This window comes from Carassius carassius, chromosome 30 (assembly GCF_963082965.1).
Source record: "Carassius carassius chromosome 30, fCarCar2.1, whole genome shotgun sequence".
NCBI classification, from domain to species: domain Eukaryota; kingdom Metazoa; phylum Chordata; class Actinopteri; order Cypriniformes; family Cyprinidae; genus Carassius; species Carassius carassius.
Genome location: NC_081784.1, coordinates 4,738,436 through 4,852,829, shown reverse-complemented (window position 1 = coordinate 4,852,829; position 114,394 = coordinate 4,738,436). Strand labels below are relative to the sequence as shown.

At 37.2% G+C, this 114,394-nt stretch overlaps 6 protein-coding genes, 1 long non-coding RNA gene and 1 pseudogene across 14 annotated transcripts in view; 3 read left to right on the top strand and 5 right to left on the bottom strand.

Moving 5' to 3' along the window:
• Positions 1-830: 830 nt before the first annotated feature.
• On the bottom strand, positions 831-10,237 carry LOC132110285 (protein FAM83H-like). Its single transcript, XM_059516857.1, has 8 exons — positions 10,117-10,237; positions 8,560-9,011; positions 7,818-7,982; positions 7,312-7,436; positions 5,035-7,093; positions 2,054-4,290; positions 1,204-1,318; positions 831-839 (listed from the first exon to the last, which is right to left on the bottom strand). The coding sequence occupies exons 2-8, from the start codon at positions 9,001-9,003 to the stop codon at positions 831-833; spliced, it is 5,154 nt and encodes a 1,717-aa protein (XP_059372840.1). The 5' UTR covers positions 9,004-9,011; positions 10,117-10,237.
• Positions 10,238-16,658: 6,421 nt separating this feature from the next.
• On the top strand, positions 16,659-23,060 carry LOC132110448 (DNA mismatch repair protein Mlh1-like; annotated as a pseudogene).
• An 896-nt stretch (positions 23,061-23,956) lies between these two features.
• LOC132110446 (leucine-rich repeat flightless-interacting protein 2-like) lies at positions 23,957-53,438 on the bottom strand. 8 transcript variants are annotated; one of them, XM_059517056.1, is made up of 28 exons: positions 53,077-53,438; positions 51,910-52,010; positions 44,018-44,104; positions 42,975-43,031; positions 41,693-41,746; positions 41,463-41,510; positions 41,086-41,166; positions 40,418-40,462; positions 39,620-39,682; positions 39,410-39,493; positions 39,112-39,159; positions 38,949-38,996; positions 38,800-38,856; positions 37,657-37,722; positions 37,403-37,516; positions 36,582-36,626; positions 35,568-35,702; positions 35,173-35,244; positions 31,731-31,901; positions 31,415-31,507; positions 30,999-31,091; positions 28,989-29,090; positions 28,357-28,489; positions 27,240-27,289; positions 27,040-27,160; positions 26,882-26,961; positions 26,284-26,388; positions 23,957-24,992 (listed from the first exon to the last, which is right to left on the bottom strand). In XM_059517056.1, the coding sequence occupies exons 2-28, from the start codon at positions 51,997-51,999 to the stop codon at positions 24,882-24,884; spliced, it is 2,253 nt and encodes a 750-aa protein (XP_059373039.1). In that variant the 5' UTR covers positions 52,000-52,010; positions 53,077-53,438; the 3' UTR covers positions 23,957-24,881. The 8 variants fall into 8 exon arrangements, with proteins under 8 accessions (XP_059373039.1, XP_059373040.1, XP_059373041.1 ...); XM_059517057.1 differs by lacking the exon at positions 40,418-40,462; XM_059517058.1 differs by lacking the exon at positions 35,173-35,244 and having other exon boundaries at positions 53,077-53,436.
• A 1,161-nt stretch (positions 53,439-54,599) lies between these two features.
• Positions 54,600-55,736, top strand: LOC132110447 (large ribosomal subunit protein uL14m-like). Its single transcript, XM_059517064.1, has 3 exons — positions 54,600-54,731; positions 54,967-55,031; positions 55,201-55,736. The coding sequence occupies exons 2-3, from the start codon at positions 54,973-54,975 to the stop codon at positions 55,565-55,567; spliced, it is 426 nt and encodes a 141-aa protein (XP_059373047.1). The 5' UTR covers positions 54,600-54,731; positions 54,967-54,972; the 3' UTR covers positions 55,568-55,736.
• A 4,027-nt stretch (positions 55,737-59,763) lies between these two features.
• On the bottom strand, positions 59,764-72,931 carry LOC132110445 (calpain-1 catalytic subunit-like). The gene is made up of 22 exons (XM_059517055.1): positions 72,749-72,931; positions 71,079-71,325; positions 67,237-67,306; positions 66,299-66,417; positions 65,756-65,889; positions 65,361-65,529; positions 65,089-65,172; positions 64,915-65,000; positions 64,762-64,836; positions 64,267-64,427; positions 63,283-63,452; positions 63,181-63,192; positions 62,883-63,094; positions 62,744-62,783; positions 62,577-62,642; positions 62,392-62,449; positions 62,236-62,300; positions 61,642-61,710; positions 61,236-61,314; positions 60,573-60,686; positions 60,393-60,451; positions 59,764-60,313 (listed from the first exon to the last, which is right to left on the bottom strand). Exons 2-22 carry the CDS (start codon positions 71,322-71,324, stop codon positions 60,287-60,289), a joined length of 2,115 nt encoding a protein of 704 aa, XP_059373038.1. The 5' UTR covers position 71,325; positions 72,749-72,931; the 3' UTR covers positions 59,764-60,286.
• Positions 72,932-73,558: 627 nt separating this feature from the next.
• On the bottom strand, positions 73,559-83,779 carry LOC132110450 (calpain-2 catalytic subunit-like). The gene is made up of 21 exons (XM_059517065.1): positions 83,358-83,779; positions 83,030-83,099; positions 81,446-81,564; positions 80,678-80,811; positions 79,924-80,092; positions 79,754-79,837; positions 79,529-79,614; positions 79,307-79,375; positions 79,034-79,194; positions 78,680-78,849; positions 78,564-78,575; positions 78,061-78,272; positions 75,774-75,810; positions 75,560-75,625; positions 75,390-75,447; positions 75,200-75,264; positions 75,043-75,111; positions 74,872-74,950; positions 74,638-74,754; positions 74,143-74,201; positions 73,559-74,046 (listed from the first exon to the last, which is right to left on the bottom strand). Exons 1-21 carry the CDS (start codon positions 83,733-83,735, stop codon positions 74,023-74,025), a joined length of 2,238 nt encoding a protein of 745 aa, XP_059373048.1. The 5' UTR covers positions 83,736-83,779; the 3' UTR covers positions 73,559-74,022.
• Positions 83,780-91,472: 7,693 nt separating this feature from the next.
• On the bottom strand, positions 91,473-93,352 carry LOC132111091 (uncharacterized). Its single transcript, XR_009424728.1, has 2 exons — positions 93,238-93,352; positions 91,473-91,636 (listed from the first exon to the last, which is right to left on the bottom strand). It is a non-coding gene; the product is annotated as an uncharacterized LOC132111091 (long non-coding RNA).
• A 15,341-nt stretch (positions 93,353-108,693) lies between these two features.
• The window catches only part of LOC132110440 (cadherin-23-like), a 227,719-nt gene continuing 222,018 nt past the window's right edge, over positions 108,694-114,394 (top strand). The window contains exon 1 of the mRNA XM_059517040.1: positions 108,694-108,794. Coding sequence (XP_059373023.1) covers positions 108,710-108,794 — 85 coding nt within the window. The 5' untranslated portion in view covers positions 108,694-108,709. The remainder of the gene's footprint in view (positions 108,795-114,394) is intronic.

The following is a 114,394-nucleotide window of genomic DNA, read 5'->3' as shown; positions in this document are numbered from 1 at the left end:
TTTTTTTCTATTCTCTGGCCAGACCATGTGACTGAACAATTTCCATTTTCCCTCTTCAAAGCATCCTGTGATCATTTTGCTCCAGCTCCACTTTGTCGCATGTTTTCCATTTCCTGTTACTCACTGCTTCAAGTTCACTACATTGAAAAGTATGCCCAGTTACTGATCCACTATAAAGTTCTTTCAGTGTTTGTTTTTATGATCATCGAAAAACATTTGGGCACAAAATACATATATCAAATGAAAAAAATAAACAATACTTGGGAGAAAAGTTTTATGCTGTATTGAAACACAAACAATAGTCTGTGAACATGTTGAAGCAGTATCAGAATGATTTTGGAGACTTTCAGAAGACCTGCTACTTGCTCCTGCCAATAGCACGCAACTCCTCCCCTACTCCACATTGCTCACATGCTCCATCTCTGGCAGTTATATTTTCAATGAACTCCTTGTTTTTCTTACGTAAACAACTCAATATTTACAATACTTATATCAGATAACAATTTCTGAATATAGAACTACCAATAACTACAAAAGATTCAGAAATTTGTTTCACAGCTACACTATATATACACACAGAGAAATACCTGCCCTATCAAAGGCCGTAAAGGTTGAGTTCCTGTTTTGTCACGCAGTTCATCTGCATAGCTTGTTAAGCCCTGCAGGGATTTCCATTCTCTCAATATACAGTAGGCAGCACTCTTTGGCATAATCAGAAGTTATAAGACACCTCAATCCAAGTTTGTGCGGGTTCACAGTTATGATGTAGAAAAAATCGCTATCCTCTTATTGTTCATTAAGGGAGCCCCTCTTCCAATGGTTTCTTTGATTCATGAGGCCTGTGAAAACACCAAACACAAATGCTTGAGTAATATAGCAAATGTAAATTTACTTTTAAACATAACTTCAGTCTTTTGGAGATTGAGCTTTTGGACAATGAATCTATGCAACAAACTATCAATATTTTCAGAGAAAATAAAATAAAATGTGCATTCATACAAACACACACACATACAACATTACTAAAAATGATGAATTCATATGAATAAAAATTCTACAACATGCCTCAAAACGGCTGTAGACCTTCCTCTGTTTACGCATTTGCTCCATCTTTTGTAGTAACATCTCCCGCTCTTCTGGTGTAGCCTTGGAGGACCAGGGCCTTCCTGAATAATTTGAAAACAAATTATCTGCAGGGCGAACCTCACCCTTTTTGGCTTCGTTGGGTGCATCAAGAGTCTGCTTGGACTGGGAAGATCTGCTTTGGTTCTTTGCTGAAATTTGCTCTAAAAGAACTTTAGTGTCATCTCTAAGGTTGCTGCAAGAGATAACATTTGCAGTAGATGTCTGATGGGCAGACATTTTCGATTTTGCATTCTCTGCAAATGAAGATTGATTTTCTAAATTACTGTTTACAGTTAAATGTGATTTTTCTGACACCTCTGCTAAGTTAGTGACAGTGTTTTCTACCTGTGGTGTTGTTTGTTTCATTTTATCAACCTCATTAGAGTCTGTTGCAGTAGAAACCTCTATGTGAGCTATCTTGGGCCCTGCATCTACAGCTGAAGGGTCATGACTCTGAGTTTGCTGTGTAATGGTGTCAGATTTCTGGCACTTATCTGTTTTCTCAGGCTTTGAGTCATTTTGACAGCTAGATTGCATAGAGTTTGATGAAAAGCTAGATTGTAATTGTGTTATTCCCTGAGTTGAGTTGATCTCATTCGAGGACAGGCAAGACTCTGGAGAACCTTGAGACTGAGTTAAGCACACCTCCACTGAATCAAGACTAGTTAAAGCACCATTGTCTGCGTCTTTAACTGTAGGAGTTATATATGGTTTGGCCCATGCTTGTGTTTTGTTTAGTTCCACTTGGCTACCACAAGGTGTAACAGTTTCAGATTGGGAATGTTTAGCTGGGAAACATGAGACTGTGGTGACTGCATTTTGAGATATGCTATTTTCTTTTTGAGTATTGTTAGCCTCTGGAATGGGTATTAGTTTTCTAAGGCCTTCAGATAAGTTCTCATCTTTTTTCTCATTCATACAGTCAGACTTGTTTGCAGTGATGCCTTGAAGGGATTCATTTTTTGTTTCAATAGGATGTTTGGAGGTGTCTGTCTCCATTTTGGTGGGATTTTGGGGTAGCTCACTTTCTGTTATACTGAGGTGCTGGGACGAGTCAGTCTCTGTTGGAACAGACTGCTGGAAAGAGTTTGTGGCTGTTACAGTGTTCTTCTGGAAAGAGTCTGTGACTGTTGAAGTGGATTTCTGGTAAGTGTTTATGACTGCTGCAGTGGGCTCAGGGGAAGAATCTGTCTCTGTTGCAATGGGCTGGTGGGAAAAGTCTGTGTCTGAGGAGTCTGTGACTGTTGCAGTGGGCTGCTGGGAAGAGTCTTTGTCTGTTGCAGTGGGCTGCTGGGAAGGGTCTGTTTCTTTTGCAGTGGGCTGTTGGGAAGAGTCTGTGTCTGCTGCAATGGGCTCCCAGGAATTGTCATTCTCTGTTGCAGTGGGCTGTTCAGAAGAGTTGGTCTCTGTTGCAATGGGCTGCTGGGAAGAGTCTGTCTCTGTTGCAGTGGGCTGTTGGGAAGAGTCTGTCTTTGTTGCAGTGGGCTGCTGGGAAGAGTCTGTCTGTGTAGCAGTGGGCTGCTGGGAAGAATCAGTTGCTGTTGCAGTGGGCTTCTGGGAAGAGCCTGTCTCTGTTGCAGTGGGCTGTTGGGAAGAGTCTCTCTCTGTTGCAGTGGGCTGCTGGGAAGAGCCTGTCTCTATTGCAGTGGGCTGCTGGGAAGAGTCTCTCTCTGTTGCAGTGGGCTGTTGGGAAGAGTCTCTCTCTGTTGCAGTGGGCTGCTGGGAAGAGCCTGTCTCTGTTGCAGTGGGCTGCTGGGAAGAGTCTGTCTCTGTTGCAGTGGGCTGCTGGGAAGAGTCTGTCTCTGTTGCAGTGGGCTGCTGGGAAGAGTCTGTCTCTGTTGCAGTGGGCTGCTGGGAAGAGCCTGTCTCTGCTGCAGTGGGCTGCTGGGAAGAGTCAGTCTCTGTTGCAGTGGGCTGCTGGGAAGAGCCTGTCTCTATTGCAGTGGGCTGCTGGGAAGAGTCTCTCTCTGTTGCAGTGGGCTGTTGGGAAGGGTCTGTCTCTGTTGCAGTGGGCTTCTGGGAAGAGTCAGTCTCTGTTGCAGTGGGCTGCTGGGAAGAGCCTGTTTCTTTTGCAGTGGGCTGCTGGGAAGAGCCTGTTTCTGTTGCAGTGGGCTGTTGGGAAGAGTCTCTCTCTGTTGCAGTGGGCTGCTGGGAAGAGCCTGTCTCTATTGCAGTGGGCTGCTGGGAAGAGTCTCTCTCTGTTGCAGTGGGCTGTTGGGAAGAGTCTCTCTCTGTTGCAGTGGGCTGCTGGGAAGAGCCTGTCTCTGTTGCAGTGGGCTGCTGGGAAGAGTCTGTCTCTGTTGCAGTGGGCTGCTGGGAAGAGTCTGTCTCTGTTGCAGTGGGCTGCTGGGAAGAGTCTGTCTCTGTTGCAGTGGGCTGCTGGGAAGAGCCTGTCTCTGCTGCAGTGGGCTGCTGGGAAGAGTCAGTCTCTGTTGCAGTGGGCTGCTGGGAAGAGTCAGTCTCTGTTGCAGTGGGTTGCTGGGAAGAATCATTCTCTGTTGCAGTGGGCTGCTGGGAAGGGTCTGTCTCTGTTGCAGTGGGCTTCTGGGAAGAGTCAGTCTCTGTTGCAGTGGGCTGCTGGGAAGAGCCTGTTTCTTTTGCAGTGGGCTGCTGGGAAGAGCCTGTTTCTGTTGCAGTGGGCTTCTGGGAAGAGTCTGTCTCTGTTGCAGTGGGTTGCTGGGAAGAATCATTCTCTGTTGCAGTGGGCTGCTGGGAAGGGTCTGTCTCTGTTGCAGTGGGCTTCTGGGAAGAGTCAGTCTCTGTTGCAGTGGGCTGCTGGGAAGAGCCTGTCTCTGTTGCAGTGGGCTGCTGGGAAGAGTCTGTCTCTGTTGCAGTGGGCTTCTGGGAAGAGTCTGTCTCTGTTGCAGTTGGCTCCTGGGAAGAGTCTGTCTCTGTTGCAGTGGGCTGCTGGGAAGAGTCAGTTGCTGTTGCAGTGGGTTGCTGGGAAGAATCTGTCTCCAGTGCAGTAGACTTTTGAGGAAGGTCTGTCTCCATTTGATGTTGAGAAGAGTCTCCTTTAATTGTGGTGAAGTGATGTGATGATTCACCTTTTGCTGCAGTTGGCCGTTCGAAAGAGTCCGTTTCTGTTGTAATAGGGAAGTCTTTTGAAGTTCCACTTTCTGTAGCAGAGGGGTGCAGGGAAACGTTTTTCCCCACCGCAGCAGACTGTTGAAAACAGTCTGTTTTAGATGCAGGAGTGTGTTGAGAAGAGTCTGCCTCTGGTGAGGTAGATTTTTGTGAAGGTTCACTTTCTGTGGTAGTGGGTGGTTTGGAAGAGTCGACTTCCATTAAAGTATGCTGATGAGAAGAGTTTTTCTCTGTTACAGAGTGGTGTTGGGAATACACATTTTCTGCTGTAGATGGTTCAGCCCCTACTGCTGTGGAGTGTTTAGAAATATCTGCCCCAGTTTCATTAAGGTGTTGAGAAGAGTCTGCCTTTATTGCAGTGGGGTGTTTATTGGAACTAATTCCAGTTGTATGTAAAAATGCTGGGGATGGAACTGTATATTTGTGATCATTTTTTGAAGGTACACAAGTATCTACAATTGCATGGTTTGCTGTTGAATTAGAATCAAGAGGTACAGAATCAGAGCATGTGCAAGAAACATTGGATAAATTCTGTGCAAGAGTTTGTAAATCATTTGCAGACAGACTTCCCTCATTTGTAGTGGTGTGTAGTGATGATACACACTTTGTCTGTTGTAACATCATAGGCAGACCACTCTCAGTCGCAATGGCATGGGAGGGATCTGTTTCATTAGGAATATGATATTGGTTGAGGCCAGATTCTGTTGAGGTAGTATCTAATGCAACAGAAATGACTTGATTTTGTGAGGCACAGAAAGGCTTTTGTGAAACAATGTTTAAAATGGGGGGTGTCTGGTTTTTAGCTGTAGATACTGTTCTTGCCTCTTCTTTTAGTGCTTGTTCAATGTCTCCCTTGAAATTTTTTAAAGATGAGCCAGACATTTCTGCAAGTTGTTTCTTAAATCTAATTTTTTCAGCATCAGTAGCTCTATGTAGGATGTCTTTACTCGATTCCTCACATTTGGTGTCTTTATAGGTTTCTTTAATCTCTGTGACAGAGGTATTTTTTGACTTGAGTGGAGTTTCTGGGATCTTGAAAACATGTCCTGTTTCTTTATCTGCATCAATAGTTGAAGGTTTCTCTGGTAGAGTAAACTTTTGGGTGGCTTTCATAGGATTGCTCTGAGAAGCCTTTGCTGCTGCAAGTTTGCGTTTGGCTGCTAACTCTTTGAAATACCTCAGCCTACAGTCAGGGTCATTCATATCTATGAAAGAAGATGACTTTTGCAATAAATTAGATTCATCTCTTTGGCTGTTTGTTCCAGGAACTGTAACCTTATCTACATCAGAAGTTTCACCCATTTTGTTCAGTTTATCCTCAGGCTGTGCAGACTCTGAGGCAGAGTTATCAAATGTGGCTGGCTTTGCCAAACTGCTCCACTGAAATGGTTGAAATGGAGAACCAGTTCTCCTTTTATCCAAGATTTGTGACACACGAGCTGAAAGTTTTGAAGCTTCATCTCCATCTTTTTCTTCACCAGTATCTTTCATCTCTTCTGATGCATGCAAATCCAAATTTGAACTGAATATCAGCGAGTGTCTCAGTCTGGAACTCCTCTGGACTTGTTGGTTGGGTTTCCTCCTGAGGAACTCTTCACTTATCCGGCTAGTCTCTTTATGTTCTCTATTCTGTGTCTCCTCCACTTTGTCACCCTCAGTGGTGCAAGAAGACTCTGAAGTTGATGCTGGTGTTGTTTTGATATTTCTTTGTGATAAGTTATATGGATGATTAACTGAACTGTCAGGCACAATAGAATTATTCTGAATTTTGGCAAACATGGTATTTTCCTTAGGTGAAGGTATCCTGTTAAACTCTCTATTTCCTAGTCTAATTTCAGGACGTATGGGGCCACAAGGAGCTTCTTGCGTAAAACATGGAATGTCATCACATGCAGTGGATCCTTCAAGTTCAGCTAAATCCAGCTCTCCTGCATCATCATATGCACTAAGGTATGAGCTGATTCTCCAGTCCCGCAGGCCTTGCTTTTGACTCACATCCTGTGCTTTGCGGTTTACATTGAATAAATGTTTCTGTTCTGGTGGGTTTGGTTGTGTTGGGGAGGTCTGACATGTATAAGAATGTCCCATGCTATGTCTCTTGAGATTGGACTGCACAGGTGGTATTAAATTTATTGGATCATGTCCTTCCTCCATAGCAGGTTGAGACTGCAGGTATCTTTGAATATGGTCATAAGCTCCAGGTGGTTCATCCTTATCTACCTCATGAGGGTAGGCAGGCCCTGAAAACTGATCAATGTGTTGGCCTTGGCCTCTACACCTTCCATACATGTCATAACCAGATTGTAATCCAGCTCCCTTGTGAATACGTGGTTCCTGTGCAAAGTGACCACCATGGGGAATTGCTCCCTCCATGTACTGCCTTCCTCTTATTGTTAGATGGTTTTCAGGGGGAATATATTCATAATCAGGAATATTTTCAGAGCTATGTCCTTTGGAGCCAACCGTTTCATTTGGTCCTCTCATTTGCCTTCCGTGCTCTATAAATTGATGGTCCCCTCTATATTGCTGGGCAGCATGCAGGTTCATGTTCCTCTGAATAGAGGGATTTGCTTCTGCTGCACTGTGGATGGATTCACTCCTAAAAGGTAACATTTTGTAACCCAAACTATCTTCTGTAGTATGGCCAGCCAATTCCATGCCCATGGTTGGATATTCTCTGTTTAACATGTGGGTCTTTTCTGTGTTGTAGTAGCTTTCAGGTTCTCCACTAGAGTGCTGCATATTTGCCAAAACATTTTCAACAACCAGTGGCTCTGAATGGGCAAAGAGAATCCGAAACTCTTCATCAAAGGTGGTTACAAGCTGTCCCAAAAAGAGATGAGCAAGACAGCGATGTATCTTCTCAAAAGACCACATAAAGCTGCAACACAAAATGAGAAAATGTATTAACCAACAGATATTAAATGACCATACCAACCTCAGAACACAGTACATCAAAAAAAAAAAAAAAAAAAAATCCCCACATATATTTCACATATAATCAATATAAATTCAAAATATTTTTATGGTTTACAAAAAAGAAAAGAAAAAACAAAACAGACAGAAAACATTAAACATTAAAAGTTAAAATGCACCTACCTATAGTTGCCACTTAAAACAGCTCTGCAGTCTACCAGTATAAAGCGATCCATCATCTGACCCTTAAAGGTCTTTCCTGTTCGGCAGTGATAGGTACTACCAGATACAGTTCTTACCCGCATGAACTGCAAGTAAAAAGAATATTAATGCATTTACACCAGATTTAAAATAACCACATTTTAAGTTTTAAAGTGTACCACCTTATGGTAAAAAATTGTAAAGTCTTAATGCTCACATATAATGTTCATACAAAATTATAAAAATAAGTATGTAACAGTACTTTCCTACTATTTCTATCATAGGAAATTATATTTCTATCATATTCATGATATTTCAGTTTTATGATTGGAAAAATAAATAAATAAATACATTTAAAAAAATCAATGCTAAGGCCATTCCTTCATATGCTGATTTTGAGTTGTAAATCTATAAATCATTAGAAAATGACTACAAAACACTCCTAAGGACTACTCAATTTGTGATAAACATCTATGAAAAGTACCCACTTTTATTTCATCCAGATTCACCCTACAGTTGTTGACCATTGCAACAAAATGGTGAGCATTCATTTCATCAAGAAGAACATAAACAGCTACACCACGTTTCGCTGCACCAAGGATATCAGCAAAGATATCAACATCTGTAAACATATCCATTACCACAGCGATAACCTAGAACAAGAAATAAAAAATACATTACTCAAAGAAAAAAAAACATTATGGGGGAGGGGGGGTCTGCAGAATATGCATGATATTTTTACAGAACAAAGGCATTGTGTGAATAGCATTACTATAGTCAACAGTGCATGTAATTGCATGCCATTTCATGCCATCATTGATCACACCAACTATTATGATATTACACGACAGATCTTGTGTCAGTTAGGAATTCAGCATTTTTCATCTAGCACCTCTGAGCAATTTGAAACTAGAAACCGGCAGTTATAATGTCTAAATTGAAATAATTTAATTCGGTTGTGTTTGCCAATTAAACAAAGTTCTCATTAGATTCTACAAACCTAATGAGTGCTTAATAGCTGTCAATATGTCAAGTTTAGCATGAAAGACCAGCTGTGAAACTTGTGTGACCAGTCTGCATTACTAAGCTCTGACTGCTTACTTGTGAAAACAGTACCAAAGTGATTAAAATCACTGAGCAAAAAGGGAAGACAATCTATATTTACTGACTTCTGCCATGTACTAATAATATCTTTCTTATTACTGCTCTTGAACAGAATGTAAAACTCACTTGTTTTGCATTCTTGATCATTCTGCGGACTTGCTCCTTGATACTGGGCATCTCGGGGTCAGGCGGGTTCACCAATGTAGTGACCTCAGTGGGTCCAATAAATCTGAATTGCTGCGGCCAGCCTAGGTCCAGGCTGGGAGCATCATGGTCTGAATGTACTGGCCAGTAAGTATCAGAAGAGCCATCTACATCTTCAGCCATGCATCGCCTCTCTGGTTGGGCAATATGATGTGGAGCCTGAACCATGCATTTGATATACTCAATCTCTGAACAGGATAAGAAATCAACCACATCTGCTTTCTGAAGAAACCCATAGTAACCCTCCAGGTCAACTTCAACCAGGGCATCAATTGCCATTCGGTATTCCTCACGGTAATGAGGGGGCAGGTAGTTGGGGTCCAGGGGATTGTCCCCGGCAGAGGAGCACTGGGAACGATGTGCCATATTTACACCTGCACCAATGCAAAATAAAAATAAAATAGTATTAATTAGAATACTCCTTAATTCCACATGAGGGGAACATCTGTTTGTTCCCCAAGTACATTAAACATATGAGAATCAAACATGTGCCTAGTTTATTGTAGGTGCACACATTTTCATAAAGCCTAAACAAATTAACCAAGATTTATGATGGATACATTTAAAATCTTATTTAAATAATAGAAAAATACTACTGACATAAATGGAAACATGTAGGAGGGCTTTCAGGTTTCTTACAATTTTTTCAATTGAGTAGCCTAGTTAAATGTTATTTTTTTATAGTCATCCAGTGACATCCAAATCACTAAGAATATAAATGTTACAAAAATCCAGAAATCTAATGTTACACTCATATCCTAGATTACACAAGTCATAAAATCACACTATGATTTCAGTTAATCCCTTTTGTATTATATATTTACAAATAACTATTAAAATGGTCACAAACTGGACAGTTATGGTTACTTGTGGTCATCATGCAATAAATAAACAGTCATAACTTTGTCATTGCAACCTAATGAAGGTCTTAAAGGGTTAAATACAATATGGATACTGAAACAGAAGGAAAAAAATAAACGAACACGGCGTCCATTTCAAGTCTAAAAGCCACATTAAAGTAATCTTAGTTAACACGTCAAGTGAAAAGATCTCTGGGCTTTCTATTAAATCTGATCTATTATAATGTCAGCAAAATATCACTTGTAATAATTTCAAAAAGTCGAAAAGCACGATTCCTGTACTTTATCAGCAGGTCATTAAAAATTAATCTGAAAAGATCTCACATCTGGTTCAATAACACCGGGGTGTGTCGCAACAACAACAGCCCACCATTTAGGGGCTAAACTTGTCAGATTTGATCTCACTTGTATTCATTTAAACACAAATCATGCACTGTTAACTTTATCACAAACATGTTTTCTTTCTCGTGAGGTTACATAAGGTTACTCCGTTACATTTATTTTATATTCGCGAATCGTGAATCTCTCAAAGCTTCGCTGCTATAAGCAACAAAAAAGTACAATTATGAAATATAATTACGATTTAAAGTTTTATCACATAGATTTAAACTCAACTTACCAGTCTAAAGTGCCGTTTCCCCTTAATTCCCTGTGTAAAATCCCTTCATCGATGTCAGACCGTCATGACGAACGACTGACGCTTTAACTTTCAACTCCAGCTGAAGAAGAGGACACACACATCAGCCAACACACACACACACACACACACACACACCGAGGCAGACATGCACATACACAGGCAAAACCTGTTTGTGTTTGCGCTCATGACAAAAGAATGTTACATTCATGCTCAAAATAAGCATTTGTCCATCTTTTTAAAAACAGATACACTTTCGTGAGTTTCTTGGTGAAGTTGTTAAGGACAGACAGATGTCTTGACAAGGATTGATTCCATAAAATTATTGATTTCCATACGAGTTTATGCAAAGTTAATCATTCTCAATCCCAGTCAATATTTAACTGAACAACACGCGATCCTGATAACAAAGACTTGATCTGGAGCTCAAATGCACACAAATTGGAGAATAGCCTATGTGTTGGCTGAACACAGTCAGTCAGAGGTCACAGGAAAGCTTCCACTCAGCAATAACACAGCTCATACGAATACATATGATATTATTAAAATCATCAGTACTGAATTAATTTAATAGCAAACAATTTACTTTCAGTATAGTAGGTCTGAATTGTAGGAATTCCAATGTACAAATAATACTGATTAACAAGAACTTATTTAGACAAGGCCATACAACTGTTATGAACATTCTTTATGTCAGATATATTATCTGGCTAACCAGTGATTGATTTTACTTTGTATATTAAAAAAAAAAAAAAGAACTTTGTATGCACAATTGAAGTGCAGATAAAATAATGGGTTCAAATTAGACTGAACTTGTTTGGCCCGAAACAGATAACTTCTGTAAAGACAGCAGGGCCAGAAAACAAACAAACAAAAAAAAACAACGGTCTTTGTGAACAAAACTGAAACATGTGATGGGTAGCAACTAATTACAGTGATATACATAATTTATCACTATGCATGTTATATATTTATATAAGAAAATACTAACAACATGTATGTTCGTACTTTCAGTAATTGATGATCAGTATGCATGTTCCTTGTAAAGCAGTGTAAAATTTCCCTTCATGTTATGCAGGAAGAAGTTATTTAAATTCACAGTGACTTGTAGGCAGGTATGATGACAAAATTTTCAGTTTAAAGCAAATGATAACTAAAATTTTAAAACATATATCAATATCAATATCAAACGCAATTACAAATGTTTTTGGAAGTTGCATTTAAAATCCAGTAGGCTCAAATATCTTACTGGACATGTGCTGAATAAGCATTATGTTTTTGCCGAAAGCATAATGTTCTAAAAAAACATATACACAATGCTATTGTTACAATCTTGTTTGCAGAGTTTCAGAATAAGGGTGTGGCTTTATGTATATGCCAGCGTCACCATGGGCAACAGAGATTAAATGTTTTTTATCTGGAGGTGATTACTAACCAAAGTGCGATTAGTTCTTGAAGGAGAAACACTTCACTTCTAACTTTACACCCAATGCTTTGCCACAAAATGCTTGAACATTTCTCAAATCACACTGTCAAATTCACCTCAGTTTTAAGTGTGCATTGTACAACTGTGACTGTGTGGCAGTCTATTTTGATGAAAGCTAAAAATGTTCCATATAAATTACATTTAATTAATTTATTTTTTTGCACTGATGTGCTTATATAAATTTTTGACAGCTACTCAAACAAAAACAGTTTCACATCTGATTTATAGTCTGTACACAAACTCAAGCTCACATTTATTAGACAGTAAGTGCTATTGATCCAATGTTTGTAAAGTTTGTGTTCTATAATGCTTTTATGAATTTGTTTCCCTTCCAAGTATAACTCGGCTATGGGAGGGCTACAGGATATGATGTCACTTCTCAAGTGCATGCCTGAACAATCCTGCATTGTTTCAACAGACACCGCCCTAAAGCACATATTGCAAGCAGTGTTAAGGGTGAAAATGTACGTGAACTCATATCTAAAAACATTCCAAGTACAGAAGTCACATGTTTTCACAGATATCACTTCATAGCTAATCTGCATGTGTTTATACTTGTTGTGCTCATCACAGATATTTAATGCCCTATGAAATGTCTTGACATGCACAGATTTCTTTTTTGTGCTGACATATGAAAAGGACATATCTAAGGCGTAGCCCCTGTTATTATCAAAAAATCAATAACCATTTATTGAGTCACAGTTAAAGCTATACTTGCTTTTGCAAGTCAGAGGTATAGGTGGTGATCATGGGTATAGGGCATTCTTATCTGAAAGACAAAAATATGACTACATTATAAATACCAAGGTTTGCCTGTTTGGCATGGTCCAGGATAGCATTGTTTTTTTTGTTTTTTTTTACAGGAAGCAAAATATTTTGCAAATAATTCATTATACAATTGTTTGTTTCACCAGTGGCCATTATTTTGAACTGCACTTAAATGCACAACATATATGCAGTATGCATTCACATATATGAAAATATCTGAGAAAAAGATTTTCTGTAGTTATTGTATCGGGGGTGTTGTTGAACAGCTAACATTCTGCTTTGTGCCAGTTATTCTCCATCTCTAAGAGCATCTACAAAAGATGCTGTAAAGCTTTGTACACAAATAATATGAAAATTATGTTTTGGCCAGCAGCCAGATCCATGCAAATAAGAGCACTCCATCATTTTGTCAGAATCCAGTTGAATATTATTTGAATGCATATTGAAAAGAGAGGCGGGACTGTATTAGCAGCACTAATATTAATTAAACAGCATGTGTAAAAGTAGAAAGACTGTACAAATTACTATACAGAATTTATGGGACAAAAATAAATTTTCAAATCTGACATATAATTTGATTTGTAGACATGTTAATGGATGTGAAATTAACAAGCAGGGTGTCATGATAGATACAATTAGATATCTAACTAATCTCACAAGTTTTTACCAAACAACTAAACTAGAATTATCATAAATTTTTAGAGGGGGAGGATTGTAACTACTTTCCAAAGTACTTACTGGTCTCACAATGACTGCCCGAAATAGGCCAGTGTATATTTACCACAATTGTCAGTGTGACGAACTCACATCTGTCTGTGCTAGGCATTTTATGTTTTGATTCAGTATTTCCAAGTTGTCTGCACTTTTGAATAAGAGCTCTCCTTGTGTGTTTTTATGCCCTATTTTGAATTAAAATGCTTAAAATAAAATTAACAGTGGTGAAGGAAGTAACAACAGTATTATTTTCTTTACACTAATTTACAGAGTAGGATTTCTTAACTACTTTAATTGGTTTAGATAAAGTGGAAATATTATATCGAAGTTTAAAACATAAAGACACAAGAAACTTTCCCTGTTCAACAATCTAACCTGCACTTGCATTTTTCCTCATGGACAAGTCCTGGAAGGGTTTCTTAGTCATATCACGTAACAACTCTGAGGTGCTTCAGGGTTCAGTGCTCCACCCGCTGCTTTTCTCAATTTACACTTCTCCAAAGGTTTTTAACCTTGGGGTCTGATGACATGATAACCAGATGACATTGAATTAACAGATTAAATGTTAAAAAGATTCATTTAAAATATTTGTATCAGACAACGTAACAAAGAAACACTTACAACCCAAGCATTTCAGCAGGAAAAATTTAAAAAAAGAGGAAAATTAACTTCTTGAAAAAAAAAAAAAAACTAATTTGTGTAAAAATAATTGTATATAATTTTCTTCTTTTAACTCTAATTTTTCAGTTGTGTAAATGTACACACAGGTGAGTGCAGGTATTTTCCCATGTAGTCTATAGTGTGCTAGCAATCTACTTAAACTAGAACTGTGTGAATGCCTATAAGCCATTTGTCATCTTTTTATACAATGCTAGTGACAAATTACCAGAAAGTGTCCCACTTTACCTATTCATACTACACATATCGTACACACCTCACTAGAAGTTTCCACCATGCTAAAAATATCAGGTCAGACCTACAAAAGGATGAAAACTGAAAGAAACACAGACTGACAGATGAGCCCGTGCACACCTCATAAAATAATGTGATATGGCATTTCCTCCTCGGGTTATAGGCCTTCATCAGCCTTCGTACTGTGTGTAAACAAATCCAGGTTGCTTGAAGCACTGGTTATATAGATATGCATGTTTGATTAGTCTAAACAAGTGTTAGCTAATTATGAGCTGGCTGTGACTGACAAATGAGGTAGTTATTGATTTGTAGACTTTCGGATTCCGGATTTTCTGCAACTTGTTTGAGGGACCAGTTTCAGAATCCCACAAATCCCCCTTTTCTAAATTGTTCCAAGTTTAAAAATGTAGCCTTTAGATTGAATCCAATGCAGAATAGCGACAAATAGAAAATCTAGTTAACAGATTAAGCTTTAGCGAAACTATGTGAGAGAGACCTGACAGGGAATGTTGCACAAATAGTTTCTTTTCAGTATTGGTCAGACCTGTTCACTCATTAGGCTTCAGTGTGAATTCAGTGCAGCAAACGTGGGACAGTGTTAAAGAGAAAGATTTACAGCTCAGCTCGGAGAGGAAGAGAACTGGTTTCAGGTATTACTTAAGTTTGCATTTAAAATATGAAGGAACAAAGAAACAAAATTCCTCCCATACCTACATGTGAGCGAACGAGAAAAGACATATTTGTTTAGCCGCAGGAAGAATGCTTGGAGATCAACCACAGGATTTCAGAACAAAATGAAGTGTGGATGAGCTGCAAAACTTATAATGTGACTCCTGTACTGTACAATAGCTCATTATTATCCATTTTCCTGAAATGATCTCTGTAACTGACATGAGGATAATGAAAAGTCATTATAAGAAATAAAATATATTTGTATGTACACAGAAGAAAGTAGGTAATGGGGTTACATGAGTAAAAGATGACAGTTTTTTCATTTACGCATGATTTGTCAAATTTTGCTTTTGTTACTTCATAAAAACATCTTAAGACCATTAAATGAAGCTAAACTAAATGTATAAACTGTTTTAACACAGTAAATACCTTCTTTTATTAATGCAACTTAGAGACTAAAGATACAAGAATGAACAAGACAGGTTGCATGCTTGCACTGTGGTTTATGACTCTTTCATTAAGGATTTTAAGAGAATTTAATTGAACTGGATCATTTCCATATCCAAGAGCTTCTTCTCTTTAACCAGAAAGCATTACACAATCACTCTTGTCTTCTGCCCCCTGCTGGGTATTTTGTGATGCTATAGTTGTTCAAAACCTTTCCCTTTAACGCCATAAAACATTAGGACAGACTGAAAGCTATTTCTTTCCCGAAAAATATTAACTTAAAAAACAGAAGTTTCATTCAGTCTTGCAACAATGAACAAAGAAACTATAACACACAGCATATTATAGCATGGATTCATGATTAAATCTGATTAAAGGATATAAATATTTTTGGGGACATTATTTTGTAAGTGAATCACAATGTGCACATCAGCAGACCTCTTATAATAACAGTTTGCAAAAGTGGTGAGGAGGGAACAGTATACTTCTCCACAAGCATGAACTGTCTAAAATAGCTGACACAGCAGTATTTCACTAGTTGTTTACCCCTTTCCTAACCAAACCAGCAATTTCCAAACCACATATGCATAATTTATGCTACTATAAATTAAAGCAACAGTTCTACATTTATACCAGACACATTCAGTTATTCAGCAGAAGTCAATACAACCATCAGCTTGCTGCAACAGCCAACAGGTTTCATGTCAGTATTCAACATGTCATCAAAAGATAAAGTGAAGTCATATAAAACAAAACCTGTTCATTTAAAAAGATTAATGACTATATGTATAGAAATAAATTGTTTTAAGTTTTTTTTTCAGTGTAGTCATTGTTTAGTATTCACACATGATCTCTTAACGGTAATTCATTTACCAGTAAAGACTTTGTGAAATGGGCTTTTGTGTTCGTGTAGTGATTAAAACTTGCCTGACCTATCAGTGGCGGATACAGAACGTCATTAATAGGTGGGCCTGGTGAATATACGGAGGGGCCTCGGGTTTTTTAATCTTATAAATTAAATTATCCGTTCCATGTGCGGTGCAGTGCAGAGATCGTTTCCGCACCGAGTCTATTTCTGATGTGTTGCACGCGCTGAATTAAAGTTACAGGCTGACAGTGCATGGTTCGTGGTCAAAATGAACACAGATTGACATGAAAATATAATAATCTCACCATAAATGCGTTTAATTAAATAAAATGTAGTAATCTCACCATAAATGCATTTAATTTAATTATACTCTAAATTATTTATTAATTCGTTATTATTAAAATTAAAAAAATAAATTGTTTTTATTAATCTGATTGGGTAGGCCCACCCATAAATCCGCGCCTGCCTATCACACATTAAAGACAAATTAAAAACACACCCTTATACACATATATTCATGTATATTCATAGTTATGCACATTAGAACGTGGACTTGTTACAACTGTTTAGTAGTATCATTTCAATCTTCAGGTTCATCTTGACCCTGCTCTGACTGACACAACTTGGGTCTACAGCACAGCACTCCAGGAGTGACGTTGGAGGATGCAGTTCTTCCACCACCCAATCACAGCACTCGGGAGGCGGGCGCTCGCCATTTGCGCCAGAAGCTCCGCGCTTCGCGAGTGAGACGTAAACAAACATTCACGTGTGTTTGACTCTGCTTTTATTTGATGTTGTAAATAAGTGCCAGTTCATGTTAACGCGTTTGTGTTTATTTATCATTTAGTGAATGAGTGAGACTTGATCATGGCAGGAGTCATCCGCAGACTCGACGAGACTGTCGTGAACCGCATCGCGGCCGGAGAGATCATCCAGCGGCCCGCCAATGCCATCAAAGAGATGATGGAGAACTGGTGACACTATCATAACTTCTGTCTGATGAGGTTTTATTAAATAATGCCTAATAACCGGTGTCGGAGAGGTTCATCATTAATAAACAAACAAGTACTGACTAAAACTAATATAGTAACTAATAAAGCTTATCGATTACTAACGATTGGTGTCATGTCACTTTATTATACATTATTATCTGGCACGACTTTACATATCACTAATAAACACGTTTGTTTAATGCAAAAGTTCTTTATTTAGCCTTTATTGTTGCAATTGCCAACTTGAACTAAAACTATTAAATTAGTTTCATTAAATGAAATACAGCAGAAATGAAATGTATACTTCCTACGAAAATTAGAAATATCTTATATTGGCCACAACTCGAAGAACTAAACGTACAAAAAATATACATAAAATATACATTTCAAAAGTAGCACAATTAATAAATTAATGAAAACTAATTGAAAAAATAAAAAATAAAAGGTAATTATAATTTTTTTGTTAAATAAATTCTACAGCAGTATATAAATAGTACTAAAATATTAAAATTATACTAAAACAACACAATACTAATAATGACAGTAATACTAAAATCTACAGTAGCAGAAAAAAACGAAAAAAAGTTTGTGATGTTTAAAAAATGTCTATATTAATCATAAACCTGGGCACCAGCTGTTCATTGTTAAAGCAAATTTGTTCATATGAATAAGGAACACAAAGGACTCCTGTTATGTGAAATGAGGCTATGTCAAAAACTGCATATGACACAATATGAGACACTAATATTTGTTTTAAATCCTCAGTTTGGATGCAAAGGCCACAAATATCCAGATAACAGTGAAAGAAGGTGGACTGAAGCTCATCCTCATTCAGGACAACGGCACTGGAATCAGGGTAAATCACTTATCTTTACCCTGCACATATTGATAGACATTGTTAAATGACAAATTACTTATTTGGAGCATGATGTGCTTTTATTTTTTTGCAGAAAGATGATATGGGAATAGTCTGTGAGCGTTTTACAACCAGCAAGCTTCAGTCTTTTGAGGACTTGTCATCAATCGCAACATATGGATTCAGAGGAGAGGTACGAATCACTTCAGCTGATCGCAGTGCGTTTCCTGATCAGCTGAACTAAATCAACTCTCTTCTTCTTCTTTTATAGGCTCTCGCCAGTATAAGTCATGTAGCTCATGTCACAATCAACACAAAAACAGCGGATGCAAAATGTGCCTACAGGTAATTTTCTCATTTTTTATATTGACATACAATTGTATACTTTTGTATGTATTTCACCAGACATGCTGAATTGTTTTATTGTTTTCCTTTATGAAGTGGTCTGGTTTTGTTTACAGGGCCAGTTACTGTGACGGGAAGCTGAAAGCTCCACCCAAGCCCTGTGCTGGAAACCAGGGGACGTTGTTTTCTGTAGGTTTACCTGGAATTAAGTCATATTTTCCACGCTTTCCACCACAATTAATCCATTTTTATTCCAGGTAGAGGATCTGGTCTATAATGTGTCTACTCGACGAAAAGCCCTGAAGAGCCCCAGCGAGGAATATTCTATAATCATTGAGGTTGTGAGCAGGTGTGTTCATGAGAACCAGAAGGTTTTTGTTCTGCCTTGAGATCTTGAATGATTATCCATGTCAACCTGTATGCGTTTCTTGTCATGCAGATACGCCATTCACAACTCTGGGAAAAGCTTTTCCGTCAAGAAGGTCAAATGCTAAAACATTTCTGCTCATTTAAATAAACAAAAATGGAAATTAAATAAATTATAAACAAACTTAAACTTATTTCTGTTAGAAGTCAATGACAACTTTAACTAAAATTAGAAGGGACACATGAAATATATTTTGAATAAAGTCTATAGTAGTATATTAATGATATTAAAGTAAGACGATTAAAGTGTATTTAAATTTGTATATTATCCTTTATTTTAGCAAGGGGAGATGGTTGCAGATGTGAAGACCCTTCAGAACGCCTCGGTGCTGGACAATATTCGTGTGGTGTTTGGGGTAGCTGTTAGCAGGTACTTTTATTTGACCATTTCTGGGTACTGTGAACATTTTTAACCTCATTTTAACCAAAGGATCCGTTGATCGGATGTAAAGCAAACATTCATATTTGTGTTTCAGGGAGCTGATTGAAGTCGAGTGTGAGGATCAGAAACTCGCTTTTAAAATGAAGGGCTACATCTCCAATGCAAACTACTCTGTCAAGAAATGCATCCTTTTTTTTTTAATCAACCGTATGAGTTTGCTTCTATCTCAGTTTTTAAAAGCAATGGAAAAGTAGTATTTGTCTTTATGAGGAATGATCACTGTTCTGATCGATATCATTTCAATACAGGACTGTCATAATTCTGTTGTCTTCTAGATCGGTTGGTGGAGTCTAGCGCCTTGAAGAAAGCTATTGAAACCGTCTACACTGCTTATCTTCCCAAAAACACTCATCCTTATCTTTATCTTAGGTAAATCACTTTATGGAAGTATACACATCGTTCAAAAGTTTGAGGTCAGTAGGATAAAAAAAAAAACTTTTTATTGTTTTATTCCATCAAAGAATCCTGAAACAGATGTATCACTGGTTCCACAAAAATATTAATCTTTTTAACATTAATAATAACAAATGTTTCTTGAACAGCAAATCTGCATATTAGAATGATTTCTGAAGGATCATGTGACACTAAAGACTGGAGTAATGATGCTGAAAATTCAGCATTGCATCACAGGAATAAATTACATTTCATAATACAATACAATTTAAAGCAGTTCTTTGGAATTTTAATGATATTTCACAATATTATTTATTTATTTTTTTTGTAATTTTGATCAAATAAATGCAGCCTGGTGAGCATAAGAGACTTCTTACGAAAAAAAATGTTTCTGACTTTTGAATACTAGTGAAGTCTTCTTTTTACATTCATGTAAAAGATATCTGGGAATGTTTTACTAATACTGTACAGTTGCTTTCATTCTGAAGTTTAGAGATTGCTCCTCAAAACATTGATGTGAACGTCCACCCCACCAAGCACGAGGTGCACTTCCTGTACGAGGACAGCATCATCGAGAGCATTCAGAAACACATCGAGAGTAAACTGCTCGGCTCAAACTCCTCACGCACATAATTCACACAGGTGAACCTTCAATAACAGGAGTCAATATTTCACATCATCTAATCCAGCCAACCTTTGACTAATTTGCATGATCCACAGACTCTGCTTCCAGGACTTTCGGTGTCCACCAGCGAGACGAAAGCCTGTAGTGCCTCAGCAGATTCCCAGAAACGCGTATACGCCCATCAGATGTTCCGCACTGACAGCAAAGTCCAGAAGCTGGATGCATTTCTTCAGCCATCAGCCTCATCGTCTGCTGCTCAGAGCAGGTCAGATAAAGCCTCCAGCTCCTCCACTGCTGCTCAAGGTTCAGCCAAACCAGACGACTCAGAGCTGCTCAAAGCTCTTGATGTTCTTGAGCCCTGTGATGCCGAGGATCAACAGACAGACAGTCAACCTCCTCCTGAGGAAGCACCACCAAGGTGAAATGCAGAAAACAGGCTGTTGATGACTTTTGTGTGGCACTTCAGTTATGCGAAAGGTTGCCATTTTTTATGATCACACTGTTTGAGAAAATAGCCCCAGTCATTAACCTCTCTACTTCCATTGCTTTCTTTCCAAGCTGAAGATCAACCTGTTGTTTTCTTCTATCTGTCTTTCAGGAAAAAGCCTCACGTTGAGGAGGTGAAGGAGGATTTGACGGCCACCTCTCTACCCAGGAGACGCATCATTAAACTGACCAGCATAAAGGAGATCCAGCAAGATATTGAACAGCAGACTCACAAAGGCTAAACAATATCCACTTCAAGAAATAGAACAGACTGAAATTTTAGCATTACTTACCGTATATTTAGTTATCAATATCACATGATCCTTCAGAAATCATTCTAATATGCTGATTTGCTGCTCAAGAAACATTTCTCATTATTAGTTTTGAAAACAGTTGTGCTGCTTCATATTTTTGTGAAAGCTCCAGTACATAGTTTTTTCAGGATGCTTTGATGAACAACAGAATTAATTCAGAATAGCAATTTTATAAAATGTCTTTACTGTCACTTTAATGCATCCTTGCTGAATAAAAAGATGTATTTCTTAATGGTAGTGTAAACATTAATGTAATGAATTTAGTGTCGTCTCAGAGTGCTGTGTTCTCCGCAGGTTTACAGGATCTGCTCCAGAATCACTAATTTGTAGGTTCAGTCGATCCTCAGTGGACTCTAGTGCAGCACCAGACCAAACTCTACCTGCTCAATACAACTAAACTCAGGTTAGAACCACATCTATTACAGTCCATTCATGACTATGCTTTTGAAGTTGATTTGATTTAAGTATTTTCTACAGATTTTTAAAATATGTGCATCAACAAACCTACTTCTCTCTCCTGTTTTCTACAGTCAGGAGCTGTTTTATCAAATTTTGATCTACGATTTTGGTAATTTCGGGGTCCTACAATTGTCGGTGTGTTGTTGTATTTATTAAATTTTTGTAATACGTACATTTGTAAAACAATGTTTTTTTTTTTTTTAATTAAAAACAATCTTGTTAATTATATGATATATCACATACATTCAACAAATGAAAAACTAAAGTAGTGTTTCTTTAGAATCCAGCTCCGCTCTATGATTTGGCCATGTTGGCTCTGGATTCAGAGGAGTGGATGGACAGAGGAGGACGGTCCAAAAGAAGGACTGGCTCAGTATATTGTGGATTTCCTGAAGCAGAAAGCAGAAATGCTGGAAGAGTACTTTTCTCTGGAAATAGATGGAGTAAGTGACAAATTCTAAACTTACATCAGTATAACTTATTGATAATAAGCTCAAGAGGCTGTATTTATTTTACCTAAGGTTGTTGCTACTAGATAATGAATGCCTAAAACTTCCTTAACCATGTTTAAAAAAGAAATAAATCACTCAAGTGGATTATTTCTTTTACAAAACTGATGCATTTCCTTACAGGAGGGGAACCTGACTGGTCTGCCGATGCTGCTTGATAATTACTCTCCTGCCATGGAGGGACTTCCCATGTTCATTCTGCGTTTAGCTACTGAGGTCAGCATTTTATTGAATTGTAGTTTATTGGGTTTTGTATTTAATGGTCATTGGTTAAAAAATCTAATCCAGATGCAACTAAAAGACTGATGGATACTGCAGGTGAACTGGGATAGAGAAAAGGAATGTTTTCATGACTTCAGCATAGAATGCAGTCACTTCTATTCCATAAGGAAACAATAAACACTGGAGCCGGATGGAGAAGAGCCACAGGTACTTCAAATATTACACACAAAAATCAGAAATAATTTTGGGCTGTGTGTGTGTGCATATATATATATATATAGCATAAACTGCAAGAGAAATAGAATATGCTGTTCTGAACATAATGCATTCAGGTTTATTTTAGGTTTATGTCAGTGATCTTTGATTTAATAGGAAAATTGACTGAAACCCAAATGATTTTTATGTTAGAGATTAACTGTTAATTATTTGTAGGATGCAGAGATGAGCTGGCAGTGGAAGGTGGAGCATGTGCTTTTCAAAGCGCTCCGCTCTCTCTTCAGTCCTCCAAAACACTTCAGTGAAGACGGCAGCGTTCTGCAGATTGCCAGCCTGCCTGAACTCTACAAAGTCTTTGAAAGATGCTGAATTTGAGTACTCTGTTGTTCAGTGTAATGCTTTCAGTGCTGTACTACCAAAAATTGCAGGGTTTTTTTTTGTTGTTGTTGGTCAGCTGACAAACTCAAAATGACTGACAACCCGTCACATTATTTAAGATGACTAATTAACATTAAACCAAGAATGTATAGATATCTGTATGGCAAATGAATAAAAAAGACTATTTTGAAATATTGAAATATGAAATACAGTTTTCATTACCGTCAACTGGTGGAACTGTCTTTCACATTTATGCATTTGTCAGATGCTTTTATCCAAAGCTAACTAGATCAAACAGAACATAATCAGAACATAATTTCAAAATAATATTTAAAGTGAAGTATGTCATTTTGTACCACTAACAGTACCAACCTGAATGGCAAAAATTAAAGGAATATTTTGGGGAAGTCGTGGCCTAATGGTTAGAGAGTCGGACTCGCAATCGAAGGGTTGTGAGTTCGAGTCTCGGGCAGGCAGGAATTGTGGGTGGGGGGAGTGCATGTACAGTTCTCTCTCCACCCTCAATACCATGACTGAGGTGCCCTTGAGCAAAGCATCGAACCCCCAACTGCTCCCCGGGCGCCGCAGCATAAATGGCTGCCCACTGCTCCGGGTGTGTGTTCACTGCTCTGTGTGTGTGCACTTTGGATGGGTTAAATGCAGAGCACAAATTCTGAGAATGGGTCACCATACTCCATACTCGGCTGAATGTTACGTCACTTTCTTTCACTGCGCAATAGTTCTGCATAGTTCAAATATTTGATGAAAATATCACAATAATCCACACAACTCCACTCCATCAATCAATGTCGAAAAAGCTGTGTTTGTAAAAAACAAGTCCATCAAGGCTTTTTAACAGTTTTATCAGCTGTTTGGACTCTCATTCTGAAAGCACCCATTCACTGCAGACGATCCATTGGTGAGCATGTGATGTAAAACAAAATTTCTCCAAATCTGTGCCCAAGAAGAAACAAATTCTTCTACATATTGGATGGCCTGATGACGTGTACATTTTCAGCAAATTGTACTTTTTAGGTGAACTATTCCTTGAACATAAACAGGCAATGTGATAATGTCATGTGTAAATACAACATACTACTGTTTGAAATGTTTAACATTGCATAATGTTCTTTTTATTTCAATTAATTATATTTTGCACTAAAGGCTGCTTTTACATGCATATGGCCATTGGTTGAGCCAGTGCTGTTATGTTGGGCTATTGCAGATTGCAATTCTGTGGTGCAGAAATTATACTTCACCTTAAAGTCCAAAAATAATTACTGAGAGGTTGGTTTGTAAATTGTGTAGTTTATTTACAGTATACTTTGCAGCTGCTTTAGTCACAATCACTGTGCGCATGAAGTGTCAAACAATTGGTTTCTAGTGCGATTAAAAAGACACCCCAAACCTGAATACAACAGCATTGTGAAAGGCATCAAGTGGCATTTGGGACTTCTCACAATGTCACAGTAGAAACATGGGTCTCTTACTGGGAGTTAAAATCATTACATTTAGTGTAAAATTGATGTAGTCTATTCACTGTGACAAAGCACTTCCAAAAAAAAAAAAAAAACCCTAACAAAATTCAATGTGCCCTGCAAATAATCACAATTCATGAATCACCCACCCGTTCATACTGTATTCATTTACACATTTATTTTCCAAGAAATATTTTAAATATTTGAAAAACAAAACAAAAATACTTAAATGAAACCATAGCAGACATGATTAATTCTCTATAAATGTTCAACTTTCGCTGTACCCTTTATTAAACACATTATCGTTTTTTGTACCGGTAGAAATATATGCTTTTCCTGTGTAGTGTTACAATACATATAACCCTTGTTCTCCCTGTGAAGGCACATTGCTTTGTAAGCATTTACATGGACGTCGAGGGCCCTTGCAGTCATGTCGATTTAGAGTTTAAAAAGCGCTTTTATACTTGTGCAACTTACAAAAGAGGAGGGGGGAAAAAGCAGCCAGTCCAAGCATTGAAACCTCAATGGCTACCATGATGTACCAAGATTTTAAAGACAACAAAACCAACAGAAGTACAATATTCTCAGGTTCAGAAAAGGTTTAGAGGCTTCCTCCCTCACAATGTTGCCTTAGTTGGGTGTAGATCTGTATTTTACCATGAGAGAGGCAAGGAAAGAAGGTAAAGGGCCTGCAGTTTTGTTTTTGGTGTCCTACTGTTAGGTGTTGGAGAGTCTCTCTTCACTGCTGGGTCAGAAGAGCATTTCTGTTTGCTTTCATCTTCTCAAGACGCTTTACGAGATGGTTGTTGGTCATTTCCATTTCTTCGATCTTGTCCAACGCTGTGCGCAGCTACAAAAGGAAAAGTGATGTGTGAGGATGACTCTTTTCTGTGACTGCCAATATGGGAAGAGTTAGATTTTCTCTACTCTTGGATTTGGCATTTGGTACTATTTTATTTTAATCAACATATTTTCCATGACTTTTCCAGGATCAGACATCAGAGGTTATGATTATGGGAACCCTGAATGTGTGATATGTGTATAGGTCAGGGGTCAGTGAGCCGTATGTGGCTCTTTCATCCCTTTGAGTTGGCTCCACCTGTAGCATACGGCCACCTTTATCGCCCGACTTTTAATAAAACCTAAACTCTTTCACATGCACTTTTTCTCTGACAAGTGTGTTCATGTAGAGGTTTTCAAAGGCCAATAAATCTAGATTTAAATGAAAAGAGACAATGTAGTCATGTCGTTTTGTATACATTATTCTCATCCAAAACAATATGAGAATCATGAAGCGCTGAACACTCTCATACAGAAAGTCCAACACAGACTCACATGATAGAAATATCTTTTGACACCAGGAAATCCCTATGTACAATGGCATCCTGCTATGGCTGTAGCTAAGCATAAACCTGCTTACTTACCTGACTGAAGACGATGGTGAATGATTTGCAGTTCCTCACCACCATTGACAAACATCTAATTTTATAAAATGTGAGGTAAGTACTGCCGCTCCATGTATAAGTGCGATTGCAAATCTCGAAAGTGAAAGTGAAACTAAAATGGATCGTCAGCTCAACATCGTGATGTCTATCAGCCATCGGTGATGAACGGTGGCATTTATCGGCCCAACCCTATTTTTCAAGTTTTTATATGAAGGATACATTGTTAATTGACATGCCAATAATTACAGTACAGAAGCTATAAAATATATTTCCTGCCTTATTCTGTAATAAAAATGGAAAAAAGTATAGAACATAAACTATTATACTGATTATACAACATATTATTAAAATATATAGAAGACAAATGATTGGTTATTCTCCAGCAGTGTATTTGATTTCTTAGTCAAGTAAAAGTGAGAGATATTATTATTATTATTGAGGCCTATTATTATTACTACTACTACTACTACATTTGACATTTCTGTCCCCCTTAATTCTGAAATGATTGCTACCCCCCCCCCCCCCCCATGCCGTGTTATCTTAATTTGGGGATCAAATATGTTGCTGCTCCACATGAATTTTATTCGGTGGGAAAGAGGCCAAAATGGCTCTTTTTACGTTGAAGGTTGCAGACCCCTCGTATAGGTCAATATTAGAGATGTTTGAACGGCAAGTTTCTTCAATGTGGGTTCATACCTCCCTCTGAAGTTTTCTTTTCTCTACTTTCAGTTCATCTTCTACCTTTTCTGCATTATCTGATGCAGATTTATATCTGGACACCTGTCCTTCAAGTCTATTTACCTGAAAGACACGTACAAGAAAATACAACAGTTAACGTCAACAATTATTTACAATTTTTTTAAAAAGTGGCAGTATTTTAACTAAAAGGCAAAAAACTAATCCTGCACACTATATTTATTTATTGCATAGATACTGTGCAGGATTTGTTTTTTGCTTTTTAAAATATATATATATATATAAAAAAATAATAAAATTATAATTATATATATTTTTTTATTGTGTTTTATTGTATTTAGTTTAAATAAATGCAGCCTTTGTGATCAAAAAGGCTTCTTTCTTTATAAACTAAAAAACATGGACATGAAAATGTTATTGCTTTAAAACGGCCACAACCTTAAAGTTTTTATTTGTCCTAAATAGGTTTAATTTTCTGTGCAAATTATAGCATACTAATAATACTTATGTTACATTCTATAATACTGTTACATACTATTGTTATGTAGGTTATACTTTCTATTGTAATAACTTTATTATGTTCTAATTATAAACTCACATTTTGTTCCATCGTTGCCATTTCCTGTTCAGCCTTTGAAAGCTTGAATTTGTATTCACTAATCTGTCTATTGGCGTCCCCTACATGAAACAGACAGTATTAGAGCATGGTACATGTGAAGGTAAATGTGTGTGCATAGCATGTTTCACAGGTCATACTCTGCATCTCGATGAAATGCAGGTCACTGCCGTTCTCCATTCGCTCTCCTTCTGTGTAAACACTGTCGATCTTTAAGTGCTTTTGTCTTTCTTCCTCCAGCTGCATCTTTAGTTTTCTGATCTAAAAGAGCACATACATGTCACTTCAACTTATCTATGCCAATCTGATCAATTTTGATTCACTTCATGTACAATCATACCTGGGACAAAAGTTCATCTTTTTCATCTGCCAGCTTTCGTAGTCTTACATCTGGGGTATTAGCACAGAAAACAAGCATTATACCATTGTTTCATCCTAATATATATATATAAGCCTGACAGTAGGGCTGTCAACTTTAGTCGTTTAGTCGACTAATCGGTCGATGACGTCTTGGTCGACTGACATTTATACTGGTCGACCTGTTGAATATTTTTTTTTTCTTTTTTTTCACCAATGAAGAAATTTTCATTGATTTACTCCTTGATATTTATTCCTTTTATTACCAGTTATATATTACTGCATTCTAAATATAATTAGCCTATGTTTTATCCCAAACTTTAAATGCTTTAATTTAGACATAACAGCGCCAGAGTTTAGCGCACCACGTGAACACTCGGGAACCGTAGTGGCTGGCTGCACTGCTGCTTCCTGCTCAGTAAGGAATATAGGTAGATATGCTGTATTCATTCAGTTAGAACGCTACTTGTTTTGGCTTTTGTCGACAAAATGTCCAAGGAATTTAAATCTTTTGTCTGGCTGCATTAAAAAAAAAAAAAAAACGACAAGACCGTTATTCCAATCCTCCCTGGCTGCAGGTCTCGCATCTGATTTGTGATCTTCGCTTAGAATGGAGGCATACATGACAGTTAAAGTCCATTTTATCGATGCAGACTGTAAAATGAATAGCGTTGTGTTAGAAACAAAGCAGCGCACACGGGAGAAAATGTCACTCAAGTCGCGGACACTTACCACATTCCACCAGAGAAGCGGGTGTCATTGGTAACGGACAACGCTGTCAACATGCTCTCGGTGGAATTACTGAAGGGATCCGGTCAGTGGCCAGACGTGAGTTCCTCACTTTGCAGTTAAAAAAAATCACTTAATTTTCCAAGAATTGTATTATTATTATAGTTGTATGTATTATTGGTGTTTTTTCGTTGTTGTTTTATAAATACTCTATGACAATTGTTTTAATAAATGTTCAATCAAAATGCAAAACATCGAGTCTTTTTTTTTTTTTTTTAGTCGACTGATTGTTGCGCAGGACAGGACTTTGGTCGACTAAGCATTTCTTTGGTTGACTACAGCCCTACCTGACAGTGTATTTGGAGACTCACCTAGAGGTCCGTCTCCCGCTGACTCCAGCACCTGCGCTGCCTCTTGTGTGACCACAGTGATGCCTGAGGTAGGGGACTCGTGGCTGACGTCTCCGTTGGGCATATCCTCGGGTATGATGACCAGCCCGTGTTTCTGCCAGAGCAGGAGGGTCACAATAAATTAAAGTATAAAAGTATTTTTTAATGGACACTGGCCATATACACACTGCAGTACAGTTGTCACTCCTCTTCTGGACACATGCATTGTGAGTGACAACTCAAGAAAACATTCTAAAAACAATAGCATAGTTGCGATTCTGACATAGAAGGCATAGATGCTCTCTGCATGTCTCCTTTAAAGAGAACATCATCCCAAAATGCACTGTGACAGGCTCAATAAGGGAAAAAAGATCCAAGATGGCAGACAACGCAAGAAATAGTCAATGACAAATCAGCTCAAAAAAAACCCCTCAAATTATTTAAAACTACTGTAATGTCATGCTCAAAGTTCAGAGTGTTAACATGGCCAGTGAAATGCAGAGAAAACAAATATCGGCAGCAAGCCAAAAACTTTCCATTCAAACACTCTGTTTGTTGTTATACAGTGCTGATGGCAAGCTTTCATCCTGTGCAGGAGCACTTGAAGGACGTACCTCTCCCATTCGGCCTTTCCCCTTGAGGTCAGCCAGCTCATCCCTGAGCTCATCTCTCTCATTCCTAATGGAATCAAAGTATTCTTTCTGTCTCTCTAACGCCTGGCCACACGAAAGGCAGGAAAAGAGAGAGGAGTAAAGAGCAAAGTAGACAAAGAGACAGCAGAAAACATACAATGAACACGGCCTGCATTTTGTGCTGGGCAATATAGGTTTAAAAAAAATAAAAAGTACCGGTAATAATAATAATAATTACATACATACATATATATACACACACACACACACACACACACACACACACACACACACATACATACACACATACATACACACATAACATACACACACACACACACACACACACACACACACACACACACACACACACACACATACATACATACATATATATATACATACATACATACAGTACAGACCAAAAGTTTGGACACACCTTCTCTTTCAAAGAGTTTTCTTTATTTTCATGACTATGAAAATTGTAGAGTCACACTGAAGGCATCAAGGGCTATTTGACCAAGAAGGAGAGTGATGGGGTGCTGCGCCAGATGACCTGGCCTCCACAGTCACCGGACCTGAACCCAATCCAGATGGTTTAGGGATGAGCTGAAGGCCAACAAGTGCTAAGCATCTCTCGGGGAACTCCTTCAAGACTGTTGGAAGACCATTTCAGGTGACTACCTCTTGAAGCTCATCAAGAGAATGCCAAGAGTGTGCAAAGCAGTAATCAAAGCAAAAGGTTGCTACTTTGAAGAACCTAGAATATGACATATTTTCAGTTGTTTCACACTTTTCTGTTATGTATATAATTCCATATGTGTTAATTCATAGTTTTGATGCCTTCAGTGTGAATCTACAATTTTCATAGTCATGAAAATAAAGAAAACTCTTCGAATGAGAAGGTGTGTCCAAACTTTTGGTCTGTACTGTATACACACACACACACACACACACACACACAAATATGTGTGTGTGTGTGTGTGTGAGACCCTGGACCACAAAACCAGTCTTAAGTGTCAATTTTTTTTAATTGAGATTTATACATCATCTGAAAGCTGATGTATGGTTTATTAGGATCGGACAATATTTGGCCAAGATACAACAATTTGAAAATCTGGAATCTGAAAATCTAAATACTGAGAAAATAGCCTTTGAAGTTGTCCAAGTGAATTAGCCATGCATATTACTAATCAAACATTACGTTTTGATATATTAAAAGTAAGAAATCTACAAAATATCTTCATGGAACATGATCATTATTTAATATCCTAATGATTTTTGGCATAAAAGAAAAATCTATAATTTTGACCCATACAATGTTTTTTGGCTATTGCTACATGTACACCGTAGCGACTTAAGACTGGTTTGTGACCACACATGTATATATTATAAACCATCACAAATATTTAATATATTGCCCAGCCTTAGCTTTAGTGATAGATGGCAGGATGAAAACAGTCCATGCTGACAGATGAACAGTGCAGGAAGTGAAGGTTATATAGCTCTGTATAGTTCATTTCTTTCAATTTTTTTGAGCAATTCATGGTGGTTCATGCAGAAGTGAGTACACCGAAAGTAAAATTATCAATTTCCTGGATGAAATATATTTTCATGCACTATGTATCTTCAATTTTGAAAACTATTGTGTGGTACCCAGCACTTCTGGTGTACATAGCTGAGGCTCATGGGATACCAGCAGAGGGCAGCACTGTGGACTCACAACTTTTTTCATACATTGTGCATAAATCCATTCAAACAAAAATGGATGCAAATATATTTTAATAAATTAGTTTTTATGAACAAGATCCAGATGTAATTTTTTTTTACATGCATTAGCCACACATCAATCCTTTAAATATATATATATATATATATGAATAAGGCTGCCTGGCAAAACTAAAGTTAAATAGATGGCTAAGATATAAATAAAAAGTTAATTTGATCAGTTTTTCGCTGTCAATCCAAGCAGCATCTCCTAAACCGTCCTACCGCAATCTTTTTGTCCTTCCAGTTAACAGTTTCCTGCAGGTCAAATGCCTCTCTCGTGAGGTTATCTAGCTTTTGCTGAATTGTCTTGTTCTCCTTGGGTATGCATTTAATAAAGCAGAAAAGGGGAAAAAGGACAGATTCAAAATAGACACAAAGAAGCGATGAGACAGAACATAGGAAGAAAGAAAACTAGAGGAAATAGGAGGATATCGATGGGGGAAAGTAAATGATAAAAAGACTCAGAACCTTCCCATTTCAACCACGAGGAACATAAAGCACACTTTCACTCAAAGACTTCAAATCATCCGTAACTTGATTATTCTGCAAAAGCTTTTAAAACATTGAGTCTAATGCAAATGTTTCTAAAGTCTTAAATGAATTTGTGGTCGATAAACCATTTCAGTTCTGGGTTCTACCTCGATAAGTTCATCTCGCTGACGAATTCCCTCCTTCATCTCCTCTAGTTTGTGCTGTAGGACTGAACATGTGTGCTTCTGCCGCTCTAACTCCTGTCAATCAAAAGAAAAATACACTCACATCACAATCGGCCAAAGCTTCTGAATAAGCCTCTAACATCTAATGAATACATCAGAAATAAACTGCTGACAATACATGGCATTCACGATCTGCTGGGTCTGTGCATAGTGGCAAAAAGACATCTGGACCATACAATTTATTTTTGTCAGACTAATCAAAACAGTTTTCTAGAAAATAATAATTTATTATAAGCACCTTTGATTTCTCCCCTGTTTCCCTGTGCAGCTCTGACATTTGTTCTTCCATCTCCTCAACGACGTCTTTGAGTGTGTCCACTTGGTAAATGAGGTTTGCCTTTTCGTTGTCCAGCTGGGCGTTGGATACCATGGCTTTCTTGTACTTCTCCTCCACTTCCGACAGAGAATCCTGATCAAAGGGAGGAACAATTCTTCACACAAAAGTACTTGAATAACTTGACATGCTACAAAACCACTACAAAATGAAATGCCAGCCCAATAAACAAAGAACACCCTGACCACTGCACTGAAGATTAGATGCGATGTACAGGCAAACATTTAAAAAGTGAATGTATAACACAAAACATTATAAATAAAGCCATATAGAACATTTTAAGTCAACATGAAATCAAAATGGTCCCATTTACTTACTAAATGCATGTTCCTAATCTTACTGTGCACATTTCTTAGTAGCTCGTCCTAAAAAGATTATAACTTGCTCCGCCTCTGAAATTAATTTGCCTTATCAGCTCCTTTCCCTCCAATCACTTATCCCATCCAGGTAAACTACTGTTCAAAGGTTTAGGGTCGTTAAAGATTTGTTTATGCTATAATGCTCATCAAGACTGCATTCAGTTGATCAAAGATACAGAAAAATAAAATAAAATACAGAAATAAAATAATTGTTTTCTATTTTAAAATGTAATTTATTCCTGTGATGGCAAAGCTGAGTTTTCAGCAGCCATAAATCCAGTCTTCAGTGTCACATGATCCTTCAGAAATGTTACAAATCCCCAACTTTTGACAGTAGTACTGAATTTGTAATGCCAACTTTTTAACAATCCAATCCAATCAATTCTCAAAAGATAATGTCCTTAAATAGGTTGTTCACAGCATTTCATGTTGACTTTAACACTGAACAATATATGACATCAAATATAAGAAGGTACATCCATGTCTATGTCACATTACCCTTGTCTGTCCATGTACAGGTCCTTCACAGAGTCTCACTGATATCGGGATATTCAAAACAGAGTCCCCAACTTCCAAATGTGAACTGGACAAACACTGAAATTCTTTACCCACGTACAGCTGATTAAATGTATGTAGTCTGCATCCTTGACCATCTTCATTAAAATATTAGTTCACTTCCAGAATAGAAATTTTCTGATAATATTCTCAACCCCTATTTCATCCAAGATATTCATGTCTTTCTTTCTTCAGTCACACAGAAATGTAGGTTTTTGAGGAAAACATTCCAGGATTTTACTCTATATAATGGACTTCAATAGCTGGGTTTCCACTGGCAAGCTTAAACCGGGCGTCCTAGTGCGTGCCAGGGCCATTCGTGTTTCCACTGTCACTTCCGGGGCTTGATCGTGCCTCGCCGGGGCCTCCTCGGGGCCAACGGCCAGGGTTTTTTGGCCCGAAGAAAACCTTGGGCCAAAGCGGGCCAGCTGGGGCTAGAGGAGGCGTTATGAACAAAGGAGGAGTTTCTCCGCGTCTGGAGAGCTCAGCGCTGCAGATCATTACAGAAAGATAAAAGCTATATAACTTTTGCATTAAAGACTTTTTAAAATCAGTTGAGTTCAAAAATCACACTTACTCAGCAGCGAGTGTTTGAAATAACTTGATCCGATGTAGATTATAATCATTAAACAAACAGAAATCTTTATAAGCGATGTAAATGATTTTGCACGCTAAACATTAATAACGTTACCATAGTAAACATGGTAAATGCAACCAGGAGAGATCAGACGTCAGCTTCTTATTCTCTATCACAATTGTGTATTTATTTAACATATTTTATCTGTCATAAGTCTTGTCTCGAGAGTTTAGCTCCACGTAGCATATATCATCAAAATATAATAATAATGCGGATCATTTCAGAAAGCTTAACAGCTTTAACACTAGCATTAAACAGTTTTTTAAATCAGTTGAGCTCAAAACTCACTTTCAGTCAGCAGCGAGTGTTTGAAATAACTTGATCCGATGTGGATTATAATCACCTAAACAAGGCAGAAATATTTTAAGCGATGTAAAAGACTATGTAAATATGACCACTTGAAGAAATCAGACGTCAGCTTCTTATTCTCTATCACAATCGTGTAATTATTTAGTAACTTATGTTATCTGTCACAAGCCTCGTCTCGAGAGTTTAGCTCACGTTGCCTATCATAAAAAATATAATAATGTTTTTGTTCGGGAGCTTTTATAAAAATAGAGATATTATCATTCATTCTAAATGTGACGGATAGGCTGTGGCTACAAATAAACAGAAACAGGCTTGACTGAATAAGCAGGCTATTTTCATAAGAGTTAAAAATAAATAAAATAGAAATAAGTGTATTTATGTGTTTATATATATTAACTATATTCTATAGTTAAAACATTGATGCTTTTGAATTTGAATATTTAACAAAGCATGCAAACAAACGGCCGCTTTTAACATGTTCCTGTGTGATCGCGCATGTTCTAGTGATTTATTTCTTCTTCGTTTTCTGATAACTTCTCTTTGTTGGTGAAATGATGGGGTTGCATGACGTTGTTCATGAGAGGCGTGTAAAGGGCGTGTTTTAGTGACGCACAGCAGAGCTTCAGGCCCTGACTGTGGAAACCCTGCGCTATTCTGGCCTCGGTGCTACTGGCCCGAGGCTATTAGCCCCGTACGGGCCGCTTTAAGCCCTGGCTCGCACTGGCCCGACAGTGGAAATACGGCTAGTGTGTGACATAGTCAGTATAGTACCTATCCAGTGTTTACAAAGCGAACGTGCAAAGAAAGTCAAATGCCCTTAACAAAAAAAGGTAAAACAACGATGTTGGATGATTTTGAAGTTGGAGGAGAAAATGAGATGAGTTTTTCACTCTACCCTACCTTTCTGAACCGGAGTACACAGATAAAGAGCTAACCACACTTGACCTTTCCAACATGATTTTATAATGCACAAATTTGCAGACATGCATTTGTGGTTAAAAAGTACTGTATATACATTTTTTTTTTTTTTTAGAAAAAGACATGGTTTTGATAGATAAGCCCTTTGAAGCTGCAATGAAACTGCAATTTGGACCTTCAACCCATTGGCCACCACTTATGTCCATTATATTGAGAAAAATCCTGGAATGTTTTCCTCCAAAACCTTAATTTCTTTGTGACTGAAGACAGAAAGACATTAACATCTTGGATGACATAGGGGTGAGTAGATCATCAGGAAAATTTTATTCTGGAAGTGAACTAATCCTTTAACAGCAGTTGGGAGTAAAGCAGAAGCCTTCCATGTGATTTTGGGTCTTTGGAGCAATTAGGTCTTCAGGAATATGAATGTGGGCTAAACGTGACTGTAAAGAGCTAATGTACAAAGCAAAAGACTCATGCAAGGCTCATGCTTTCAGACTAAGTGTTAAGAGCCTGGTGTGTTAGTGCAGAATGGGGGAAGGCATGCGTTGAGCTTAGGACCCTCTACCTTCAACTCTTTAAGACCCTGCATGTATCGGCCCTCTACATCCTGAATCTGATCCTTTAGATCATAGATGTCCTGTTGAGATGGAGGTATGAATCATGATTCACTGAAGGTCAGAGCGGTGACCTCTGATTGTACATTCATACAAACACAAAGAGGGAGAGAGCTACCCGAAGGCATTAAAAACATAAAGAGGAAAGAAACCAAAGCATTAACACAAATAAAACTGTGAAATGAACACAAGTGGATTCCCTGAGACCAGATGCATTCAGTAGGAACGTATGATGCTCTATGCTTAGCCAAAATATGTTCAAAGGCATGTATATTCATCTTGTTTCAAGAAATACCTGAGAAATCTATATTGCAGTTTGTGCAAGGCAAATAAACAACACAATTACCTTTAACTCGCTGATAGAAGCTTCTGCATCCATAATGATGCTTCCAGCATCTCCACTTCCCCTTCTAGAACTGCTACCCCCCAGAGTTGCCAGGGCAGCTACGGAGAGCGCCGGGGTAGTACATCGAGAGGATGGCTGGAGGAAATGAGAGCACAAAACACCCATAAACAATGACTCCAAAAATGATTCGACATCCTTATAACAGGTTGGTTAATTATATTCGCAAAAAATAGGTTCTTGAGAAAATGTAGCAAATTTGCTTATGAAACTTGTTAGATGTTTTATTATTACCAAATGTGTCTCCAGTATCCAAATACTGTTGGGGCCACTGTACATCACCAAGAGATTTAATGATTGATACTTGGGTCAGTAAGATTTCTAAGTTTTTGAAAGAATACTGTATTTATCTAATCAAAAATATAGTATAAACAGTAATATTATGATATTATTACAAATTAAAATAACAATAATAATAAGATTCATTTTTAACATTTAATTTATTTCTGTGATGCAAAGCTGCATTTTCAACAGCCATTACTCTATTATTCAGTGTCACATGATCCTTTAGAAATCATTCTAATGTGCTAATCTAGAAACATTTCTAATTATTATCAATGTAAAAAAAAGCTGTGCTGTTTAATATTTTTTGTTGATTCTTTGATCAATAGTAAGTTCAGAAAACAACATTTATTTGGAATATAATATTTTGCAACCTTAATGACAATTTTGATTCATTTAATGTTTCTTTCCAGAACGTATCCTTATATTTAATGTATCCCTACTGTCCCCAAACTTTTTAAATAGTAGTGTATTTAATGATGATAACAACAACAACATAAATCACTTAAAACCTGCTCTAGACATCTGGAAATCTTACTTAAACACTGACTGAAAAAAATTATCCAGATACAGGCTAATTTCCCCCTAATGAGAAGAGAAACATTAACTTGGTTCTTAATTATGTATCAAATATCACAACACAGGGAAGTGGAAAATGACCTCTCTTTCTCTTACCCGGCTGAAGGGGTCTATAAACTGCTTGTCACATTTCTCATCGAGCTGAAAAAGAAGAAAACACCTTAAGTCTCATTGGTTTAAGTTGAAAGGTTATTAAAGGGTTAGTTCATCCAAAAATAAAAATCACACAGAGTCACTACAGAAGGCCTTTACTCACCCCCCAAAGCCGTGTGTGACATTTATTTTATTTTTTTTAATGTAAGAGTGCTTTTTATTTCACTTCATTTGGACTGAAGCAATGCAACTCACGCTGACAATGCAATGATAAAACTTGAAATATCAAAGACATTTTTTTATATAACTCCGAATGGATTTGTCTGAAAGAACAAAGTCATATACACCTACAATGCCTCGGGGGTGAGGAAAAAGCAGCCTAATTTTCATTTTTGGGTGAACTAACCCTTTAACTGGGTTTAGCCTTCATCTTAAAAAACAATTGTGAGATGTTACTTGCTGTAGCATGATTTAGGCGCATATCATGCCACATAACTCACTCATAACAATTTAACCAGAAACTATCAGTGTCAGTGCTCCAGTTAGCGGGACCAAAACTAACTATTTTAAAACCAAATGTTGACCAGCCAACAGAGAATCACAAGCAACAGTTAGTGCATTTATACAGGATTAATATATGTATACCTTCCTAAATGCAGTCATTAAACAAAGTGCAGTAGAGTCAACTTTACTGCCATTTTTACACAGTATCAAGCCATGCACAGTAAATCAACTTTAATAACTGAACTATCCCTTCCCTTCAAGTTGGTGCTCTTTAGTGAACGTGTCACACCAGTTAATACTTCATGCATGTCTTGACTTACACTGTCCAGGTCTGGGATGCTCAGATCATCAAGATCAGAGACAATGCTACCCCTGCGATTAGAGCGGCTGAAATAATCAGCAGCCGTCTCAGAGATATCAGAGAAATCAGACAACTACACACAGACAGACAAGAACATGAGAAAGCTGAAGTGGGAAAGTTTTTATGATATATTACTATTTTAATAGAAAATAGAATATGTGGTTGTCTTCTCTAAACAATAGATATGCAGTCACAGTTTCTATTCTGCCTCACCACACTATCCCTTCTCCCACGTCGACTTTTGGACACAGTGCTGCCAGAATCATCATCAGAGGATGACTGAAAGGTTTAAAAGAGGATTCAAAAGAAGAAATGCACATTGCACAGGAACCAAAACCCATTTGTCATAACAAAACATAACAGAACATGCAACGATTTCAAAGGAAGTCACAAGGTGACAAGACATCGAACAATTTCAACGCGATTTAAGATGTTAAGACAAATTCACCACATGCGAAATAAAGACACTGGAGGCATTCCTGCCCCACCTTCAGAGAACAAACCATCAAAACACCACCAATGCTTCACATTTTTTTATACTTTCAGATCATGCACTGAATTTAACGAATTATGTGTTTTAATACATTTCTGCACATACTACATCAACCATGTTGGCTTTATTATTTGAACCAGATGTTGAAGGCACAAATCCAAAAAAATTTAAAATAAATAAAAAAAAAAGATGCCCACCTACATGTTTCTATGACATTTTGGTCTCTATACATACACCATTCAAAAGCCTAGGGTCTTTTAAGATTTCTTCTAAGAAATTAATAATTTTATTCAGCAAGACATACATTTTAGTAAAACAAGTTTTTACTTTCTATTCAAAGAATTTCAAAAATTATTATTTCCACAAAAAGTTTAAGCAGCTCACCTTTTTATTAGAATGATATTGCATAACATAATTCTAATAAATATTAAACTAAAACAGTTATTTTAAATTGTAATATTTCACAGTATTACTAGTTTGCCTTGGCAGGCATAAAAGAATCCTTACAAAAACATTTTGCCAACCACAGACTTTTGAACAGTAGAGTGTAGCTCAGTTCTTTCTTCACTGAAGGAATATGAAGGCTTTTTTTTCTTCCATTAACAGTAAGTTTAATCACTTAGTTCAAACACACCTCTCCTTAACATGCTACAGAATTTTATATAATTCATGTTTGTAACACAAATAATGCAGAATGAGTTACACACTAAGTCTCAATACCTGGAGTTAGACTAATGCAAACATCTACTTTAAAAAGGTGAAATTATTTGACAGAGTGTATGATATACAAGTACACACTGACGTTTCAGAATGAACACATGCATGATCAGCTCTCTCAACTCTGGACACATGCAAACGCTCACCAGAGGGCTGCTGCGGGTGGAACTGGCACCAGAGGAATACCAGCTGCATTCAGAGGGCTGCGGGGGAATAACACTAACCACTGAGCTAACACTGCTCCAACATTATGATATGATTATTATTTCAGTTTATATACTATGGCATCACTTACAGCTCGGGAACTATATGAACCATACAGACCATCATCACAAATGGAGGCCTGAGAACACAGATCTCACAATTTTTAAATGAACAGATGACAAAGAGTCTTATACAACAGAGTGGGGTTTAATCAAATCCAATCCCATGGCAGATGTGCTGAAAAACAGACTGACCACACTATAGCTGCGCGTCAGACCTGTAGAACTGCTGCTGGATGAAACCTGTGAAGGTCAAACCATAAGCAACAGCTGTCAAATATCTCTACTAAACCAAGCAGATGATGCCAGGCTATCATTTAAAACTAAAGGTACAACCAGTACGGAATTAAAAACCCTGACGAGACAAGAAATACGAACTCCATGCATCATTTATTGTAATTAGGAAGGAACTTTCTAGAAGGATGTAAAGACTTTTCCTCCAAACATTTTGCAGTGTGAGAGTATTAAACACGCAGAAAGGAAGAAGACAAACCCGTGGTGTATAAGAGACAGCAGAGGAAGAAGGTTTGGAGTTCTTTAAGCTGCTGTAGTTTCTTTGGTCATGATACAATCCAGTCTAAGGAAATGGTGTAAAGCAATGGGAAATTAACACAGATGTCTAATATGAATCATAGTCATAAATCTGAAATATCGTGCTCTAAACCAGGAAGAACACATTCATGATGCATCGATCAGTACTGACCAGAAGGTCCTTTTTGGAGCTACTTCCAACAGGTTTTTTGTGAAGATCATTATATACAGAGCTCTGGAAGAGAAGAGCAAAAATGCAAAAAGCTTTCTCTTACTAATGATAATAATTATATATATATATATATATAATATTAATAATATATATAATATTAATAATAATAATGACTACTACTATTATTAATAATACATTAATAATTAATTTATTTTTAGTATTATTACAAAAGACTAAATATAAAAAATATTACTATTGAAATATTTCAAATAATAATAATTTTTTATATATTTTACCAATTTAAAATTGCAATAATAATATTTATGGCAGTCCTATTTTCTTCATTTTCAAACATTAATCCACACTGAATTTATTTTGATGGAAAACTGCAGAGAATTCCCTACCGCTTCTCTTTTGTTGACAAGAACCTGTTTATAGGCACTTCTCATTAAAAGTTTGGGAAGTTTTTTCATTCCCAAATGCATGTTATAAGTGACCCAAAATTATAGCATTCCTAGGGCAGCATTAATTGAGAACAGAGTTACTCTGAGACACTAAAAAAAAAAAAATCACTCGATCATGCACTGCCCATGTGTAAAGGAACAAAGTGAAGTGCTTCACTCTGTAACATAAAATGAAAACAAAAACCTCTGATTTAAAAAGCCACATCAAAAAACAAAGATCCCAAATCTGAACGTCTGCCCTTATAAAATGTCAAACTGGAACGATATAAAATACTTAAATGCAGAAATACTGACTATCAATGGACAATAAACGTAAACTGTCATAGATACATACAGTGGAGTGGGAGTTCTTCAAAGAGGAACTACCGGAGACGCCGGACTGCAGAGAAAACAGCACACCATCAAAATCTATGCTGGATATATATTATGAAGTAATCCATGCCGCAGACATGACATGTGCACTAATAAGAAATGTTACATCAGATCACACCAAAAACCTTTTTGTATTAGTGCTCACTCACTGCGTCAGTCTGATTATGCTTCATTTATAGAAAACCATTCAATCGTGCTAGTCATCAATTGCACAAAGTCTGCCTGTAATGTTCATGCACATCAACCTTGAAGTAACCTTCATGAAAATAATTGCCTTTTCCAGGTTTGAATTTCATAATATGGAGGGAATAAGTAAATAAATAAACAAATGCTCATTTCTAAGTTTTCCATGACCATGGTAATCCTGTTTATCTTTATCAATCAGCTTTAAAATTAGATCATTTCAACACTATAAAAGCTAAGGTAGGTGTTACTGAGACAAGCTTTCTAGCCAATCAAATAGAGCAAACAATGTTAGTATAATACAGGAGTCTAATTTAGAGTGTCATGACAGTCACAGGAGAGAAAACAATGTTGGCAAAATACACGCGCACACGCACGCGCACACGCATGCGCACACGCACACGCACACACACACACACACACACACACACACACACAGTGACGTACCACCAAGTCTCTTCTCCTGGAAGAACTAACCCGACTGGAGCGTTGAGAACTGCTCAAGTCTCGTAAAGATGACGAACTTGACTTTAAAAGTAGAAATCCAATAGGAAAGCATTCATTTTTCAAATTTCAATACCTTTCTAAACAGGCTTTTAAGACCAGTTTGTGATTACTGGACCAATAAAATATATGCTGATTGCTGGAGCAACATTCTATTTGTTTGTTATGCATCAATATTTAAAATTAAACAATTACTAAAATTACTGTTTAAATGTCTCAAAAAAGACTTGTTGCCCACATCCAGCTTGTGGGCAAGTTTTACTGAACACAAGAAAATAAGTGATATATGTTGAGAAAAAAAAAAGCCCAGTATGACACACCCTGTAACTTCCAACACTCCGGACTGATGCCGTGTCATCATTTAATCCCTGTTGAAGAAAACGTATGAGAATTTTTTATATATATATATATATATATATATATATATATATATATATATATATATATATATATATATATATATATATATATATATATATATAAAGACGAAAGAAAAAAAAAAAAAAAGGAGAAAGACAGGAGACGGACAGCAACATCAGGAGATACAGACCCGTCGACTGTGGCTACTGGAATGATGACCATGACGGGCTTTTTCTGCATCGGCCTGAGATGAACAGATTGAAGGTTACAGAATTTAAATGAAAGAATGCTGCATGTTTTAGGCTGTTAGTGTTAGTCTTCACCAGCGGCCCTAAACAAACTCTAAACACACTAAACTTGCTGACAGTCTGCCAGAATAAGACCTATTCAAATTTCAGGGCAATCATACACGTTTACTACCAGCAACATGACAACATGGGCTGGGCAAACAAAATTAAAATAATTTGCTAAAAAATAAACCCTTTTGATAAAATTTGAAATGTGTCTTAATATTCACATATTTGATTGGAACTGATGGAAGTAGTTAAACAACTTAAGTATCTAGCTGAAAATAAATCAGTGCATATTTTGCACAATGTTACTAAATGAATAAAATGAATTTACTTTTTTTTTTTTAAAAACCTTATTAAGTTATTATATTAAAAATGTATTTTTTCATGTATATGCACCTATATTAAATATACTATACATTTACAATAAACAAATACATGAAATATGTAGTGTATGGTTTTAATTATCATGGCTGCTATTAAAACATCTCTAAATACAATTTTAAAATGTATTAAAATGATTCTAATATTCACAACATAACAATGTAGCAAAAATCACTGCAAACACATCAGGAACAAATCACAAAAATTCATACTCAGTGACCCATACTCAGAATTCGTGCTCTGCATTTAACCTATCCAAGGAGCACACACACAGCAGTGAACACACACACCATGAACTCACACCCGGAGCAGTGGGCAGCCATTTATGCTGCGTCGCCCAGGGAGCAGTTGGGGGTTCGGTGCCTTGCTCAAGGGCACCTCAGTCATGGTATTGCCGGCCCGAGATTCGGGCCCACAACCCTAGGGTTAGGAGTTAACTCTCTAACCACCAGGCCATGACTTCGTAACTTAACTTAAACCCCACGACTTAAGGGTTTACCCCTGTAGTATATACAAACACACATACAAAAGCAAATAGATCATTTGCAAAAAATTATCCAAAAAAAGTGAATCCCTATCCTAACGGAATACTATTTTTAAAGACAACAACGGGACCACAAGGGTTCTTTTATAAACCCAAAAGAGCAGTAAAAAGTACTATTAAAAAAACAAGCTTGAAAGCCACATACAAACAATTGAGTGTATGAGAATACAGCTAGCACACTCCCATCTGAAAGCTCTTTATTAGTTAAAGGTGAAAGTGCATGCATGTTCTAACTGGCCTAATCTTTCTCATACCATCCATTGGTGGATTTGCCCCCATTTCCTGCTAGAGGAGGAGTGCTGGTAAGACAGCTGTGAGAGAGAAACAGCCACAAGACAAACACGAAGACTTCTTTTGCAATTCAATGTGACATTGTTTTTTTGGTACTTTTTTGGTGAATGTCTTACGTAGAAAAACACAAACAAACATACTGGTGAACAAATTCATTAACATGCAATTACTCATACCTAAAGTATGTACTTCAGTATGCAAATATATTCTTCATTCACATGTGGCTGCAACCATTGAAAACAGACTGTATTGTCAAAGGCCTGTTTCCACTTATGAGCTTAGTCAGCTAGCTAAATCTGGGTTGTGAATCTGGAACTACTTGTAAAAAGCAGCCATACTTTGTCTTCTCAACAAAAATGCTTGAAACAGACAAGCAAATTACTTAAAATGCCAGTCTAAAAGCAATCCTTCTGCTTTACTGCAACAAAAGAGATGACAGCCTATAGAAGATCGGCCATATTCTGAATGAAATGCAGAGGCTCTGTTCCAAAATCTAGTGAGCTGCCTTGCCATTTAACACAGGCAGCATCCCAACTGAAATTGAACCTCATAAGTGATCTATTTGTAACTAAATATGCAGCAACATGTGTCATACTATTAGTGCTCAGCATATGGGAGACTCAATTCAGTATTTCAATAGTGTTTTGCATTATCATTTTGCTAAGGTAATGACATGTCGCAATGCATTATAAGCTTTCTCCATTAAGGATACATGCAACCCTGCATCAATAATGCTGCCAACGTTTTGAAACTGCTTTCATGTTGAAAGTGTGCCTATAATGCCTTATATTGCTACCCATGCAGAAAGTTCACTAGATTTTGGAACAGAGGATTAATGAAGAACAGCTCTGCATATTTCTGACTGAAATAAGTATAATAAACATGTGGTTCTGGATTTCAGCATAGACACAAGAAAGAGTTATGAAGACGTTGAGGACTTCAGTACTATTCATTAGGCAGGAGGTTCAAGTGCCTTTTCTCCTCCCATCTACTCTGTAGGACTCACCTCTTTCTGCTGCCGCTCCAATTCTCTCATCCGGATGTCCCGGGCCTCAGCACGAGCTGCTCTCTTCGCAGCAAGTCTTGCCTCTGCCTGCACAAGAGAGGAAAGAGAATTTAGCTTAATAGCTGTTGCATCAAACAATCTGAGCAGAAAGCACTCTTTCTGGACATTTTAAGGTATGTTAGCAATTTTAAAAAGTAGTCATTATTCTGCATCTGTCCTATATGAAACACTCAGATAACTCACCACTTTACAGAATCGACTGATTACTCACTAAAATGCAGCTTTGGCGAGCATAAGAGACTTAAAATATCAAAAAAAGTTGCAGACCCAAAATTTTTAACAGTAGTGTATATATTTGAAATGCAGCACAGGAATGGAATGGTGAAAGTGCATTTTCACTCCTTTCTCCAGTGAGGCTGGCATTTTACGTTGATGGTTCAAAAGTGAGCAATCATAACAAGAATAGATGTAAAAGCTGAGGATAGCGCACACGCTGATGATGCATGTAAGAACAGCTGGTTCACGGGATCTATATTCAAACCTAAGTCACGCCTTGATCCCAATTGCCCTCTTTCTCTCTCAACTTTTCTGTCTCTCAACAGTCCTATAAATAAATGCCCCAAAACACCCATAAGAAAAAAAGGAGGAACAGTCATATTTTCCATGTAACCACAATTGAAAAAGCAAAAACTTCATAATACATGGGTGGACATGATATAAGAAGAGAGAAACCATGACTGGGAAGACATCCCTCTTAAACTTCACTGAACCGTTTAGAAAAACCTTTAATGGCTTGTAAGAAGGCATTCAAGAGTCCTGACACAAAACACTGAAAAGGGTGTCCTGGGAAACTACACCTGTCTCTGTGACAACACTAGGCTCTGCAGAAAAGCAGCCCACGGTTTTCAGTTTTTTTTAAATGTGTGGGTTTGCTGACCTCAGGTTGGCTGACATGTTTTTGGAGGGTGGGGTTTAATAATATAGGGGGTGAAGCTGAAGAAATGGGGGTGGTTTGATTAACATCTACTGCAAGTATGGCTGATCTCTAACTAGGTGAAAAAACAACAAACATGATTAAGCAGTAGTGTCTAATTTAAGACCAACACACACAGTTCACCAGACTCACACTCCAGGTAAACAAATGCTGGATGATTCCTGACTATCACAATCCTCATGTGACACACGTGCAATATGACTTGCTTACTTTTCCTAATACCCTACACAATAAATAATTGTATTACATTTCAATACAAATATGCCTTGACAGATCTGAAAGTGACTTTGCAAAGTATGCAGCCACCTGACAGCAAACATTTAAACAAGGCTTATGCAAATCTTTACACATATGGTGAGGTTAGAGAGGGTGTGCTCTGTGTGTGTGTGTGTGTGTGTGTGTGTGTGTGTGATTCCTGTGTTCAGCACCTGTTGTGCTGTCTGAAAGTTTGACCTGCTCACCAGAGCAGCTCAGCTGAGCCCAGTGTCTCCAGCTCTATCTATAGACCAGCAGAGCCTCCGTCATGAGACTGCAACAGGAAATCTGAGCGGGGGGAGACACACTTACTTCACAACCTCCAACATAGACGTTCATTTATTAGAGAGACAGTATTACTGTATTCTGCAGAGCATGAGCTCCATAGACGAACAGTCTAATGAGATGACACAGCCTAAGCTTATCAAAGTCAATATGGAAATGTTTGCAACTGTGTTATTGCAGTTCACAATAAAATGCAAAGTGTCTATATTTGCACTGGTTCATTATTCAAAGAGTAGTTGGCTTGTCGTTCATCACCTACTCAATACAGCATACAATTATAATTATACAATTATATATTTAAGGGCATACTGGTCTAAGGGTGCTTTCAGATTGGGTTTGACTGACTGGCCCATCCAGAGTTTGATTGCATTCATATTAATTCATTTGTGTACAAACTGCTGGTTGTTTGCGTCATAAACCAGCAGCTTTTTACCCCATTGCTTAGTAACAACGGCACAGGAGGTGATGGCAAAATGCATTGCATTGTTATTATTACTCTTTTATCGTCATGTTTTTGAACCATTGGGTTTGTTTCCAAACCTTCAGTACATAATGGCACTTACATCTGTCTTACGAATGTACTGCAAATGCTCTGAAGAATGCAGAAGGTGAACAGAAATGAGATATACAGCTGTCTGCTTGCAGTGTGTCAGTCACACTCCTCAGGAAAGTGAGTGAAACACACACACAAACAATAATAATAATACACCATTAATAGCAGTTCACTTACGCAATATGGTATGATTGCATTCATATCAGCAGCAAACCGTACCGGAGTTCACTTGAATCGTACCCCAGGCCACACCTTTTAAGTTCAGAAGAGTTCAGAAGATAGCGTTCACATCATCAACGTACCAAACTCTGATGTCAATCGAACACAGGTGCGCACCAAAAGTGCTAGCGTGAAAGCACCCTAAGACTCTACAGTCTAAGCTTTGCACCACTTGCATATGACAAAAGACTGTTTAAAAATAATAATAAAATGGCAAGAAAATATGTTGTTCTACTTGGCTTGTCTTTGTGGACTGCAGGCAAACTGCATGAAAAGACTCACAAACTGCCAGTTATGAAATATTGATTCTTAAATTGTGCAATTATAATAATTACAATTTGGGGAAATAGCTATTGTGAAACTGTGCAATAATAATAATTTAAACAGAGTAATAACCTAGTGCAATTTATTTGTTTGACAGAGTAATTATTATTATTATTGTTGTTATAAAGATATTTTTGAGTATGGGTTCATATTTGTACTCATTTTCCTATTGTGGGACGATAGGATATAATCAGTGAGGTATGATTATATTTAGGTTATGATACTTTCAGTGATGTGTGATTATATTTAGGTTTACTGTCTTTTGGCCAAGAAGTTAGGCCATTGAAACTTTGCAAAATTAATATTAATCAGCAAGGCCTTCATTTTAGTAGAATATGTAAATCAGCATGTGGACATCTCCAGTAAACAATGTGAGGCAGTTTATGTGCATTAAGTAATAGTGACATTACATAACACTGAACTGATCCAATGGATTATGAACTTAAGTACTACAAATGTACTCAAAAATAAATAAATAAAGATATAAAAAAATATTGCATGCACAAGTATTTCTGAATTGCATAAAGTAGGTGTGCACTTTGAATATTACACCTGGCATAAAAGTACTACAGTATGTTGACCTATTTCAACCATACATTAAACCTTAGACAGCTGTGCAAGGCAGAAATAGCTAAAGAAATATCACACCTTGCCCTAGATACTCCAAGATTAGAAGAGTATCTCATGCTGTTGCTTTGTGGCTAATGGACTATGCAAATCACTGGCCTCTGAAAGTGACAAGACTGGCCAGTAACATAAGTGACCTCAACGTGGGTTGCGTGGCTCAAATTCACCCACAGTAACCTGGACCATGCACAGACAAATCAAATGGCAAGCTTTCAGTTAACAGACTTCTGCTAACCATTAGGCAGTTTCCTCTGCAGCAGGCACAAAATAGGTGGATCCAAAGGCAGGTTCAATGAAACGAGCAAAGTTTTATGTGTGCTGTAGGTAGACTGTGATAGAGAATCTTTGGACTGGGTGGGTGGAGTGATCCTGCACTTCTAAATACTGTAGATCTAATAGCTTATGTCCTAATGCAATGGACCAGCATGTAATTCAGCTTCTCTTAACCTTAAAAAAGTTTGACTGACTCATTGGATTGAGAAGTACATGAACTCCAGCAGTGCTCAGGAGAAGATACAGACCTATCTCAGTACAAGAATAAATCATCTTTAAATATTTAACAAACATCCTCAATTTGGCTGCAGTTTCACTTCTGCAGGACAACTCGCACCCTGTAGCTTTAGATTTTACCATTTCCTATTTTAAAACATCCTTATATGGTCCATATTCAGGACATATTACTGCATGATTTCACTTTTTCAGTGACAGTATCAGATGGAAACGACTGTCTTTCATTTCCTTCATGTTACGGACCGAACAAACAGTTGACTAGAAAAAAAGTATATATATATTTCAGAAACCACTTGCTTTACATTACTAAACCATAGCAGAAAAGTCCTGTTATTTATATCAAATCCCTGTTTTAAAGTGAGCACAAAATGGAAATTGCAATCATCTGGTCTTCCTTATTTTCACATATTAAACTGCTTTTCGAACAAGGAAAAAAATGAGGTGCAAATCATCAGAGAAGTTGATTTGATAGGGAGGGGAACTTGAAAATATTTTAAAGATATAATGGTGTGCAAAGATAAATTATTTATAAAATAAACTGCAATATTCCATTAAAATTAACAATCATCCATTTTTATTTAATGGTGCCTTTAAAGATGAAATCATTAATTTCCACAGCACTAAAGGAAACTGCCAAAAAACTATGACTATTGATTGATTAGTTGATTAATAGACTGACTATTAATTGATTAGTGAGGTTGACTAGATAATCTAGATTTGCTCTGTTTGTTTTTAAATTTTAAGGACCAGTACTGTAATTAACAAGCTGACAATGTGCTGTGCTGTAGCTAATGCTGTATCACAGTAACAATAAATGTCATTTAGAAATGAGATCGAGAGGGTGTCTGAATCGAGATCGCGATCTTTTAACGATTAATCGTGCAGCTCTAATGCAGATATCTCTCATTCATGATATTTGGCTTAGAGACAAGGTCATCCCATTGGTCACATGAGTGCTCTGTAATTATAAATTTGGGTCATACAAGTTAATTTCAGCTCAAAGAGTCCCAGAGCACAGCACTGATAGTAGTCAAGAGTTTTCGGCTTGTAAGACTGATGGCCTCAACCATGTGTGCTGCGGAAAAATCTAAGACAAGTCCATACTGGCTGCTCCCTGCTCAAGCTGTGAGTCAAATTTCATCAGCTGCAGCTCCAACTGGCAGAACCTGAACGTCAACATAACACATCACAACAGGTCTATGAGGGGGACTGACCAACTATATAATGCAGAACCAAACTATTCAGACTTAGATGCAGAGATTAGATACATAGCAGACATTCACCTTTAACCCCATTAAGCCTATGGTATCATCTTTGATACATGAATTTCTAAGGCCGCCAAATTACCAACATTATGACAATTTTGCATCTATACACCTTCTGCCATCTGAATGATAGTTATAGATAGTTATGATTTTTACAAGGTAAATGTAGATAACTTTAATATTGTTAGTAGCATTTCAAGATAAACACTTACTGGTCTGTTTCATGATATTGGGACTGATGCAATTTCCTTCATTATTTTATAAATACATGTAAATGTAAGCATCAAATATGATGCTTTTGAGAAGTGTTTATTTGAACATCTCTCAATCATCACTGTATTGTATTTGTATTGCAGTTTTGGCCCCATAATCACAAACTACAGACCTTGATCATAAAACTAAGCATTTCAATATCTTCATAATCTTAAGACGTATTACTGGAAGATAATATAACACATACTGAATAATATATCACATACTGAGTTTTGTTTACATAAGGTTTGTGGAACTTAATTATGTAGCATCACTGCATGTTTATTTGACAACATGTATAGGGTTTTGTATAATAAATTATACATACATATATATACAGTTCAGACCAAATGTTTGGACACACCTTCTCATTCAAAGAGTTTTCTTTATTTTCATGACAATGAGAATTGTAGAGTCACACTGAAGGCATCAAGGGCTATTTGACCAAGAAGGAGAGTGATGCGGTGCTGCGCCAGATGACCTGGCCTCCACAGTCACCGGACCTGAACCCAATCAAGATGGTTTAGGGGTGAGCTGGACCGCAGACAGAAGGCAAAAGGGCCAACAAGTGCTAAGCATCTCTCGGGGAACTCCTTCAAGACTGTTGGAAGACCATTTCAGGTGACTACCTCTTGAAGCTCATCAAGAGAATGCCAAGAGTGTGCAAAGCAGTAATCAAAGCAAAAGGTGGCTACTTTGAAGAACCTAGAATATGACATTTTCAGATGTTTCACACTTTTTTGTTATGTATATAATTCCATATATAATTCCACATGTGTTAATTCATAGTTTTGATGCCTTCAGTGTGAATCTACAATTTTCATAGTCATGAAAATAAAGAAAACTCTTTGAATGAGAAGGTGTGTCCAAACTTTTGGTCTGTACTGTACACACACACACACACACACACACACACACACACACACACAAACACAGATCCTCACCAAAATGATTTATTCATTGATTCGTTCAGTGACCATTTCTTCATATTACACAAATACGCCATTATGTGTTATGTCTTAAGGACAAGACTCCAGGAAACAGATGATTCTTCTGCACAATCTGACTTTGCTGCAGTCTGGAATTGAACTACTGGTTTCGTCTGGTCAGAGGAGAACTGGCCCCCCAACTGAGCCTGGTTTCTCCCAAGGTTTTTTTTCTCCATTCTGTCACCGATGGAGTTTCGGTTCCTTGCCGCTGTCGCCTCTGGCTTGCTTAGTTGGGGACACTTCATCTACAGCGATATCGTTGACTTGATTGCAAATAAATGCACAGACACTATTTAACTGAACAGAGATGACATCACTGAATCCAATGATGAACTGCCTTTAACTCTCATTTTTGCATTATTGACACTGTTTTCCTAATGAATGTTGTTCAGTTGCTTTGACGCAATGTATTTTGTTTAAAGCGCTATATAAATAAAGGTGACATTGACATTGACATTAAGTCAACGAATGTATTTACTTGTGACAAAAACTGATTTGGCTTTATACGTGTCGTGTGCATGATCGCATTAAATAAATAGTCTAAATAAATTGTTCAGATTAACAAAGCACAAGGTTTTATCGGGGATTAAACGTGGAGTTATGTTCTGTATTCCAAATATGAAAATAAGCGTATGTGCACCAATAACTGCGCGTTGTATCTGTTGATTGCTGATCGAGATTTACATGCTTGGCCGACTGACCCTGTATACTCTCATTCATTTCATTCACGAACGAGATGTATCAGTTCATTCAACTCTTTCACCTACAAGAAGATCGTATTTGTTCCCTACATTCAACAAGTCACATGCTCCGTCACATCTTGAGTAACTCTTTTTGACAGAATGAAACAGTTCACAGAGCTGTTTACAAACTGCACATGCGCTGCTAATAGCGCCGCGCTCGCGCGCTGCTGTGGGAGGAACTTCATTGAACGAGAAATTAGTCTTTTACTGTCTATGGTCAGTGGATTACGTAAACGAGAATGATTCATTCACCTAAAAGATTTGTTCACGAACGAACCATCATAGTGCAGTTTCCTATAGCCTATATTGATAAGGTTACGATACGAAGGTCTAAGTAGCAACGTAACTTTCGTGATGTCCCCGATGCACAGGGTGGGTCAAGAAATTGTACTTTATTTGCGGGGCGGGCCAAATTATATCATAATTATTTGAAAAATTATTGGAAAAAACCCCGACCCACGCATCACTAGTATGTATGTGTGTGTGTGCAAGTCATGTTGCTTTGTAATGTCCCAGGTGCTCAATTAATCAATATGAGTTTTTTTGCTATGGAAAACAAAAGGAGAAAGTATACAGAATGGCAGTCAAACTCAAAAGAGTTTTGACATCAATGAGAGTAAAAGCAATTGCTACTTGTGTCATATAACAAGACATGCATGTAGAACTGCAAATGAGATTTGTAAGCTACAGTGAAGGGCATAAGTTCAAGCAAATAATGACAGAATTTTGGTCAGTTTCTCACAAAATAAAGACTATTTTGTCTTTTAATTTGCTTGTTCTCTGGGTGAATGCTTCCTTTATTGTGGTCACAGGTAACCATAAGCCACAAAATGACACGAATGGGATAAACAGGGATCAAAGGTGTATAGCTCTTACCTCTCTGGCGATGCTGCTCAGAGCATCATCCTCGGCTGAGAAACGGTCTTTAACTGGGGCCCGTTTTCGTCCTGATCCTGGCGTCCCCATGTCAACAGCAACTTCACGGTGCATGTAGAAAACACCGAATTAGATGTTTATGGTCTTGTTTCCCAAAGGTGGTCTATTTGTGTAAAATATATCCTTAATGACCCATTTGCTGAGACAATAAGCAATCTAACAGCACACAGAAAAGACATACAGAAGAGAAAAAAATGATCTTTCCCTATGCAGGTCTATTAGAGTCAACTCAGCATCTTAGTGTGTTATTTCATTAAACATTTGCAATGTAGGCTAGATAACGTAGGTTAGATAAGCCTGGCCTCTCACACTATCTCACACACTCACAAATAGAGGCTTTAGTCATGTGTGTCTGGACTCAGAGCTGATTAACTAACACCAGACACACAACCGAACCTCAATATATAACGTGACAAAGCAGACAAATATCACTGGCACGGAAGACTAATGAGTTTAGATTGAATTTTAAATAAAGCCAGCCCCATCTGTTCTTATGTGCTCTTTTGGCAGCTAATTAATACAATGACATTTAACAACCACATTATGTATATAAACAAATGATACCTAAATAAGAGTACGTTAGTTTTACCAAAGCTTTGGGCGTACTATATCATGTCTCATGTCTTATTGTCTTATGATGTATATAAACCCTTGTTGAATGTGTCAGGATGTCGTAATTAAATTTAAATATAAATGTAAATAAAACTATAAATAAAAATCTATAACTACGTTAGTTAGTTATATTGATGTTCCTGCTGAGGCGCTAAATATAACGTTAAACCAACACTCATTCAGCTGCGTGACAGACTAACTTAAACACTTTATTTTCCAGAAAATACATAAATAACAAGTGCATTTCAGTAAACAGAATTAAGTATCCACCACATAAAGATATATATATATATATATAATTATTATAAAATATAAATGTGCTAAGTAAAATTCTATATTTATGAGTCTAGTTAGCGGTTAGCTTGCTAGCTTGCCCTCAAAGACATAAAGTGTGTAAATGTCACTCAAGTCTCTTGCCGTTAATTCACACACTGCAGTTTAGTGACCTGACTGGACTTTCATGACAGTTGGCTTCCGTAAATGCCAGTTTCTTACCGTTTCTGTTCGTCACTATTCCGCTCGAGACTCGGGTCGGTTCTGACAGACTGGGACCCGGCCGGGCGCGTACCCGCAAACCAAATCGAGCGCGCGGCACGTGCGCGAGGCTGTTTGAGCGAGCGCGTGCCTGCGTGACGGACACAAACTGACACCGTCCGTCACCTCAAACCTTCCCGAGAAAGCTGTTCGTGTTAAGACACAAGAGGACTAAAAGCAGCACCCAACCGCTAGTATCAGTTTAATTTATTTAACAAAAGATCGCAAATCTGGCAGGAAATGCCGACAAATAGTGTTCGTTCCTGAGAGTCTGAGGTGTTTTTTCCATAGACAGCTTCGCGCATTAAACCCCCGGATGTTGGAAAAGAGGCGTGGCCTTGAAACACGCCTAGACCTCCAGCTAACTCCTAGACCACCTAAACAGAAAGCTATTCAGACTGCATATGTCTATTTGTAATATTGTTAATTACTCCTAGCTAATTACTTGTTATTCGATAATAATAACAAGTCCCCACCCTACATCTTACCAGTTCACCTTATTACCAACAATAATCATTAAGCCTACCTTGAACTAACTAATTTTTCATCTAACCAGTCCTAATCTTTACCCCAAACTAACAATATCCCTAACAAGTTTACACTAGACATATTGCAGTTTATGAACTCCACACTGGTTATCAGTGACACATTGTGGATGTGTAATCCTCGTTGAGGTACTTTTAATATCTAATTTTACTTTGGGAGAACACATTTTCAAGGATATGTAATAATGATAATTTCTATTTTTTTTAAACCACCACAGAATTCAGTGTTCTGTATTGCATTTATAGTCCAATAATGACCTCTAGCTGTTGATTCCAAAATATTGGCAGAAACAGACATGAGAATGTGAACGAATGAATAAATGAATGAATAATATGATAGGCCTACATTGTTTATGTGAATGATTAAAATTATAAATAAGCAATTCTACTTTCAGTTGAAGTTATATTTTCAGTACAGTACATTTTTACTTCGTTTTTTAACCTTTTAAAAACAAATTCTAATGATTTAATGTAAATTTCTATATTTATGGTATCATAGATTATGCATATAGATCATGAACTGATTTTGATTTCTGGACATATAGAACTTTTGCTTACTCATAGCATTTACTTAAACTTGTCACTTACAAGCCTGATCTTTTAGTTTTGTATACTTCGACAAATTATTTTTGAAATAATAATTTAATTAAACCATTTTTTTAAATGTCTCGTTGCTCTATATGCATCTATATATGTTTTCAGTAAGCTTGCTCCAGTGATATCAAGGTTCACAGCTGTTATATACACTGATCTTATGGATGGAGACCCAAGCCTGCAGAAAGCAAATAAATAAACAAAATAGAAATAAATAAAGAAACGCATGACTTGATAAAACAAATAAAATTTTATTTAAATGTATTCCTATTTTTTGGGGTGTGTGTAAATAATAATTATGTAAATAATAAAAAAAATTATTAAGTTCTGAACAGTGTGTATCCTCCAGCACTGCAGGTGGCGCGAATGAGCTCAGTTCAATGCCATTTAATCAATACAAGAAAAAGAGCAAACGACGCTTTTTTTTAGGACGCAGATGTGTGCATGACATTGGTGTGGTTTGAATGATCTGAGCAGGTATTTAATAACGTTATTTATTTACACTACTTCATACCACTTTTCAAGAACATTTTGACCAATGTAAAGAGATTACCTGCTTCTATTGCTTGCTTTCACCGATAACCCGAAGCAGTGAAATAACACGAGAACTGTCCATTGTATACTCTTTATTATTAGAGAAAACGTTAATTCATATATATATATATATATATATATATCATTACTTTTAATTTTGTCTTGTTTTTAATGTCAGGTCAGGATGGCTCTGTCGTTGTCCAGAGTGATTTTGCCCAAATTGATAGAGCAAAGGGCTTTCAGGTGAACAATATATCCATACCTTCATCTCAGCACCTGATACATTAATGATTAAGAAAACAAATCTAAAATCATTCATTTAAACCTGTTTTTTTAAGTGTTGCCTTGTCATTTAGCCCTTGTAATGATCTCACATGTTCTCCACAAATCTCATATATTATCATCTCTTTAGTGTGTCATCAGCTGTGGCAGCTATTCAGAAGTTAACACGTGTGAGGGTGGTCGACAACAGTGCTCTTGGAAATGCCCATCACCACCGTCCACCAAAAGTCATTCACGTATACACCAAGAATGGAATCGGTAAAGTGGGAGACAGAGTCTTACTGGCCATTAAAGGACAGAAGAAAAAAGCTCTCATAGTGGGTCACAAGATGCCTGGAGCTCGAATGACCCCACGCTTCGACTCAAATAACGTGGTTTTGATTGAAGAGAACGGAAACCCCACAGGAACAAGAATAAAAGCTCCTATACCAACACATCTGCGCAAAATGGAAGGGGAATATTCCAAACTGTTAGCCATCGCTCAGCGATTTGTTTAAAACAGTGATTTTGTATTCTGGGAGGACAAATCCTAAAATATGTCTCCTGTATTTAACTATCATTGTAAATATAAATAAAAAAATGTGTTTATGCCATTCAGGAAATTACCTTTCATGGCTACTTGTGGAATAATTTGTAATAAAATATATGGATGAAACTGTGTAATAATAGTATTATTATAATTTTGTAGAGAATGTTATATTATCAACTGGGTTACAGTGTGCAATTTATAGTAATAACTTTATATAAAGTAAATAACTTTATACTATTCTCAAACATTTATTTATGGAAGCTTTTTATTTCCCAATTCAGACTTTTTTTCCCCCTTAAAATTTTGAGTTTATATCTCACAGTTCAGACCGCTTCTCAGAATTTTTAAATATTAAATTCTTGAAATATAAAATTCTGAGAAAATAAAAAATTAAAATGGTTAGATAAAGTCACAATTACATTTTTTTTTGTTTTTATTAGAATAGATTAAACTTTTTTTTATCATTATGCAATGTACAAGTACAAGGTCAAAGACAAATATGACGTAAATATGAGAAGTTCCTGTTAATCCTTGTATAAAAGGCACTTATTGTGTTTATTGCCATCTTTAAAAAATAAAAATAATGCTTCTTTTATTCCTCAACTTTAATGAGGGACAGGTGCAGAGACCAGCTCAATGCAGTTATCTATGAAATGCAGTACAAGGTGCAATCTAAATCTACGTTAATCTAGTGCAATGTGAATACAGTACAAAAGGCTGCAAATGAGAAGTACAAACAGAAGGTGCATTATTCAGAATGAGGTATTTGATAATATATAAACAGGGTCAGTGACTATATCAATGCAATAGTCATCATGAGGTAGAATGTACAAAGGAATGTGCAACATTTATAACAGATGATGCACTATTATGTTGCTGACAGCAAAATGGAAGAAACTCTTCCCGAGTCTGCTGGTGTGACAGCGAAGACTCCTATAACGTCTCCCAGATGGGAGAATGGCTGGGTTGAGAAGTATCTTTGATAATGCAGCGTTTTGAGGTAAGTGTCTCTGATAGAGGTCTGATAGAGACAGTGCATTTCCCATACCCCACTTTTGTGATGCAGTTTGTTATGTTGCTTTCAACTGTGCATTGATAAAAGTTTAGCAGGATGTGGGGGGACAGGTGAGCTTTCTTTAGCTTCCTAAGGAAGAAAAGGTGCAATTGTACCTTTTTGATCAGAGTGGAGGTGTTGAGGTCAAAGATCCTCAGAGAAATGGACACGTAAGAATTTTAAATTAGTCACATGCTCTACTTAGGCTCGATCGATGTAGATGAGTGTGTATGTGTGTGTGGTCTTTCCTAGTCCGCTTGGGGTCCACAATCAGTTCCTTGGTCTTCTGGGTGTTGAGTGCGGGATTATTGTCGTCACACCACACTGACAGGTGCTGAACCTCCTCCCTGAAGGCAGTTTCATTGTCGCTGTTGATCATGCCTAACACCGAGGTGTCATCTGCAAACTTGTTTATGGAGTTAGAGTCATGTAATGTATGCAGTCATGGGTGAAAAGGAAATAGAGAACTGAGTTAAGAACACAGCCCTGTGGTACACCAGCGTTCAATGTGAGGATAGAGGAGATCCTAACAGAGGGGGTTTGTTCGTGAGAAAGTCCAAGGTCCAGCTGTAGAGAGAGGGGCTGATGCCAACGTCAGTTAGTTTTGAGATCATCTTAGTTGGAATCACATTATTAAAAGCAGAGTTGAAATCGATGAATACTATTCTGACTAAGTAATACTTTTATCCAGGTGATTTAGGACAGTGTGGAGAGCTGAGGCAATGGCATTTTCAATTGAACTGTTGGGTTTGTAGATGAACTGAAATGGGTACAGTTTGGGGGGCAGGCATGTTTTCAGATAGGAGAGTACCAGCCCTTGAAACATTTTGCTATGATTGGCGTGACAGAAAGAGCGGCAGGTAGGGACAATGGTTAGGGCCAGGGAGAGGTTGAAGATGTTAGTTAATACTCCAGCCTGCTCTTCTGCACAGGCCCTGAGCACTCGGTCAGAAATGCCATCAGGGCCAGACGCTTTTTATGTGTGCGCCCTGCTCAGGGTGGAGCACACGTCACTGGTGGAGAGTGTGAGCAGCAGGTTGTTAGCTGGAAGCTCAGCTTTGTTGTGTGATTATATGTTTCAATGATCGAAGTGAGAATAAAAGATGTTCAGTTTGTCTGGGAGTGTGGCATTACTGGTTGGTGGCAGAGGTGGAAAGAGTACAAAAATATTCTACTCAAGTAAAAGTACCATTACATTAATGAAATTTTACTTAAGTACAAGTAAAAGTACCAGTCTAAAAATCTACTCAAGTAAAAGTAAAAAGTAGCTCATTTAAACTTTACTCAGAGTAAAAATTACTTAGTTACATTTTAACAGTGGGAGGGAGTCGAAATGGGACAGGCCAAGAGTGTCAAACTCAGTTCCTGGAGGGCCACAGTCCTGCACAGTTTAGATATAACCATAATTAAACACACCTGATCCAGCTAATCTAATCATTTAGGTTTATTTGAAAACTACATGATATGTGTGCTGGAGCAGGGTTAGAACTAAACTCTGCAGGGCTACGGCCCTCCAGGAACTGAGTTTGACCCCTGGGATAGGTCTATTAATCTCAAACTAGTTGTTTTTAATTAAAGGAATCAGTTATTTAGAATAATAAAACATTTGGGCTGTTACCAGGCAAATCAGTATCAACAAACTCATCTTTTAATGCAGAGGAAATGAAGAAGATTCATTGGAAGTGGCATTTAGATGTATTACACTGTTTAGTGCAGGACAAGAATGCATTTAACCTGCAGGTACAAATGCATGAATAATGTTTTGATATACAAGACATAAAATGTTGAATACTCATTTGAAATGATAAGAAATTAATTATTTAAAAAAATCAAAAGACACTTTAAATGTGAAATTAAAATGGCCAGTATGTGTCAGCAAGTCACTGTTAATAAGTGAGTCATTGCGATTGAACCGAATCATTTAAACGGTTGATTCATTCCGGAAGGAAACACTGTCACGTTGCTCAGAGACGCAAAACTGTGCTTTGGTGGCTGTGTTTGGAATTATTTTCTGTTGTAGAAATAGAGCTAAAAAAGGCAATATGGTTTCTAAAACGCAAGTCTCTTAATTAACTTGTTTACTGAACTGATTTAATATATGAAATTATATAAGTATGTGAATTTTCTGCCCCTATATCTTCAATTTTGTGATCATTCTAAATGCATTTTAGGAGACTGAATCACACAGTTAAAGAACGCACTATAAATGCGCGCGCACATCATTAAAACAAAAATAGCACACTCCTCACCACGGTCTTTTTAGCTAATTTGTGCAAAACCTCTTGCTAAAATGTCAAAGCTTCATTTTAACCACCAATGCAACGATGCAATTATTTAGCTTACCTCTACATTCTTGCGAATGGTTGATGTCTTGTCGAGATTTTATAAGCTGCTAGTTTGGTCTTCCTAGGCAAGTACAGCTTACACTGCATAATAGAGCATACATATGGCCAGGGGTTCACTTAATTTCCTTCGAGTTCAACTTCAGAATATGACGGGGTTTCGTTTTCAGCGGTGTCTGCACCACTAACGCCTGTTTTGTCCGTCTGCATCTTTCTTGTGATTTTAGCGCCAGTTTGCCCTCCCCATAATTTACTGACGTAGTTTCCAGGGAGCGATTTTTTTTTTTCTTAATTTTTTTTTACTCAGTAATTAATGTGTTTTAAAATGTAGCGAAGTACAATACTTCAAACAAAATATACTTAAGTAAAAGTAAAATTACAGATTTAAAAAATTACTTTAAAAAGTATTAGTACACAAAAAAGCTACTCAATTACAGTAACGCGAGTAAATGTAATTCGTTACTTTCCACCTCTGGTTGGTGGGGTGCAGAAACAAAAAACATAATTGAAAGATGTAAACTTGGTATTGCAAGAAAGTTTATATCAAGCAATTCTGACTTTTTTTTCTGAATTTTGTGGGGGAAAAGTCAGAATTGTGAGAGAAAAGCTGGAATTCCCTTTATTTATTTATTTTTATCACATGGCGTAAACATGCTATCATTCTTAAGAATTCAGTTTAACAAAATTCACCACTAAATGCTCCATGACTCACTTGTAAGGACGTTTCAGGTTTTTGGATTTGTTTTCAGAACATATGAAATAAAACAGTTTGTTTATAAGTTTACTATAACAGTTTATTCTGAAACTCTGATCATGGGAAATCAGTGACAATATCTACACAATTACGCATTGTGTACATAAAACTTTTTTAATAGGATGCATTAGTTCACCTTATAGGAGAACATGCAGTGCTGTGGTTTATTTTTCTCCCACTATGGCACTATTCATAGACAGCCTTTTGTAAATTAAGGTTGGTCTTCTGTTAGGACAAAAAGCAAGCTCACGTTATCCCATATATTTATCCCATGCACAATGTTCCTCAGCCATTCCATCATTCATTACAGAAGTGGTGAGTGGAGGTCCTCTTCAGACAGCATTTCTCATTAGAGGTTGTTTCTTTGTAGTGTAACTGCAATATATATTATTAAGATTGAAAAATAAATCCTTAAAAAATAGTAGTACTTTATTCTAATGAGGTTAAAGTGGAAATAGGATTGTTGCATGAGGAGTTCAGCACTCCTTTTCGCTTTTCAGCAGGTTCTTGAATTGGATGCTCACAAAGTGTTGCACCTCAGCCACACATGGTCATGAGGAGCCACTACAAAACAAAAAGGAGAATGAGTGATTAGTGTTCTGTAAATGGTTATTTTTGACATTTGATATCAATAGCAGAGCACCTCAGATAGGTTCATTTCAGCCGTTCCTGTTTCATCCTTGTCCAACTGCTGAAAAGATCCTACAAAGGAAGTGCAAGACTATGAAAAACACTGGGATAAAGTGTTAAATATTAAAAAATATAAATATATTAGGGGGCACCATGCGATACAAAAACAGCAACAACAACAACAACAACATACTGAACATGGCCTCCAGTTTGATCAGGCAGCAGACAAAGTTATCGAAATCGATGACCTCGTTCTCAGCGTATCTGGCTACAAGGATCTGGTTGAGTCTGTTATTGAGCTTAAAGCCTGTAAAGAAAGTTAACAGGATGGTCTTTTAGAGAAAACCTCAAAGTGATTTTATGTTATTAATTTATGTTTATTTACATTGAAAATCTTGGGGTTGGTAATATAAATATTTTTTTATGTTATATGTACAATATTTTAAGTCTTATGCTGACCAAGGTTGAATTTATTTGATTAAAAATACAGTGAAAACGGTAATATTGAGAACGATTATTACAATTAATACTATTAAAATAATTGTTTTCTATTTGAATTTTATAAACATTATTTATTCCTGTGATTTTGAATTTTCAGCAGCCATTACTATTTTTTCAGGATTTTTTGACAAATTGGAAATTCTAAAGAACAGCAGTTATTTAAAATCTAAATCTTTTGTGGCATTATAAATGTCTTTGTTCAATTTAATGCATCCTTGTTGAATAAAATATTTCTTCATTAAAAAAATGAAGACTCACAACAAATATTCATGGACACTAAATTCACCCTCCATTCATGTTTTTTGCACCCTTTTTGTGAGTGTGTGCCAATTAAATGAAATGAGTGCCTCTTTACCTGCTGATTCTACAGCCAGACGCATCTCATAAGAGCTCATAGTACCTGACTTATCAATATCAAATTCTCTGAAGATCCCCTGAGTGGAAAACAAAGCATTAAATATTTCTTTTGAACACTATACTAAAGAATCTATAAACATTTCTACCGAGCCCTGCACATGGCATGCAGGGAAAAAAATAGTACGCTAATTTATAAATCAAGAGAATTATTTAGTAAATTGTGTGCACGATTTAACAAACAGAGGGAATTAAATAGTAATCATGTGCACTTTTTATTACATAGAGAGAACAAATTAGTAAATCGTGTGCATGATTTATTTTTATTTTTTTGCATGTCATGTGTGTGGCTCCGTAAATTTCAGAGTGTGTGAGATTAGCAATAAGTAAATAAAAAAGGCACTCACCAGCAACTTCCTTACTTTGTTCCAGAGAATCTGAAACTCTACTAAACCCAACCGTGCACTACCATCTTTCTGATGAACAGAGTCAAGAGTAAAAACAGATGCAGCTTGTCTGATCACAACTGGCATGATGTTACTTACCACAGAAAATTATTTAGCAAGCCAATACACCAGAATAAATGTTTCCTATACGGTTGCCATATACTTGTAAACTTTCTGCACAAATTTTTACTGTCATCTGCATTTAAAGCCAGTAAACATAGCATATGAATTTTTTGTTTTTGATTTTAAACATCCAGAATTTCTTAAATATAGACTTCCACTGTATTTTGATTTTGGCATTGGTGGGGAAATAACAACATACACAGACATTTAATTGTTTGATCAAAATTATTGTGTGGGACAATATTTAGTAGTCGCTGGATATTAGTAGGGACATATCAGTCTCTACTAAATTCTACACCCTTGGTTTTTGCATTAATGTAAAGAGGATTACAGCTTAGGAATGAGTTAAAATGATTTTCCATGGTAATCATCAGAATGACAGATGTTGTCAACAGACCATACAGGAACTTGTATTTTAATAGAGAAGGATACATCCAAAAGGTTGACCATAGTTCTGCAGGACTCCATGCTGAAGCCATCTGTCTTTAGATCCTTGTCTGAGAAAGAAACGGTTCATTCAGGTTTAGATAAACAGGTTCATTTTGACTGCACTGACCCCAGGTGTAAGAAAAATAGTGTGTTACTCACGTCTGGACACTACTCTGTTGAGAATAGTCTTGAGTTCACGGACAGATATCTCCATATCCTAAAACAAGTAAAAATGTTCAGACGTTATTATTTATTTGCAACATTCTAACATTAGAGAACCAGTTTTATCTAAACCTAAGCTTCTCATTCAAAACAAAAAACCGCTGCTTTATATATTAACTCACCTCTCCAGCCAGCTGGGCAAACAAGGACTTGAAAGAGTCATCAATGTCATCCTCTGTAATTTCTGCCTGCAAGAAAAAAACAAAAGAGCCAGGTTTATTTAACAGTCTAAAGAATACACCATCTAATGTTTGTCTGAAGGTTTTTTTGTTTTTTAATTTAATCTTACCTCATCCTCCAGGTCAGCTGAAATCTCATCATCCAATTCCCTTTGAGAGAGAAAAAACAACAGATTAAATCATTATAGAATCAACTTTCCAGTTCTGCAAGAAACTGAGTAAAGCGCTCAAACAAGAACAAACACTCACTCTGTCTGGGACTGCTTTTCAGTGAAGACTCGTAGGACAAAATCAGCCTCTTTGCTGGGTTCAAAGGTGGAGGGGACGATGATGTATTCACCGGGAGGCAGACGGAGACGAGTGCTGACCTCCCGCAGGTTGATGAAGGTCTCAGAGCGGGCGCACGATGAGTGTGTCAGGAAGAAGTCCTTTTTAAGGTGCACATTCTGACAGCCTGCATACTGCACACAGACGGAAATGACAAATCTGTGCAGTAAGTAAAATTATTCCACTGTGAATAATCAAGAGGAAATTCATTGGTTCATACCTCTTCAGGAATCTGCAAGGAGGAGAAAAAGGAGGAAAACAATTAGGCATTTTTTTTCCCTTTGGAACACAAAGTTATCTGTTAACTGATTTTGCTCCCCACCTCGTAGATAGCAAAGCCGATGGTGTGCATGTCCTGTCCGTGGCGGCGGTACCGTCTGCGGTCTTTCTGCAGTAAAGCCACCAGAAAGCTGCAGGCCACTTCTTCATCCTCTGGGTCATCATCCTCCTCCAGCAGTGTGATCTTGTATTGTGGATTGATCCAGAACGTGTCTGCCAAATAGCAGAGGAACACAAACCAGTTATGGGTTCAAATTCCAGATGAAGCTGGTAGCGGAGTTTGATTCATGCATTATTAATTGTTCATCTTGTTCGTGATATGATGCTTAATGCACTTTTATTCAAATGTTTGTGGTCAGTAGGATTGTTTTTTTTTTTTTTAAATACCTTTTATTCAGCAAGCACACAGTAAATTGATCAAAAGTTACAGTTAAGGTTATTATAATGTTAAAAAATAATTATATTTCAAATACACACTGTTCTTTTGAAACTTCTATTCACCAACTTCTATTCCAACATTTATAATGATAACAATTTGACTCTTGAGCACCTAATCAGAATATTATGAATCCTGAAGGATCATGTGATGCTGAGGACTGGAGTAATGATGCTGAAAATTCAGCTTTACATCACAGGAATAAAATACATTTTACAATACATTTTAAAAAAGCAAAACAGCTATTTTAAATGGTAATATTTCACAATATTATGTGTTTTTTTTTACTGCATTTATGATCAAAAATAAATGCAGCCTCTGTATATGCATAAGATACTTTTTTCCAAAGCATAAAAAAAATCTTACCCACCCCAAACTTTTGAATGGTAGTGTAGAATCCAAATATTGTAATTTTACAAGCAAAAAAAGTCATTGGCAATTGGAATTTTGATCATATTTTTCTAAATCTATGGCTAGTTGTAAATCCCATCAATGTTTCCAGCAGTAGAGACGTCCAGTACGACCAACAATACAGCCACTCTATGACCTCAGCTGATAAAATTGCTGGATGTAAACAGGGGCGTTACTCACTGGGATGGTTTCGGCAGCCTCCTGCGGTACTGCCTCTCCGCCAGGCACCGTGAAACTTGATGGTGTTCCAGTGGCTCAGGTCATCATCAATCAGAGCATCAGGTGTCAGATTACAAATCTCCAGCCTGGAGAACTGCCGCAAAAACTCACTGAATGACATCCTGGGGAAAAGGGAGCTGTTTTTTTTTATGCTGTGAGTGTACACAATGCGTTTTTGGTCTTCTGATGCGTCAGTTCACTCAAAAGTAAAAATAGATACATATGAGTTTCTTCATCAAATTTGGATAAATGTAATATTACATCACTTGCTCACCAATGGATCCTCTGCAGTGAATGGGTTCTGACGGCACCCATTCACTGCAAAGGATCCACATGTGATGTAACGTTAAAATGATACAAATCTGTTCTGATGTAGAAACAAACTCATCTATGTCTTGGATTGCCTCATTTTTTGGGATAACTATTCCTTTAATTTGTATTGCTGATACAGCTCACCAGAACTCTCCATCCTCCATTCGTAAGTGCAAGTCGTCCTTTTCAGATGGATCGATTTCCTCCCATTCAGGGGAGCTGGAGAGGAAACATACACAATCTTCTTACTCAATGACTTGGGCTGAACTGAATAACTGTTTCTGTGTCATTACTTACTTGTCGCTCCAGGCCCCCGTCCATTCAACCTGACCCCATGGGTTACGGATGCGGATAAGCCTCTCTGTACGACCCCTAAATTCCACCTGTCAAAGAGAGATCGCACACATGAAGGCACCTAAAATTAAACTCCTAAATAAACTGTCTATGATCAACATATACTGGGAGCATTACCTGTTTGAGAGCAGTCACTGAGTAAGCATGACCCTTGACCAGCTTCTTAAATGTCACAGATTCCATGTCAAAGGCACTAGTGATCTGGTATACAATCATAAATAATATGAATCAATCGAACTTGGGTTCGGACCAGGCAATCGAGCAAACCGAAGTGTGAAAGCACCCTAAATCTAGAATGATGTATAAAAAAAAAAAAAAAAAAAAAAAAAAAAAAAAAAAAAAGAAGTGCATCAATCATTGTCTAAAGAATCACTATTTGAAGTTCTCACATCGATAGAGCAACCCAGCAGAGAGCCTCTTTCCAGGGCTTTGCTGATGATTCGGTACAGGTCTCTTGGAGCTTTGCGGAGCTCGAACATCTCTGAAACCCCTCCAGTGAAATCCTCAAAACCCTCAGTGGTGGATCCTCCAGAGAGAGCTTCATAGGAGCCATTTAGCCTGGTACAAAACAAACAAACACACACACACACACACACACACACACACACACACACACATATACACACACACACACACAAACACACACGAACACACGCACACACAAGTGAGGAGACTGTACTATGGTAAAATCTTAAATAAGACAGAGACAGTCCTATTATGTAAATGATTCTTGGTGAGTAAGAACATATTTTGCTGGCCTACAATAATGTCTATCAGGACATACTTAGCATAGGCTTTTTCAACCAAGGCACTCCAGAACTCATTTCCCTCTGCTGAATGGACAAACATGAGCTCTCCATCTCTGACTGGGAGCCGATCATCAATCACAACATCAACCCACTCACCAAACTGCCAGAACTGCACAACAGAAAAAAGCAAACGTAATGAACTGAACATCCACATGGTGCACAGTGGTCAGTATGAAGAAACGTCTGAGAGGACACCAGATTAAAGATGCAATCACATTTATTGTTAAATAAATTTTATTAGGAATACATGCTGGGTGTGGAAAAGATCTCCCCATGCAGATTTACTGAGTGAAAGTGACTTTTCTTCATATTTGGCTAGACTATCAACAATATACATTTGGCCTTGAAATATAATATAAATTCCAAATGTAAAATTTTTAAAATGAATTATTAAATTTAATAGCATAATAAAATAATAATAAAAAACACACTTATTTGTTTCTGAAACGGTTTTAAACATTTAATCCAAAACCCATCTTCAGCATAAACCTCTAGAGCATGCAATTGTGTTTCAGAACCTGAAAGTGAAATATTCCAGCATAGTCATCTTGAAAGCTCTGGCCATGAGGGACGACCCGGTGGAGGAGTTTTTCATTGAGAGTCAGCGAGGCTATAGCAGCGAGGAGCCAGCAGTCACCTAGTCAAGAAAAAGATGAGGCAGGGTGAAATATAATAAAGCCACTAATTCAAAGAGCAATTTAAATGGCAATACCAAAATCCTTAAAAAAAAACAAATGCTTATCAATATTTTGTCTTTTAATAAAACACAGCAGTTGAACTGCTAATCTACAGCCAGCAGGGGGACAAAGAGAAAGGGGTGGGGTTTATTTTCTCTGTGAGGCCTGTGTGAAACCCATTCCTGTGTACATCCCACTCAGATCTCTACCTCAGAGCTGAGGAATTTTCCACAGCCTCAGAAAACATAAGCGGCCAGTTTCAGGCTGACCATACACTATCACTGTGGGTTTAGTTTTCAATTGTTTTGTTTTAAATAATTTCCATTAGTGTCATTTGCTAGTTTCGATGACTTTTCTATCACTGTAAAACAGAGAAAATATTACTAGTAGGTCTGTGCAGACTTTTTCCTGGAAGTGTAACGTATATAACTGATACTACCTTAACAGCAAGCAAACTATACTGTACAAGGGCGGTAACATTTAAAAACTGAAAAAAATATCTGAACATGCACATTGATTGAGAAAGGCTGGCACATTTACAAACATGCACTGACTCAAGGTCAATGGGAAGTGGATGAGTCACATGCAGACCTGCCTCAGGTCAGTTATATGAGGTGCCCTTTCTGTAGTGACTCATGTTTTGAGCTTTACAACCAAATTATAATTTTGGTGGGGGCGGGGGGGGGGATGGAGGGGTTTGCATGACACATAATATCTGCCTGGGAAACCACTCTGAAACTATGCATACTGGATGACTTTTGTACAACCAGAAAACTTACCCAGAGCTCCTTGACAGATGTCTGTGCGTGAGGCTCCATCCACAATGAACTGAGGATCATCACTGAGCTCCTGAAGAAAAGGAGGGATTAGAGGGGTAAAACGTAATTACACTGAACAAAACAATAAACGCAACACTTTCTGCCCCCATTTTCATGAGCTGCACTCAAAGATCTAAGACTTTTTCTATGTACACAAAAGGCCTATTTCTCTCAAACATTGTTCACAAATCTGTCTAAATCTGTGTTAGTGAGCACTTCTCCCTTGCTGAGATAATGCATCCACCTCACAGGTGTAGCATATCAAGATGCTGATTAGAATGATTATTGCACAGGTGTGCTTTAGCCTGGCCACAATAAAAGGCCACTCTAAAATGTGCAGTTTTATCACACAGCACAATGCCACAGATGTTGCAAGTTTTGAGGGAGCGTGCAATCGGCATACTGACTGCAGGCATGTCCACCAGAGCTGTTGCCCGGGAGTTGAATGTTCATTTCTCTACCATGAGATGTCTCCAAAGGCATTTCAGAGAATTTGGCAGTACATCCAACCGGCCTCACAACCGCACACCAACACCAGCTCAGGACCTCCACATCCAACATTTTCACCTCCAAGATCATCTGAGAGCAGCCACCCGGACAGCTGCTGGAACAATCGGTTTGCATAACCAAAGTATTGGTTGCACTTTATTTTAGAGTACGTGTACTTTCATGTACTTATAGTGTAATTACAATGTATTTTTTCTAAGAATGTTCTGGTAATACAAGGTAACTACATGGGCTAGGGTTAGGTTTAGGGGTAGGTTCAGGGTTAGTACCTAGTTATTGTAATTACTATAATAAGTACATAGTATGTACATGAGGAACAGGACTGTAAAATAAAGTGCTACCAAAGTATTCCTGCACAAACTGTCAGAAACCATCTCAGGGAAGCTCATCTGCATGCTCCTTGTCCTCCTCGGGGTCTTGACCTGGCAGCAGTTCGTCGTTGTAACCGACTTGAGTGGGCAAATGCTCACATTCGATGGCGTCTGGTACTTTGGAGAGGTGCTCTCTTCACAGATGAATCCTGGTTATCACTGTACAGGGCATATGGCAGACAGCGTGTATGGCATCGTGTGGGTGAGCAGTTTGCTGATGTCAACATAGTGGATCGAGTGCCCCATGGTGGCAGTGGGGTTATGGTATGGGCAGGCGTATGTTATGGACAATGAACACAGGTGCATTTTATTGATGGCATTTTGAATGCACAGAGATACAATGACGAGATCCTGAGTCCCATTGTTGTGCCATTCATCTACGGTCATCACCTCATGTTGCATCATGATAATGCATGGCCCCATGATGCAAGGATCTGTACACAATTCTTGGAAGCTGAGAACATCCCAGTTCTTACATGGCTAGCAAACTCACTGGACATGTCATCCATTAACCTGTTTGGGTTGCTATGGATCGGCGTATACGACTGTGTTCCAGTTTCTGCCAATATCCAGCAACTTTGCACAGCCATTGAAGAGGAGTAAACCAAAATTTCACAGACCACCATCAATAACCTGATCAACTCAAAGGAGATGTGTTGTACTGCGTGAGGCAAATGGTGAGCACACCAGATACTGACTGACTGGTTGTGAGGCCAGTTGGATGTACTGCAAAATTCTCTGAAACACCTTTGGAGATGGCTTATGGTAGAGTAATAAACATTCAAATCACGGGCAACAGCTCTGGAGGAATCTCTGCAGTCAGCATGCCAATTGCACGCTCCCTCAAAACTTGCAACATCTGTGGCATTGTGCTGTGTGATAAAACTGCACATTTTAGAGTGGTTTTATTTTGGCCAGCGTAAGGCACACCTGTGCAATAATCATGCTGTCTAATCAGCATCTTGGTATGCCACATCTGTGAGGTTAATGCATTATCTCGGCAAAGGAGAAGTGCTCACGAACACAGATTTAGACAGATTTGTGAACAATATTTGAGAGAAATAGGCCTTTTGTAGAGCTTTGTATTCAGCTCATGAAAAATGTGGGCAAAAACAAAAGTGTTGCATTTATAATTTTGTTCAGTGTAATTGCATGCAAAGGGAAAAAATCAACAATCTGTTAAATTGTGTGTGTGTGTGTGTTCTAGTGCTGCAATGACGCGTCGACGTCATAGATTACGTCGACTACAAAAATACGCGTGAAATGCGCAGAAAGTAAGTCTGTGTTGGCGCGGGTTTCGAACACGCGTTAGGGGCCGTTCACATATCGTGCCTAAAAACGCGTGGAAAACGCTAGTCGCGCCGCTTTCTCCTTCTTTCCAAAGCGCTCGGGCAGTTGCGCCCCTGGGATGTCTGCCGTTACTAAGAAACCATGACGTGCTCTCTCCATGAAGACGCGGAAATTTCAGCAAAGGATAAATGGATTTGCAGCACTTAAAATCGCTTGCAGTAGCTCTGCTACTAAATTTATTTAAAAATGGCAATCCATATACAGCTATGATAAGCAGTTCCGTCATCTTAGCTGAGCTTTCAACGTTGTTACGGGAAAGGATGAAGCTTGATTGGTTAGTTCTTGTCACATGACCCGCAGTGCGCTTGCGCCATTCTGAAAAGTTGAGATGTTTCGATGCGGTGCGGACGCACCTGTTTTCGCGTGCGCGCCTGTTTTGACTATATTGACTACATTTTATGGTTTGTGATGCTAAAGAACATTTCATGACGTCTCAGACAACTGTAAATTTGTGGCTACTGTGGTTTAATTATAAGAGCTATCGTAAACTCATATTTACCATAGTAAAATAATTTTCTTTGCCTCTATTTTTGTATACTGTAAAAACTTCAACCACATTGGATGAAAATGAATAAAGGTTGAAATATTATATTAGAAGTTGTACTTATTATTTTTTTAAATTTATCCAAAGGATTCATTAGCTAATCAAAAAAAGAACAAATTAATTATTTATTGTAATAAAAATAATCGTTAGAGTAGTCGACTAATCAAAAAAATTATCGTTAGATTAGTAGACAGAAATAATAATCGTTAGTTGCAGCTCTAGTGTGTTCTTTGTTTTGGTGGGGGGGGGGGGGGTATCAGTGTAGCATCATTAGGATACTATTATAGAATAATAAAAAAAAGTTTTTTTTGTATTTTGTTTTCGTAATTGTAAAGTTTTCATAATTATGTGTGTATTTTTCATTTTTGTTAGTTTTGTTTTGTTAATATGTCCATATACGTAAGTTTTTTTTTTTTAAATTCTGTTTTACTTAAAAAAAATATATATATATATAAGTAAAAGTTGCTTTGTCAGCTAGCTGAGATAACAGTTAACATTTATTTAAAGTAACATTTTTTTGGTTTTGGTTTTAGTTAACTGTATTAAACCGGCAATTTAAAATAAGATATTTTCATGTATTATGTAAAAAAAAAAATGACAGGCTTTGGAATGGCCACTCCTATGATGCCAGAGAAACATACTCATAAATAACAGTGCGCTATCTGTATGAAACCATCTTAGAGGATGAATAACGTGTACTCTGACTAAGTTTGTCTACAGAAACATCCATGTGTATGTGACTTTATAATCGGGACAACAGCTGCAATAGAGAGAAGAGAGGGGTCAGTGCGGTTCTAAACATTCCAACTATGACCTGCAAGGATCGGGTGGGTCATGTGACACTCAAGACTTAAGTAATAGCTGCCTGCTGAAAATTCAGCTTTGCCATCACAGGAATAAATTACAAATTAGACTATATTAAAACATAAAACAGTTGTTTTTGAATTGTAATAATATTTCACAATATTACTGTATTTTTGATCAAATAAATGCAGCCTTGTTGAGCATAAAAGAAAATCTTTTTCCCTCACCGTGGGGCGCATCCATTCCACACCACGAGTTTTGGAGGAATACGGGGCAAGTTCTTTGAAGCCGAGAGAGGGGGGTTCGGCGGGGAAGCAGGGGTCTTCAAATAGGTAGCCCCCTTCCAAACACTCCTGTTTGAGGGCCTCAAAGTCCTGGTTCTGGAAGTGTAAAGCCTGCTCAAAAGAGCCGACGCCATCTGCCTTTAGCCTGTTAGTACTGATCTGTGCCGAGATTCCTCCGTATGAGAACATGCTGGAGATGCCGTGAGATGAGAGCGGGTATAAATAGAAAAACTGATAGCAAAGTGTTTCATACTCAAATACATTAAGTACATTGCATTGGGGTTTGGATAATAATAAAATTAAAAAAGACAGAGTAAAAACTCTATATTTGACATGTAAATGCAAATTATGCACACTTGTTTTCGTAAGACCATACACTCTGAGATAAAAAAAAAAGTACAAAGCGGTCACTGGGGCTAAAAAAAAAAGTCTAAAAATAACATCTTTGTAACTTATTTACCCCTAAATAGTACACATTAGTATCTTACAAGGTACATATTAGCCATTTAAAAGTACATATTAGTACCTAAAGCATATATGTTACTGGCTAACATGAAGGTTTATGGGATATCATCACCATGACCAAAATAATGAATAACGTGTGTAAAAAAAAATCTGTAAAGTATTTTTAGTACTTTGTGGTTGTTAAACATTAATGGAACACTTTAATATGGTGAACTCAACAGTTGGTGATTGAAAAAAAAAGGCCCAAAAAATGTTTAGTTCAGAGAAAAGTTGTGCATCATTTGTTTACAGATGCTACTTGTTTTGATATTTAGTTTTATATAAGGCAATTCTACAAAATATTTTAACACTAACTTTAGTATCCGAATACAATTCGGTTCCACTGAAGGCTGTGGGCATCTTTAAGATTAATCAAAATTACTTTAAAATATTATTCCATATAAATAAGGTTAAAATGCAAACAAAACACATGCAATGCAAAAGTTCTGGTTAAATGCTGCAATGTTTTGTAGACTCATAAACTGCTTTACAAGAATCTCATTCAATTTTTAGACATAAATATTGGTATGGCAAATAATTTTATGTATATACTGTCACAGCATTAGCATCATATTTCTCTTTATCTCTCTGTATCAATGACTGCATTGTGGCGCTGGCCTCAAACTCAACAGACTGAGGGGCCTCCCATTCATCTCAACACAAATCACAACCTGCATTGTATTTAAATAAACGTACTAAAACTAAGAGAAATCCACCACAGAACCGTTTTTAAACCTCAGTTATAACATGTAACATTTTAAAAACACTTTTAGTGGCGATTTATTAAGTATCTATGGTTGTTCTGTACATTATTTCATTTCTAAAATGTATGACATGCCAAACATTTCAAGTCCTAGTAACTACATTCAGCCTTCGCAAACCACAGCGGATCATTTAATGATTAACTTCAACTGCATCGTCGAGCGATAGTACATAAGATGTTTTCAATCTTCAATATGAGCATAACATGCATATCTGACACTGAATAATGTGTTCAATGCGACAAACTAACAGCAGGCCGACGGAGTCCAGCAACACGGACAGAAGAGAACGAAATAAATCTCCACATGGTTCACTGAGGGCAGAAATACAAGAGCTGCAAAACTTGCCTGGCAACTGCGCTCCTGTGAGTCTCTTCTCTTTAGGGGATGTGTGATATATACAGTTATATTATCCCGAAAGATAAGCGGTGCACTAGTGTATTAAAGCTTCAGTGTGTGTGTGTGTGTGTCTGTCCAGAGTCCAAAGGAGGCGGAGCGATAAACACTGAGACCGACAAGTGCACTTAGCTTACAGTAAAGAGCTTTACAAATAACGGGTCCGTATTATGGAGGATTTGAGAGTTTCTAACGGAAATAAAAACAACACTATCTATAAAAAATATATGGTCGTACGAGTTTAAACAGCTCGTTTTAAAATCTTCGCCAAATTACAATTTGAGCCAATCATCAAAAGACTGAGTAGAGAAAATTACTGACAGAATTTCTCCATAAAAGTCGACACCCCTGATATAGCCATTAAATAACATGCACACTGGATAATCATGGTACAAATAATAAAAGATATTTGTTTCTCTACAGCAACAAGGCTGTATGGTATGCATATAAATTCCAAATGGTCCATAATAATAATAAAAAAAGTTTATTTGAATTTACACAAGGAAATACCAGTGCTTGCAAGGCAGCAAAGAAAATAAAACTTGGTTTCAGGCTTGAATATTACATCTGAAAAAAAAATAAAGTTCACCAAAAACAACAACAACAACAACAAATAGACTGATGATTCCTGTGCATTGAATCAAAATAGCAGTTTTGTGCTTTTTAAAACCACATGCAAAGATTATCAATAACAAATTGAGGTCCTTTCCTGTTATTATGTGGCTGCCACCCCCCCCCCCCATCATATATGACATTTAATTTCAATTTTATACTAGTAAAAAATCCTGAGTTTGTAAAGTGATTTCATTAGGTCTGTATTTTTACTGTTGGTTTTACATTTTATTGCGCTTGCTTACACAATCAAGATGCCTGATTCATTGCCAGAGCATTGTTGTCGTCATTTGTCGAATGGTCTATATGATCAGGTGAAAATAAATTAATTTGAAGTATTATTTAAATATCATTTGAAGTAATTGCACAATTCTCAATAAGTAACACAATTTGGAGTAGAAAAAAAAAGCAAAACAGTGATGCCTTGCAAGCACCGCAGTAAGAGGAAAGTGCATTACAAATAAAACAACAGGCAACTATGCTTATTTCTGTAGCAAAGTACAATGGACACATTTACAAATTCCAGGTGGTCCAATATACTAATTAAGCATTTTACCGATATTCTGTTATACTAGCACAATAAAAAAAACTATTTATAATATTCCTCTGTGCCTTTAAATCATAGCAAACGTCAGCCACTGAAAGAAAGAAAAAGTACAATTTTAAAAGCTCTAACACAAAAATAAATAAACATTAAGACATAGAGTGCTACTAGTTTACAAGACATTCAGTACCTGGAAGAAGTCCAACTCAATGAACCCACTGCTGTCCACGTCAATCCTTTTGAACACTTCTACAAAAAAAAAAAGAAGTTAAAAAAGAAGAACTTGCTTTTAATTGATATAAAAATATAAATAATACATACATCAAAAATAAACAAAATCACATTAAATACAATGTAATGCCTCTGGAACAATGACTTATTGAAAACATGCTGCACACACAAGGTGGAAATGAAAATAATAACACACTGAATGAAATGTTCTAATTCTACTTACATTATTAATTATAGGTAAAAAAAAAAGTCTAAAGGCCTGTTCACAACAAGAACGTTAACTATAAAGATAACTACATTAGCGTCCACACTATGTAATGTAGTGAACAACAATGCGGTCAACAAACCTCAAGTACTTCATAGCCATACAATGACAATAAAAAAAATTAACTACATTGAAACATAAAATTAAAACATATTTCAACCAATCAGGAAAAAAATGTGCGGTTCTTACTGAACATCATTTCCAGGCGCATTACACAGGACACGAAGTTATCAAAGTCGATCTTCATGTCTGCGTCTCCATAGCGTGCAGCCAGATTCTGATGAATGCAGTCATTCAGAGAGAACCCTGTGCAATGATTACCAGTAAATCAAGTTACTCTGAGGTTACTTTGAAGTTTCACTTGCTGCTCCTTCATTAAAAACTCTTTTTAAAACTAAAAATTTAAAAGAAGGTCAAAGGTACCTGCTTCCTTAAAAGCCATTCGCATCTCTGGTGTACTCATACAGCCAGACCCATCCATGTCATTCTTCTTATAAATGACCTTAAAAGACAAGGATTTTAGCCCAAGACAACAAACATGAGGTTCGCAAGTAGAATTTTTGAATTTCTATGCCACACCTAATACAAACTTACCAGATACTTTTGAATTTTCTTCCAAAGAGTGGCAAACTCCACTAACCCTAGTTTACCATTGCCACTTTCCTGCACTAGAGTTAAGTCAAACAGCTCTCAGAAATACTGAGAAGTTAAACAGAAACGTATCTTACACAGAAATATTTGTAAAGGATACATCCATGAGGTTCACCATGACCCTACATGTTTCCAAACTGAAACCATCTGTCTTAATATCTGTTCCTGTAAGCAGAAGACAAATTGTTTAGTTAATGTGTTTATGAATACAATGTGTGTGTGTGTATATATATATATATATATATATATATATATATATATATATATATATATATAAAGAAAAGACTAACTTTTTGCAACTATTTTGTTGAAAATTGTTCGCAGCTCAGTGGCAGAGATCTCCATGTCCTTAGGAAAAAGCAAACATTATTTTTATATTTATTTGGTCAAAAAGTTGGTCAAAAAGGTCATGTTTATCAAGGCAATTCATGAACATTATGCAGGGTCTAAAATAACTCACATCTCCTGCTAGTTTAGTAAACAGTCCCCTAAAGCCAGCATCAACCTCATCTTCAGACACTGTCTCCTGGGGAGTCAGAAAGAGGTTTATTGATGATGTTCACATTAATAAAGTCAGTGGTAGCAGTATAAGTGTTCCTGTAGCTCAATTGATAGAGCATTGTGCTATCAAGCGCAAGGTAAGAGGGAAGTGAACACAGGAAAATTGAACTTACATCTTCTATGTTTGCCTCTACAGCGTCATCACATTGCCTGGAAGAAATATGAGAGACAGAGACAGTAGATAAACCTACTGGTGTATCACATAGAAATGAGAATCTCACAGGTCATAAAGCACCCCTCCTTAAAAAAATTTATAATGACAATAATATATGCATATTATATATGATATATATAATATATGCATAATGAAACAAATATACACACACACACTGACCACATTTATCTAATTTTTTTTTTTTTTTTTTACCTTGCCTACAACTATTTTTGTCACTACTCTAGGAAGAATAAGATTTTAGGGTCATAAATAAATAAATAAATAATAAATAAATATAATGATAATGAAAGGTTCCATTTTTATGCATATGGTACTATCGTTTATTGTATTGTATCAATCTGTGGCTTTTTTACAGTCTTTTTTTGACATTATCCATTATAGGTTCTGTTCTGGTTTTAAATGTTGAAAAAATAAAATGCATGTTATTTTCAAATTCTAAAACTTCTCCAGTAAACAAATTGTTCTTTAGACTTCTCAGAGCAGTCAAATTACTTCAGTCTCAGAATATAAAAACCTGGGTAATGGGTATTATTATTGATAACACATTACATTTTGGTACACACATTACGTATTTGAGGCAAAAATTTATGAAAAACTTAGGGTTTTATTTTAGAAATAAGTCATGCTTTTCATTCAATTTGAGGAAGAAGTAAGTATCAGCTACTTTTCTACTGGTTCTTGATTATGGGGACCAGCATGCTCCCTCTTATTCTTGCCTCCTTGGATGCATTGTACCAAGATTCTCTGAGATTTATAACCATTTGTAAATTTTCAACACATCATTGTGAACAATACATAAGAGTTGTATGGCCTTCGATTATTCAGAAAAAAAATGCATTGGTATCTATTGATATATTAAGTCATATTGGGTTATTTACCATTTTATCTCTGTTGTTTTAATCAAAGGATTTTGTCTGGCAATTACTCATTATGTTCTCAATCAAATTATAATCTTTTTTAATTTAGTAAAACTTCTCTTAAAAATGCTGCCACTTCAGATTGGAATCTTCTCCAAAAGGAGATGAAGTTACAAAACTTGGTGACTTAATTATTTTACATTTTGACTACTTAATCTAGAGAGTGAGTTATAGGTGTGCAATTGTTTTTAATTGGTTATATGTTTGTATGTGGGTATTAGTACTGTATGTTCTAACTGTGTTGTTTATTTGTATATGCAAACTTGGCTGCCTATCTTATCCAGGACACTCCTTTAAAAGAGATTTGAATCTCAGTGCATCTTTTTCCTTGTTAAATAAAGGTACCGTATTTTCCGGACTATAAGTCACACTTTTTTTCATAGTTTGGCTGGTCCTGCGACTTATAGTCAGGTGCGACTTATTTATCAAAATTAATTTGACATGAACCAAGAGAAATGAATAAATAGAAAACATTACCATCTACAGCCGCGAGAGGGCGCTCTATGCTGCTCAGTGCTCCTGTAGTATACACTGAACAGCATAGAGCGCCCTCTCGCGGCTGGAGACGGTAATGTTTTCTCTTGGTTCTTGGTTCTAAATAAATGCAACTTATAGGCTACGTTCACACTGCAGGGCTTAATGCTCAATTCCTATTTTTTTTTAAAAATTTTGCAAGGCCGTTCACATTTCCAATTAAATGCGACCTTTTGTGATCTCCTGTGTGAACGTGAAATGACCCAGAAGTGATCCGCATGCGCAGAAGAGTACTCAATGGCCAACGACGTCACTCGTTGTTTGCGGAAGTAGCTAAACATGGATGTCATAACAACAGTGTAGTCAACAGCAGAGCTCGTTTAGCAATATTAAAGTTATTTAAGCAGCATCGTTCACCATGGTTGTTGTTTATCTTCTCATTCCCGCCTACTTCAACGCAGAATTATGACGTTTGTAGCGTATCAATGACGTACGGGTCGGATACATGTGACCTGGCCGTTCAGACGGAGGTCGCATTTCAAAAGATCGGATACGTATCGGATTTAGGACCACATACCCAAGTGGCCTGGGTCGCATTTGAAAAGATCGGATCTGTCATTCAGACTGTCATGAACAGATCAGATACAGGTGGCATAGGGGCAAAAAAAATCGGAATTGGGTCGTTTCAGCCTGCAGTGTGAACGTAGCCATAGTCCAGTGCGACTTATATATGTTTTTTTCCTCATCATGACCTATTTTTGGACTGATGCGACTTATACTCAGGTGCGACTTATAGTCCGAAAAATACAGTAATAAAAAAGAGACAATCCTTACTGCATCTCAGACTGTTTCTCAGAGAACACACGCACACAGAAGTCTCCATTCTTGTGCGGTTCGAATGTGGATGGGACAATGAGATATTCTCCAGGAGGAAGTTTGAAGCGGGTGCTGACTTCTCTAAGGTTGATAAATGTCTCTGATCGAGCTTTCTGAGCATGGGTCAGGAAATAGTTCTTATCCAGATGAATGTCCTTTTGCCCGTGGAACTGCAATGAGGTGATCAAAAACCAGAGGCACAAAAAAACAGATTCATACATTTTCTGAAGAAAATGTGAGTGGTGTCAACATGACTAGGGTGTTATGGGTGGTTACCCAGCAGTTGGTGGGGTGGTTTGGGGGTTTTCTAGGGCATTACTAGGTGCTTTTGAATATTTTTTCCTGTGGATATTATTGACCAGTATTTTTAGCAGAATATATTTCTAATGCTTCATTGTTACTATTTATGTTTATTCTCTAAATTTTCAGAATCCCTTTTAAAGTTATTCCATTGCGCTCACCTGAGGAGGCACCTAGAAATAAAGAAAAGGAATAGTTGTATAAACAGCGCCCTTCACAGGTAATGTCATTAAATTTACAACAAAAGAGACAAACATTTGTATCTTAGCAACCCCACCTCATAGATGGCATAGCCAATGGTGTGCATGTCCTCTCCAGACTTCCTCAGCTTACGCTGGTTCTTTTGGATCAAGCCAATCACCACACTGCAGCCAACTTCATCATCATCAGGATCATCATCTTCCTCCTCCAGTTTGATCTTAAACTGAGGATTCATCCAGAAGGTGTCTGTAGAAGACAAATAATTAAGATGACCATTAAAGATGATACATTTTATATTTGAATTTTTTTTAACATTTTGTACAGTGAACAAAAAGTCGACTCTGCCACTGATAGACAAATTTGAGTCGATGCGTTTATGTCATGCCCACTTAAACCTTTTGGTCGGTTACAGAAATATAAACATGCTTACATGGATGGTTCCTGCAGCCACCAGCCGTAGAGCCTCTTCTCCAGGTGCCATCAAATTTACATGCACTCCAGTGTTTGACAGAGTCAGATGTCAGTGTATCTGGGGTCAGAGTGCAGATCTCTATGCGGGAATATTGCCTTATAAAATCTGAGAATGACATCCTACACAAGTGCAAACAGGTAGTAAATAATTGTGTCAAAAAGAGCTTCACTGTTGTGGTTGATGTAACTATGACTATGATATGGTGGTATGATTGAATTAACTGAATTTTACCAGAACTCTCCATCTTCTGCTTTCACATTCTCACGTTCAGACAGATCGACAGCATTCCACTCAGAAGAGCTAAAATACGCAGACATAATTACACAATAAGCTATATTGTGAATAAACTACTGTATAACACTACAACAGCTTCATTTCAAACTTATGCAACTGGATGATACAGTAAATATACATCTTGATAAATTAATATTGTTTTTAATTTTTGGGTCTTACTTGTCACTCCAGGCCCCTGTCCATTCCACCTGACCCCAAGGATTACGAACTCTGACCAGCTTCTCCTTTCGGCCTCGGTAATTAACCTGACAAGATTATAGATATACAGTAAATGTCAACAAGTATAATGTTTCTTTTAGTGTATGTCTAAAGCAAATCCAAGGCATTAATTGAACAGTAATGCAAAGGGAGCCTACAAAATGAAAGAACACTCCGATGACTAACCTCGATTGCTCCAGTAAGAGAGTAGGCATGTCCTTTCACAAGCTTCTGATATGTGATGGCCTCAGAGTCTGCTGCACTGGTGATCTATGTGAAATAAGCATTATTTTGCTGACTGGATTTTAATTTTTGGTTGAACTAATCCTCCAGTTTGTGTGCTAAAGAGCTCATACATCTATGGAGCATCCCAACAGAGCTCCAGCTTCCAGGGCCTTCCTGATGATTTGGAACATGTTGGACGGGGCATGTTTCAACTCATATATTTCTGCAATCCCACCAGTGAAATCCTCAAAACCTTCTGTGGTGGAACCTCCAGACAGAGCTTCATAACATCCATTCACCCTGAATAAGAGAACACAATGTGTGTGCAAAAAAAAAACTACAAACATAGTGTATGAAACAGGTCCTGGAGGGCCACTATCCTGCAGAGTTTAGCTTCAGCCCTCATAAGAACTCACCTGCCTGTATCTATCTAGTAATCCCGAAAACACTGATAACCTTGTTCAGGTGTGTTTAATTAGGGTTGGAGCTAAACTCTGCAGGACAGTGGCCCTCCAGGACCGAAGTTGCCTATCCCTGGTGTAAAAGCATGTGTATGACTACTGATCACTCTGCAAAGCGGTAAACACATATTTATAAGTTAAGGTAAAAGAATTCTCAATAACTAAATAAATAATGCAGTAAAGATGCCTTAAATTGATGTAAAAGTCTCGAAAAAAAGTATCTTGGTGTCCACAAAAATATTGAGTGGCAAAACTGTTTTAAACATTGATAATAATAATCAACATATTAGAATGATTTCTGAAGGATCATGTGACACTGAAGACTGGAGTGAATGATGCTGAAAATTCAGCTTTGCCATCACAGGAATAAATATGTTTATAAAATATATAAAAATATAAAATAAAAAAAATCAACATGACTCACTTAGCATAGGCCTTCTCCAGCAGGGCGCTCCAGAACTCAGAGCCTGTGGCGGAATGAACAAACAGCAGTTCTCCATCTCGAGTTGGCAATCGATCGTCCACCACCACATCCACCCATTCTCCAAATTGCCACAACTACAACCATCAAAACAAATGTACTTAAATTAGGGAGGAATCACAGCAGATTAGATTTAAGACACAACCTCATAACGCACAAATGTTTAGCATCAAGAGCTAAAGCACAGACTGATATGCCTGCTACATCTGAAAGGCCTGTGAATAATCTCTGGCGTCACTTACAGTTACGATCAGGAAATTACTTAAATGCTTAAATATAATTAAACTCAGTGGGACAACAAAAAGTGGAATTTAAAAATACATTAAGGCTGAGCACAAAGAGGAACTGAGCATGCACTTCCTCTTAGAACAAATTGGAGTCAGTTTGACTTCCTGTCCTGATAAAAAACATTCCATTCATGTAACAGAATCAATGTGAGTCTGTGTTAAAAAGGGATAACATTTATTTGACATCTATCTGTCTAATAACTGCCTATAGAAACCAGCTAGAATAAGTCTGGCAACACTCAAGCAACCTCCCAGAACAAAATAGCAAGTACTTCGCAACCTCTAACCCAAAATGCTTTATTAACCTCCTATCAAGGCTACATTCCTTAAAACTTCATCTCTCTGCAAACATCCCAATTATTTAACATATTTTTATTCAAAAGATGTCCAAGTGCAATGTAACTTTCATATCTACTTTGTTTACCTGAAAGTGGAAAATTCCAGCATAGTCTTGCCCAAAGCCCTGGTTGGATGGTACGACACGAGCAAAAACGTCTTCATTGAGGGTTAGGGAAGCAATGGCCGCTAAGAGCCAGCAATCACCTGCAGAAAGGAAACTCTTGTGGTTGTAAGATTTACGTATACAAAGGTATAATCAGTGTTAACAAGGAACACTTTTTATCAAAGCACAGAAATGAAGAATGCAAATGAGCAGTTTAAAAATATTAAGAGTTTAAACTTGAAGGCTTCAGTCCCCTTGATTTGTAAATGAAATGGAAAAGAGCAATCAACTATGTAATTTTTGTTCTTGTATGTTCCACAGAAGAAAGAAAACAAAAGGGTTTGGAATGACATGAAGGGGAGTAAATAATGACAGAATTTTAATGTCTGTGGCAATATTTTCCCACATGCTCAATTGCAAATGCTGAGATTCAATCCTCCAGCGGTTTGTTAGTAGGCCTACATTGTTTGTCCTGCTCCAAAATCCTGTGCATTCCATAATCTTCACAAAGACGACTCAGTTTAGCTGAATGCCTCTACATAAACCACCTTTCAGATTCTTCCACATGTCAGCTGACTAGTCTTTGAAATGAGTATGCCAACAACTCACTGAGGCAAAGAAATGGTTTCCTTTTTAGTTGAATGACTCAGCTTTCATCTTTCATACAGCTATGACAATATGTTCCTAATGATATGATGTGCAACAACACTAAAAGTGTTACTATACTAACATTGAAACTGGCAGGCTTTATTTGGTTTTCTCAACCAGTGTCATAACAATTCTAGCTCTATTTCACACTATAAAACAATGAAGTAAGACTGAGAAACCATTTCATTTAATAATAATTTTTGCCTCTCTGGAGTGTTTAGCAAGGCTACACTTATTGCATGAGCCTTTAATCAAGCCTATGGATATGATGTGATCTCAAACTGACTGACTAAAAAATTATTAAAAAAATAATAAAATCAAACTTAATAAATACGAAGATAATATTTTTTTTGTAAAGAAAATAATATTTAGGCAAATACACAGAAATAAGTAATTAAGTAAAATCTGCAAAAAATGTCTACAAAATATCTAGCACATTAACACAGAGTCAACTGTACAGAACTCGCCCTCTGTGTTATGCAACGGTGCAAATCACAGCCCACTTCATGAGGATTTCTCCACCCAGCTAAACAGATTCATTGCAAGTAAAACAAATACGAGGGCAGAAAACAGCAGCGGCTACAGTGTTTTTCCCAAAAAGTGCAAAAAGACTTCTCTCATGTGTGAGTAACTACAGGATCTCATCTGATTGTCAGAATCCGACAACAGCAGTGCAATATTAATTCATTATAAGGTCATGCAAAAGTTTAAAGGGGAACAGAATACTCAAAGACATTGGGTGTGCATTTTAAAAATGTTTCCACATGTTTAGATGGGATTACCCAATAAAGTTCAAATGAATAACAGCTCCAACAGAGCTTCATAAAATGCAAGACATTTTGGTCAATCTCAAACAAACACAAACACCTTGTGGACTTATAATATGTTAGATCTGCACCTAGCAGGGCATTTGCTTACCTAAACCTCCTTGGCAAATATCAGTTCTTGTAGCCCCTCCAACAATAAAATCAGGTTTGGAGATCAGCTCCTGCAGAAATGATAAAATAAAACATTGAAAAGTTGTTCTATGTTGCCAGTTTTCCATTTAAATTCTCATGGGATGAGTCATGTGTTGACAATGGCATATTTAGCTCTTTATGAAAATCAAAAGAGCTGAATGCTTCATGCCACACTATGATAAAGATAGATATATAGATAGATAGAATGAATTTTAATTTTAGAATTTTACCTACATGACGCATAACTTAAACTACGTTTATGATGCTTTGAAAGGAAAGGAACTCACCCCGGGTCTTTTCCACACAACACCTCTGGTTTTTGGCGACCGTGGACCGAGTTCGTTGAAGCCCAGAGACTCGGGAGCGGCTGGGAACATTGGGTCGCAGAACAGCTGGCCACGGCTCAGACACTCACTTCTCAGACTCTCAAAGTTCTGGTTCAGGTACTTGACCGCATTGGCGTTCGTCCCGAAGCCAGCCGCCACGGCTCTCTTCTTGGCGAGTGTGGATGCCACGCCGGACATTTTCGGACTTTTTTGCCTTGAGCTCCTTTGCAGTTGTAAAGTTTGACAGTGAAAAAATTCTGCATTTACGCCTTCACCCACTCCTCCTTCTAGGACAGACGTGGTCCTAATCCTGTAATTCTTTGGGCCGTTCAACTTCATACACCCAGAGGAGCACGCTTTCTTTTAGCGTTTGAAAACAGCTGGACTCAGCGGAAAGGAGGTTTAAAGGCTGACTTCCCTCACCACAGACCGCCTTTGTTGAGGAAAAAGAGTTGGTTTCTGGTCTCCTGGCTTGGTCAAGGGGTTTGAGCTATTTTATCTGGACAGCTTTTCAGTGGGAATGGTTCCAGGGCCATTTCTAGCATTTCTTTCAGCATTGGGGCATACTTTGATATGTCACGTTAAAAAAAACTGTTTAAAAAAACTGACTTAAATTGTTTTTACCTGACGTTCAGAATCGTTCACAAGCTGATTTTTCAAATTGTTTTGTTTCAAGGATTGGGTTGAAAATATCCACTTCATCCAGTAAGCATCCCATATGCCTACTGTTTTTTAGTGAGAAAGTAGCTACGTGATTTGTCTGTTGGTACAAATGCAGCTGGTGCTATCGTGTGCCTCAATTAACGACTGTAGTGAAAATGGCCCTCAGACTCAGAGAACTTTTCTTTAGAACACGATTAACATGACTATATTGCTGGTGCAGTGTCTTACTTCTGTGCTGTATTTGTTTTCTTAGCTTAAGTTTTCTTGTGTGCTGCAGTGAGGACCATCTCATTCACAATTCTCCCAAACTGTAGGCTATCTAGTTCATCACAGGGTTGCAGAGATCTATATTTGCTTGATGTACTGCTGCTGCCCTCTTGTGTTTTGAGCACAACACACAAACGAGGAACTGAAGACATGCAGTTTATTTATTTATTTTTATTTTGTGTGTGTGTGTGTGTGTGTGTGTGTAACAGTTTCACCAGTAGTTTTATTCTACTTCAAAAAAAAAAAAAAAAAAAAAAAAAAAACACAGAGAGAGAGGCTCACTCAAAACATATAAGGCCTTCTTTCTACAATAAAGTTGTATAACAGTGATGCATAAGACATTAAAAATAATATATTATATTACAAAGTAATATAATATATATTACATTTGAGAATAATTTAGGTCTGCCAGAGGAAAATATATTTATTTTCAGATACATTACATAAAGTCCTTGTTTCAAGTCTTTTTCTGGCTCCTCCAAGTACTGTTCTTCTCATTAATTTTGAATCTTGCCCAGCAGAGGGAAGTAGAGTATCAGACAAACACACTGAATCCACTTGTCTCTGTGCAGTGCGGTAATATGCTTCTTTACATGAATCGATCTTTTGAGATATGAATCTGCAGCGGTAACGGTTTTAAATTTCGGACGGTTTCCTCATGCGGTCTAATTTTGATTGTGCTTTTTCGTAGTTTGGGAGAATAAATAATATTTGGCGTGGGGAAGCCTAGATGAAATAACAGGAGGGTGACACGTGCGCTGCTGATAGCGCTGAAGTGAACTAACCCTAGAACATAACCCACTCACCCCGGAGCAGATTATCTCCAGAGAGCACGTTAATATGGTTACTTACATACTCTGAAATTAACCTTCGATTTTGGAACAGAAAGCTGAGGTTATCCGCTCACTTATCCCCAACATATCCGGGTATGTCACATAACAACATAGCAGTATCTGCCCCAAGCGCTTTTAGCATTGGGCTACATATAAATAAAATATAGTACCAGGTCTAGCTACTCTGATTACTTAATTTTAGTTTTTCCATTCACAAATATACGAATTAATACATATGTCACAATAAACAGTGAAAACTGTTAGTATAATATAATGTAGACTTCTGAATTTAAAAAAAAAATGTTTACAAATTTTTGATTTTCATTTGGTTTTTATTCGAAAGCACCATCGGATTATATTACAATTTAATTTAAAAAGAAAAAAAAATCTAGTAATGTATATGCTAAGAGAGGAATGAGCGTTCTAGCAAGCTTCATTTGTAAATAACAAATGACACCCGACAGTGCTGCTCAGTCATGATGCATTTAACTTGTTTTGAACTTGAAACCGCAACATGATGATGCGACAGAGCGAGAGAGAGCGAGAGAGAGATAGAGAGAGAGAGAGAGAGAGCGAGAGAGAGAGAGAGAGCGAGAGAGAGAGAGAGAGAGAGAGAGAGCTGGGAGGCTGAGCGTGTGGAGCAGCATCACTCTCTCAGCAGCAGCAGCGGTCGCTCGAACGCTCGCTCGGGCCGGACTGATCAGAAGGAGGCAGCGGGTAAGATCTCTGACTTACTCTGAAAAACTGCTGACAAGTTTATACAACCACTACCTTTATAGATAACGTTACTTCAGTATCACCTAGACATGCCAGAATATTACACAGGGATGCAACTTATCTAAGTAGCCTACATGCTTTAAGTTGGCAGTTCAGTTTCCGTATCTTGTGTATATAATGCTTAAAGTGTTTTATTAGCTTTTGAGAGTTAATATATGTTTTTAAACTTTGAATGTTTTTGCGAAAGTGTCGGGCGTATCGGGTAGCGCTGCGCGTCTTTATTTATTCATGTGTCAGGCGAGCTCAGAGGGTGAAGAGGGGTTGCCATGAAGCGCATGAGGGGTTCACCTCCGGAAACTTATTGAAGAAAAAATAACCCTGGCGTGTTAGCTGATAACCAGACTTAATGCGTTATTATGACTGATGGTGCCACTGATGAAATAGTAATGTCTGGCATGTCATTACGATATTAAGAGTTTATAATGTTACAGTATGTGATGGAAGGAGGTAACAGGTGATGCATGTTATCAGCATGCAAGTGAAAGTCCAGCTGGACCTGATCACCTCTGCATGCATAAGCGCTCTAGATTGATCTACTCCACAGGGCTTTTTCAGTTAGCTTATTTGTTTGTCTTCATGCTCTTATTGTCTTAAGTACGTAGCCTATAGTTGTCATCCTTCACCTCAATTTACATAGAGAGTTATAAATTGCTTTGAGTTGAAAGTAATATTGATTGAAAGCTGAGATATTGCCTCTGTTCATTTGAGCTGGTTCACCTTTTGGTCCATTTGGCCCCAGATGAGTTCTAGTGAACTTACTGAACTTATTGATTACAAAGAAAGTTCTCTAGTTCTCGAGTTTTAGGACTTGTCTTTCAACTGTTGATCAGTTTGGGAACACTGGAACAACTTTAATACAGAAGGCATGAGCTCTGTTCCAAAACTTGTGAGCTACATTTAAAAGAATCATAGGTATGCTCAAGATGAAAAGGCTCTTCCACAAGTTTGATAAGATTCATTTTTAGGATAGTATTGTATGTACAAGTATCCTGTGCTGAGAAGGCAATCCCATAAGTGAAGTGATCTGTTCCAGTGAAGTTCACTGAATAGGATGGCATATTAAGTGGTTATTATAAATGATTCAAAAATGTTTTGTGTATAATATTTGTATGGTTATTCATATATTGTGTCATTAGCTTGGCAGTGTGCTAACTCCAAACTTAATTCTGAAATGAATTCAATTTTAACCATGTGTGTGAGAAGTGTTATTGTAGAAGGCAGATACAGGCAGACAGCGAGGCATCTCACTAAATTTTAAATCTGAAAAGGCATTGTCGTTTTTTTTAAACCATGAATTTAGGCAAAAATAATAGTTATTATGGCTGCTCTGAGTACTTGATGAGTATGTGAGGATAGAATGTCTGTTTATTCATCAGTGACATCATCCAGACTTTGGTTACATTAGCTTTGTTGAAATAACAATAAATGATGAATGCTCGGGTGGAGGTGTGTTTGTTTGCATGCACAAGTGTTTCCGTTTGATATAGAATCTGCTGGCTCCTCTGCCACGCTTTCTCACTCGGCATGTCTGTCACTCCTTTCAAATCCACTCTGAAAACGAGCACAGAGGAAGAGAGAGGCAGAGAGGAATGATCATATGAAATGAAGGCTACGGATGGGACAGGTATTTTAAGTGACAGGCTGAAATGAATGGCTGGTTCAGAGAACGAGAAAGGAATGAATTGCAGATACAGTGACACTAAAGCTACAGGAGAGAGCACGAACTGATGGAGAAAATAAAAGATTAATCTGAGGGATAAAATGGGAGAATTCTGATCTGTAAGCAGTAATGAATCCCACTCCGCTTGTTTTAGCTTTTGGCTTCCATTCGCTCTCTCGCTCTCTTTCTAACCCGTTCTATCTGAGTGTCCCGTCTGTGTGAGGTCATAAAATCAGGAGAGGCAGTCAAGCAGAACGCGGAGAGGTCAGAGGGACAAAATAAAAAAGATGAGGGTTTCAGAAAGAGTGGAGAGTGAATTTTGGATGGGACCCTCCCATCAATCCAAATGCATATTGTCTGTATCCAGAATGAAATAGTTGTGTAATGCTTACTGCACAGTAAGGAAAAAGGATAGGCTGATATTTTGACTATACATACTATACTGCAGAGTCATATAGTAGTAATACATTAATACACATTTTTGCATTATTGACACACTATTTTACTATTTAATGCTGTTCAGTTCTTTGTCACAATCTGTATTGTTAAAAGCGCTATATACATAAAGGTGATTTGACAACATTAGGTTAGTCTTAGATTTCTTCTTGATATTTTTGACCTCGCTGATCTTTGTATAATGTATACAGTTTTGGAGCTGAACACCTCTCACCATTATGAGTGATGGAGATTTTAATTGAACACAGATGTGAATCTGACATGATGCTCTTAAGAACAAGCTGTTTATTCGGTCAGAGAGGGTAAACGAATGACTGCATGTTTGCTTTATGATGGTAACAGACTTCAGAGCAGTATAGAGCCAAAAGCATAAAGGTTTAGTTCAGCTAGCAAAAAAAATAAAAAATTTTCTCGCAATCATGCAGTTTCAAATCAGTATAACTTTCTTTTGTGCAACCAAAAAAATCTTGAATATACGATTTATATTTTGAGCACTTTTTCAATATGTGTATAAAGAATCCGTCCCCTTTAAATTAATCACATTTTTGTTGCATTGCAGCCTGCAATGAAGACGGGCACAGTTTTTGTTTTATTCAGCTGTATATATTCAGTGCAACTTATAACATCCAAATAAAAGATATAATATCAACATGTCAGAAAAACATTAAATAAAAAAAATAAATAAAAAAAACAGAATCAATGAGTTGGAAATGGATCAGCCCCTTGTGTCAGTATTTTGCTGAACCACCTTTTGCTTTGATTGCAGCCATTTAGTCTGTGGGGATATGTCTTTACTATCTTTGTACATCTAGACTGCAATATTTGGCCACTCTTCTTTGCAGAACTGCTCAAGTACAGTTAAATTTGATGGTGACTGTTTGTGAACTGCAGTCTTCAAGTCATTCCACAGGTTTTCAGTGGAGTCTAGGCTCTGACTAGGCCATGCAAGGACATTCACCTCGTTCTCCTGCAACCACTCTGTGGTCAGTTTTGCTGTGTGCTTTGGGTCATTGTCATTTTGGAAGGAAAATCTTCTTCCCATTGACAACTTTCTGGCAGAGGGCAGCAGATTTTCCTCAAGAACTTGATGTTATTTTGCCCCATCCATTTTTCCTTATATCCTGACAAGTGCTCCGGTCCCTGCTGCAGAGAAACACACCCATAACAGTATATTACCACCTTCATGCTTTACTGTAGGAATGCTGTTATTTGGATGGTGAGATTCGCATTCAGACAGTTTCATTTTGCTTCCATCGAGTTAAAAACACAAATAAATGCACAGCCATTTGCACTCTGCATCGAAAACATATATATGAATGCACTGTTGCACCTTAAGGCTTATTCTGTGGTGTTTATGTAAGCCTTTTGACGGGTTGTGCCACAGAGCTGTAAAAACAGTTGTGCTCACCAAGTAAATTAATTGCATTTGTGCCGAACTCTTATTACAAAGCAAAAACAAACACTCTTCTTCGATCCATGAATGTTTCTCTGAGTTAACCTGTCAGCCAGCACCCCCCATTATGGGACTCACAGCTGAAAGTGCTCTACCTAACTTATAATTGTAACTGTTTCCTACGACAGTGTGTTACAAACATAATTTTGGTGTCTTTGGAAAGAAGACACTTTGGGCTTTACTTTTTATCAATCAGATTTGATAATGCTCAAAAATATTAAAAGTTATAGACACTGAAGTGCCTTGAAATGTTTTTATTTGATATAAAAATACATGAAATGAGTCCTGGAGCAATCTAGAAAAGTAATGGGTTGAAAGCCACGTCTCATGAGTTTCTATTTCAAATCCGAATAAGATATCATGAAAAATGAGACTCCTGCAAATATTTTTCTGAGACTATGTCTAGACCCCCCACCCCCCAAATATAGGAAAATATATTTCCCAATAGTATTGAAGGCTTCTACAAACTATTTAGTCAGTAAACATACCACTGCATAGTTTTTTTCAATTATAAAACACTAGACAGAAACTTAGACATCATATAAGTGATTTATTTGAGCACTAGAAAAATACAATAAGAATAATTTGAGTAAGAAAAATAAGAATAATAAGAAAAATAAAAAAGATTTAACTTTGTTTGCCAATTACAGAAAATCCTGAGATTGCTAGAAATGCAGCATTTACAAAGAATTACGATGCAAATAAGTGCTGATGTGCTGATGGCCACTTATACAGATGGTAATAACACAAATGTGCCATAAAGTAAATAATCCACTCTCTCTATTCATATAAGTCTGACGTCACGTAGCAGCGCTTCCGTGTCCAAACGCTCTATCAGTTACCACGAGAAAACAACAAAAGGTGCTAATATAGACTCACAATGTGATAGAATACTAGCGAAAAAGTTATAATCTTAACCTTTAACTCCATACCGAAGACCCAGATAGCCAGACAATGAAAATATAAATATATATAAAACCATGCCATTTTTTTACTACCAAGACGCAGTTTCCGACCGTGAGTTATTCCATAATTTACACAAACAGTTCTGTCGCTGAAGAAACATAAACAAAGGAATTATGATACTTATTACAACGTTATTGCTTCGTTGGACTAAACGCGCTCCATGAGATGCCGTTCAGTGGACCCTTACCTTTCTAACTAAACCGGGATTTACAGCTGTGGGTGTGTTTATGACTCGTTATTATGATGGATCTGGTATGTACTGCGTTTCCATTATTCATGTTTTTATGTGTACTGCTTACACAAATGTAGCAAATACAGTCTTTATAAGCTTTCCATTGAAAAACAGCGATCTGTCGTCGATGCTTGAGGCTTAGATCTTTATAATGATACATACACTGTAAAACCGAACAGTGAAATTAATCAAATGAAATTAGTTAATTGCACTCAAATAATAATGAAAGTTTATTGGACTTAATTTAAATAAGTTCTGTAAACTCAAAATTTTGTTGTAGTAACATGAAATTAAAATGATTGCGTTTTCAAGTTCCCAGCATGCTTTGCATCAGAAAATAAGGAAAATAAATGTAGAAATTAAGTGTTATTTTGTGTGTTTTTACACAAGATTAACATAGAGAGACATAAGTTAGTACTTAAATGTTGTGTTATGTTAGAATTTACAAAGGTTTCTGTTATGTTGGTTTTGTAGTGTTTCCGTTGTGGTGAAGAGTACTGTGGTTAGGTTGAGAATGGACAACAATAAACTAAATTTGAGTGTATTTCCCACATTATATGAGTTGAAAAATAGAGAAAATTTTGAGTGAAGTACTCTGTAATTATAAGTTGAGAAATATCAATATTTATAAGATAACTGAGATAATTTAAGGCAACTGGAAATGTAATTGTAGCTGAGCGGCTAAGGACTGTAAGGTGCTAGCTGTGGCTAATGGGTTAAAGCTGGGCCAGGTGTGTCGGTAAGAACACCAAAGTCGGAGAAGGAATCCAGTTTAACAGATTTATTTATACAAGCATATGAAGAGGGGGAGCCAGATCTTGATTAGCTGTATTAAACAGTACTCTCTGTGCACAGATCAAAGATGAGCATGAATATTAAGTGATATCGTCTTTGCTTTATGTCCTGAGGAGTGTCAGCATATGAGTGTGTGGTCTGTAACAAACAAATAAAAGATATGCTATAACAAACAATGCTTCTTTCTTATCACAATTACACTCATAATAACATAAATTACATTAAAACTACTGGCTTCCCCAAACATCAACACAATGTTGCCATTGAATACAGCAGAACATGAAACATAACTCACAACTTACATGTCCATCCATCCATCCATCCATCCATCTTCTTCCGCTTATCCGGGGCCGGGTCGCGGGGGCAGCAGTCTAAGCAGAGAACCCCAGACTTCCCTCTCCCTAGACACTTCCTCCAGCTCTTCTGGGGGGACACCAAGGCGTTCCCAGGCCAGCCGGGAGACATAGTCTCTCCAGCGTGTCCTAGGTCTTCCCCGGGGTCTCCTCCCAGTGGGACGCGCCCGGAACACCTTCCCGGGAAGGAGTCCAGGAGGCATCCGGAACAGATGCCCGAGCCACCTCAGCTGACCCCTCTCAATGTGGAGGAGCAGCGGCTCTACTCTGAGCTCCTCCCGGGGGACTGAGCTTCTCACCCTATCTCTAAGGGATCGCCCAGCCACCCTGCGGAGAAAGCTCATTTCGGCCGCCTGTATCCGGGATCTTGTCCTTTCGGTCATGACCCAAAGCTCATGACCATAGGTGAGAGTAGGAACGTAGATTGACCGGTAAATCGAGAGCTTCGCCTTGCGGCTCAGCTCTTTCTTCACCATGACAGACCGGTACATCGACCGCATTACTGCAGAAGCTGCACCGAGTCGTCTGTCAATCTCCCGTTCCATCCTTGCCTCACTCGTGAACAAGACCCCAAGATACTTAAACTCCTCCACTTGAGGCAGGAACTCTCCACCAACCTGAAGTGGGCAAGCCACCCTTTTCCGACTGAGGACCATGGCCTCGGATTTGGAGGTGCTGATTCTCATCCCAGCCGCTTCACACTCGGCTGCAAACCGTCCCAGTGCATGCTGAAGGTCCTGGCTTGATGAAGCCAACACGACAACATCATCCGCAAAGAGCAGAGACGAAATCGTGTTGTCACCAAACCTGACCCCCTCCGGCCCCTGGCTGCGCCTAGAAATTCTGTCCATAAAAATTATGAACAGAACCGGCGACAAAGGGCAGCCCTGCCGGAGTCCAACACGCACCGGCAACAAGTCTGACTTACTGCTGGCAATACGAACCAAGCTCCTGCTCCGGTCGTACAGGGACCGGATAGCCCTTAGCAAAGGGCCCCGGACCCCATACTCCCGGAGCACCCTCCACAGGCCGCCGCGAGGGACACAGTCGAATGCCTTCTCCAAATCCACAAAGCACATGTGGACTGGTTGGGCAAACTCCCATGAACCCTCCAGCACCCTGTAGAGGGTATAGAGCTGGTCCAGTGTTCCACGGCCTGGACGAAAACCACACTGTTCCTCCTGAATCCGAGGTTCAACTTACATGTATAAGTTGAAATACATGTATAATTATACATAATTACACAGTTACACTGTACTGGATGAAACTCAAATACTACTATACTTCACATTAGCATCCATTTTTTGTCATAACTCTTTCCACATCGCTATCTAAGCAAACAACAATCAACTAAGCCCGAGTAACAGTGAAATTTGTAGTACTCACTTTCTCTCTGGACGCACACAACTTTAAACACTCATAAGAACATAACGAAGATCAAAACTGCATTTAGTCAGGGAATTTCACGGCTCATTCTCTCTGAAGATGAAGCTGATACAAGACTGGATAGAGATCGGGATCGTTGCGTCACGTTGCAATGCATTGTGGCAGTCGCGGTACGGAAGTAGATGTACTGTATAGTACGCATTAGGTAATGTTGGTCATTTGGTCATTAATTTTGCTCAGTATTGTTTTATTGTTTGTTCAGGTTCAGTATTGCTGTATTGTGAACTGCTGTAATCGGTCTCATGATCGACAGGGCAAACGCCTCGTGAGTCATATTAGTTTTCAACATTTTCCTACTTGGAAAAAAAACACAAGGTGTCTGAAATCACCAAGAGGCGTCAGATGGCTTGGGTCGCCGCTGTACGGAGGAAAACCATAAGCTTCGATAATATTATAATACATAGTTATGATGAGACATGTTGTGTATGGTCTCTCTCTCTCTCTCTCTCTCTCACACACACACACACACACTCAGACACACACACATTACGTTTTCTCTAGTTTTTGGCCAGTAAGGGAGTCAGTTTAGTGTCTGTATTTTTTGTTTAAAAAATTTCTTTTGACCCAATCCTGAACTTAATTTGCTTTTTGATATTTTTGTGCTGACTGTATTTACAAATTTGAACAACTTGTTAAAAAAATTTTTTATAAAAAAACTGGAACGAACTTCAAAATAGGAAGTTAAGCGTCTTGTTTTGGTAAATGTTGGTTTGTGTCTGAGGTGAATGTTCGTCAATATTATACCAGATTACAGAACTACCGGATGAAAACAGTGGATTTTTGCACGTATGATAGGTGAGTAATTACTCCTGAAGTGTAACAAACCCGCATAGACAAGCTTCATAGCTCGCAGAATCTGAGAAGTGTATGTGTGTGTCACCACTGATGCTTGGTTAATGTTAACATTTCCTTAGTGAGAACGATTGTTTTCTCCACGTTTAATTTGCAGATCCATTTGTGAACTGCAGGTGAGCCTCCAGTGACTTTAAATTTTTTAATTGATCGGAGATGTAAGCGCTCACTCCACAGACCCGGTAGGAGAAATTATCAGGGAAACTGAGGCTTGGTAAACTTTCATGTGTTCATAGGGATTGATTCCGCCTACAACCTCTTTTTTTAAGTAGCATTGTTTGGCTTCATTATTAAGTTTGTCCGTATAGGTATAGGCAACTTTTTTTGTCACATTCTATATCTTTTTCTGGAGACCGGCTATTATCTTATTACAAACCGGTTTTGCGTTGCCTCTAAAATGGCCGCCGTTACCCACAATGCACCATTCCATAACGTCTACGCCCGAGCTCTATTGCGGTGCGCGCGCGTTCTCTGAAGCATCCAACCGTATGAGCTGCGCTCTGTCAAAATAAGAGTCCCCGCAACCGAGACGAGAGCGCTCTTATCCATCTGTGACGTAAATCAGTGTCATTAGTGGGACTTTCACACAGTAATTTCTAATTTAATGTAAACTTAATAGTTCTCTGAACTTATTAGGGTTTACAGTGTATGGTAACAGACACTTAAAAATATATATTTTATTGAACAACAAAAAAATTAAGTTAATTTGACTTAAAATATTCGTTGTAATCTGTTTTAACAATTTTTTGAGTTAAGTGAACTTGTCGGGTTTTACAGTGTAGTTTGTCAAGATTAAATTTGTCTCGTTTAATTGAATCTATTCATAAACACTGACACGTGCAAGTTGAGGGGCGTTCAGGATGAGGGCGTCGGGGTGCTGGCTAAGAGGTTAATGTGCGCGATGTCATCTCACAGTCTGAAACGTCTGCCATTTCAAATCAACACATGCTGTTGTGAAAAATTAAGCAAAGCGTTTTCTGATAGGATAAGAACACACAGTCTCATTAATATAATTTAATAGACACCGACATGCCATCGATGTACTATAGTCCATTGCCACGTCACAAATTGTGACATCAACACAATGTAGATTATAAACCCGAAAGATGAAAATAGCAACAATTAACCAGTTTTCTACAACAGTTAAAATGACTGGATGCTAACATTGTCTTCTATTACGTGCAACACAAACACCTCTGCTAAAATCTCAGAAAAAGTAGTCTGGGGTTTCATGACCCTTTAAAGAGCATATGAGAATTAGAAGAATTGTTCATTTTGTTATGATAGTATGTCCTTTTAGCAGTGGAGACATTAGCAGAGAAGGAAGAGAGGAGTGACTAATACACATTAAGGTCAGTAGGATTTTGTGATTTGCACCCCACCCTTACAGCAGCCCTGAGTTTAGAATGATGTTCGCAGAGATCATCAGAGGGCAGAGATCATCAGAGGGCAGAGATCATCAGAGGGCATTTACATGGACACTTTTTGCTTCCATCAGAATGAATTCATTCTGATTGACGAATCCGAAAGTAGTGTTTACACGAACTCTAAATAAAGTGATAGAGTTGATATGCACGTTTATATGTCACTAGCTTCTGATCATATTTAATCTTTTGACATGCCCACACTGTTTGAATATACAGAGTTTCCCGCTGTTGTCGCATACTGTTTTAAAAACAAATAAATCAATAAATCCACTGCACTAGCAGATGCACCGGGGACCTGATTATATCCGTTAAAACCTGGAAAAGTCCGATTTTCCTGATATGTTACCTTATTCAGTAATGTAATGGCATAGGTGGAGGGTGAACCAACTCCAGGGTAAGGCTAAAAGTATCCTAATATAATCCAGGGGTCGGCAACCTGTGGCACACGTGACAACAGTGTTATGCAGAGGTATAATCGCTGGCATGTGAGCAATAGGGAAAACTGCATACTGTACATTCTGAAGTAATAACTTCTCATAGTCATGTTCTGTCTCTCTCTACAGTATGAATCTGTAAAGTTTATGAAAAGCGAGAGAGAGAGAGAGAGAGAGAGGAGCATATGGAGAACACTTGCAAACGGCCTCTCCTGTTCTTTCATAACTCAATGCTGTAGGATTTGCAGTGTTCAATTACAGCCCCACTCATAAATAATCTGACTGAGGCCAGTCATAATACCCTATTCAGTGTTAGCTTTACAGCATGACAAATCCTTGTTGTTGGTATTTATGTACAGAATGCAGCCTTGGGAACGTTTGTCTGTGTGTGTGTACACACAAATAACAGCAAAATCCATTTTCTAGGTATTTTAATCTTAAATGTTACTGTTTATATTCCTCTAATGAAGAAAAAGGAAAAGATAAGTAGAAGACAAAGCATGCTCGGGTCACATTTGACCGCAAAATAATATATATGTTTGCATAATAAAATAAACATTTTTAAGACCAATAAGATAATTTTCATGACTTTATTTTCATGACATTTGACCGTATACAGTAAGCACTTTTGTTTTGTGTTTGGTGTATAGTTCTCGTTAACTTCTTGTTACTGTAATAATGTTTTTTATTTAAATCAGCGTAAATTGAAGGCAATGCAACAAATACTACCATGATGTTTAGATGTTTTTAATATTGATATTTTATTTTACTTGTCCAGGAACCAATATGCAACATTGTTTTTTAAATATTGCTTTATTTATGCTTGTTGACCAACCTAGTCTCATTGGACATACGTGACACTGCTTACACCTCAGTAAAATCTGAAATATATTGCTATGATTAAAACATAGTTTTGCACAAGGAACCATGCATAAATATTGTTGTGTTTATTAATCAATAATTTGCCCCGTAATAATTAGGTGAATAGGACCAAAAGTTGTTAGTGTTTTAGTGCCTCACCTGGAAACTGTAAAGGTAAGTACAGAAATTAAGACAGAGTCTCATATTTCCAATTAGTCTGGATTGTTTTTGATTCAATAAGAAATAGAAGAATCAAACCTGAAAACCTGTTTGAAAACAGGTATTTTGCAATTAATTTGCTAGTAGCTCAGAAATGACATACTTTACTTAAATTCGAATAAACAGAGCATGTGTTGCTGAAAGTAAAAATGTGTTTTATTCTACATCTTTGCATTGTTTCACCTGTGTGCTGTCAGAAAGGCTCCAGGTTTCCCTGTCTGATGGGTTTATTGTAGCGGTGGACCTCTCCACAATACAACAGCTGCCCTCTCTTTCTCTATCTCTCTGACACTCTCTCTGTCTTTCTGAGAATTCTGACAGTTTGTTTTGCAGTGCAATAATAGAGGAAACCTATAACAAACTCCGTGGAGAGAGGGATGAGGCAGAAAGGAAAAGATAGAGGCGGAGGGAGCAAGAGAGAGAATATCAGCCCTTCTCCAGCTCTCCTCTCCTCTGACAGGTTATTGATTTAGGCATTTTGTCGGCGCAGTGAGCTTGTCTCACCTGCCTCCAAGTTTTGCTGCACATAAAATCAAAGTCGGCACATAGCTGTGAAACATGTTGAACTAGCTTACACAAATCATTTAATACTCAAAATTCAATGTTGGCCCCACAAATCTCCCTTTTCTCTCTCTTCAGTGAATATGTTTGGTCTGTTGCACAAGAGTTTCATGTATCATTCACGTGTCAGGTTTTTTTTTTTTACACATGAATCCAAAGCTGTTAGGTTTTTAAACATTGATTTCAATTAAAAAATGTAGGGCCCTATTTTAAAGCGTATGATGCAGTTGCTAGCAATGCTCCTGAAAATACCACGTTCAGACCATCATGCTCATGGGCACACAAATGGGTGCAAATGCATTTGCTATTTAAACAATGTGGCGCAGGACTTGAAAATGATACCTGTGTCGGGGTGAAACTATCTACTTGCGACGCACCTGGTGCCACATTGAGCCGGGTGTGTGATAGGGCCCTTTGGGTTAGTAAGATTTTTGATAGAAGTGTCTCATGTCAAGGCTGCATTTATTATATCAAAAATACAGTAAAACTTCACAATCACAATTTCAAATGACTGTTTTCTGTTATTAGTACAGATATTTATATATTGTAGTATTGTTTTCTAATATATTTTATAATAGATTATCCTTTTGAAGCAATGCTGAATTTTCAGCATCGTTACTCCAGTCTTCAGTGTCACATGATTCTTCAGAAAACATTCTAATATGTTGATTTTCTGCTTAAGAAACATTTCTTATTATTCATCTTGAAAACAGTTGATTCATATTTTTGTGGAAAGTGTTACTTTGTTAAGATTCTCTGATGAATGGAAAGTAAAAAAAACATTGAGATAGAATTTATTTGAAATAGAAATATACAAAATATTTATTTCCTTTAAAAATAATGGTAGTATATAATGTTCAGTTATACAATCAGTTATTATCAGCAGATGTGGTAAAACATTTTTTTTTACTTTTGTACCTAGAATGTAAGCTCTGTCAAAATCATTTTATTTTTAATCAAAATCTGGAAAAAAATACAGCTCCTTCTTATTTTTCAACCCCACACAATCAACCTCTTTTCACAATCCAATAAATTCCCATTCCCATCCAAATCAAGTACCACACTCAAGTTGAATATCTGTCAGTTATAACATATATCTGATTACAGAATGTCTCTGAAAGTCTTTGAAATTCATTTGACACGAACAAAATGAATGTTGATGGGTCAAAACTTGTTCAAAACTACTCATTTGACATATTTTCTATTTTAGTGCTTCAAAGTTCAAATTTAAAGTGGCTGTGAAGTTCCTTATGGATTTTCTAGGTATTTTTCAAAAGTGATTCTCCCACTCTTAACATATCAGCGGTGGATTTCAGCTTGGTTTCACTCTCAGACGTACACGCCAGCCTGCCCCGCTCTCTCGCTCTACAGGAGACTAATTCATTTAATTCTGCATTTAGAGAAAGAAACAAAAAAAAAGTTAAGAGAATAAACAGAAATTAGGAGGGTGCAGAGATGGCGGAGCAGAGACCTCACACGGTTGTGGCTGGAGGAGAAGGCGTGCTTGAGCGATAGTGACAGGATGAAAGTCTCGCTGGTCCACAATCCTGTCACAGTTATTACCGTCTCTACAGGTCGCCTCACACACACACACACACACATAAACAAACACAGTATTCCGCTAAATGTGAAAAGCACAGCAAGCAGATGCAAACACAGACACACGCAACCATGCTCAGCTCCGAGATCCCAGTGTTTCAGACTCTGTGTCAAGGCTGCAGGTGAGAAAGGTGTGTGTGTTTGTCTTACTGTTTCCTTCTGCTTCTGTTGAATTGCAAGCTGTCAGTTTGCCTGTTTAATTGAACACCTAAATACAGCACACATGTATTCACACACATACTGAATGCGTTTATATATAATGAAATTAAGTTGGAGCTCACACCGAATACCATGATTATGTTAATGTGATTAGGCTCATAATTACAGAAACCATAATCACAGTCAAATATGTGAGGTTTAATCGCATACACTTTAATTGCAGGTGTGCATTTGCTGCAGGTGGAGGAGTTGTAGCACTCATGATCGGGTTTAAAAGCATGCTGGAACACAAGTGTTTCTGACCGCCACATGATGTCCATAAACTTTTGTTTCCTAAAGACGCAGGAAGGGTTGTTTCTATAAAATGAGGTAGACTCGCAAACTGCCTGCTTTAAAGCATACAAACACAAGATCTAATGGATACTGTAAGTGAAACAATGTGTGTAAACAGGATTGAAGAGGTTTTCCTTAGAAAGTTTGTCATATAAATTCCTTTTTCTGATTATTTGTATTAATCAAATTGTTGATGTAATCCCATTTACATGCTATTTTTTAAACCATAACTTGCAATAGAAAATGTGTTGTCGCTGTTTTTGTTTGTCTGTTTACAATGTACAATGCTTGCTGGTTTCAGCAAGCTCTCTAATTTTTGTCATAAATATTGTATGCACTGCCGTTTGAAATTTTGGGGTTGGGAAGATGTTTTTGAAAGAACATTTTTCTGCTCACCAAGGCTGCATTTATTTGATCAAAACACAGTAAAAACAGACGTATTTTGAAATATTTGTGCAATTTAAAAGAACAGTTTTCTACTTAAATGTATTTTCAAATGCAATTTATTTCTGTGATGCACAGCTGAATTTTCAGCATCATTACTCCTGTCTTTAGATCCTTCAGAAATCATTCTAGTATGCTGATTTGCTATATAATTTTGTGGAAACTGTTACTTTTTTCAGGATTCCTTGATGAAAAGAAAGTTCAAAGAAAAGCATTTATTTGAAGTAGAAATGTTTTGTAAAACTATAAATATAAAAATATGCTTTCACTTTTGATCAATTTTAATGCATCTGATGAAAAATATATTTTTTCTAAAAAACAAAGAAACTGACCACAAAACTTTTGAAGTCGGTGTCCATAAAATATCTCCATTTCAAGGTGTTTAAATGTAAATGCTCAATGTCATGTACTTCTATTAGTACTTGAATTAGTGTCATGTCATCCGTCTGCACACTAGCACATGCAAACTGATGCAAAAGAAGTAAAAAAAAAAAAAAAACTGTGAGTGTATACATGGCCTTATTTTATGGTAAAAACGCAGTACTCCGTATAATTTTACTGCTTTTGTTAATTAGGAGCACAATCACATTAACATAATAACAGCATTTTGCATGACCTCTAATTTAATCACATTTTTGGCTTAATGGCATTAGAAAAGCACACGTTAGCATAGCCAAGATATTTGAAAATAGACTGATTTTCACCAACCGTAAGTCATTCAATATTAACTTCTTGTTTATAGAACTGTTGTATAAAAGCAAGATCATGTGGAGCTGTACTGAATTACCCACAGCACTCTGCCTGCGGCCGCAACTGCTTAATTCAACCCTCTGCTACTGATCATTAGAAGAAATATCCCATTATGCTGTGGGAAAAGGACACCGGAAATAATTAGCCTGTGCAGACAGCAGGATAATAAGATCATGAGAGGTTGGTCACTTGTGTAGAACCAGCGACTCAAAAAGCTCACAATGATCTTAGTGATGGGACAGAGGAGAGCAAATTGAAGTGTTGTACTCTCTGAGGTTAAATCCTGCCACACATAATCTCACTGGAATCCATTGTAAAGACCAGATACACTGGATATGTTATATCTCACCTACTCTACCGACTTTAAAAGAACTCCTACATCCTATACATCCAACACATTTACCGCAAATAGCCACCAACCATTTTCATTAAAATTTGTAACCCATTGTACTTGATAGTGTTGTTTACAATGTTAATTGATGTAGTGGTTGTATTACAGTCAGCAGGTGGCTTTGTTTGGTTATCAAGGTTTTTATTGTACTTTTAATTGTGAATAATGACTGATTAAAGTCAATTTTGTGCCAATAATCCAAATGGTGTTGTGGAAAGTCAAATATGCATTGATGCAGTTCGTGATAATTGATGCACTCACTTTTGTGTTGAGCAGCACAAGGAATTTCAAATGAATGCCACTCTCAAGCCAACATTTTTTGTGTTAGATGGTGCAATGCTAGAACAAGTTAATAAAGATGCTAGGGGTTGCTTTTGGAAATCTGGCGTTTTTATAAGTTAAAATGTAAGCTTGTGTTGTTAAAGCACTTACATAATTTTTTTCAGTAAAATCCTATTTATTATTCACGTTATAAATTTGCCTTACAAACATCATATTTGAGGTTCTTTTAGGAATAAAAACACAGGAATTCACAGGAATAAATTGCTTTTAGATATATATTTTTAGATAGAAAACCGTTATGTAACTGAAATAATATTTTACAATATTTTTTTTCTGTATTTTTGATTTATTCAGCCTTGATGAGCATGAGACTTGTTTTTATATATATAAATAAAAAATTCAATACCCCAAACATTTTAAAAGTGGTGTAGATAATGTTTAAGCCTTTTAAAGCCTTTAAACCTTGTTCAAAGCCATGTAAAGTCAGTGAAGTATAAAGATTGTATTATTAGTGACCATGGCAGTAATAATTGTATCCAGATTGATTGTGTGTGTCTGGTGTGAGGCAGGTAACAACAAAATACTGACACTGAGGGGAAAAAGTCAATTGACCCGTGCAAATGATGTTCAGATTGTGCAAACAGCCCCAGATCTGTGGCAGTGTTTGCCCCATCATCTGATTTGCATAATTCATTTTGAATTGGCCAATAAAACAACTCAAAGCACATGCAAATAAACGACACTATCAGAAGGAACAATTCATTCTTAGTGAACCTCTCCTCAGTCTAACTCAAGTGGCATGTAGTGCATCCTATTTTGAGTCCACTGAGATCAGAGTCAAGATCACACTGATGACACTCACGTCACATTACAGGGCTGATGCAGCGAACTCCCATAATTCCATCAGCACATTTGAGCTCATTTGCTCTGTTTGTTTACTGAAGTGTAAGTTGGGTTTCATGTCACAGTACCTGCAGCATGATGTGCACAGCATCACAACTAGTTTGCAGCATGACAATTAGATTGCCAAATCTTATAGTTGTCTCCGCATAGGAGAAAGTGTTTTAACATCAGAGAAATCACACAAGGTGTGTGATCCTTTGGTACTTATAAGTGTTTGTGTGGTGATTTAAACAGAAAAGACAGTAGGTGTTGTATATAATATATAAAATAAGTATCAAAATGAGAATATTAAGTGTCGTTGCTGTTTTGGAGCAGTTTAGTTTAAGATGAAGCGGTTGCTCCATCGAGAGTGCCATAGTCTGTTAACAATGGACCCCAGGGCCCAGTGTGTTTCTCATTGGTAAATTTAAGTTTGAATAATAGTACCAGCATTTTTGCTGAGCTGGATTATACGCGCCATCCCTGTGGGCAAGTAACCTTTTTATTGATTGGTAGTTCTTTTCAATTTTTGCTTGATACTTTAAAAACAAAGCTCTCAAACTGTAATCAACCAATTTACTGCTTGAAAGCATCTTGAAAATGAATTACATTCCTTTTTTCAATTACCTTCGCCAGACATGAGTGGTTTTACAACAAAAAGTGTACTATTTTTGGCCTAGAGGTTTTTTTTTTTTTTTTTTTTAAGGTTTTTGTCTTGTATTGGAACAGTATGATTAGGGTCTTAGTGTCTGCATGGAATATATCACTTTTTTCGTTCTTAAAGGTCTTTAGGTTTTGTGGAATTGAAGGTGTGTTTGTAAGAGGTCAGAGAGAGAGAGAGAGAGAGAGAGAGGGAGTTCTGTATTTTAAGTGTCAACTACATTGTGATGATGTAACTGGCGTTCACATTCATACTGTATATGTTATTAATTGACGGTGAGTGAATTTCCTCTCTGATTTGGCTCCAGTATAACATTTCTTTGAGTCACACTGCTAACTCCTTTCTTTCTGGCCTGTTTGAAATAGCACACTAACATACTATTCATAGTATTTCTGCACTGCATTAATAAATAATGTTGTTCTGAATCTTTTCTAGATAGCCTGAATGTTTTAGCTGCACAAGAGTTATCATATGAAATTTTACTATTTTATTTATGGGTCATTAACAGACAGGCTGCAATGTAAAATAACTGTAAATATAAATTTTAGTCATATGCAACTATAACTCTCAGTATTTATAGCATTTCATCACAGTCACTAAAACTAGCTATTGTACTTTCTCGATGTGAATCACATTTGTCATTCCATACTGAAAACAAGATTAAGATTAAGAACCATAAGTTTAAAATCTTGTATATCCCTGTAGTAACTCATTTTGTTTAATATTACTGTTTTAACTCATTATTTAATTAAACTACCAAAAGTATTTACACAAATCTGCATCTAAATGCTAAATGTTTTCAAGATGAAAATATTACAGAAAAGAAATGGCACTTTGGTATGTTTGTATTTTAAGCATTCAGGTCAGCTAGTATTTCATTACAAACATTTCCTTGTCCATAGTAGAGCTCCCGTATGCATCCTCCTAGCAGGTTTTATTGAATATTACAGTATGTTAAAGATGTGTTGCATTCATTAAACATTCATCAGTTACTTTACATTGTTGCAAAACCGTATGTCTTTTCAGATAATAGCATGAGCATAGCATTATATGTTTCTTTCCCTGCAGCAGAAGCAGGTGAATTGGGCCCATGTGAAAGCATTTTTCCAGTGGCAGATTGTTCAGCTACACGACGGACCGAGAGAAGGTTTGTGCTGCTATATGACGCCAGGGAACTCTTTTATTATATCACCCAGGAAACTGCAAGATGCCAAATGAAAACAAATGCGACTATTTCTCCTTCCCTCACTCTCTCTTTCTCTTCCTCTATTTCTGTGTCTCTTCTGTTTCTCTCAAAATTCAATTCACTGCCAAGGTTGTAGCACTAAATCCACACCAGGGAATGCCATGCTAACCAAAATATTATAATATGCAGCTTGCTCATTTCATTTTGTTGCAATGTTCATGTATTTTTGTTGAGCGTGTGCCCTTATACCAGGTCTACAGGGACAAACAGCAGACGTGTGCTTTTCGAATTTGACTGTAATTTGCTTAGCTGAGAACAAACACATTTTATTAATTTTTTTTATTTAGGACTCAAACTGTTCATGTAAAGACTGAGCTTTTACAAATACTTCTTTAGAAGACAGATAGACAGACGGATAGACAGAAAGAAAGAGAAAGAGAGAGAGATGCACCATGGGTGAGATAGATCCTCTGAATAATGAATCCCTCATGGACACTGAGAAGGTAGATCAAGATCTGCACACACACACACACACACACACACACACACACACACACACACACACACACACACACACACACACACACACACACAGTAAATACCTTCACATGTAAGAATTTATCACCAAGCAACTACTGTATATACAATGCCATAATGGTGTTTTTTGAGGCCAAATTTGATCTGGTATTCTTGAATGAACTTTTTTCTTTTCTTGACACAAAATTTTAATTGTGACAGGGATACCACAATAATGTCTTCAAATGATCTTTGTTTGAGTGCTTTTCTGCCAATTATTGATAATAGTTTGTGATTATGATTAATCAGCATATAATGGAATTTTATTTAAAGAAATATAAAATTACATGATTTTAATAAGTACAAATGTGCAAATCACTCCACCAGGAGAAGCAGTTCTGGGTTTTTCCTCATTATAAAATGAAATCCTAAGACGTTGGGCTAAACTTCCATTTGATCGTTTCCTAGAATGGAGAGAGAATTAGATTGTATCTTATCTCCATCCCCGCAGACACCTTAAACGCCGCAGCAGAAACGGTAAATACCAGCAAAACAAACAAGATCAGCCAATCCCAGCTTGGTAATTAGCCTAATTAAACTGAGGTTGTACGCGGCATGATTATACATCATTAATTTCGACCTTACAGTTGCTGTAATTAAGTCACTCATCACATGAGATCACTTGTAAATATAATTTTTACTCTTCTCACTCAGACACTTATTTATTTGATATTTCATTTATTTATTTTTACTCGGAGGAACAGAGAGTAGAAATGTTGCTGGTTAGATGATTAGCAGCACACATATCTCGATTAACTCGAGTGTGTGAGTACTTCACTCTGTGGGAATTCCTTGTTGAATGAACCCTCCTCCTTCTCACTTGAGCAAGTGTTAAACTATTCTTCATTTTAATGCATAAATGATATGCCTGTTAATCATTAATGCTGTCAATATAATACCCTTCTCCTCAAGCAATACCATCTATTCAGTGACTTCATAAGTCTGAAAGTGCTTTTAGCTTGCAAAATATTTCAGAGAAAGTCTTCTTCTCAGAGGAAATGCAGCATATGGTGTGTTGATGTGAATATTTGAATGTAGGGCGGCACAGTTTGCTCCAAAAATCATGTTGGGATTATGTTGACATTGCAAATGCAGTACAAATACTTAAACATCTCATACAGCTACTGCTTGTATTTCAAGGCTAAAAGAATAAAAATCTTGAAACCATTTTGAAACAGCAGCTCTCATGTTCAACAGGGTATGAAACACTACAAGCTGGCAAATGATGCCTTTTGTCTTCAAATTAAGTTATTTTGCTCAAGCTCTGCTGTCAACAAAAGAGTTACTCTTAAGGGTGTTCACCAGGGTACAAAATTAACTTTTAGCCCACTAGCAATAGTGTGTGTGTGTGTGTGTGTGTGTATATATATATATATATATATATATATATATACAGTACAGACCAAAAGTTTGGAAACATTACTATTTTTAATGTTTTTGAAAGAAGTTTCTTCTGCTCATCAAACCTGCATTTATTTGATCAAAAATACAGAAAAAACAGTAATATTGTGAAACATTATTACAACTTAAAATAATAGTTTTCTATTTGAATATACTTATAAAATAATAATATAGGATGGAATATATTCCATCACAGGAATAAAAATAATTTATTCCTGTGATGCAAAGCTGAATTTTCAGCATCATTACTCCAGCCTTCAATTACATCCAGTCTATCACATGATCATTTAGAAATCATTCTAATATTCTGATTTATTATAAGTGTTGGAAACAGTTCTGCTGTCTAATACATTTGATGAATAAAAGGTTAAGAAGAACTGCATTTATTCAAAATAAAAAAAAATTATAATAATATATATTCTAATAATATATTTTCTTTACTATCACTTTTTATCAATTTAACACATCCTTGCTGAATAAAAGTATTGATTTTATAAAAAAAAAGAAAGAAAAAAAAATTACTGACCCCAAATTACTGACCAGTAGTGTATATTGTTATTACAAAATATTTATATTTTAAAAACATAGCTTCTTCTTTTTTTTTTTTTACTTTTTATTAATCAGAGTATCCTAAAAAAGTATCACATGTTCTGAAAAAATATTAAGCAGCAGAACTGTTTCCAACTTTGATAATGAATCATCATATTAGAATGATTTCTAAAGGATCATGTGATAATGATCCTAAAAATTCATCTTTGCATCACAGAAATAAATGATAATTTAAAGTATAAAATTTTTTAAAAACAATTATTTTAAATTGTAAAAATATATCACAATATTAATTATTTTTGATCAAATAAATGCAGGCTTGATGAGCAGAAGAAACTTCTTTCAAAAACATTAAAAATAGTTATGTTTCCAAATTTTGGTCTGTACTGTATATATATATATATATATGAAAAATAAAAATAGCTGGTAAAATTTTGCATTTAAATATATGATTAAAATCTCTGTGTATTGATAATATATACTGTAGTAAGAATTGGAATCCATATATTATTTATATATTTGAAAATAGTGAACCTTGTTTTTTTACATGTAAATATACTTTAAATTAATTATATTTAAAAATGTTTTTACTTATAAATATTGTCAAATATTATTATTTAAGCACATTTATAAAATGCTTATTAAATATTCCATATATAAATATTTCTGCCTTGTATGGTGATTATAATCCACATCGGATCAAGTTATTTCAAACACTCGCTGCTGACTGAAAGTGAGTTTTGAGCTCAATTTATTTAAAAAAGTTTTTAATGCTGGTGTTATAGCTGTTATCTTTCTGAATGGTCTGCAGCGCTGATGCTCTCCAGACGCAGAGAAACTCCTCCTTTGTTCATAACGCCTCCTCTAGCCCCAGCTGGCCTGCTTTGGCCCAAGGTTTTCGTCGGGCCAAAAAACCCTGGCCGTTGGCCCTGAGGAAGCCCCGATGAGGCACGATCAAGCCCCGGAAGTGACAGTGGAAACACGACTGGCCCTGTACTGTATAATACTTGGGTCAGGGAACCCCCTCCTTTCAGTAGTTCTGTGAATGCATCACAATGAGCACAATCCACCTATCCATGAAGCAAATTGTTCAATTCACATTTATCCACAAAGATATATGCGCAATGAGCATATTCAACTCCCTCGAGATGCGCCGTTAGTGATGCCATAGGATGTCACCAGCCAGTGTTATTGTAGTGTTTACACATCTGTTTCAGACAACGGTCACACTGTAGGTGTTTGTTGTAACTACATGTATGAGAATTTAGATTTCATATTCAAATACTGGGAACCAGTCTGAGATCTTGAACAAGATCACTGTCTAACCCCCTAAAACTGATGCAGACTGAACAACCACGGATTTTCCGAAAGCATTTTGATTCTTATTTGTATACATAGTGTTGACTTATGCTTTAAAGGTCATTTCTGGAGCTACCAATGTGAAACCTTTGAGATTTTTCTCACTGGGATTCATGCAGTGTGTTACAGTTTATCAGGAACCAAGCAATGATTGTATTTGCATATCACATGTTGACATCAGGAGCAATGAACTTGTAATGAGGTTCACCTGGAGACATCACAACTCTCAACATGAACCATACATTATTTATTTAGAGAGATGGATTTCGCATCGCAGATGTTGATTACCAGCTGTGCTTTGATAATGTCATAGAATTTTTATGATAAGTTTCAATCACAAAGGCTTGAATAGACAATACCAGTACACAAATGTGCACTCTGTTATTTCTGCTATGTTAGCAGCACCAAACAGTGGTGGTTGTGTTTCATGTCACTCTGAACACATGCAGTGGTTGATTGTGTGTGTTTGTGTGTTGCAGGTTGGAGATGTCGTGGTGTGAAGGTTCTGGAGGCAAGATGTCTTTGGTCAAGTTGCTCCTCTCCTTAATGCTGCTACACACACTTTCTGAAGGTAATGTCACACTCTCGTACACACGGTTTTTCTCTTTGTTTCTCCATGTGGTGCTAGATTTCCATGCATCAAACAAAAGCAAACTGTTTGAGGGTTAGAATTCTATCGTGTGTATGAATAAATGTATCTTATAAATTGCCAAGCTGATTTGAAAATCAAATTCACAAGTTTGTAAAATGATGGACCCTGAATTGATTTATGTAGAGAAACAGCCAATCAATGCTTTACCAGGAATTTTAATTGTTTAAATGATTTTATACATGTTATCTATTTTTCAATGTCAAATCAGTGTGTCTACTAGAAGAACAGGACATATTTTTTGTGAGCCTGAGTTGACTGCTTGCATCATGAATATTGATGATCTAGCATCAACTGCACATGCTAATTAATATTCATGAGCCATCACACCCCACCCACCTTCAGCCCCCCTAATAACATGTGCTCACGGGTCATATGTGTCTCTCAGACTTTGAGATTAAAACTCTGATTGTGCTGACAGAAGTCTCTCCTCTGTGTCACTCTCATCTGTTTCTCTCATTTTTCAGCATGCTCTCATTACCTTCCTGTTGTCCTTCTATCAGCCCGCGAGTCCTGTCTTTTCTCAGACATCTCACTCCATTACACTGCTTTCTCACTCCTGTCTATCATTCCTCACTGTGTGTGTGTGTGTGTGTGTGTGTGTGTGTGTGTGTGTTTGACACAATCTGTGGCGGCACGTTTAACAACACAGTGTCACTGCCACTTAACATCAGCCCACAGGAGTTTATAATTCACTGCCCTCTCCTTCCTCTTCCTGTCTGTGTCCTTTTCTTTTGCTGAACCTCTCTCAATCATTTACACACTCCATCTTTCTTCATGAATCTGCCTCGCTCGCTCTGTCTCTCATAGGTCCTGTGGGAGCTGTTCTCTCATGGTTATTAGCTCTCTGTGATTAGTTCAGGGTTTTGAGGGTTAAATGAAATGGTGGTAAATTAGGGAGGGAGTTTGAGCCCTGAACCCCAGAACAACTGGAGACTGAATGTTAAACACTTAATGCTCCAAAGAGAGAGAGTTTAAAGTAGTTCACAAAAAAGAAAATTCTCCCATTATCTAAACTTTTTCACAGAGACCATGACTGTCAAGCTTCCACAAGGACAGAAACACATCATAAAAGTATCATAAAAAGAAACTTTTGCGCTACGCCATATAATAGCTTTGTGTGATGGACAGACTGAAATTTGACACTCTCAAGGCAAATATTGAGGATAGAAACAAAATAATAATAATATGAATAAAAATATGAATAATTTTAGCTGGCTTCAACTAGCAAAAAAATATTTCCTAGTTATTGTAAGTCAAAAATACAAAAAAAAAAAAAAAACTCTCAGGTGCGGTTATAACGTTTCGACAACCAGGTTTTCGTTAGGCACTTCAGTTGTTTTCTCACTTAATTATATCTGTTAAAATGTATTATACAAGCTTTTGTTACTTTCACTGTTCATTTTAATGCTCTGTATAGGGCTGTGCAAAAAATCGAATGCAATTTTCATGCGCATCTTGTCAGTAAAGGCACTCCTGTGACTAGTAGTACCGTATTTTCCGGACTATAAGTCGTACTCTTTTTCATAGTTTGGCTGGTCCTGCGACTTATAGTCAGGTGCGACTTATTTATCAAAATTAATTTGACATGAACCAAGAGAAATGAACTAAGAGACATGAACCAAGAGAAAACATTACCGTCTCCAGCCGCGAGAGGGCGCTCTATGCTGCTCAGTGCTCCTGTAGTCTACACTGAAGACATATAGCGCCCTCTCGCGGCTGTACCCGGTATTGTTTTCTCTTGGTTCTTGGTTCTAAATAAATGCGACTTATAGTCCAGTGCGACTTATATATGTTTTTTTTCCTCATCATGACGTATTTTTGGACTGATGCGACTTGTACTCAGTTGCGACTTATAGTCCGAAAAATACGGTATATCTCCAGCAGATCAGGATTGCCAGGTTTTCAAAACAAAATCTGCCCAATTACTTCTCAAAAATAGCCCAATCGCGTTTCATTCCGGGCGATAAAGACAAATTCTTTGGAGGGGTTCCCCTGATAATTTGCATTTTAGGGGCTAAACATCACGTTATGTGTATTGGGGTCGCTTCGACCCGCGGACATGAAAAACAACCACAGACTTGGCAACACTGGCTGGCCTTTAATACACAGAGCCGTAGTTCACAGAAAATCTACAGAAAATCGATTTCAAAATTGGAGGCGAGTCTTTATCGATTTTGAAAGCGATTTTGTGTAGCTTGTCTGTGGACTATGGCTCTGTGTAGTAAATGCTGCTCCACCTGAACCAGTGTTGCCAAGTCCGTGGTTGTTTTTCATGTCCGCGGATTGAAGCGACCCCAATACCAATAACGTGATGTTTAACCCCTAAAATACAAATTTTACCAAGGCAACCCTGCCAAAAAAACGTGTATTTTAACCCCGGGACGTATTTTTACATCGGGGAACCTCCTGGAAACGCGATTGGGCTAGTTTTGGACTAGTTTTGAGAAGCAAGTGGGCAGGATTTGTTTTGAAAACCTGGCAACCCTGATCTGAACACATGTGCTGGAGATGTACTTTTAATCACAGGAGCGCCTTTACTGACGAGATGCGCATGAAAATCGCATTCGATTTTTTGCACAGCCCTACTCTGTGGTACTTCGTCTTTAATTTAATGTTGCATTAGAGCTGCTCCACTGCACTGGCTCAATACTTTTATCACAAAACATTTTCTTAAAATAATGCAGGGAACCACTCATTATACATTATACTATTGAGGGCCACATAACAGTTCACATCAGCTCAAACCGTTTTTTGGCATTATAAATAGCACTGTTAGGATTTACCAAAAGACATGCAGTGAAGAATTATGAAGAATTCTGAGTTGTTGACGCAGTTTTGATATTTTTTTTGCACATGACCTTTTTAGGCGCATTTGTAGGAGTTTCCCTTTCAGATACAAAATTTATGGGAGGAGAATATTAAAATGAATCACGCAACGTGATTTACTAACATTTGCGCTTGTCAGATTTCTGGTGTTTGTGCCATTTTTTTATACTCTAAAAAGCATGCGTTAAAGCAGACACAAATTTGTTTAGCTCTTAGTAGATTAAGTTGTTCATTATGGAAATGATCTGGCTGTGTCTGTGTTTTTTAATTTGCACATTTTCAGTAAATCACCCGCAGAAATTTCCACTTCCCTTAGCACTTTTTTGGAATTGCGCTCTCATGCTAATTTGCCGTTTAGTAAATCTGTATTGGTGCGGAATGAGAGAGACACGTATAGCCTAGTGAAATTTGACACAGCATGCTGGGTTCACTTTCTCTTTAAATAAAGTTGTGTATGCTTGAGGTTTAAAATAAATGTTTTTTATATTGAATGCCCCTATAATTTTTGTTTATTTAATCCAAATGCATGTGCTAATGGAGCAATCAAGATCATACAACAGAAGTGTGCTCTCTCTCTCTTGCTCTCCATACCTTCAAATAACTTTAGTAACTTGTGCATTGTTTACTTACTTGCTTTTGATCTATCCGACCAATAAACAATCTTTCCAGTTATGTCTGTGAGAAAGGGATTTTTGCTTGACAAGCTCAATCCACTCAGCATTAATGTTTAACATTAGCTGTATTAATCACGTACATGTACATCATAGACATCCTTAATCTCTAATAATTCCATTCTACTCTCTGTTGTTCTGTTGCTGATGATTCTTTATCTGGACACAGCACTGTTTACATGCTGTGTGGTATTTGCTTTTGGTATCGGAGTATTTTTAATATGAGTAAAGGAGCGCAGTATCGGACCCGATACTCATGCATCACTAGTTATTTTTAAAAGTTATGAATTACAATATTCTGTTACTTCCTAAAAAAGTAACTAATAGTTACTTCTTACGTGAAGTTTTGCATTATGTTTCTTTTGTGTTACTTTTTCTCATCTGGGCTGGGATTTCTTGTTTGATTTTAATATAAACATTTCTGTTTGTGGCAAATGTAAAAGCCAACCAAATAACTGGCATTACATAAACAGTAACTGATATTTTCTTGTAAATTAAAAAGTAATGTTACTTGAAAAAAGTAATCTGATTACAAAACTTATAATGTTATAGTGTTACTTGTAATGCATGTACCCTCAACACTAGTGGCTTATTTGTATTGATTTATATAATCTGTTTATGCTCATTATTATGAAAATATTCAAATATGGTGATTTGATGCTCAAGAAACATTTATTATTATTATCAATGTTGAATACGGTTGTAACTGTTATGTATAATATATTATGTATAATGCATGTACCCTCAACACTGGTGGCTGATTTGTATTAATTTGAATAATTGGTTTATGCTCACTGACATTTAAGCTTAGAGATGGACCTTAATAATAATTCCTTTTGTTTTCCTCAAAAAAAAAAAAAAAAAATTAAACATTCCAAAATAAATAACTAAATAAATATGGAAACCTGGAAAAAAGAAGGAAAGGAATTTTCTTTTTTTTTTATTTTGTAGTTTCTGGTGAACTCTCGATTTAAAGGTAGTGTAAGCGGTGAGCTGTCTTCATGAAAAATGATGGTGTCTGTGAAGAGATCTGATATGACGTGAGGTTCTGTCCGACCCGTTTACTCAAAAGACTCTCAGTCAATGTCACAATGGGAAACCATCAGTCATCAAGCCTGTTTCACACATCCTGGGTCTGCAGCAGTGTAAGCAGAGTAACTGCAGCCCCAGGCATTTGTACAGTTTTTCTTTGATAATGGCTATGAATTCTAAAATTGTCAAGAACAGGCCATTGAGAGCTCTTACAAACCCCAAAGTGCAAGCTAAACTTTATTTTAATGAATGTGTTGATAAATTGGTTTAAACTGGTTAATTTTGACCATATTTTATTAAAAACATTATGTGAAGTAGAACCAAACTTGGCTCAGTAGAAAAAGCATTGCTGATTCAGATGAGCTTTTATGTATTTCTTCCTATGTATACTGCCAACAAAGGCAGTATTTTATATGTATTTTATATGTGCTGAAATAAATACATGTTGCTTACATTTTGCCACCATTGGACGTGTGAAACAGGCTTTAGTCTTACGTGTGAAAATTCAATTAACATTATCACATACATTTTTTTGTATTCATTACATTTTAATTTAAATGCATTGAGCTCAAAGAAAATTTCAGAAACAATAATGATATGATTATCAATTTTATCATGACTGTGCTGAAGCTGGGACAGATGTGGCCAGAGATGTATAGTAACGAAGTAGAACTACTTCACTACTGTACTTAAGTACTAAAAGGCGGTATCTGTACTTTACTAGAGTATTATTTTTTTCTCCTACTTCCACTTTTACTTCACTACATATTTTCGATGAGTTTAATACTTTTACTCCGATATTTTTTTTATGTGCTGCATCATTACTCGTTACAATTATAAAAAAGTTATGAATCATTCCATTACAAACCCACATTACCACTGCCAGAACTGTAGATGGCAGGTTTGATGAAGCTGGCACATCACTGAGCGAATTAAGAAGACTGCGCGTGCTGACTGAACTGCTGTGAAGAGAGAGATGAACACCGAGCC

Bases quoted from the DNA above. Each gene is read 5' to 3' on its own strand.
- LOC132110447 (XM_059517064.1), top strand. From the start codon at position 54,973: ATGGCTCTGTCGTTGTCCAGAGTGATTTTGCCCAAATTGATAGAGCAA. The intron at 55,032-55,200 runs GTGAACAATATA...TCATCTCTTTAG, and splicing joins ATAGAGCAAAGGGCTTTCAG to TGTGTCATCAGCTGTGGCAG.
- LOC132110450 (XM_059517065.1), bottom strand. From the start codon at position 83,735: ATGAAGTTGAACGGCCCAAAGAATTACAGGATTAGGACCACGTCTGTC. The intron at 79,195-79,306 runs GTAAAATTCAGT...GCACTTGTGTAG, and splicing joins GCAGAAGATGGAGAGTTCTG to GATGTCATTCTCAGATTTTA. The intron at 75,448-75,559 runs GTGAGTTATTTT...CTTTTTCCTAAG, and splicing joins TTACTAAACTAGCAGGAGAT to GACATGGAGATCTCTGCCAC.
- LOC132110446 (XM_059517056.1), bottom strand. From the start codon at position 51,999: ATGGGGACGCCAGGATCAGGACGAAAACGGGCCCCAGTTAAAGACCGT. The intron at 41,747-42,974 runs GTATGAGAAAGA...TGTTCATCTCAG, and splicing joins GGCAAATCCACCAATGGATG to GCCGATGCAGAAAAAGCCCG. The intron at 31,092-31,414 runs GTAGAACCCAGA...TGCATACCCAAG, and splicing joins AGCGAGATGAACTTATCGAG to GAGAACAAGACAATTCAGCA.
- LOC132110445 (XM_059517055.1), bottom strand. From the start codon at position 71,324: ATGTTCTCATACGGAGGAATCTCGGCACAGATCAGTACTAACAGGCTA. The intron at 61,711-62,235 runs GTATCCTTCTCT...TCTGTTCATCAG, and splicing joins CTATGGTCAACCTTTTGGAT to AAAGATGGTAGTGCACGGTT. The intron at 60,452-60,572 runs GTATGTTGTTGT...CTTCCTTTGTAG, and splicing joins CAAACTGGAGGCCATGTTCA to GATCTTTTCAGCAGTTGGAC.
- LOC132110285 (XM_059516857.1), bottom strand. From the start codon at position 9,003: ATGGCACATCGTTCCCAGTGCTCCTCTGCCGGGGACAATCCCCTGGAC. The intron at 7,437-7,817 runs GTGGGTACTTTT...TTTTACTTGCAG, and splicing joins TGAATCTGGATGAAATAAAA to TTCATGCGGGTAAGAACTGT. The intron at 7,094-7,311 runs GTAGGTGCATTT...TTTGTGTTGCAG, and splicing joins GTTTTAAGTGGCAACTATAG to CTTTATGTGGTCTTTTGAGA.